At 39.0% G+C, this 107,450-nt stretch overlaps 1 protein-coding gene across 1 annotated transcript; it reads left to right on the top strand.

Annotated features, from left to right (window-relative positions):
* Positions 1 to 13,674: 13,674 nt before the first annotated feature.
* gpc1b (glypican 1b) lies at positions 13,675 to 94,812 on the top strand. Its single transcript, XM_061732221.1, has 11 exons — positions 13,675 to 13,789; positions 13,932 to 14,404; positions 62,707 to 62,865; positions 81,012 to 81,239; positions 81,821 to 81,984; positions 86,515 to 86,680; positions 86,826 to 86,950; positions 88,855 to 88,983; positions 90,136 to 90,269; positions 90,498 to 90,673; positions 91,520 to 94,812. The coding sequence occupies exons 2-11, from the start codon at positions 14,245 to 14,247 to the stop codon at positions 91,723 to 91,725; spliced, it is 1,647 nt and encodes a 548-aa protein (XP_061588205.1). The 5' UTR covers positions 13,675 to 13,789; positions 13,932 to 14,244; the 3' UTR covers positions 91,726 to 94,812.
* The last annotated feature ends 12,638 nt before the right edge of the window (positions 94,813 to 107,450 follow it).

Here is a 107,450-nt window from a genome sequence, read left to right as displayed (position 1 = left end):
CTATTGTTTCTAAGTCACGTTTTAGCCAGAGGACAGACAATTAATTCTGGAACACTTTTAAATATATGAGATTTAATACTTAACTGCAGCGCTTGACTGCTGTTATGACATGTTTGTGCTAAAATACTGTGCTTAGATTATAGGTGGAGCTCTGTATTATAAGCAAATATCTCTTTGGTCTTGGCTTTTAAAAGACATTTTTCCAGAAATGTTATACTAAGATCTGGTGTCCAAATGTTTTTTTTCTTTTTCTTTTTGTGTTTTCTTTACAGAGAATGGTCACATTTGCTAATGATGAATTATCCTAGTGCACTGAACAGCGCCTCTCAGCTGATACTCTCTTCTAATGGAAGCAGTCAGAGGGAGTTCGTTTTTAACACACTTTACTTCTGCATGCTGCCTTATTTTTGGCTGACTGAATAATAATACAGTGTAAAATGAGCTGCAGTGCTTTTTTATGAGATTTTAATTGTCCAATGACATTTTTATTTGTCTCAAGGCCTGGTAAGATCCAAAATGAGTCTTTTCTTGACCACCAAAGTTGAAGTGACATGAAAGTACAACACATAACGGAGTGGTGTGTATATTTGGCTGTAAATGTAAAGTTCACATGTAAATGTCCACAAAAGAATGGTCAGTAAAAAAAACAACAAAAAGACATGCTGAGATTGTCAGCATGATAGCCTGCCTGTTAGGAAAACAAATTGACTGTCTCCACATGACAATGCTCAGTCTAAATATGCAGCCCCTTTAGCATGAGCCCCCTTTTAAGTTAAGTCAGTGAGAGTGCTATCGGTTTGACTGTAATGTGAAATATTACTGAGGAGGTTAGAAAAGAGATACACACTCATTTTGTGTATATGTATGTATGCACATGCAAAGTGGCCAGTGTGTGTATCTATGTGCTGTAAGACTCCTCCCACTTGTAACATTCGTTCAAGCTTCACCTGTGTCTCATGTGAAGCCTACTGTCAGGACTGTTCTGCTTGGCATGCCACAGGCGGCCTTCCTCCCTATGTTGGGAGATAGAGATGGATGCGCACTGTTGCCAATGCTCCACAGGTCGCTCTCTAACTCTGTGAGGTGGAAACTGATATGTATGACTACTGTATCAGTTTGTCAGGAGCTTTCCCATGGTTTCGTCCTCTGAATACCTAAAATCCATGTGGTGTATTTGCATGAATATTGCATTTCACCTAAATTTCTTGGTGCAAAAATGAGCAAACTGCTTGGACATGCTGTATGTGAGTCACTTCAGACAAATGAGGGTGCAGGTAGACTGGAGCATCATTGATTGGATTTGATTACAGATTCAGAGATGCCTGTTGTTGTCCAGTTCTGCAGACCATGATATGGGAGAAATCAATACTGCAGGGCCACCAGGGCTTTAATCCTCATAACATTTCCACCACCCCTCGCACGGCACTGACTTTGCATCACAGTGATGACACAAAAGAGCCATTTTGATGGCTGAGAGACTCTTATGAAAGTCCTCCTTCTTTTGACCCTGACTGACTTACTTAATGAATTGTCTAGGATGGCAGAGTCTTTCTTTCTTTCTTTGCCAACATTTATACTTTGAAACCTGAGCTCATAAACCATGAAAATAATAATGCACAGCTGGCAGCATCAACACCCCAGTTCATCCAGAGTGTGAATGTTTCATCATGACAATAACAACCATTCCAGGAATTTAAACTTCCTTCTTTAGATATCCTAGAAGACAAATACATTACTCATTTATTGGATTTAAATTATATAAAAGCAGCACCTTGGTTTTTGCCAGCTTCAAAACATGTAACCTATTACTCAATGACTTTTATTTTATTTAAAAAGGTTTATATACTGGTACTTCAAATAATATGAACTGCTTCTCCAGCTCTCCTAAGAATCAGCATCTCACTGTGGCATCTTGTAAAACATGCATTTATGTAGCCCTGATGTGAGGACGTTAAATGCTTACCATGCATAGACTTGTCACATTTGCTGGTGTGACTATCACACCCCTCCGGAGGGATTGTCCATCAGCATCATCAAACTGCCTTTTACACTGTGAGCACATTGTTAGCGCTTCATTTGAAAACCAACTGAACTCAGTTGTTTCTCAGCTGACAGTTACATGCTAAATTTGTTTTACAGTCTACTTTAAAACCCCATAACAGGGGGGGCGCTGAGCGAACAATCCACCTGAAGAATATAGCATCCCCTCTTTCATTTGAAGGTGCTACATACAGCATGATACCATGATAATAAAAACAAAAAAAACTCTCCCTTGCCAAATCTTAAGTAAATAAAAGCGTGGGTGTTATGTCATGTTAGACTGCGTGATTATTTATTTAACAATGACTAAGCCAGATATGCAATAGCAGTGCGTGAAAAACAACAAAAGGAGGTACACTACACCCTTACTGCTTCTTTAAGAACCAACTAGCAACTAGCTGCTACCGATCAAACGCATCCAAACATTTGATCAATCAATAAACGTGAACACTTTAATAAACCGGGGTTTTGATAATTATTTTGGTCTGGAGGTAAGAGGTTTGTCCTAACACAAGGCCAAGAAAAAATGCAACCAAATAACCTCAGAGAGGAAATGTGGGAAAGTTTATAAGGCCATTTCCAAACAGTTTGTGGTGCATTATTCTACAATGAAAAACACGGTCTGTTAGGTGAAAACATCCAAGATAGTTGCCAAAACTCCCAGTGAGTTCAGTCCAAGGTTAGACTGCATAATGCTCACAAACCCCAAGAGCTCCATCTTAACAGCACAAACACCTCATACTTTATGTCATAAATGACAGTAAAAGTTTAATGATTTGGACTTGTTTTATAGCCAGAAGACCTGGGTACCTTGCGCTCATTAAGATGACCCTGAACTCCAGTGATCCTTAACACGCCAGTAAAATCGACAACAGAACGGATGAGAAAGTAAAGAGTTGAACTGTTTCATCCAGAGCTCAACCTAATACTGTGGCAGGACTTTATATTTAGGGCCCGAGCACTGACAGCGCGAAGGCCCTATTGTATCTGTAGGAAATGTTGTTTTTTTTTTTCCTCCCTCTTCCGACGAAATGAGGAAATGAGGGCCCCCCTAAATGTGCCCCAAAAGTCAACCAAATTTTGTACGCAAGCCGGGCCTGGCGAAAAATTTGATATTTCATGGTTTGCATCAATGGGCGTGGCCTAATCGCTCAACAGCGCCCCCTATAAAACTTTGTGCCTCAAGCCCCACAATACGATTTGACGTACATGCACGAAAATCGGTACACGCCTGTATCATGTCGCAACTTAAAGAAAAGTGTGGCGCCATGGCCGAAACCGAACAGGAAGTCGGCCATTTTGAATTAATCGTGTAATTTTGGCGCAATTTATGCCATTTCTTCAGCCATTTCTTAAGCCGCTTCTTCGCCCGAACCGTAACGTGCACCTAGGTGTGTTAGACATCAAAATGTGAGTTACTTTTTGTGCATTACTTTTCTCAGTCAAAAGCGTTACCATGGCGACGATAGACGCCAAAAAGCGCACCCCCCCTTCATCTGGTTGGTCCATATTTGATAGTTCCTACTTTCTGCCATAACTTTTGAATGGTTTGACATAGAGACTCGTGGGTGGTGTCATCGGACTTGGTTTTGAGTCCTTGACCATAATTGGTGCAAATAAGCCCCGCCCCTTCTTCTGATTCGTCAATATGTGATAGTTCCTATTTTCTGCAATAACATTTGAATGGTTTTGAATGGAACTTACTTACTTATGAAATGTGTCACTTGTGTTTGGTGATCAATCCATGTCAATCTATTCTTTTTCTTCATCAAAACAAAAAAATGAGAGTAGGAGTAAAGTAATAAAGTTCCCCTTTGTACAGAGGACTGAGGAATGTTGATGGAATGTGTGTTTAATCTAAAGTTCTAGGAAGGAAATAATGCAGGTCTCCTCAGGGTGCTGAGAACCAACTCTCCTACTGTTCCAGAGGTTAATGTGGAGGGAGGTGCTACCCGTCTGGACAGCGCTCCATAAAACATCACCCTCACTCCAGATCATGAAAATGTTGAATTCAGGGAAAATTATACATGCATCAAGTCATGGGGCTCATAGCCAGTGTGGCAAAAAAAGAAATCCCTTAACGTTAGTCAATTTTAATTTTGGTATGTTTCCCAGGAGTTTATGATTTTTCACAGCAAGAGCAGTGAAGAGCAGCTCATTCATCTTTCAAGATAAGTGACAAATAGAAAGGAGGAATTGTTTACATGAGAACATCATGCAGGTAAATGAGGAGACATATTTGATGAAGTTGTTGCCGGATTATTCCACTGTCACAAAGTTAAAGCCGACCTTTGTGTTTTAGAGTCTTGCTACTTTACAGTGTTTTTGTTTTTATACCAAATCAACAGACATTACTGAGTGGAAATAACCAGGACTCTCTATGGATTGTATTTCATAAGGTACTATAATAAAATGTATGATGAAAGTCATGTTTCCATTAGTCTTTGGGAACTTTGTGCTTTGGTCATTTCAAAGAAAGTAATTCATGACATGTTTATTTATTTTGTTGCATTGTGTTCATATGATTTTGCCGGGAGAGAGGGCAGGAATGGGCTCAAATTATTGAGCAGACATTTCTGCCAGGATGCCCACAGTGACACACATAAGAAAAAGGGAACACACTATGGGCTTTTTTCTGATCCACCACAGTTGCAGTTTGAAAAACAACTCCAAGCCTTGGTTGTTTTCAATGAATTTAAAAAATGTTCACATTTCATTTTAGTCCTTTCATTTCATCTTCTCCATTTGGACTAGTGTACAGCACCTCTCAGATACTCCCGTTAACTCCCCACGTCTCTGTCATTCTCCCCTTGTCATCAATCACCGTGTTCCATTCCTCCTCATCATACCTCATAAGTTCAAGCCCTGATATCAAGTTTAACTGCCAATATCGCAGTTCTTGTCAGGCAATTTCTCTCCCATTTTTTCTTTCTTTTTTTTTTGCTCCTCAAATTTCCAGATAAGAAATTATATATTTAATATCTTTTGGGTATGTTTATGGGTAGTTCACAGCTTGTGAATGATAGTAAAACAGAAAAAAAACATCACACATATAAGCTTTTGTAAGTATATTGCAATTCATATTGTTATAATTTCTTTATTAATGATTATAAAGCGAGAACTCATCCTTCTCTGAATAGATGGGACTGTAAAAGAGGAATGTACTACTAAAGAAATACATTCACACAAAGGAAGGAATAGCACTTTCATCTAAACTGTCCACGAGTGATGCTTATTGCCATCTGATGAATTGTATTTTATATTTCAAGAGATCATGTCAGATGTGTATCTTTGCTGCGATTCTCTAATCCACATGACTTCTAAGGTAACCACATAGGTCAGGGGCATATTTGTTATTGAAGAGTCATAACAAACCACAGTGAGGTTAGTAAACTTTCGATTGTCACAAATGATTACAGTATGTCTACTTCTGCATTGATGCCCATGCAGAACTTTATGCTGCAGTTCTTCGACTAACAGATAGCTAGCTCCAAAAGTGAGACAATCTCTATCCATTATCACTTCCTCATCTGTAATCTTTTTTTCTTTTCTTTTTTAAATCCTACCTAATGCTACCTATCCTGGGTGTTGGTCTTCCTCTGCCAACCCTCGGGAGGGCCCTGCACTGAGCTCAAGCCTCCTTCTTGCTTGAGGAGTGAGCAGGCCCTTCTTTCCAGCCGACAGGGCGGGACTTCCCTGGCCGGACGTAGCGCGTGGAAGGATCCCCTCCTGGCCAGAGGAGGCAGTGTGCAGGCCAGGACTGCTGCATGTTTTTGTGAAGGTAGCTCAAATTAGCTATGGGAACATGGGGAGAACATGCAAACTCCATTTCACATAGAAAGGCCCTTTCGCCAACCCCACCCAGGGTAGGACATGAGGAAGTAAGCACGCCATGAAATCCCACAGTGTCCCCGGTGAGATTTGAACCCAGGTCCTTGTAGCTGCGAGGCGGCTGCACTACCAGCTGCCCGTGCCCCCCAGCTCATCCGTAATCCTAATGCTACCGCGCTTCGCAAAGCAACCACCCGTTTGTATCAACTCAGATGCGATTGTCACATTTGAGTTTGCCTTCAAGTAAAAATGGTACATCCTGCTGTAAACGTCTGATGGCAGCTCTGCAGATATTTTGGCAGGGTTTGGCTGAAGGATGTGGGAGCAAAGCTAACTTTGATTGACAGATGGTGGTCATGTTCCTGTCGACTTTCCATGTGGGTCACATGGCCTATTGCTTCATCCATTGTTTTATGCAATCTATGGTTATATCATTAGATTAGATTAGATTAGATTAGATTAGATTAGATTAGATTCCTTTATTATTCCCTCAGTGGGGGTGAAATAAAGGAATATTAAAGCTATCCATAAGATAGATAGATAGATAGATAGATAGATAGATAGATAGATAGATAGATAGATAGATAGATAGATAGATAGATAGATAGATAGATAGATAGATAGATAGATAGATAGATAGATAGTTATTTTAGTTATTTTAAACTCCAAATCTGTTGCATCAGTCACTCTCTGAGATTCGCAAGTATCTCAAAACCCATTTCAGGGATCAGACTGTTTAAATTGAGCTGCAGCTGTGAAAATCAAATTAGATTCACATAGGAAACCACTTCCTTCTGTGGTCTGAAATGAATTTAGGGAATAATTAATGAATTATCAACAAGGTCTTGGCTGGTCTTAGACAACCAACAAGTATGTGCAGATACAATCTGGATATGCTAAAAGATGATGATTTATGGTGGCAGCGTGAACATGGCCTAATGTTTCCTGCAGAGACTTCCAGTTCTGCAGAGGCTGTTTATTACTGGGACCGCCTTTTCCCCTAAGAATGTCATCAAGTAGTGACACACTTAAAAGCCAGTCTCAGACCAGACTGTTCCCATTTGAGGTACCATGCTGAAAGAAAAAAAATACATAAATGCTGTCTGTGCAAGAGTGTCTGTTTTTAACCTTCAAGAAGACGTATCCCTTCAACACACCTCCCCTCCGAACCCTCTATCCTAATATGGAATCAGCACTTAATGTACCGGTATAGGCTAAAGTTTCATTCTGGACTGCAGCGTGAATGTTCCCTCACTTAAATCACTTTGGACAAAGTCATCTGCTGATTCTTAATGCCATCCAAATGTATTGAGTGGTGAAGACAAAGGCAAGGTTACTTTGAAGCCAGATAACCTTAGGTGAGATAAATCAGGCGCATGTTGTAGGAGCAGCGGTTCTCTGGCAAGTTGCATGTTGAAGTATAATAGGCCTGCAACAAAACATCAACATAATCAACAAAAAACGATGATAAGATTAGTTGCCAATGAATTTACTAATGGAATATTAGTTTGTTACCTCATCACTCATCTGTGTCATGCTGTGGACTAGAACTTACAACATTTCTTTTATTTCTGTCTTTATGTTTATTATAATGACATCAATCATGACTCTGTCATGCTCATTATCCACTGGTGGTAGTGTTGCATCTGTGAATGCACGCATGTGTCTTTGAGAGCGTATCGGGGCACAATTCGGTCGTGACTGATACAGAGAGCAGAGAAAATTTTAAAGTGTGATTAAAAACATGCCTGGTGTGGGTTTTTTTCTAAGACTAACACCCAAATATCTCAGAAATGTGTCTTTTAAATTTGATAAAACGCTATATAACTCTCACTTCAGAGAGCTACCGGTGATTGCTCATGCATGTAACTTTAGCTATAATGTCTAATGTATCATACGGTACATCATCAGAAATCTCTAATTTTATACTTTCAAAAGCAGTTAAAATTTTTGATTTGCACCAACCATTTCAGAGTAACGGTAGTGAGAAGTTAATGTAACAAATGTGTGACCATAGCCTGTGAATATGTGTTTGATTTAATATTTGACGGATGATATGCTTGAAGAATCACTGCATTTTAGAGAATATAACACGCTCTGCTCCTACAGTTACAGCTAATTTAACTAAGAACCTTTTCTAGACTTAATAAATATAATATAATATATATATATATATATATATATATATATATATATATATATATATATATATATATATATATATATATATATATATATATATATATATATATATATATATATATATATATAATCTAATAAATAAGTACTGTAAATAACCTAATCCACTAAACCCTTTGAGATACAGAGGTTGAGGGAAAAAAGCAGCAGAAGTATTTGCTTGTAAGAGAAGTTGGACATACAGTACAACTGAAATGGAGTGAATAAAAGAGACAATAAAAAAGAGAAACAAGAGACAGATCCGGTGAGTAATGTTTCCACACTGAACAGCGCTTGTGAATGTGCTGAACTCTGGCTAATGGTTAACATTAAAACCCAGAGAGGATGGAGAATCAATGTTATCTTCAAGAGCCCGGTGCTGGACTGATTTTAAGGAGAGAACACAATGATCTCCCACTAAAGACTGATCACATTCGTTGAAACGGCATGCTGATATTTAAAGAAGAGCACCGCCGAGTCCTAGCAGTGGGCCCCCTAGACTGGCCAGTCCTCCCGATTGCTCCATGCATCACTTTTACTGTGGATTGGGGGAGATGTGTGTATGAGTATGAGCATTTGTGTGTGTCTGATCTTGGTGCACTCTGCTCTGGTGTTGTCACTCCTCATGCCTTTTTATAGCCCCTGCTGCTTTTAGCTGCACAATTTGTTCACATTAATATTTATTAGATGTATTTTCTTTCCATATCTTATATAGATTCAAATAGATGTAATTTATGCATCATGCATATCATATTTTGGACTCGGTGCCGTGAAAAGTCTGCATGGTCCATTTTGTTGTCTTTAATGTCATTTGTGCTGTTTGAGCGATTGGAAAGCACAGGGGTCCATTTTCTGTATTCTCCTCATGGACTAAAATTGCACCAGACTCCTCAAATTATCTATTTCATTCAACAAAAATGCACATCTTTTTGTAATGATTTCTCTGTCACAGTGCTTGAAAAAATTGTGCACTCTCCCTGTGAATGTCTGGGTTTTATCCAGCTATCAGCTCCCTTCTGACAGCTAACAAATAAACATGTTGCGTTGATCAGCGATGAAGCAGATGTAGAAAAATAGATGTGTAGATACCAGCACTAAATTGCTCATGTCACATCTTTATAATCCACAATCAAAATGCAATGTCTGATTTTCATAAGTCATTTTTCAGCAAATTATTCATTTCAAGTTATTTCAAGTTTTTTTTTCTTCAATGGAACGGCACCAACAAAATTGTCCACTTACTGTATGTACATTTGTATCTAGTATCAATGTTTTTATCTGGAGCATGGTTTAAAAGCTATAGCCATTCTATACAGATGCAGTGTGATCTTCACTAGAAAAATCCCATCACGCCCAGAAAATGTTAGCCACATAATTACTGCACATGTACACTAAACTGACTGTTGCTTATTTATGGCCTCTCACCCCATGCTCTCCTCTTTCTTTGCTACCGCCGGTCTCCTGAACTTCCCCAAGCATCCTGCTCCTCATTAGAAGGCCTTTCATGGTCAGAGCCAATAAAACTTCAAGGAGAAGCAGCCTGAAGAAAACATGGCTGTTCCCCAGCTTTATTGAGCATTAATTACATCATCTCCATACCAGACAGTAGAGAGCCAATCAGCTCTCCAACAGCACAGCTGACCTATGGCCACATGTGGCACACAGTCAGACACATAAACTCACATTTCAAACACCAACGGCCACTGACACACACACACACACACACATAGAGGCCATGCATACACAAACATATATAATACTGACTGGCATGTTATCGCACACATCCTTTGAACCCACTAGACTCATTAACCTCTTGCCACATGCTTAACACTCTGCCTGATTCTCTTTCAGGGCAAACGGAGGCAAGCATGCTACAGAGAAAGTGTCCCCCGTCTTCTGTTTGTTGTATTTCTCCACTTCAGCAGCATAACTCTGATGATGTAGTACCAGATTTGCCCAGGAACACAAGCACAAAGAAGGAAGACACTTGACATTGCAGAATAAATGTGCAATTCATGCTCAGTCATTTCAGAGCTGTAATAATAGGATGCAAGCGTGGGGCCATTTGTCAGTTAGTAATTTGTGAAATGCTGTCCTCTTTGCTTGAACTCAACCAGTGATGAGGAGCAGACTAATTATAGACTCACGTTTCCTAATGTATTCATGAACAATGTCTGTTTTCAGAAATAGACTGTTTGGGGGGGGATGGGAAATTACTCACATTGCCACGAGGTTTGTACCATCTCGACTTTGTTTACCTTTACTCTTATTGCTCCTCACTTTAGTTTGTCCCTCTGTCGTTTGTGCTGCTTCTTATTTATGGCTGTGACAAGAGTTTTTCATGTCTCACTGCAATAATGTGTGGTGGCACCTTACCCAGCAAACAATCCTTGAAAAGCACCTCCCACAGGAGTGACACCATCCACCACTGTCTGATTCAATTTCACATGCTGAGACAAGTTCTGTGGCCTTATTTTATGGGAGGTAAGTATATGTTTGTGTTACAGGCACAACAGTCCATGAAGTTGTAGTTTCAGCTTGTTGGAAACTGAATCTATCAAAGTAAACACTTCAAACTGAGAAAGAAAGACACATTTTGCTGTTGGCCATCTCTATGCATCAGCCACTTAGGCTTGAGCTACTGGCGCTCAATGATCCTATTAAAAACCATTGAATAATCTGAAAAATCCTAAGAATGTGCAAAATGTCGCTCAGTTCTTAAATAAAACATTTTCTTTGGAGATGCAAATGTCAGGGTTTTGCTTTTCAAAGCTAACTCTGCTTTTGTTGTGGCAAAGCATCTGCAGAATTGTTGAAGTACAACTTGACAGCAAATGAATGTGGATTTGAGGGGGGAAAAAAAACTGTAAAAACCTCTCATTCTCAGATGGAATAATAGTCAAGAGTATCACATTTGTCTGGCTGTTACTCTGCGTGAAGGACCATTATTTTTGCCCTATGTATATATATAAAGCGTGAACTTCCCAGAAATGATCAAAGAACATTCTCACGCATGTGTTTTTCAGCAGCACTGGATGGACAGAAACTGGGGATAACGAAAGCATTCAGCGGGTGACAGGTAAGCTGGGAGTGGCACGAGGCAGATAGTGACTTGTTTGCCAATTATTTGCACCTCGAGGAGTGATGCGGCTCTACATGCACTCTCAGCGCTGTTGGTGGGAAAGTGCTCGGGGACGGGCCTGCAGGTCACGTGTGACACCTGGCCCTGTTCTGCCAATTTCTGCTGCTTTGCCAAAAAATACTACCTAATGGTTTTCTACCTTTGTAGAGCTACAATTTTACTGTGTTTTACTCCCTTTCCTTTTCCCCCCAGTGGTCCTTGTCGCTTGCCAGGCCGTCATTGTAAATAAGAATTGTAAATAAGAATGTGTACTTAATGAGGCAGCACGGTGGCTTAGTGGTTTGCACTGTTGCCTCACAGCGAGAAGGTTCGACTCCCTGGCCCAGCAGGGTCTTTCTGTGTGGAGTTTGCTCCCCGTGCTTTCGTGGGTTTTCTCCGGGTATTCCGGTTTCCTCCCACAGTCCAAAAACATGCATGCTAGGTTAATTGATGATTCTAAATTGCCCATAGGTGTGAGTGTGTCTGGTTGTTTGTATGTGTGGCCCTGTGATGGACTGGTGACCTGTCCAGGGTGTAACCCCTGCCTCTCGCCTGAAAATAGCTGGGATAGGCTCCAGCAGACACCCGTGACCCTGCAAAGGATAAAGCGGGTATAGATAATGGATGGATGGTTCTTAATGACCTGCCTGGCTAAATAAAGGGTAATGACTGAATGAATATCTACGGAAGAGTATTAGGGCCACTTAAAAAAAAAATAAAAAGAATTCTGTCAGAATTCTGACTTTTTTCTCAGAATTCTGACTTTTTTCTCAGAATTCTGACTTTTTTCTCAGAATTCTGAGATTAAAGTCAGAATTCTGACTTTTTTCTCAGAATTCTGACTTTTTTCTCAGAATTCTGACTTTTTTCTCAGAATTCTGACTTTTTTCTCAGAATTCTGAGATTAAAGTCAGAATTCTGACTTTTTTCTCAGAATTCTGACTTTTTTCTCAGAATTCTTTTTATTTTTTTTTTAAGTGGACCAGAATTCTGACTTTTTTCTCAGAATTCTGAGATTAAAGTCAGAATTCTGACTTTTTTCTCAGAATTCTTTTTATTTTTTTTAAGTGGCCCTAATACTCTTCCGTAAATATCAAATAAAGCAATAGAATAGTTTTTTTTTCCTCTTTATCGAATAATGTTCACAAAGTGTAATGCGATTCATGTCATGGGTAGTGGATTTTTGAAGGATCAATTACTCAACATCCCATATTATCAATTTAGCGTGGCAATCAAACTTTGAAAATCGACTGTGCACATGCACAGAACCAGAAAGTAGCATTTCTGGGCAGGTAGCATGGATTGGCAGAACCACGGTGCTGATCCAGCTGTCAGGCAGGGGCGTCAATTGGGTATGGCAAGGTATGGCAGCCGCCACACCTTGTCTTCAAGGGAAAAATGTAAATGTTCGTTTTTTTAAATACATTTATGGAATTACTCTGTGTCCATTTGTCTTGATTATTCTATTACATATACATATAGAATAACTACAAATGCAAATCATAACAACATGATTGATTTCACTAGTTATTATACACTGCAAAAACTCAAAATCTTAACAAGAATATTTGTCTTATTTCTAGTTAAAATGTCAAATTTTTAGTAAAAAAAAAAATCTCATTACATTTAAGACAAGACTCAAAAACAACCATTTTCACCTGTTTCAAGTAGATTTTCACTTAAAATAAGTGGAAAAATCTGCCAGTGGAACAAGATTGTTTTGCTTGTAATGAGAAGATAAATCTTGTCCCACTGGCAGATTTTTCGACTTATTTCAAGTGAAAATTTACTTGAAACAGGTTAAAATGGTCAAATAAGTTATTTTTCTGGTGATGAATCTTGTTTTAAGTGTAATGAGATTTTTTGACTAAAAATTAGACATTTTAACTAGAAATAAGACAAATATTCCTGGTAAGATTTTGAATTTTTGCAGTGAGCGAGAATGCATTTGAAAAAGTTCCAATTTTCTTAACCACACAGATAAGCTACATATCAGACTTATGTGGTGAATAAGTCTGGACGTGTTGATTGATACTGTAGTTAAGTTCTCGTAACCTTGCCATACCTTAGCTTCGACTGAATTGACGCCACTGCTGTCAGGGCGCGCAGCGCGCATTCCTCACCTGGGACCACCTTGTGATTCCCCCACCCAGCAGACTCGGCCCCCTTCAATGACATGCATGCCACATGTCCCCATAAACAGATCCCGCAATTACCTGTTAGACTGTGATGTTATTTGGAAACGCGTCTAAAAATAACACGTAAAGCCTGAATTATGGTTCCGCGTTAAATCGTCGCAGAGCCTACGCCGAGGGTTACGGCGTAAGGTACGCGGCGACGCGCACCGCCGCGGTACCCTATACGCCGTAGGCTCTGCGTTAGTGTAACGCAGAACCATAAATCAGCCTTTAAATGAGACGGGATGGAACCAGAAGCGCAGCTCTAAAGCCCCGCTGCCTCTCCCTCTCCTCCTCTGCTCCTCCCCGCCTCCCTCTCATTCCACAGAGTGGCAGCCCTGGCACAGCATCGCTGAGAAAAACCTCCCGAGCTGCAGTGTCCGCCTGTGCTGTGTGCACCTCGTCCCCCCGGATCCCTCCGGGCCGTTAAAAGCCGCCAGGCGTGAGTCAAACCGGGAACCCATGCAGGCTGCGAGGCGTCAGCCGGTGCAGCCTGGCTATTTTCTGACATGACTTAAAAATAGCCTTATTTCGGCTGTAAATGCGTAACCTAATTCTTTCATGTCTTCCCTCTTTCTCTGTAGGTGTGCCAAAAAAAAACAAACCCCAAAAACGGTGGATAAATGAGACTGGAGATGTGTATTTATCTCGGGCACTGCTAGAGAAGAGTATTCTTTAGGGGGGGGGGAGATAATCAAAGCTCCTGTCCTGTGCGCGCCGGGACATCTGCGCTGTGAGGGGAAAAGCTGAAGGGAGCAGCGAGCTGAAGGAGGATATTTTACGCACAGCAGCCGTTGCCAAGTTGTCCCGTTTCCTCGAAACGCTTGTCGCCTATTCTGCTCAGGACTCAACAAGAGTCCGGTCGTCGGGGTTTTTCACTTCACCTCAGCTACAGGAATGGATTCGCTCATCATAGCGGCTCTGGCACTGTGCTCTCTGGCCGCACCGGTCTGTGGGGACAAAGGGACCAGCAAAGCGCGGAGTTGTTCGGATATCAAGCAGTTTTACCATGGAAAGGGATTCCCTTCGGAAAATGTCCCTCAATTTGAAATATCAGGTAAGGTCCCAAATCAATACAGCCGCTCCAATACTGCTGGTCAGGTTGAGCGCAGCTTTTTTTTTTTCCTTTTCTTTCTGAACTTAATCTGTTTATCCCTTTTATCCAAAAAATAAGCATGGCCAAAGTTCAAGGCCAAAAGTATTATTTCAAATGGTTTAGATTGCACATATTTTGCACCACAAATGAAGGATTATGAATATGTACAATGTTTTAAATTTCATTTATTCTTGCAAATAAATGATTCCACGTAGGCCTACAGGTGGATGCCTACAATTGGTTTAGGAGTTGCTAAGTTGATGGAGTGACTAAAACTTGAATCTGGGCCTCCTGCTTACAAAAAAGAAAAAAAAAACACCCAACTAATTTTATATCACATAGTGATATAAAGCAGAGGCGATCTTGCTCCTGGCTGTTTTTCAAGATGAAACATTGCTTTGAAAATATATTGAGGCAGAGCAGACATGCCACACACAATCTGCCTGTTTGATCCCTGATCAAAAAAAAAAAAAGTAAGAAACTTCTCTCAAAATCTCTCACACTCACACAACATCTTTGAAAAGCAAATGTAGACTCAGCACCATACTTTCTGTTTCTCTTTATCAGTATACCTTTCACTCTTAATTGAGTTTCTGCACCTCTTCTCTAGGCTAATTGTATTTCTTCTTTAAGATTTATTTTGTTCAAGCAGGGGATTGCCAGCCTTAAAAGTTTCCAGGCAGTCACTTGCACAGTTATAGCGCCGTAACTGTGGAAATATGTTGCTGCTCGCTGTGTCATTCACGGTCTGATGTCAGTCACAAGCCCCCTTGCAGTTCAGCTGATTACATGTTTGCCTCCCCTGGAATTCCATGCAATGCACTGAAGCACATCAACACATGCATGCACACATGTATTTTACTGCAATTCCAGTTCCTACTGAACACACGAACTGAAACTAAACCGTGACATATATAGGCTATGCAAATATATGTCACGGTTTGGTTACAGTTCCTGTCTTATTTTGAAACCTGTGTCTTTGTGTTTCAGTTCCGTCTTGATTTCCCTTGTTCCCATCTGCCCTGATAGTCTGGCCCTGTGTCTCGTCAACCCTTCTGTGTATATCTGGTCTTGTCTTTCCCTTGCTCCCTGCTGGTCCGTACTGTTTCCACCCAACTTGTGTCCTGTCAGGTTTTTGATAAACGCTTGGGTTTTTTGTCAACCTGCTCTGCAGGGCTTTTGGTTTTCTTTTGGCATAATAAATCACTGTTTTCTGGAACTCCTGCCTCCTGGTCTCCTGCATCTGGGTCCTATCCACCTCATTCATGACAATATATGTATGGACAAGACAAGAGACTGAAGCCATGTATGCAAATATAGCAAATTCTCTTGTGTTTACGCTCAACTTGAAAAACAGCTTTTCAAAGGTAGATTGCCATTTGATTGACAGGAATGCATGTAGATATATTCAATTTTCACTAGTGTTTTACAACAATAACAACTGTTCATGTCAATCTGATAATGTATCCTGTCACTAAAAATTCTGCATCCGTCACCCATTTCTCCACTGCCGAATTCATTTTACACAGCGTGCTGCAATATTGTGACAGCTGATAAAGCTTTCTCCCCACTGAATACCAGGAAGCTGGTCCATTAATGCAAACCGAGCCATTCTGAGCCATATAAAGGTGACTTACAGTGTTTGCCTCAAGGTCACATACACACAAGGATTTACAAAAAGCTAGCAATCTATGTTTCTGATGGCATTTTGGCAGTCACATAGCACAGCATGGTTGAAGAAACAGTGTTATGTCTTGGCAGTAATAGCATTTATTCATATAAGTCACATTATTAAAGTCACCTGCCTGATTTCTTTAACATTAAGTTGTTAAAACAGATGAGCATGGAAGCAGTACCTATGGAGGCATCCTGTGGTATATGGGACTGGGACAACAGCAGGGTGTCCTTTGGCTTGCATGCTTGCACCTCTGAGGTTTGCCCCGGAGCATCTTGCTAATCAGAGTGTATCTTTCTGTTTGGAGGAGGCAGTGGGCTTTATGTGCTAAGGTGAATGGTAAATGTCAAAGTAACATACACAAGAAAGGCTTCAAGGTTTCCCAGCATATTATTGCATTGTAATATGATAGTCAAATGTTACTCCCTTCACCCATCAGTAGTTTTAATATCATTAACTGACCAATGTAAGCTACAGAATATACTTTCTTTATTTTTTGGTTTAATGGATTATTAGTTTTCCATTTATGCTGAGCTTTTATTCAGAACCTTAAACGGTGCATTATGAGTGCATCTGAAGAACATGATATCCAATACAAAGATGTCTTGAGTGATTACACTCTTACGTTGAAGGTAGATAGGAGCAATTATGTAATTTAAGGGAGGGGCAGTAATGTGATGAAACCGTTATCTCATATAATCAGGGCTTTCATCATCAGTTAAAGCAGCAAGGGCCAAGTCATAAGCAGACACTTGTAATTTAATTGATTGAACATACCAAATAAATCATTTGACAGAATTAACACCATCGCTGGACTCTTTGGAAGACACTGCTTTCTTCCAAATGTCTGCAATCCATAATGCTTTAAAGAGCAAATCTGTCATGGCCTGACACTAACTATTCCTCTTGTTTCAATCAATGTTATGGAGCTTACTTATGTTTGGGGTCGATACATTCTTAGTAAGACAGAGATTAAAGAAGCAAGGCAGGAGGAAAGGACAGCGAGGAGATAGACAGAGAATCACGTGGAAATTTGGTTTTCTACATTGATAATATTCTTCCATGCGTGCCTGTCATATTGCAGAAAGACATGAATAATATCAGCTATTCATCAGCTGCAGTCTGGCATGTTAAACCCATAGTAAAATATTAAAGGTTTGATTTATTCCCTCAAAATTATGAGCCCCTTGAATGTTGTAGACGATCCCTGACATTAGCAGAGGGTATTTCCCATTGTGACACCAAAGCTTGATCAGCTTAATGTATTGGCTGGGCCTGACTCAAGGTCACATGCTGAGTACCTCAGCCAGTCTCAGTCTGGGAAGAGGATGTGAGAGGCATGCTTCCAAACTCCGGCAATGTTGTTCAGCGAAGCAATTAAACTGCCACTGTACAGTTGATGAAGCAAAATTCTTGGGCAGAAAAAACAGTTATGTGGCTTGTAAACTGCATTTTTAGTTGTACAAATTGTGGTCGTTAAAAGATAGACATACGATATAAAAAAAATGCTTTTTTTGGCCAGCATCGTGCATTAGAAATTGAATCTCACTTTCAAGAAGTTATTTCTATAAACATCTAAGCTAAAGGAATTGGTTATAAATCTTCAAAAAAACAAAAACAAATCACAATGTTTAATGTGCCAAGATATTGTTACTAATATTCCTCATAAAGGATTGTGTTTCGTCCCCTATTCTTAAGTTATTTGCCCATGAAAGAAAAACCATGCAGAATAAAGCGTTTGAGCAAAGTATGAGATATTGGATAGCATTTCATTGAAGCAATTTTCACTGGAACATGGAAGCATTGTTAGCTGAGCACTTTAAAAATGAAAACCAAGTTCATCATGAAGAAAGAAAAACTGACGGATGCCTCGAGAATGAGCGTGATGATTCAGACTGTAATCAGTTTGGGAAACATTTCATTTTCTTTTTTGTCAGTGTTTACCAAAAATGAGTGATTGATCTTTTTAATGCTCAGCTGTGTTTTCCCTGCGTTGCCGCCTCCCTGTCCCACCCATCATTTCAGTTCCGATCTTTTTTGTTTTTCAGACGATGACATTCCTTATCTTTCCCTGCCTGTCTCTCTCTCTCCCTCTCTGCCTCTCTTTCCTCCTCTCTCTTTCCCAGCAGCTCTTGATAGAGATGGATGTGCCAGATGCTATTTGAAAGCTGGCAGCCAATGACAGTTAGATCCTGATTCTGTCATATAACATTATACAACATTATGTGACAAACTCTGTCAAATGTGCTTACAAAGGCAAATGTTGTTGCTAGTTGCTCGTTGCCATAAACTGACTGAGTTGTGCAGTGCTTTAAAGTGTCATCTCCAACCAGTGTTTGGCTAATGATATAGTGGGACTGCTGCTCACCAGTCCTGGAAGTCTAAGGAAAAATAATTGCTAATCAGTAGAGTAATCCAATGTGGAATATATCGTAATATTTTGAACTCAAACGCTTGACTTAAGACATCCCCAATCTGCCTACAAATCTCTTGCTCCCTTTTAACTATACTTGTGAATAAAAACCTGCAATACTTTACTTTTGCAACCCAGGGTGAGCAGCCCATTCTTTTCTGAAGGATGAGCTGCACATGTCATGAAAGTGGATTTCCATTGCATCTGACTTGGACGTACAAATTAAATATTGAGGCTAGTTCGGAATAAAATGGAAATTCTTCTAGTGCAGTGAAGTCAACGAGACAATAGTTTCTGCAAAAAGCAAAAATTCAGGCTCATGAATTAAGGTTATGAGACAAATTGGCATCTATAGTGGAACCCAACACCTGGCAGAAACAAACCTGAATTACCGCTGTCAATGTAACTCAAGCTCTCAGTCTCGTTGTAAAAGAGCAGAAAGGTCTGTTTTAAAGGGTTTGATACCACAGAATCCCAGTGCACCCGCCTAAGGACTGCATGATTCCAAGCCTTCTTCAAGTCCACAAGACGCATAAAGATTGATTGGGGAGATTCTCACAAGGGTAAAGAGCTGGTTCAGGAGGAGCACAACATTTTTCCTCCACCTGAGACAAGATGTTTGAATATCTTGTCTCCATCATCCTGGCATTGACTTCATAAGGAGCCTAGGACAATGTCATGGATCTGTAGTTGCACCATCCGGGTCCGGCATTCTGGCAGTAATATCTCCAGCTTCAATTATGCTGGAGTGGTGTGTCCAACAAGAACACCAAAACATCTCTGAGGCCTCAACACATTCAGGGCAAATCATCCACCTCCAGGGCCTTGCCACCACAGAGTTGTTCAACGTCTCAGCAAGCCAGGCTTCCCCTTCAAACTCCCTATTCTCTGCATTTATTACAGAGGGTGCATCTGGTAGACTGAGAAAATCCCACTGCCAGACTACATCCCGTGTTGAGGTCAGCAGCATTCCATCCTCCCGGGCTCCATATGTTCGTAAAAAATAACAGATTAGCATATCCTCCCCTTTTTATGAGAGTCATCCCTTTTTTATTTATGAGACCTGCTTGGACAAAAGAAAGGATAACTATCAGCACTAAACCTATAACAGCATTTCTGATTGGTCCACCTCGATTAGAGTTGACAGAGGGAAAATGGGGTAAACCTAAAACTAACATAACACTAGGCAGCAAATAGTGGGTGCGTTACAGTCAATCTAATGTATCTTTCTGCGTTCCTGTTTCTATCCGCTATATGGTGGAAAACTAGTTGATCGCGCATCATTGTACAAGAATGGATCTCATCATTGACTTTGAATATAAGAGAGACCAAGTACATGAAGGTTAATGTGAGCATAAAGACCCATGCTTCTGTTGGTCCTCCTCCTCAGAGCAAAGGCAGGGGTTGTTTCTGTATCACAGTGTGCTGCCTCTACTCTTTACTGTGGTTTAAAGAGTGTCAATTCCTGCATCTGGGATCATGTCTGTGCTTGTCGATGTGTAGCTGTGTGTGTGTGTTTATGAGTGTTCAACTGAATATACTGAAGTTGTTAAAATGCTGAAGTCAGTAAGAAGCCTCTTGAAGCATTAAGCCATAACGGGCTGCAGGGAGCATGAAACAGACCACATGTGTTTGATGTTCACTAAAGACCGAGAAAGAGGGCAGATGGACGGCTGACTTAACTCTGCTTTCCCTGGTCTGCTTGGTTTTCCTATCTCTTCTCTACCCCATACGTGGGCCATATGTAGGGAAAGCAGTTCAAAATGTTGAAAATGCATTTGAAGGGAAATATTCTCTCTCTCTCTCTCTTTCTTTCTCTCTGTCTGTCTTTTCAAATAAATACCTTGTCATGTTGTCATATTTTTTCTCAGGCATGGCAGAAACATGGACATCTGCAGCACAGTCTGTGTGGACGAGTTGCTTTGAACTCTGAATATTGTTTAGCACGGGACATTCTTTTTACTTACAGTAGTTTAACTGTAAGTTTAACTGCAACTCATGTATGAAAAGAATGAGTGTTGAAAAACAGTCAAACACTTACCTTAACTCAATATTTGGACATGCAAATTTAAGTTTGAAAATTGCAAATATTTAGCACAAATGCAGTAAATGATTGGTGACTGCTATGCACCATGTTAAAGATATATACTGCCTCCCGGGGTCGGTAGAGGATGGCTATGCCCAGGACTGACTTAGGTAGGAGCACGGGGTGGTAAAAATGGGAAAAAATCGGGATAAAAAAAAAAAAAGATATATGCTGCCTCTTCGGTTTTTCCACGTTTATTCTCTTTTACTTATCTAATGTCAAAGTTGAAGTTCACACAAACTTCAGCAGGCAAACACACATGCAAGCAGCAGTCACACAAATAACAGTAAAACCCTTGTTTTTCCTCTTTTCTTTTGTGTATTTCCTTTTATGGTTCCATGAGGAGTGTCAGTGTCTTTGCAACTGCCAGCTGTGTGTGTATGTTTGGTTTAGACAAATCGCTCTCGTTAATGAGGCTAACATGATTTGGCTATGATTAGGGTGATGGTTTGGCTCAGGCAGTGCACGGTGAATGTATCACCGTCTTTTGTGTGTCGGTGAGCGTGCCTGTGCAGTGCAGGTGTGATGTTTCCGTCTTAGGCTTGCAGTTCGTGTGTCAGTGTATGACTCTCTCTTTTGTCTTGAGAAGAATTGGCTGTGTCAAAGGGAGAATTATTTTCTTGTCACTGCAAGCTGCTTCGATATGTCTAGTTGTGTGTGAGGCTTTGCATGCGTGTGTGTGTGTGTGTGTGTGTGTGTGTGTGTGTGTGTGTGTGTGTGTGTGTGTGTGTGTGTAAAGAAGCTTCAGCTCAGATCTGAATACACAATTCCAGTGTGTCCTTGTGTGAATTAGAGGGCATGCTTTAATGTGTGTACAACACAGATGTGTACACTTTGCATGACGTCTAAAGTCCGCCGGAGAATGTTATTAAAGAGGATTCTTTCCATCTGCTTCCATTTCTTTTTCTGTTCTTTAGCTACATAAAATTGTGTCATGTACCGCATCAGGGTGTTATCATTTATGCCACATTCAGCTGCGCTCTCTGTGGAACAGGTTAGGGTTTTGAAGTGACAAGAAGTTAGCAATACCTCTCAGCATGTGTTTGCGTTGCTCCAGCTCCTCTCGTCTTCCATTTGCTCAAAACATGTAACAGATCCGTTGTGGCTATTCCATTTAAACATATAAAAAAAGGGGAAAAAAAGGCATTTTAATTACTTTTAGGTCCCATGTTTTGAGCGACTCTCACTTAGCATTCATTGTTGCACATCTATGCGCATGCATGTATCATTGACTTGCATGCATGTAAGGTCCAAATAAAACCTTTTTCTTGCATTTAAATTGAAGATATTACAGCAATACACACAATACTTCTATTTCCTTGCTATTTTTTTGTGAACTGTACCGGAAAGGACAACATCTTTGCATTATCACATTTTCTTAGATGGATATTTTTTTTCATAGCTTTTTAGGTCATTTTCCCCCAACAACGCCACCTCATTACCTGATTCAGTTAAATTTAGTCAGTCAGTCGTCAGTATTACAGTTTTTCTGGAGTTGAAAGAACTCTGACATTAGTCTAGAGGAGCACAAGGTGAAGAGAAACGGAGAGAGTACAGCCACTTTTCGATGCTCGTGTGCTGCTGATCATCTTCTCGTGCACATTGCTTCTGCAGACAAACAGCAGGACACGGAGGGAGATGGGGCTTTCAGTGACTTCTGATTTGGGGCAACCTGACAACAGAGCTGTGTTACGTTTCACAACTGATGAGACTGTCAACATGTGACAAGGAAGCTGAGGGTCTGAGCACAGTGGGAGGTCTGTGTTGCTGGGGGCAGGAGAGGAAGACACTGTGCTTCTTCATTAGATGAACCTACTGAGAAACATATTGATCTCATTGGCTCTGTCCACATTTCCACCAGTTTGATCCCCACTCTGTTTGAGGCCACTGATCTTTTTCATGTCAACCTCACATCCCACACTTTTGGCAGGAGCTTGCTCTCTAGCATTTTCCTGTACAACTCCTTGCTCTCTCTCTCACCTTGACTTCAAGCTGTTCATAAACAGTTCTCAGTATCTCCCTGTCCTCTTTCTTGAAGGCTCTTTTGTTCTTACTCAGCTGCTGTTTTAGGTCGCTGGTAAGGTTTGTTATTGGGGAAACATATGACTGTCCTGATGGGGATGGTGTTCTCCACACAGGAGTAAATGTAGTCTATAACACACATTCAGGGCATCGATGTTACCTCCTTGTGACTTACAGATTGCATCCCCCATCTGTAGTCTCACAGCCCACCCTGCAGAGTTCCTTCAACTCCCCGTGACCACATCCTCACACTATTTTGGTTACATATCACTTCTGAGCAAGTGGTTTGTTGAGCAGATATTGGAATGAATCTCAGATATTTGGATGGAATAAATTGATTTATTTTTTTATATTTGTTCATCATGACAGGTGTAAAAGGTAACATCTAGCAGAAATCCATCACGCATCACAGCATCAAAATTGTCATGGAAAAAAGATCCCTTAAATATAAAAGTAAATAAAAGTTTTCAAGGAAATAACTCGGAGGAAAAGTCTTCAGAATATATAAAAGATACAAAAAATATGATTTAAGTTGCTGTAGCAAGTTACCAGTAGTGCAGTGTCATTTTCAGATGTTCATGGGCAAGCCCTGTGAAGTCTATACAAGCCATTGAGGCTGGAAGGCAAAATAAGTATCATTTTCAAATAAATTGTTATGTAAATGTAAAAAAAAAAAAAGTTAATTCATACAGCTCACTCAACATTATCCTTTGTCATTTTATTATTATTATTACCAACAACAGCAATAATAATAATAATAATGATAATAATAATAATAATAATAATAATAATAATAATAATAATAATAATAATAATAATAATAATAATAATAATAATAATAATGACAAACAATTATTACAATTTTCTTTTAATTTTGTTGAATCTAGATGAATGGATGGATGGATGGATGGATGGATGGATGGATGGATGGATGGATGGATGGATGGATGGATGGATGGATGGATGGACGGATGGACGGATGGACGGAAGGACGGATGGGTGGATAGATAATCTTTAACCCTCTGCTTGTAAATAAAATTGAAATATTAACAAATTGTTCAATATTTTCATATGACACGGCAGTTTCCTATGAAAAATTGTAAATGGAATCACAGTTAAAACCAGGTTCCTCACTGTTCCTCACAGCTTTACTTAAACAGTTTTATTGTCTGGTCCATTTGTTTCTGAAAAATTCACAAAGAGAAACTCGTTCTATTTTACAATTTTATACTTTATATTTTACTTCACCCTGCAGACATCGGTTGTGCAATCAAACTGAGAAGGCTAGTCTTTTTTTAAGCGAGGGCACACAGTATGAATTTTGTAGTGTGACACGCCCTACACCAACACACATATGCAGAGTGTGCACTGCAGCTGTGGACCAAAGTATTCATTTGGAGGCTTTCATTCCTTGCTGAGACACATCACAGAGGGGTAATCCTGCGGCTGTGGTGCTATAGCAACAGATTTGGCAGACCCATGGGGACAAACAAACACACATAAGTTGACGTATTCCTTAGATAGAATTGATTCTGAGTACCAAGGGCCTAACCCAGCTGCCACAGGACAAAAGGAAGGCGATGCACCCTGGACAGATCACCAGTTCATCACAGGGCTTTAGGTTGTGAATATGTCATGCATGATGCTTGCTTAAAGGGTTAATAAAACAGTCAAACTGTTTTAAATTCCTTCAATAAGAAGAGGTTGTAGTCAGTAAGTCTACCTCCTTGTCTTTCTGCCAGAGAGTCATGTGAAAAGTCCATGTGGAGAGAACGTTGTTGTGGATGAATAGGGAAGGGCATTCAGCCAAACTTGGGTTGGAAATAAAAAAGCCTGTGTCTAATGGACTTTAACTATTCCTCTTAAGGCTCTTTAATCATTGGACTGCATGAGGTTTGTTTAAAAAAGAAAATTTTAGAGTGTTAACCATCTTAGAGAGATCTTTTTTGATTGAAGCTCATTCAGACATGAAGCATATTCTTCACTGTACTTGAGTGATGGAAAAGGAGAACAAAACAACACCAAAACGACATAATTAACACATTGTACCAATAGGAATAAAATAAAAATAAAAAATCAGGCTCTGGATTTGAGATAGCTCAGCCTCCTAAGTTAAAATTTTTGTATTTAAATACTTAATTTTCTGACAAAAGAGATAGGCCAGAAGTTGATCTTCTCCTGCAGCAGTGATGAGATGCACTTTGTTCTCTTTTGGCTAAAAAGAGTAAAACAGAAAGACCTGCCCACTTCTTTTCTTCTTTCTATCGGTTAATGCACCAGAACTATTAAAATCTGGGGCTTTAAATTTGGGAAAAAGTTCTGGGAAAAAGTCATAGAAATTGTTTCAGTGGCGCAAACACATTTATGGTTATGGCAATATTTGACTAGACCCACTAGTACCTTTCAATACATACTCAGTTTCTCAATTTCAGATGATTATAAAACTTTTCTTTTCATCAGATTAGGACACACAAGAGTTCGTGTAACCTTATGTAACCCTAACTACACAATCCCCTATGATAAGATACTGTTTTGTTGTGTAGTGTTGTGCAATAAATTTTTCCCAAGAACGCTGTGGCTGACGTCCTTTTAGAGTAATAGTGTTGAAATATCTGAAGCAGAACCTGGATGGCTTGTCATCAATCTTCCAGAAAGTGCAGATGTTGCGGAATTTGTGTGTGTGAAGCAGATATCCCAGGTGTTTAAGGACTTGTGAATATCTTCTTTGTCTCCCTTCCTTTCCCTTGAGGCATACACATTGTTCTTTATAATCTTCTCTTTTCTGTTCTTTTTTATCCAAGAAACGTATTTCTGTACTTTGGAACAGTTTAATTTCTTTTAGCTCCAGTAAATCTCTAACTGTTCTTTGTATCTTAACATGTCATTTAGATGGATTCTTTTGTATCTCGCTGCTAAGCAAAATACTCCATGTGATTATTAGGGCCCGAGCACTTACAGTGCGAAGGCCCTATTGTATCTGTAGGCATTTTTGTTTTTTTTTCCTCGTTTTTATTTTTCCGACGAAATGAGGGCCTTTTTGCCCCAAAAGTCACCAAATTTTGCACGCAAGCCAGGCCTGGCGAAAAATTTTATATTTAATGGTTTGCATTAATGGGCGTGGCTTAATGGCTCAACAGCGCTTTGTGCCTCAAGCCCCACAATACGGTTTGACGTACATGCACGGAAATCGGTACACACCTGTATCATGTCACAACTTAAAGAAAAGTCTCTTGGCGCCATGGCCGAAACCGAACAGGAAGTCGGCCATTTTGAATTAATCGTGTAATTTTGGCACAATTTATGCCATTTCTTCGGCCGTTAATGCGGATGGAACCGTAACATGCACCCAGGTGTGTTATACATCAAAATTTGCGTCTCAATCCTGCGACAATGCGCATTACTTTTCGCAGTCAAAAGCGTTACCGTGGCGACGATAGACGCCAAAAAGCGCGCCCCCCCTTCATCTGATTGGTGCATATTTGATAGTTCCTACTTTCTGCCATAACTTTTGAATGGTTTGATATAGAGAGTCGTGGCTGGTGTCATCCGCTAAATGTCCAGGCCTGAAGACATCTACATGCAAGTCATACAAGCGCTTCCACTGCAGCACGCCAGAACGTGCACAAGGGTGCGAGGGCCCGTTCATCGCTGCTTGCAGCTTTAATTGTCTTTTTTTTTGTTAAAGGATGGTTCCTTGAAAAAGAAATGGGAAGGTTTTCTGGATGGTGGTTGGCAGTTTTTCTTTCTTTTATACCATGCAGCATTTTTCAGAAGAAAACTGTCCTCACATCACCCATTTTACAAATTTTACAAAGAGTCGTGGGTGGTGTCATTGGATTTGGTTTAGAGTCCCTAACCTTCATTGGTGTAAATTGGCTCCGCCCCTTCTTCTGATTGGTCGATATTTCGTAGTTCCTTCCTATTTTCTGCCATAACTTTTGAATGGTTTGACATAGAGAGTCGTAGATGGTGTCATCTCTGATATGCAGCAAAGGCACTTTTATATGAGTGCGAGGGCCCGTTCATCGCTGCTTGCAGCTTTAATTGTATTTGCTTTTTTGGGGGGTTAGAATTTGTGTTTTCCTGAAAGTTTTTTTTCACCAAGACAAACAGCATATACTGTACCACTCGTTGCTATTATCATCATTTCCTCCTCCTCACTACTTTTACCTTGTGAAAGTCTTTTTTGCCTTTCAGGCCTTTTTTCTATAATTTATCCCACTATCTGCTCCTGCAGAGTTATTTGTGAATTCATTTATTTTTCATGGCAAATGTACCGTATGCTCACAGAGGCTTTCTGAAAACAATCTAGTTCATGTTGTTAAGTATTTGTGATTTTCAGAGTTGCACATTAGTTTTATCCAATTTTACCATGTTGTATTCTGAGCCTGTACATCAAGGGCAAATGTTTCAATAATACTGTATATATAATTGCAGAAACTCCATGGAGCAAAACTTGCACCTCTATCAGTTGTATTAATTATACAGGAAATAGACAAATTAATGAATACGTTCCCATAAATATCAGTTATATTAAATTTTTTTGGAACCTGTAACATCAGCATCCTTGTAGTTTTATTCCAAAGTCACCAAGGTGAACACTTCATAACAACCATTTCCCAGTTTCCTTTCCTCTCATTTTGAATTTAATTACAGGGAAGTCTTTGTGTTGTTCCTTCATCTTCCTAGCAGTGCATTTTTTTCTATTTATTTTTATTTTTTAAGGGTTTAAAACTCTGCCATGAGAGCCTCTCTGTCTGGTACATTTTTGAGATTGCTGCTGTATAATTGCCTAAACTGATGGGATCCTTGTCCTTCATAGCTATCGTAGCAACCAGAATACTGAGTGAGTACTTGTAGTTTTGCACTCCAGTCACTTTTGTGTCACTATCCCAGTTTGTGGTCGAGTTTCTTTCTTACTTTCTCTCTGAGATCACTCCAGCTCTTCTCTTCTGTTAAATTTTGGGCTTTCTAAGCACATTTTTCTGTAATTAGATAGTAAGAACTGGTTTTACATGACATCATTTGTCAAGCATTATTTGTGGCCAAAGAAAGCCCCTGTGGTGGTTTACTTACAGTATTTGGATTGACCAGCCCCTGCTATTTCAATCTGGAGGTAGAGTGACTGTCTGAGGATCCAGTGGAAGAGAAGGAGTGACCAGAGGATTACTAAAGCCTCATGAGAAGAGGGGTCCCATAAAAAGAGCTCATAATTATAGGGGGAAATGTGTAATTACTGTCAATTGTAATCCTGTTTCTGGTGCGGGATTAGCCTTACTTTATTTTTATTTTTTTCCCCACTTTTCTGAGTTTCCATGCTGACTTCTTCTCTTTCTCTTTAGTGACCACAATATTAGTTTTTCAGAGCATGCCTCCTTTTCAAAAGGTTCCTCGAAAAAAATCCTACATCTTCATGAAAATGATATACCAGCATAAGATGTATTTTCCTGTTTTCTATTTTAATAAAAGATGCAATTTTCACACTAGTCACAATTCTTCAAAGGGTTTTTTCCCATTATATTGGGCATATCCATCTATCTATCTATCTATCTATCTATCTATCTATCTATCTATCTATCTATCTATCTATCTATCTATCTATCTATCTATCTATCTATCTATCTATCTATCTATCTATCTATCTATCTATCTATCTATCTATCTATCTATCTATCTATCTATCTATCTATCTATATTTACATGCATATACTGTATGTGGATATATACATATATGTACCTCTCGTCTTCTCTACAACTCCAACCAAGCAGTGAATTTTAAATCAAAATGAGTTATTTGGTTTGCCATTGTAGTGCAGCCCCTCATCATCCTTTCATTTGCCTTGTTATTTGCCATTTCTCTGTTTTTCCATTGCAATTTTTATCTTGTCATCCTTTCCCGCAGAGTTTTTGCTCATAAATATTTTACAACTTCCAAATGAACTCTCCCAAGCCAAGCTTAGTGCATGGCTGACTAACTTGTATTCAAAGCAAATAATGAGTTGTGTTATGGGACTATATATATATATAGCCTATATATATATATATATATATATATATATATATATATATATATATATATATATATATATATATATATAAACTAATCTGAGCGATTACTACACATCTTTGTACCTGCTTGTTCATTCTGATATCTACGCTATCATGTTTTGTCATGGATCCTGAAAGAAGCTAGCATGTGCTAAAATAACATTTAAAACGCAGTCATCTTTTTCTTATTTTACAGTTCTATATGGAATTATTTGACGGTGGCATAGCATTTTAAATTATGGGTACTTAAATATGGCTAATTAACATACTTACACATATGTGTGGTTCTACGATTTGAAATGTCCACATCGTAGAATATATGCAGAGTATGTACATACACTGGATATATTTTCCCTGCTTGAATAAAACTATTGCAATTCACCATGATCATTGAATTAGGGGGAACACTTTTTTTTTGCAGGGAGTTATTGTCCCTGCAAAAAGGTAATCTCATTAAGGGGAACTGGGAGACCAATTTGTAACCCAGTGTAGGGTGGGCGATATGACGATATTATATCGTGAGGGATTACAAAATGAAGACGATCTTTCAAACTGCAGAAATCGTGGGATCGTCTAGGATGCATTCTATAAATTGCAGTTCTATGCTGATGCACCAACTCACCAGACGTATTGACGTCGTCAACCTGACCGACCAATCATAGCGAATTACGGGCAGTGACGCGCTTTCGTACCCGCCCCCTTGTTTGTGTGTGTCGGCAGCACGTGGAGAGCGATGGCTGAGAGACAAAAAAATCAACCTCAATTAGGCTGTATGGAATTGGTTTGGATGCTTGATCAAGCTCAAGCAAATATAATTTGCAAAGTTTGCACAAAAACCGTTCGTATGTCGGGTGGTAAACGACGAATCGGTTTAATCCCCTGGAGAGGAAGCAGCTTTGGCTGCTGAGAGCCAAACAGCGAGGGCCCGCGGCGCCGCAGCAGCAGCTGGCGAGAATCCAAAACAGACAACATAAACAGGCGTTTGACAAGTCAAGCAAACGATGGAAAAAGAGGTAACAGAAACGGTTACCTTTTATCTCGCAAAAGCATATGGTAGGCTACCGTCAAAGACGGTACATAAATGAGGTGTTCAAACGCCAGTTTAAAGTAGCTGAACCGCGGTAGAAGCTGCCCAGCCATAAATACTACAACAAAAAAAAGATGACTGGTAAAAGAAGATTTATAGTTAACTAAGCTGTCAGAGTGCAATTAAATCTTTCACTTAAATGAGCTTGAAGGAAAGATTTTCTACACAAACCAGCTCTCTAGAAAGTTGGAATAGTAAACAAAAGAAACCCCCGGCTATTGAAACTGACAATAATTTTTTCTTGGCCCATTTCTGCATTGAGGATAATGGTACACTGCTATCTTAGTTTTTAATAATGTGTCGGACGGCTCTGAACCCAATTTTGGTAGTCTCTTTAAATTATTATCACGCTCAGCATCATATATTGTCTGTTTTTATTTTTTTCAATTTAAGATTGTGATAAAATGTAAATCGTGATTTTATTTAAAAAAATCGTGATATGATATTTTTGCCATATCGGCCACCCCTAACCCAGTGTTAAAAATGGGATTAAAATGATGAATTAATAATTGGTTAAAATCACAGTTGGAATAAATATTGATACATAACATTGCAATGTAAGTTCATAAATATGTTGATTTTAAGTATATGCTAAAAATAGTTTAAAAGTTGTAAAAGGGTGATAAAAATGTATTTTGATAGACACACTCAGCAATCGATAGCAGTTTAGTCTGATGTGGTATTGGCCAATAAGGTCAGGGTTGAGCGCTCTGTTTTTGTGGAAGCTAACGTGTGGAAGTCGGCATTCTTCTAGTGTTTTAATTGGTGGTTGATACTGAAGCACTGGGTAGTGGTCAGGTTTTTCTGTTTAGTTCGGAGTTGTGAACTGCAGATGTGCAGGAGAGTAAATCATTTTCCAGTACTGGATGGCGAGCCCCAGCCCAAAGAGCCGAACAAACTGGTAACTTGTAGCTCGACTGGTTACAAACACATCACACACTAAATGAACCTTTAAAAAACATTCATCATACTATAATAAAGATTGAGAAAGGACTATTAGGACTATACCTGGGTATATTTTATTTGCTTTTTGAGGTAAAGAGAGATCTCTCTTTTTGTTATTGTACATTTGATTATATTTGAATTAATTGATAGCCATTTATATTTCAATACAATAATATTCTGTTTAAATCAAGTGGGTCATATGTTGATTGCACTCCTAGGCTCCTTCGTACTTAGAATCTGTCTGATCGGGCCTACTCTCCCTTTTTACACTGGTACATAAGGTAAAGGTGACTCCATTGCCATAACTAAATAATCTAAAAAGGATAAAAAACTGCTGTAACACATCCCAGAGAAGCAGGTGATGCTTTTCCATATGAGGAAGGCACAGTCTGACCCAGATCCCAGCGAACATGCGTCAGTCATACCCCTTTTCTGCTTGTTTTCCCCTCACTTTCAGTTGGCTAAAGAATAGTCATATATAGATATATGCATATACTGGGTCCAGTGTTAATATCATTTTGTAAAATTAGCATCACATTTTACAGCTTTAATATATTTTTAATTACTTTTTTTGCTTCATCTTCTGCTGCCCATTAACAAATGCCCAGTGCTGGCAGTCAGCTGGTGTCAAGAGATCCCTGGTTTTGTGCCTTCTATCTACATTTTGTGTTCAAATGTGAATCCATGATTGAGTATTTGGTTGAAACTAAAAGCCTTCTCTTTAAATCTTTTATGCTCTCGCTACATCTTGCTGAGATAAAAAGCGAGGCTGATATGATGCAAAGGCATCATAAAGCACAAGCTACTTTCACCAACTTTGTGATCTATTCTGTCATTCCCTTTTTATGTGTATCTTAATATTTTGATTTCTGTGCGAGCTCTTATCAACATATTTAGTCATTTTTCATGTCAAATATGCAATTTCATGAGGGAAAATATGACATGCTTCATATGCTAAAGAACAGTTTACAAAGATTTACAATTGATCTATCTGGGAAGCGGTAATAGTGGCACCTCTGTTATTCACTCTACCCTACACCCTACTTTCCCAACAAACCCCAGCTGCCTCAGTTACAGCAATGGGGCCCAGGGCATCACTCAGTCAAATTAAATCGCTAATCCTTTTGGGCAAAGGGGGCTATGGCTCGGGATGAATGACTCTGGGCTGTCATGTGATGTCTGCTCATGAATGACCAAGACCAAAAGGACTGAATGAAGGTAAGCAGGGCTGGTGGAGGTTGTTTCCCAGGAGGATTCTCTAACCCTCCTGTTATGTTCATTTGTCAGGAACAGCAGTGTTTAATTATCCAAAAGATGTCAGAAACCAAAAAAAAATAAGCAGTGTGAACATTCCATCACTAACTCCATTACTAATTATTCTATCAATATTTAGTGCAATGGTGTTCCTTACATGTTCAAACTTTTTTAATGTTTTACTACTTTATTATTTTTGAAAGAACAACATACAGTATAAAACACCTACTAACCCTAACCCCCTAATGTTCAGTGTATAACTGGTGTTTGCATCACATGCACATGATTTGTATCCCATATTTAGCTGGTTTGGATATTTAGCATGTATTGCTTAAATGGGCAGCAACCTCTGAATGCTACTGGCCTTTCATCCACTGTGATATTAGGCCCTGGGTTGTAGTGGAAGTTGCTCTACCCACTTGTCCCACACTGTCCTAATAGCTGCCAGCTTGTCTCTCTCCCGTCTACCAGCCCTCGTCTCTCGATTATCAAATCGGATTACTCTGGAGAAAATTTGAAAAGTCTCCAGAGACATTGTGGCTCAAAATATAGCCCTGCCTGTCTCTACATCCCACAGACTGGGACTTATAGACTTACAGACCCCAGCCAGGATGAGGAGCCCCAAATACACATCTAAATGTGTTTTGACTTGATGTCAGTCACACGACTCACTGCCATCCTAGTGGGCCCTGGCAGACAGTTTTGCCTGACGCATATTTGGGGATGAAAACCACCATATTTCACAATTTTTCGACATCAATGTCTGGCTTGGAGGAATAGGAATAGCAATTCCCTCATCTGGTTCATCATCAGAATGATTAAAATCAGAACTTAGGGCTGCACGATTCTGGACAAAATGAGAATCACGATTTTTTTGCTTAGAATTGAGATCACGATTCTCTCACGATTTTTTTCCAATATAAAATTTATTGCACTTATTACTTTAACTTTGCAACAGCTGAACAAAAATATAATAACAATAAACATCTATTGTCTTCTTTACACAAACCTTTGAATAATTTAAACAATAATAACAATTTTGAACAATATTTGTTCCTCCCTGAGTTGAACACCCTTTCAGAAAGGGGACTTGTAACAGATCCTGTAGTTCTTCTGAGGCAACAAATTATTCCTCTGGCTGCTTTTTGCTGTAACAGCTGACATTGAACATAAAAACAATAAACATCTCTCTTGTCTTTAAATAATTTTAACAATAACAATTTTAACAATATTTATGTGCAATATGTGTCAGGTGATGAGAAAGGTAGATGTTTCTCCAAATGTAATCCACAATCATTAACAAAATATAACAAACATGACAACATGATAGTTGACCATGACAGGACTACAACAACCTAGAACATAGGCCTAGTCCTTTTTTTATGCAGCCATCTTTAAATTTTTTTTTTTTCTTTTTTTTTTTTTTTTTTTAAATCGTCGTCATTTGGAAATGAGATCGCGTTCAAGCATGAATCGAGATCGCGATTTTTTAACGATTAATCGTGCAGCCCTATCAGAACTTATCTCAAGATAGTCTTCGTCTTCAGACACATCATCCTCTATTTCACTGTCATGATCAACGATGACTTCCAGAGCCTCCTGGACTGTCATCGTTTTGCTTCGACTGCTCATTTTGCCTGACAGAGTGTAATGTTGGTAGGACTTCCATGCAGAGAATCTCATATGTTTTGCCCCTCCTCTGTTGAGTGTCCACTGAATGTGGGTAGAGTTTTCCCACGAGAACATAAATGGTTCCCCACAAAAGTCATAACATCTGCACCTGTGTGTGTGTGTGTGTGTGTGTGTGTGTGTGTGTGTGTGTGTGTGTGTGTGTGTGTGTGTGTGTGTGTGTGTGTGTGTGTGTGTGTGTGTGTGTGTGTGTGTGTGTGTGTGTGTGTGTGTGTGTGTGTGTGTGTGTGTGTGTGTGTGTGTGTGTGTGTGTGTGTGGGGGTGTGTGTGTGTGTGTGTGGGGGTGTGTGTGTGTGAGTGGGGGTGAAATATGTTGCACAGAAAGAAATACTCTAAGTAATATAAACAGGCAGGGGGTGGTTGCAAATGTGTTGAGATGAAACATTCTCATATTATGTTTATTATACTAATTAAGGCAACCAGAATAAGTTTCATACTGAAAAAATACAAATTTTCCTAGATCTTCAAACTTTAAAATTACCCGTAACCCCTTTGACCCGTAACATAACGGGAGAGATAAAGTATTTATTTATCTTTTAAAGGAACAGCAGCATGCTCTACTTACAAATTCACCAGTATTTATGTCATGATGACACATAAGCAAGAGTTTGATTTTCCATGTGGCCGTGTGGCTCTGTGCTCTCTGGGATGAATTCTCACTGTCTTATTAGCCACTCAGTACGTGCACATGCAGCGATTCAAGGTGGTTGGAGATCTGATCAGATAATGACATGCAGAAGATTGGATCAACTTGTCTGATTACACATGCTGTTCTGAGATCAGACTGAATCAGATTGAATAAACCACTGTAACCAGAGCATGGCTGACTCCGTGACGCTAGGTGGCGCTGTACCCGAGGTAACCATGGTAACCATTTCAACAAAGAGCCACTTCCGGTTGACCTCCGCTTATCAACAGGAAAAAGTGCATTCTAAGGGCCAATCCCAATTCTCCTTCACTCGCCCTTCTTTTCTCCACTCGCACTTTTCTTCCCTAACCCCTAAAAAAGAAGGGGGAGATTTTAGGGCACTTGAGATCTAGGGCACTTGGCCCAGGTGCCTGTCCCATTTCTCCTACTCCCCCTCGTTTTCATCCCTAACCTGATCAGGAAGCAGAGAGCCAAAAGCTGTTTTAATTTCAGCTGTAGCGCTGTTAATATGGCACTTTATTAAGTTTTAATATTTTTTCAGGTATAATGGTAACCTTAAGATCCGCAACCGGGGCTCAGTTTATCCAAATAACGCCTGTTAAGAAATTTGACCCGATGTTTTCGGAGATGAGAAGAGCCGCCGCCCCCGCGGAGCAGCCTCAGCTCACAGCCCGAGAAGAGACGTGATCGCCAGGTCAGGCTGCTGCGTCAGCCCCGGGAGAGAAACTCTCTCTGGGACGCTGCTCTGTTGAGAATCACGCCGGCTGAAATAAATCATTTAGGAAGATGTTGGTTTAATAGATGAAATCTGCTGGGATTATTTTGCGAGCTTTTGCAAAAGCGTGCATTTCCGAGGCGCCGCACGGCACGGAACGTGACTCTGACAGCGAGGAATTCGGACTGGCACAGCTGATTTAGCGGAGCTCTTTAATGCAGAAACAGAGGATGAGACTTAATGGGTTTGATTAATGTAAAAACTGAAATAAAGTAGCCTACAATCAAACAAAGTTTTGCTCCCGCTGTATTTTTAAATACGCACACTCCTGTGCTTGTGTGTGTGTGTTCTTGTGTGTGTGCCGTTTCGGTCGGTGCGCCGTTTGTGTTTTAAATACAGAAATATGACACAAGACTGCAGCTATGCCTTTTCACACGGCGCCCGTATGGTCGCGAAAATACAGTATTTATATATGAAATGTCAGAATAGGAAATATTTTGACGACACCCCTGAAGCAGTCACACGACACCCCAGGGAGCTACTACTGAGCAGCGTTGCGTCGTCTCCTTTCACTTCCTGGTGAATCCCCTCCCCCGGGGGAAAACCCCACCCGGGGGAAATTCTCGAGCATGCGCAGACTGTAATATCCATGTCTCCGTACACATGGCATTAACAAGGCGGTTGCGACTGGCTTATCTAGGTGCTGCAAGCGGGTTGATGAATCCAGTCTGATCAGATTACTTGACTGACTTAAGGTGTTCACATGCAGTTTAAAAGTCAGTACGATGTGTGCAAATGATCTCCAACCAGTTTGAATCGCTGCATGTGCACGTACTGACTGTCTTTGAGTTTTCTATTGTATTTTCAGATTATTGTTGCTTTGAGATATGTGGTTAGAAATCAGACCTCCCTCTATTTAGTTTTATATCCCATCTTCTTTTTTCCCCTGAGGGGTCCTCTTGCTTGAGCTTTCTCTCTTTTTCTTCGCAAACTTCCAGACGCTGCGGGTTCCTTCGAATTGCTGTCACCTTACTTGTCTTGATTAAATGCAGCTGCCATGCTTATCCCAAAGTCCCCTTTTTTCCCCACCCGTTATATAAACTGGTGGGTTGTCTCTCTAAGGCCCTGGCCCTGTTGATTTTGGGTGACATCAGAAACTCTTGTTTATTCTTTGGACACAGAGCTGGTTCTACTGTCCGCTCAGACCACTTTGACTGAGCTCATCCTGCTAATATGTAAATGTGTGTGTGTGTTCGTGCGTGTGTGTGTGTGTGTGTGTGTGTGCGTGCGTGCGTGTGTGTGTAAGCATCTTAGCATTTGCATGACTGCCCCTGTGTTCATTACCAAGATTCACTTGTTTTTGATTGTCAATCTCAAATTCCTTCTCTATACTCACCTTTAGTTTCTCATGTAATGTCACTGTCTTTATGATGAGGTTTACGAGGTCAGTGGTGAAAAAAAAAAATGTATGAATTGCACTTTATTTTCCACGAGGCAGAATTCATCAAATCACAATATGACTTGCACTAGAGCACCTTCGAATCACTATGTGAGGCAGACATGTGTGCCACAGGGCACCGAAGCTGCCGACCGTGGCAAAGACTGTGACACTGAGGGGATGGGGACTTAAATCACTCGACAGCGCCTGTGTTTATCCACAGCTAGCTGGGCAAGAACAGAGCTGAAGGGTGAGACAGCCACAGAAAAGGCATTGTGTGCTGTGATGCTTCCACCCATACACTTCTACAAACCTGGACCTACGCTGGTCCTCAGTTGTCCTCATAGTAAATTCACAGAGCATGTATATGCTTGAATTATTCCACACTTAATCAATTCAGTGAAGTGCTTTTTTTTCTCCAATGGTTTATTAAGACATCTTTTAGTCCAAGACACTCAGTAAGAACTACTAGGTACTATTCTCAACAGAAGAAAACATGGATTTCCAGCCAAACTGTTCCCAGAATCTCACCAATTATTATTATTATGCTTGATTGTTTACCTAAATCTAGCCAACCCACTTTGGGACCTACTTCACCAGTAATGTCTCCCACACTAAAAATAAATAATACAAATAAATTAAAAAAAAGTGAAAAATGGGGACACTATGCAGAATCACAATCTTCATGATAAAATAAAAAAAGAAAAAGTAATCAAAAAATTCAAAGCCAAACTCTTAAAGAGAGGTCCTGTATGTCCTTCATACCTTTGAATAAGCGGACTCTGCCTTTTATTTAAAAGGTAGTATTTCCTCCCAGTATATGAAATTGCAGTCAGTGTATCACAGAACTTCTTAATATATATATATATATATATATATATATATATATATATTAGTGATGCACCGAAATGAAAATTTGTGGCTGAAACCGAAACCGAAAATAATAATAAACACTTGGCCGAATACCGAACAATACCGAACATGGTTCTTCAGCAGTTTTTCATTTATTTTGCCAATTTTTTCATCATTGCATAAATCAATAAATTTGATTTAGGCATGCTTTTCAAAGAAAAAAATCTTTTACAAAATTACAAGGTAGAAAATATTTATTGAACATAAAAAAATTACATTTTTTAAATTTCCCAGCATTATGTTGTTTTGGTTCCACCTCCTGGTGAATGTTAGGTAAAATTCTTATGGGGTTAGTTTTTGGTTGGCCAACGATTTATTACGGGAGCGGCCAGTCTATTAGGTCAAATTCTTATGGGGTTAGTTTTTGGTTGGCCAACGTTTTATGTAGTGCGCAACGTTACGGGACGGAGCGGCCAGTCTATTTCCTTATTTTACAACGCCGTTATTGTTCGGTTTTTTTCCCCACTTATTCCACCGAACACCGAAAGTGTTTTTTTTACCATTTTCGGCCGAACAATTTCGGTTACCGAACAATCGGTGCATCACTAATATATATATATATATATATATATATATATATATATATATATATATATATACAGTGCCCAGCATAAATGAGTACACCCCCTTTGAAAAGTAACATTTTATACAATATCTCATTGAAAACAAACAACATTTCCAAGATGTGCACAGGTTACGTTTAATACAGCATCTGTTGAACTTTTGACTTAAAACAAAGGTTAATAATATAACTCAGATGCCATATTTTCCTTTTTTAGTCAAATTAGTGTGGTGCAAAAATGAGTACACCCCAAAAGAAAAACTACTAAATTTAGTACATTTAGTACTTTGTATGGCCTCCATTATTTTTAATGACAGCTTCAAGTCTCATGGGCATGGAATGCACAAGTTGGCGACATTTGGCAACATCAATCTTTTTCCATTCTTCTACAATGACCTCTTTCAGAGATTGGATGTTGGATGGAGAGTGATGCTCAACCTGTCTCTTTAGAATTCCCCAAAGATGTTCAATTGGGTTCAGATCAGGTGACATACTTGGCCACGGAATCACTCTCACCATGTTCCTTTTCAGAAAGCCAGCAGTGGCTTTAGATGTGTGCTTAGGATCATTGTCGTGTTGGAAAAGGGCACGACGACCAAGGGCAAGAAGTGATGGAAGCATCTTAGTTTTCAGTATAGAGCAGTACATTTCTGAATTCATGATGCCATCAATGAAATGCAGCTCCCCAACACCAGCAGCACTCATGCAGCCCCACATAAGGACACTACCCCCTCCATGTTTCACTGTGGGCACCATGCACTTTTCTTTGTATTCCTCACCCTTGCGACGCCAGACAGTGTTGAAGCCATCGGTTCCAAAATGATTGATTTTGGTCTCATCACTCCACAGTATAGAGTCCCAGTAGCGCTCACCTTTGTCGGCATGTGCCCTGGCAAACTCTAGACAGTGTTGAAGCCATCGGTTCCAAAAAGTCTAGAGTTTGCCAGGGCACATGCCGACAAAGGTGAGCGCTACTGGGACTCTATACTGTGGAGTGATGAGACCAAAATCAATCATTTTGGAACCGATGGCTTCAACACTGTCTGGCGTCGCAAGGGTGAGGAATACAAAGAAAAGTGCATGGTGCCCACAGTGAAACATGGAGGGGGTAGTGTCCTTATGTGGGGCTGCATGAGTGCTGCTGGTGTTGGGGAGCTGCATTTCATTGATGGCATCATGAATTCAGAAATGTACTGCTCTATACTGAAAACTAAGATGCTTCCATCACTTCTTGCCCTTGGTCGTCGTGCCCTTTTCCAACACGACAATGATCCTAAGCACACATCTAAAGCCACTGCTGGCTTTCTGAAAAGGAACATGGTGAGAGTGATTCCGTGGCCAAGTATGTCACCTGATCTGAACCCAATTGAACATCTTTGGGGAATTCTAAAGAGACAGGTTGAGCATCACTCTCCATCCAACATCCAATCTCTGAAAGAGGTCCTTGTAGAAGAATGGAAAAAGATTGATGTTGCCAAATGTCGCCAACTTGTGCATTCCATGCCCATGAGACTTGAAGCTGTCATTAAAAATAATGGAGGCCATACAAAGTACTAAATGTACTAAATTTAGTAGTTTTTCTTGTGGGGTGTACTCATTTTTGCACCACACTAATTTGACTAAAAAAGGAAAATATGGCATCTGAGTTATATTATTAACCTTTGTTTTAAGTCAAAAGTTCAACAGATGCTGTATTAAACGTAACCTGTGCACATCTTGGAAATGTTGTTTGTTTTCAATGAGATATTGTATAAAATGTTACTTTTCAAAGGGGGTGTACTCATTTATGCTGGGCACTGTATATATATATATATATATATATATATATATATATATGACAAATTGTGTGCATGTCAATGATGCCACATGCGTTAACAAAATGGCAGGGACTGACAGCCTGGCTTTTCTGTATCATAGGATTTTATAAAATATTGTTTGCAGGATGATGATGTATATACTGTGATATACTTTTTTCTGTATTTCTAAATGCAAACAATAGTCAAAATAATCAGCTGCTGTAGCTCGAGCTATTTTTGCTCACATGGTTTTACAGAACCAGCCCCTACACTATTTACATTTTTATGGATCACCTTCTTGAATATTGCGAACCAGAGCACGGAGGTTCACTTACATCAACTAGACTATAATATCATCAGCATTCTTTTCTCCTGAGTTGACCAAGATATTGTGGAGACTGACAATGACAGAGCCTAAGAACAATGTATAATTGTTATGAATTTGTTTTTGCTTTTTTTCCATTTTCGAGTTCAAAGGCAGATCAAAAGTTATTGACTTAATTCACTGATACTAAATGTGGGCCTAAGACAATGTAACCTAATATAATAGCTTATACAGAAGCAGGTTTATTTTGGACTATAGCCTGTCTGGAATGTTCGAACAGTGGCTGTGGTCACTGTGCCTTTTCTAATGTACTTAGGCTGTTCTAAATAGCATACCTTTGCAAGTACACTCAAACACAGTATAATAGAAAAAGTACTACATACGTGTACTACATGTGCAGTGTGTGAAAGAGTCCTGCATCAATATTGAAATGCCATTGTGTTGCAACCAGAGGTGATGAAAGTTGATGGTCTTTAGCCTGCTTAACCCAAGTTGCCATCATTATACCATTGGAAAAAAGGAAAAGGGGTCTCCCGCACACTGTTGAGTCAAATGCAAAAAACTTTAATACGGTAAACAAACAAACAACGTTTCGGTCCACAGGACCTTTCTCAAGCAGCTTGACCTTGTAAGTGCGAAGGCCCTATTGTATCAGTAGGAATTATTATTTATTTATTTTTTTTCGCTCATTTTTATTTTTCCGACAAAATGAGGGCCTTTTTGCCCACCTAAACGTGCCCCAAAAGTCACCAAATTTTGCATGCAAGCCAGGCCTGGCGAAAAATTTGATATTTAATGGTTTGCATTAATGGGCATTGCCTAATGGCTCAACAGCGCCCCCTAGAAAACTTTGTGCCTCAAGCCCCACAATACGGTTTGACGTACATGCACGAAAATCGTTACACACCTGTATCATGTCGCAACTTAAAGAAAAGTCTCTTGGCGCCATGGCCGAAACCCAACAGGAAGTCGGCCATTTTGAATTAATCGTGTAATTTTGGCGCAATTTATGCCATTTCTTCAGCCGCTTCTTGGCCCGAACCGTAACGTGCACCCATGTGTGTTATACATCAAAATGTGCGTCTCCATCCTGCGACGATGCGCATTACTTTTCTCAGTCAAAAGCGTTACCATGGCGAAGCTAGACGCCAAAAAGTGCGCCCTCCCTTCATCTGATTGGTCCATACAGATAAAACTTCATGCCTCAAGCCCCACAATACGGTTTGATGTACATACACGAAAATCGGTACACACCTGTATCATGTCGCAAGTTAAAGAAAAGTCTCTTGGCGCCATGGCCGAAAACCGAACAGGAAGTCGGCCATTTTTAATTAATTGTGTAATTTTGGCGCAATTTATGCCATTTCTTCGGCTTCTTCTTCGCCCGAACCGTAACGTGCACCCAGGTGTGTTATACTGTACATCAAAATGTGCGTCTCGATCCTGCAACGATGCGCATTACTTTTCGCAGTCAAAAGTGTTACCGTGGCGACGATAGACGCCAAAAAGCGCGCCCCCCCCTTCATCTGATTGGTCCATATTTGATAGTTCCTACTTTCTGCCATAACTTTTGAATGGTTTGATATAGAGAGTCGTGGCTGGTGTAATCCGCTAAATGTCCAGGCCTGAAGAATCTACATGCAAGTCATACAAGCGCTTCCACTGCAGCACGCCTGAACGTGCACAAGGGTGCGAGGGCCCGTTCATCGCTGCTTGCAGCTTTAATTGTCTTTTTTTTGTTAAAGGAGGCTTCCTTGAAAAAGAAATGGGAAGGTTTTCTGGATGGTGGTTGGCAATTTTTCTTTCTTTTATACCATGCAGCATTTTTCAGAAGAAATCTGTCCTCACATCACCCATTTTACAAATTGTATTTAGGTCTGTTCTCTCCTGGGAACATTGTGCCTAATGCACCATTACATTGCTATAAATACTCTTTTCCATTGACTAACACTTTCATTCTTGGGTGATTATTATTTTATTTTGACCTGCTGCCCTGGCCCTTTAGTACTGAAAGAAGCATCTCACTGTTTCAAATAGCTGTAGCCACACAGTTAGTGTTCCAGTGAATTATACATGGATAAAGTCCCTCTGTATAGATTTATACAGCATCCCATAGTAGTTAGCACCCTCTGCTTGATTAGATTTGACTTGTTGCTGACAAAATAAAAGTTGCTTTGGATCAGTATTCCCACAGAAAGGTAGAGAGCCATCTAGTTTATTCTTTGAATCATTGAATTGAAAGAACAAAATATGTATTTTTGAAGTTATTAGCACAACACGTATCATATCACATCACGTCATTCATCAGACTTGTCACCATCTAGTAAATAACATTGTGCCATTGTGAGCTCAGAGTGAGATCAGATCAGAGTGGCTGGAAATTTGCCCGATGAGTTTACATACGTTTTGAGAACTTAAAGAAGACTTTCAACCGTGGCCCTTGTGGTTATGCAGTGGGAAATACTATATGAGTGTGATGTATTGGATCCTTTGCTATGGGGCTATTTGGTCCCTTTACAACCAGAGCGTGAGATTGGTTCACATTGCTGGCAGGAAGACAGCTTTTTCCCAGTGGGTGTTGGACTCTGCCAGGGCTGTCCTTCCTAACAGATTCTGTTATTAATTTTTATTGACAGAAGTTCTAGGTGCAGCCAAGAGGCGGAGGACTTCTAGCTTTGTCAGCCTATGATTGCACTTCAGCTTTTTTTTTTCACATTTTGCAACTTCTCCTTTTTTCTCATTACTCGCATCTCTCATCTTACAAGTGAAGACCTCTAGTGTGCAACAGGGTGCTTTGCAAGTGTGGGTAAGGCAGATGTGATGAGAATTTTAGTCAAATCATAGGTCATAGTCCGTCAGTAAGAAAAATGTTTAATCGAGAAGGTTTGGGAATCCGTTTCTGTCGAGGAGTTGAAGGGCTCTTTGTATCTCGGGGTCTTGATCACAAGTGAGACTAGATTGGAGCATAAAATGGACAAGTGTATTTGGGCAGCATTCTTAGTCAGGCAGACACTTTGGCACTCTAGTGAATGACATAACAAGATTGCATATTTATGGGACCGAAATCTACCAGAGCCAGATGAAATTATTCAAGCATCTGGTCAAGATCCATGCCTTGTGCTTTTCAAAGGAGATGTTTCAGACATGTCCCATTGGAGGGTGGGGAGAGCCGGGGGAAGCCTCGGGGAAACATCAATTAGTGGAAAGATGATATTTCTCGAACTTACTTTGTTACGCTAAGCCACCCAAGAAATATAAAACTCTCTTCGAACTCTTCTGAAGGGCTACATCTTAAGGATGGATGGATGGATTACATTATTTATGTTAATAGCTTTATGAATATACTTGTATTTTTTTTTTAAATAAGACGTATAGCCGTTTTGTTCAAAAATTGACACAATTTCCTGAGGTGTGCATTGAATGTGTGCAGTATACTGTATTTTGCTCAAAGTACTACAAGGATAAAGTATAACAGCTTTTTTTAACCTTGTCTTTACAGCTCTGTTCATAGCAATCAGCTTTAGGAAGGTGAATCAGAAACTCAAGTCATCCAACACCACTCCACTTTTGTATCCCAAATCCATCAATCACTGCTTTAGGGAGTGGAGGGGAGCGTCTGACTCCATTCCCTGATTCCCAACCCCCCAAGGGATGGGGTGTGCATCTTTTGAAATTGGTGTTAGAATTTTGCGCATCCCACTTCCGAGGAAAAGCAAGTGCTTAGAAAAAAGTGGGGAGGCTAGATAACTGCTGAGAGCTGGATCTGTGATGTCACATCACCTTGAATCTGAACAGCTCACTGAATGATGTTGTATTTTCAAACTCAAGCTGTCCAACACTCAGGGACAAGACTGCCTATTGTCTGAGTTTTTGATTTCTTATTCACCAAAGTATGCGCTCAAGAAGAAAAAAAACTTTATAACATGACTCATTCTATAGAAAGCTGAGTTTGTGACCAGAGGAAGTATCTTTTGATTGGTTTATTATACCTCAGAATTATCAATAAGTCTTTATGATATCACAGATTTTCCATTTTCTTTGAATTAAATAGAAGTGTTTTATTTGATCACACCAGTTGATCAGATTTTTGCGATTTTATTGAGAGTGAGCGAGTGTGTAAAGACTTGCTTTTTAAATCCCTAAAGCAGACCTCATCTTTTTCATCTTTTTTCCTGCCTGCTTTTTAATAGAACCTACTTCAAAATGAGTCAGTTGTGCCAACATACAGCAAAGACTATATTTAAAAGACAGTTTTCTATCCATAGTTAAGTGACACGATAAAAGACAGATACAGCAAAATAAATCTAAGCTGTCTTTAGGTCTTCTCTGACTACCCACTACTAAATCTTCAAATAGATGTTCATGTATTCAAATTAAGTGGCTCACTGCCAAAACCATGTAAACCAGCAAAATCATGACCTCCCAGCAATCCCTGTGAATGTATGAAATGTCATCAAATTTGGAGCCCCTCTGAAACACATCTTGAGCAGCTCAGATGGATAACTGTCCCCGTAATGGCTACAATGTCCATGCAAATTAAAATAATCTTTCTTGCTGCTGTGGTGAGCTTTCAATGACATTGTCTGGTCAGGAAAGAAGAAATAGATGGTCATTCAGGACTCTGCAGTTTGCCTCTGCGTGTCCTTGTGGAGGTGAATTGGATGTACGCCCATCTGTCTTGTCAGAATCATGTCTCTGACTTGTTTAGCAAACAAAACCTTTTGCAGTTAAAGATTTTTTATTGCCCCTCTAGATGTTCCTGTGGTCTGTACTGTATGCAGTTACTGCATGCGTGTGCGAGTGGAATAACATGGAGACAATATTTGCTTTTATGAGCAGGTTTGTCCTTGTATCTTGTAACGCCAGTAAAATCCTTGGTTTAGCACTGCAGCGGTATTTGGTGATATAGACATCTGCCATGGCAGTTAACTGGTGACCCCTGTAGTCGTTATTGCAGTCTGTAAAGGAACCCATTGCGCTGTCTGGATACAACAACTTTAATAAGACTGTCAAGTTCATAGTCTTCTCAAAAGTAAAGGGCTGGTGTCTCTTTTTTCTCTTTTCACCTTTTCTCCCACCCAGTATGATTTTTTTTTTCTTCCTCTTTTGCTTTCAACAATTCCAGTACAGATGACTGTATAGAAGGTCTTTTCCCATTCCTCTACTCTTTTTCCCTGATTTCTAGATCAAGGCTACTTTGAAGTTCAACATTTTTACCCTCTGTAGCAATGCTGTGCTGCTGCAAAAGAAACACCCACCTTTCATGTGTCTTTCTTCCCTTATTCTGTCTTAATGTTCAGGGGGAAAACAAAAACTCTGTCCCCCATATATTTTGTATTCCTTATCTTATTATGATGTCTCGTTTGTGCTAAATGGCCAATCTGATTAATCGATCCATTAACTTCATAAAAATCCTTTGGACATAATACAAGAAAGAGACAATAGACAAGAAATTTATAAACTGTAAAGTGTGAATAAAGCAGAAAGTAAAATGCATCTAACTTAACTAATACTCAGCCAGTCATGAACGATAACAGTTGCCAAATATAAAAAATTGGGTTTCAGACCTTTCTGCCCAGAGACGCTGATTGATAGATCTCAGACCTGCTTCAAAGAACCACACTAACAAGGCAAACACAACTCAACCAAAATGCTCAGGCTCAAATCACAAACACATGCTGCGACTCTTAAAAGTTTTTTAGTCACATTTCAGCTGTTGACCAAGTTTTTAGCACAGAGATCCACAAAATCAATCCGCGGTGTGTCACTGATTACAAATTTAAACAAACCGTGGGCCACGGTTGAATACTGTTAAGAGTGGAGCACAAATTCTGTGTTTCAATGCACATTTCTGAATTTAATTTACTTATGCATTATATTTTCTAGAATGGAATGTGAAAGAACCACACATCTTCCAGCAGGAATACTAGTGCTCCACAATCTGAGCCACCAAAGGTAGAAATTAAGCAGATGAACTGAACCCTGTTTTTTGCTATTTGGGGAGAAAAATCCCCACCCCGACAGATCAAATGGGACATGACCTGACATGCCGGCTTTGGCATACTGTAGGCCAGTGGCCGCTGACAGATCTAAAGTTTATTAAAAGTCCTTTTTGTTCGTTGACTGATGCCAGTGCAGAGAGGTCTGCCGGGCCTGATAGGCTTGGATGGAGGGGATAGGCAGAGCTGCACAATGGCAGGCTTTGTTGGTCACTGTGATGCAGGAAAAGTCTACATGATGTCAGGAAAGTGTTGGCTTTAGTCCACGCGTGAAAGTCTGATGCTCACAGCATTCATCACACTTTCATGCACCTGCATAAGAAGGTGAAAGAATAGAAGGAGCAGGTGGTGGAAACCTAACCTGAAGGAGGATGTGCAATAAAAACATACCTTGCTGATTATAGGGTGCAGAATAATTTGAAGCGTAACATGTAATTCACTAGTTAAATCTGTTTTCCAAAAAGAAAACAGAGCACATAACATCAATATTAGCATGTTTGATCAGCACCACTATGCTTCTATTTGTTAAATAAGCTTATTTTCTTTATTTATTATTTTAATGCTCATGCAGGTAACAAAGCAACTGCAGTGATTTGGTTAGCTTTCCACAATTCACGATTGGTAACAACAGGTAAAACTATAAATTCATGGCATTTGTCTTCTTCTTCTAATCCTTCGTAGTGTAATAATTTATCAATATTATTATTATTATTATTATTTTTATTATGTCTTGATGCGTAACACCTATAATTTAAGTAAGGTACAGTGTCTTTTTCAAGTTAAATTAAGTACAAAAAACTAATCATAAGTCTTCCTTACTGGAAATAACAGTCTTCCACTTGTGTGGTGACATTGTTCAATGTGATAAATAATAATAATACTAATAATGATAATATTCAGCTGCAGTTTATTAGATGCTGACAATATAACAAGATATAGCACTATTCCATCCATTGATACATTGAATGAAGTGAAATAAATAAAATACTGTAAGTCAGACTCAGGGAAGCAGTTTCACATTTTACACTCTCAGCCTGTTCATGTTAATCTCTGCATGCATATTTTAACTGGAGTCGGGACTTCAAATAAGAGTCACATAGGATAAGATAGATAGCCATAAAGTGCCCTTCAGGGCTTACCTTGTGCGTACAATTTATTTCACCTTTTATACTCCCAGCTTCACCCCCTCCATCTCCCCTAGAACGGATAACCATCTACACTTTCAGCAAAAGTCAGTAGCCTATCTGTCTCCCTGTGGCCTCCCCCTCAGCTCTCTCTTTCTTCTTCTCTTCTGCCTTCATCTCACTCTGGGAAGATAACCATCTAGCCTTTCAGCACTGGCAAGCTCTTTCTAATGAATGCTAGCAGTGAGGGAGTACAGTGGAGGAACTTTGTCCCTATAACTCTGATGCGTTTCATCAACTCTGGGGATATTGGAAGTCTGTAATGGTGCAAAATATAGGCAACATATAGGCCCACATTGATGACCAAGTTGGGCTTTTCTTGGGCAACAGTTTTAATGATATTCTGCATAGAAACATTATCAGCCGAGCATTAATATTTATGAATAATGGTGTGAAATTAAAATAACATAAAAGATTAAATAAAAGGACTCATCTGTAGGCAGACAGTAGTTTATGAAACGTCAGACTGGATGCTTGAAATTGATGATTGGCGATAAGTTTATCGTGATGTAACATTTACAGATAAAACAAAGCTGAAGGCCTTCAGAAATAATTAAACTCATAGAAGAAAACTTCGACTACTGTGGAAAAAACAAAACAATAATCAATCATGAGTCTAGAACATTGGCATAAAGAACCAAAAAGGAGTTTTCACATCAAAACATAGCTAAGAAGGGAATCAAGAAATGATGACAAATTGCTAAAAAACCCTTGAAGCCTACAGGCACATGATGTTTTAGAGGAGAACATTAACAAGAGTTCATGAGTGAGGAAGTGAATGAAAAGACAGAACGGAAGCCACAAGGAAAGCAAGAGGCAAAGAGCTGTATCACCTCCAAGCTAAGAAGTGCAGATTTTACAAGCATTTAGGTTTTCCGTTTTTGTAGAAGAGGCTATGAAAAGCCCTCTCAGGCTTGGTCTGATAGGGGATTTGACAGAATGAGAGACAGAAACATTCCTCTGCTCATTTTGTGCATTTACCTGTCAGAGCTCTCACAAAAAAAAAAAAAATCCTCCTATGTGAGCAGTATGCCAAATTTTGAATTCTAAAGACCCACAGGGCTGTCTGTAAAAATCTGATCACCAGAGTGCTTCTTGGCCTCTGTCAAAGGAACTGCAATTTCTGCTTTCCATAAATAATTGAGATTCCAACCAAATCGCATGCAATATGTCTGTAGATCTGCAATAGTCATTTGTGCACAATTCTATCTCATTATCTTCTCATGCCAGAGGTTCAATTTAAAAATAACAAACCATAGTCCTACAATGCTGATTGTTAAATACCTATCTTCTCATTTTGTTTAAGTGTTACGTTTCAGTTTGACCTTTTAGCATCAGAGTTGCACATCAGTTCCACATCCTTCGGGATGTAATTCCCCTTACCGCTATGGTGAAGGGTAATTTGCTATGCTTCACATTGATCAAGCTGTGGAGAATGTGTGGATTGTTTTGAGCAGAACACAAATTCTCCAACTGCACGTAAGGGTAAGGGTTAATCTGCTAATTATCCGTATCAGCAGTGAGACAATAAATCTTTTTTTTTCTTTTAACATCATTAAACTTGTTCCTTCTTTTCCTAGGGTCATTGTGTGGCCAGTCAACCTTGCACAGTCACACTAACCCGTGTTATTTTTAGCAGTATTTGGAGCTTTGGCACTGATCAGCTGATGAAGTTATGATATAAGGACGTCATTACAAAAGAAAAATCAGCTGGTCCTTAACAAGTAGAATTATGTCAATAAACCTTCAGATGATTAACACATGACATACAGTAGTACCACAGAGTGCTATTAATTATCCGACAAAATGTATTTAAATACAAAGGCAGAATGTGACAAACAGAGTGCAATACATTGGGATTATGAAAGTAACAGCAGTCAGGGATTGATAATCAGACAAAAGAAGGATATCCAGATGTTTCTTAAGGCTGATTTAAGTTCATAGCTATTGAAAGACATTAGCTATGAACTTGAATAAGCAGCTGTTACTACCTATCAATCTAACACTCTACAGTAAAAAAGATTCTCACAAGTGAAAACCACTGAAGGGTTTACAATCAGGCCTCTGTTAAAATGCCAAAAGTTAAAGTTATTGACTGTGGAGGAGACAGACTTTACATGTGTGGCCGGTTTGGAAGGATTGCCAGAGAAGCCCATTTTCTCTAAAACAGAACATGGCAGCACAGCTTAGGTTTGCAGGGCTGTATCTGAACACACCACAAGATTTCTGGCGCACTGTCCTGTGGACAAACAAAACCAAAGTGGAGATGTTTGGCCATAATACAAAGTGGCATGTTTGATGAAAAGGAAACCGAATTTGAGCAGAAGCACCTCTGACCAACTGTCAAGCACAATGTAGAGGAGGAAGGATTTGGAGCCATGGGAACCCGACATCTTACTGTTATTGAGTGGGTCATGAAATTCCTCCACAACAATGAGAGAAGCTATTAACTTCAAACAGAAATTCCAACTCAATTCTTGTTGAAGTTATTTAGACATTGGATGTACATTTTCCCACACTGGTTTGGCTTAAAAAAAAAACACCAAAAAAAGGTTGTATTGACAAATTGTAATGATGCAGGAAAAGTTTTATTTATTCATTCATTCATTTAATTCATCTATGTATTAATTTATGTTATTCAGTTTTTTATGTCCTGATATATAATGAAGCTGCACACATAATGTAGCTTCTTTTTGAAAATAGCTGTATACGTTCCTACATTGTTATACCAGTAAAACAATACTATATTATCTAAAAACTTGGAAAAATCCCATGAACTCCTGAATGCTAATTACACTTCTAAAACATACACTAGAAAGCTAAGCTATGATCCAGAATTTTACATAATTATGACTTGCTTTTATTTTATAGTGATCTTTAGTTCGTCAACATTTAACTCCTATTGCACACAATGTCTATGACTGTTGGGATATTGTGATTTAATTTGGAGTCCTGGATACTTGTTAGATATACTCTACGACTATGTACTGTGTGTGTATATAGCCTATATATTTATTATATATATAATAGAGAGAGAGAGGGGGGGGGCTGTTTTTGAAGCTGCGTATTTCATACTGGACATACAGTCCACACTTACTATAACTGTAAACCACACTGACATGTTTCTTTTGTAGTGACCCATCGCATTATGGGCTATAATATTTGAAGTTAATTGTTCACAATAGCTCAATTGCAATTTTCCCAGAAGTAGCACACCATCTAGTTATTTTTTTGTGTACTGCAGATTGTGCAGTCGTTTACATTCAAACTGTGCAGTACATTTTGGCCAAATACGTACATTTCTAGTAGTCTCATATGTCATTTTAGAAATGGATTTACCGTTTGCTTGTTCTCAGAGTAACAACAGAAGGACACTTATGATTGCCAGTAATTATCCGCAGCTGTGTACACTGCAGATACAGGACAGGATGCAATGTTCTCTGCTGGGTCTATTTTACCGAGAAGAATGCTCTTTCTTATTTCATTTTGTATTTTTCCCCAATTTTCCTTGTACTCCTCACAAATTGATCCATCATTTCAAAGTGATCAGCGTGCACATTTTACATGATTATTACATGCACAATCTGAAATATACAAACTCACAATTTGGGCAGACACAACTAATTCTACCCTGTAGTGATGCTGTACGAGGTAAGTGGTTGTCAAATGTTTAGAACAAGTCCATTTAATTTCAAGTCCCCTGCTAGATTTCAAACTAATGTGTGAATAAGCTAGGTAGAGGAACTACTTCCAGTTTTGCACTCCAACGTTTAGAGACTAAATTTAACTGAATTTGTCACGCCCTCTTAAAAACCCAGCAGGTCACATGACTCTCTTCTTTCCAAACACATCGTGAACAGAACTGGAGAGATTCTTTTAGGTATTATTTTTGTATGGTCTAGGCTCACACTGCTTTGCATCATGCAAGAAGCATGTGAAATTAGTTACGGTAGCTAGCTTATATAAAATGATGGTTTGGTGCCCTGGTTTCTGAAATGAGTTACTGTGGTGAATGGTGCTTTGTGCTGTTTCTTGGAGTGTCATTGTGGTTTGTTGACAGAGCAGGAAAGCAGAGACCGCAGACTTAATAGGTCTGACATTTCCTAAACATCTTCATCTTTGTCTTGAAAAGTTGATGATTTCCAGTGGTTACTGTGCTGAATCTGAAACTGTAACTCGCTGCCTGCTGTTTTTTTTTTCTACCTTCCTGCCAATCTCAGTGGCAGTTTAACTGTTCCATGCACGTTTGTTTTGCTACCCAATTCCCATGCGACTTTCACAATGCTGTTTATTTCTGCCTTTCCCAGGCTGTCAGTTAGCTGGTTCTGTCCATCTGTTGTCAAGACATTTCACTGACTCACAGTGACTAAGAGGTGCCTGAAGTGTTAGCTTGTTCTGACCTGACTTCAAAATAGACAGCGTGACACGCACATCATTTTTACAGAACATTGCCAAAACAGGGCTTTCCTTGTACAGTTTTAGTTCCCATGTCAGGCCCTCTTTCAGATCAAGCTGTTATTGTGACTCACTCGTCATTAGACGTATGAGTAATCAGTGGAGATCAATTACTAACACCCACAGTCATTGTCAATAATGTGTCTGATTGTCAATTGGCAGGAACACACATGCCGGAAAACCAAGCTCAGTTCTTTGAGTCACTGATTACAGAGGCTGCTGATGTTTGGTGCACGGATCAGACATTTACTAAATTGCTTACTTAGTATAAATGTCAATGTGCTGTGGGTGAATATAGAAGCATCTCCCCTGTATAAGTTAAATGATTCACAGTTTAGTTCTCATCAAACCATTACCACGCAATATGACAGCTGATGATACTATTTGTCTGGATCGATCGTAAATCAAGACACATGCAATGAAACGACATAGATAAGAAAAAAGCCCCCAGGGGGGAACTGTTGGCTAGCAAAAGTCAGTAGTTGAGGATCTGGGCAAGTGTGGATATGCTTTTTGGGAGCCCAGGAACATCCTGGCCAGAGTCCCAGACAGACGTGAAGGAAGGAAAAGGGGCTAAGGGGCGGGTGGTGGGGTCAGGGTAGGGGGAGGAATTGAGAGGCTTGTCTTTACTTTGTTCTGATGACTGAAGCAGAGATCAATTATGCTCTCTCCAAGAAAATATGTATAAACAGATCACCTAACATTTATGACTTATGAGTCGTCATATTGGGCAAAAGAAGAAATTTGAGAGCCATTCAAACTGGCTTTGAAAATGGATAAATAGGAGTGGGGTCTTGTAGGTCTAAAGCCGATGAGAGATGGCATTTTTTTCTGAAGGCCTTTGTACTGCAGCAGAGAAATATTCACCAGTTCTACAATATGTGACATTTACCCTCTGAGTTTCTGTTCAGAGGATAAGAACCAAAGAACAGGATTCATTCTGTCTGTGGAGTCAAGGCAAGAGTCTTAACCGACAGCATGTAAAGGTTTATGAAATGTTATCATTATAAATAAGTACTATTAGTGTAATGGTGGGTTTAATATCAGTGGCAGAAGGAGGAATATTATTTTTAGTAGTCTTAAATACAGTTCATAATGTAGACTTTATATCATTTTTGTTGCACTAGCAGTAAATATCTCACATAGCGTTTCACTCCATGGATTTAACACAATTCAAAGATAATTTTTCCTTTAGCATCTGTGATCAGATTAGCTGATTATTGAGGAACTGAAAAGAATCCCTTCTTCAATAATCAGCTGCTTTAGTCACTTGAAACTCTTTTTTTGAAACTTTAAAGAAACTTCACTGTCAGTTCTTTGTTTCAATATAAGTTTTTTTTTCTACTTTGGCTGTTACTAGTTCATATTCATCAATCTTAGCTGTTATATGTTATACCACCACAATTATTAGCCACACATTTGCCATGGCATAATTTTAATGGTCTCATGAAACATCACAATATACAGTATATTTTCCGCTAGAGTGAAAACGATCCTCGCAGCACATGTCAAAGATTCACAGTGAGCCTAAGATTTGGAGTCTGTGGTGGCTAATCCATGTGTGCAAATGGTGTCTCCTGATCCCTGAATCATTCTGTCACTATCTGGGCCTGATGAATCCTGGCTTCTTGGAATATGCACAAACTACAAAAAAAAACATATGTACAGCATATTGGTGGAAACACCTGGTCATTAGGTGTGTTCCAGTGATCACTGCAGTTCACCTATCCAACTGCAGAAACCCCAGAATATAACACTGCCCCCAGGCTTGTATGGTACTGTAGTGATATGTGAATAAATATCACAAAATATGAAATCCTTCAGTCCTATTTTTTTCCATTCGCGCACAACGATCCTCATGCTCACTAGCAGATTTAAGCTTTTTTTTTTTTTGCCGCTGGTAAGTGATTATCTCAGGGCTGAGCAGCTGTTTAGCCTCACCCTGATAGCAAAATATGACTGAATCAATGTTGAAATATGGTTAAACAGAAACATTGAATCCATGTTGAAGCCACGTTAAAGCCTGGTTGGCAACAAACAGAATACGTTGATTCAACATTGATTACATGTTGGCATTAGAAGTGGATGATTGATTTATGGTTGATCCACCATCAATCGTCGACCATAACCAAAAATCAAACTTTTTCACCATAATTCAATATTGACTTAACATCTTTTGTTATCTGGGACAGTGTTTTGAGGTCTCTGTGCATTTTACATTTGAAAAAATGTTCATACTTTTTCTATAAAAATGCAATAAGTTCTATTGTTGTGTTTCTTTGTTTAATGTGATAAAACATTGTAATGTTTCTCAGTAACAATCATTTAAGATTTTCTGACCAAATATCATTCTCAAAGATGATGGTTCATGACTATCTTTCTAGGTTTTAATAATTGTTGTAAGTTTATTGCACTCTGAGCTCTTTTGTTCATGCAGACCAGTACGCTCACATTTAATGGACTCATAAATAAAGCAGTAAATCAATATGATTATTAAAAACTATTTTGGGGCCCTTTTTGTCAAAGAGATCATTTCATTCATGGAGTCAGTTTTTGCTTGAAAATACAGCTCCAACAGGAATATTGACATACCTTGCTAAATCTCTATGTCAAATCCTGCAAGTTTATGTACAATGAAGAGGTACTGGGACATAAAAGTAAACTATATGTTCCTATACCTATAAGCCCTTTGCTGCCTCATTAAGCAATAGAATATTTTGAGTTATTTGATGGTGCATTGTCCTGTATAAGTGTCATGGTCTAACTGAGTCCTGCAAACTTCTTTCTAGATACTTTTTTCACATTCTGTTTTCCACATACTGCAGATTAAGCGTTTGATTGCACACTGCACACTGCATACTTCATGCATTTTGTTAAAATCAGAATGCACGCATGGAGATGTGTGCACTCCCAAACCAGTCACGGCACTTCAAGATATTCGTGTTATTTGGTACTGTTCAGATGTCACGGCTGGTCACATGCGTGTCTATGTATCGGACAGATGACATTGGACTTGCTTGATTTGGATGTGTATAAAAGGTGCAAAGAGCGGAGGATAGGGTTTGTCTGCTGACCTACATGCCAGAGACCACTAGATGGACATAAAAGGGACAAATATTCAACAGTTCTTTCACTTTTCCGATTTGCTCTCACTTGTGGATGGTATAGGTTAAAAACACAGGGTGAGGATAATAATAAATATGGTTACAAAAATATGAATTACAATGTACTGTCATCAAAAGAAACTACAGATACGTTGTTACTGACCATTTATCCCCATCGACTGACACCACTACATGTTGGACGTGTGGATCAGCGGGTCTGTATTCCACGTTTTCTTGTGAGACAGGGCTAGTTTTTCATGAGTTCACATCCTCAGGGGTTTTTTGTTTTGTTTTTTCCCAGCTTACAACAGCACCAGCCACCACCCTCTGTGTCCATGTCTCTGACTGGGTGTGCTGTAGCTCTTGTTGCTGTGAAAGGCCTTGACAACAGCAGGTCAGCTTCTGTTTGTTGGCTTCTCCACCACTGATTAGCACAGGGCAGAGGGGAACCGGCAACTCGCTTTGTTCTTTCACCAGCAGGAGAGAGTCCTGAAGCAAAGGGACTCTCTCAAGTGTATATGCCTCGAGTACTCACTCTCTCATACGCACACACATAAATACCTGCAAACACATTTACAGATTTGCTTGTTCTGTAACCTTCTTTCACTTTGCTCCCTTGAGATGAAATGTAAACACATTTCTTTCCCTGTGCTGTGCTAGTAGTTTGCCTAATTGGAACTTCATATTACTTCTACGCAACTGACATTAAAACTGCCACTTTGATGGATTGCATCAGAACATTATATTATATGAATATATTCATATATTAATATGAAAATATAATGTATGAATATATAATGTATGGAGTTTCTCCTTCTCTCATATGAGCTTTTCTCACGTGCACGTCAAAGGAAATAAAATGTTTGCCACATCAGGAAACCTTTTTATCTATCTCACAAAGAAATAACTGTAAAATGTAAAGATCACGTGCACATAACCCAAGTTGTTGTCAATGCAATTGGCCTCATCTGCAAAGAGAACATTATTTTCAACTTGTGGATATGTTTTTGTTGGTAGAATCCTCTTTCAAAACTCGTCAATGTAGAGATTCATTCTTCTATGCAAGTCAGAATGTCTGACACAGTCTCATGGATGTTTGAACCCAGCAGTGTTACATGTTCACTCGTGAAAAAAAAAAAGAGAAAAAGGTCTGTCAGTCCCTCCTCATCCTTTTTGTTTTTGTTAAGCTTTTGGACTTCTTTGGAGTTTGCAGTTATGGAAAAGTGTCAGTCTGTTTTTCTTTTCTTTTTTTCTCTGGCATGATATCACAGGATGTTCTGCCTGATGTTTGCCAACTGTTGACACCTGCTGTCAAAAGGCTTTTGCTATCTAGATCCTCAGCGAAATACCTGCCTGCTTGTGTTCCCAAAGAACACCAAGTCCTTCATACATAGTTATGAGAGCAGTTCTGTGCACCATATAATTACTCCAATTATGTGGAGATAGCCAACAGAATTAAGGATTAAGATGGAGTACTGCAAAGACAGAATCATTAGTGAAGTTTTTACCTGAGTGTCTATGTCACTGACACACACACTCCTAAATTTGTGAGTACGGTAACAGAGACAAGCTCAAGTTAAGACATGTCTGCCACTGGCAATAGGAGGGTGGGTCATAGGGCGTAACCAGGGCAAGTACACCATTGGTTGTGTTATTTTCCTTAGTCTGAGAAAATGACATTTTCTTGCATTCCATGTTGCATGTAGCTGGAGAATGGCCAGAACCAAAGTAAGAAAGAAAACAAGGGTGGGAAAGAATAGTGAGGATGACACAGAAGAAGGTAGGGAACAGGTTGGCAGGATGGCAAGCGATTTGGAAAGCTACAAGACCGCATCGGCCCTCTCTGATAACATGTTGGCTGTCCCTGCTGAGTGAAAGGGACAGGGTGCTGCCTCCACTTACTGCAGCTGGTATTCACACTCCGCTTATTCATCGGTCACAGGAACTTGTGAGTTTGTGTGCGTGAATGGGAAAGAACAGAAAGCAGCGCCGAAAAAAAGGAGAAAGAGGACGATTTTGAATGTGTTGTGTGTGTGTATGTCACTGGCTGATCTACTGGCGTGCAAAGTCAACAATGTTTCTCAGGGTTACAGCAACTTAATTGCAAAACCTATTGTAATCTATCATGTTCCATATAAATCACAGCTTCCTACAGGGAGCTGCTCAAGACCTGGGATCCTACAGATTCTGTTTGACTTGTGCAAACTCTGCAGACATGGGCTGCTTGGTTTAACAATCTTGAAACACATTTCCAACCACTTAACTGTGTGAGAAAGTTTTATTTATGGTTGTATTTCTTTCCCACTAACGTTATTTCTCTCATAACATTAGAAATTCCCCAACTCTAATCCATTTAGATCTGTAAACAATGACTCTATCAATGTTCTCAAGACCGATTCTGCGGCATCTGCTTCACATCTGTTGCTATGGGAGATGGCATAAACGATCAGAGAAACAAAGACTTGATCCATAATGATTTTAGTCACATAAAAAGTCTTACTGCTTAAAATGTAAGCTTTTTTTTTTTAAATTAACTATCAACACCAAGTAAGACCAAACTAAATATTAATGTATTCTTTGTACATTTTGAGAAAAAGATTATTTTCCCTCTGGGATCTTTTAAAGAGATGCTCAACAGCCCACCAGAAAGATTTTCAGAGAAAAGTTATGTGGAGCTCTGTGGGGTTAGTTCATTAACAACGATGTAGTCAAATCTTATACAAAATCATCTTTAATTCACCACCATTACAAATTCGGTCCTTTCCTTTGCACCTCTTAGTAGAACTTTCTCTTCTCCATTCCTTTATTGTGCTATTCTACAGACACATTCCTCCCCATCTTTTCACTGTGCTTATGTAATTCAGTCTATTTCAATCAGGCAAAAGGCTGACCACTATTAGTGTTAATCACAGCCGAAGCCATTCAGCTTGAGCTGTGGAATCTTTTCCTCACAGCCCACATTGTTACGCTATTCCATTATCAATTTAGGCACATGTTTGTCCTGTAGTTTGAGCATTTTATCAAGCTTTTCCCAGCCAATTAGTGTGAGTCTTATTCAAGTTAAGCAAGAGAAAGACCACCCGCTCACCCACTCAGTGTGACCCTGGAGAGCGGTATTATTCATTGGCGTTACATAAATCTATTGCTACAGTACAGTGGAGACTGTATAGATGAATAGCGCTCTGGTGTTATAGTAGTCCAGATGAATCAGACTAGCCAACCTCAGAGGTAAAGTGTTAAAAATGTGTTGTGCGGCTGCCGCCTTGTCTAGCTCGAGGAAGCTATTTATGTGACTGTCTGTGAGGCTCACATTACCAGGCCGTGGAGCTTGGGTCTTTAGGTGAAAGTTGGGTAGCCTGTAGGTCACTCCCTGTATGTGAAAGCTAGGAGTACAAAGAAAGCTCTAAATGACTCACAGCAAGCAGGCATCCCGGGTGATGGCCCGACACACACTTCAGTCTTGCCTGTAATGAGTGTTTGTCGAACTGGTATGTGAAATTTCAGTGTGTACAGCTGGTGGATCAGATACGTCAGTTACTGCTGCCAAGCAGCCTTGTTGTACTTCATCTGATTAAGCCTAATCCACTGTTGAAGAGTGAGCGTGGGTGTGTGCTCATGTGTGTGATTTCTGGTGTTCCATGGATGCTTTCCCCAGCAGTTGCAATAATCCACATGCACACACACACACACACACCGACTGATGGTTGGATTAGGGCAAATGTCTTCTGTCCCACCTCTCCTCCATGCATGCAGATGCATGCACACACATACAGCAGTGCACATTTTTTTGTTTGAATAACATCAGTTATGTAATGTCAGACATTACAAGCAGCCATCAGTTATGTCAGTGTGATGACAGATGACATTTTGTCAAATGTACTTCAGAAGCAAAGGATGGGGGGGTGTCAGCTCTTTAAATGTAACCCACCCTAAATTTTTAATGAATGATTTGAAAAATATCCTACTTATAATATCCAATCTGCTTGTAAATATTGTTTTGTTAATGAAGGCGTGGTGGTAGATACTAGGGGTGGGTTAAAAATATCGATATATCGATATTTTATCGATATGCATGTGTAGGAACGATTATCGATACATAAATCCAAGTATCGATTTAAAAAAAAAAAAAAAAATAAATAAATAAAAATTTAATCCCGATTTTTTTCCCCCATTTTATCACCCAGTGCTCCTACCTAAGTCAGTACTGGGCATTGCTCCATCTACCAACCCAGGGAGGCCCTGCACTGAGCTCAAGTCTCCTCCTTACTTGAGGAGTGAGCAGGCCGCTTCTTTTCACCAGGCAGGGTGGGGTTTCTCTGGCCAGACGTGGCGCGTGGAAGGATCATGTTATTCCCTTATTGTAACCAGAATATCGATATCGTATCGAATCGTATCGTATCGGAAATCGTATCGTCTTGGGACCTAGTGTATCGGAAGGTCAGTGATGATACCCAGCTCTAGTAGATACGTCACCTTGCTTTTCATTTGAGGATGTATTTTACTAGTTTTAAAAGCAAATTTTGTGTCCTTTGTCTCTCCTGATACTTAAAATCATTTAATTGAAAGAGGGTGTATTTGTTTTCATGTTACTGTATAAGCACAACATAGTGCGAAAAATGCATATATTCTGAGAGCTATTCATGAATTCACATGAAAATGATAAATCACATAAAATGGAACGCTACATTGGATGTGATTCGCTTTGGGAGATGCTGGTGTTTACTTTTCATTATCTTTTTCATGGCCACATACCAGAAAGAAACAAACCTACACCGATTATCTCAGTAAAAGTGACCTAACCGGACAAGACAAGAATTCTTGTTTTGTTCAGACTCCCAGACCAGTGAGTCTTTGAGTCCTTAATTTCCTGTTGCCCTCTTCTCTCTCTGTGTTTCCCATCATTTCCGAGAGCCTCTGACTGTCAGTCTTTCCCATGCCTCATCACAGAGTGCATGACCTTATTCTGCCTTTCCAGAGTTTAATAGGAGCTTTCCTCCCTGGTGAACAATGATAAGCTAATGATTCAGGAATTTAACAATTGTGTCTGTCAAAATAAGAAGAAGAAATTAGAATTAGGACTGTTATGGGCTTAACAAGAACAATCTTTTTATTTTTTATTTTGCACTGGTGGATAGGTTAATATGTGGGTGCGTGGTTACTTTATGTGAATGACTAATTTATGGAGGGTAATTGCACTGATTGGTGTCACTGAAGGTGTTTGACTGATGCCTCCCTTTCTTAGCTCAAATCTACAGTGTTTGAAAAGATGACCTCATTACCCCTCCTCTTATTGATTTTGCAACACTTATGGTAATGATTCTTGCAGCCTATGTATTTATATATTTCTTTCTGCCTCTAAGGAAATACAGTGAAATGTGATAACTATTGCAAGACTGGCGCATACAAATTGAAACACTGGAATTAGCTATTATCTCTCTTGTAGCACCTTTATCTTATATTGGAGCCTTCCTTCCTCTCAATACTGACCTCCTCTGCTGATTTCCCTCATATGAGCTATGTGTGTGCTTATAAGACTTACCCCAACTAAAAATGGCACGTAGACTGCAGTTAACAGATTCACTTGGACAAAACATCTCTCTCTGTAGCTTTAGCTAAACTTAAGGTGAGCCATTTGACTTCACACTACCCGGTTCCAGGTGAACGTTTTTACTTAATGGCAGATGCATATTATTATTTGTACAGAAGACTTTGTTTCTTGCCTTTATCTGAAAGCTTCCCACTTCCTGCTCTCAAAGAATATATTGTAGTTATTTTGCACAGATGTCCTCTAAAGGGAGGGCAGCAAGCACATTGCATTAAAAGGAGCGGCCATGAGCAATAATACCCTCACATGCTCAAGCCAGTCTAGTTATTTAAGCAGTCGTCACAAGTATGGACAATCTGCAGCTGACCCGTAAACTGCGCGAATGATCTTTTTAATCAGTCATCTCTTTAACATCTGATTCTTTCTTCCCCTTTTCTTTGTACCCTCATCTTTAGTTCATCGTGGTAATTTCTTTTTTTCAAGTCATGCTGGTCTACTCAAGCTCCAAATTTGGTCATGCTTTGTGTGTGTGTGTGTGTGTGTGTGTGTGTGTGTGTGTGTGTGTGTGTGTGTGTGTGTGTGTGTGTGTGTGTGTGTGTGTGTGTGTGTGTGTGTGTGTGTGTGTGTGTGTGTGTGTGTGTGTGTGTGTGTGTGTGTGTGTGTGTGTGTGTGTGAGAGAGTCACATGATTACCAGTGAGAGGATGCTAAGAGACGCTCAGTTTCACCTTCTCCCCTATCTCCTCAACATTTTCTCTGATTTGGTGTTTGAAAGAAAAAATGTGCTTTAATTGCACCACTTCTGATTTGAACTAAATGGGGCACTTGAAAGACGGCTCTGAAAACCCACTTGACATTTCATGAGTGAAGTACACACACACACACACACACACACACACACACACACACACACACACACACACACACACACACACACACACACACAAACACATACTTAGTGTGTCAAATGTTACGGATGTTATGGACGAGGTAGCAAGGACACTCTGATTAAATCCGGCCACACTTAAATAAAAGTGAAGCATACTGAACCAGAGTGAACAGAAATCGTAGGTTTGGGTTATAAAACGCAGAGCTGAGAAACGAGTGGCACAGAGGTCTCATTGCACGCTGCTCAGTCTTTCTTGAGCTTACATTCTACTAGGTGCAGGAAAATATCATAGGGGTGTTAAATCATTAATCTCGCACTTATACGTGTGTACTGAATTTGCCTATGGCTTAATGCAGGGCATGTACGGCTCAGAGATGTGAGCTAACATTTTGATTAAACATTTAATGACTTGACGCAATATTAAATGTTAACATTTAGCTGCAAAGTGGAGTGTTAAAGTCAACTCTAACAGCTTGTATAAATCTTCTAAGATGGTATTTAGTTTGGTGTTATTTTGAACACTCAGTACTCGTAAAAGAGCTTGAGTGAACAGATTATATCTATATTCCAAGTATATGCAATTTCTGTGAATATCTCACATGCAAAACAGACCTAAAAACCAATTGCGACATTATGTATGATCACAAAAGAATATCTCTTTAGAGATATATAAACACCATGAAATGAATCTTTAATTTAATAGGTTCTGAGTAATTCATTACCTAATATAAGGTTCTTTATTCGTCCTTGTAGTTTAAGTTAAAACAACTTATTTTACAGTGTTGGCAACAGTTCTGCACTTTTGCCTCAATGACCCTCCAAAGTTGCATGGATGGCTTTGTTCATCCAATTAAAATGTCGTCAACACAATCATTTAATGCATTCAGACTTGTGATCCTGTCCTTCATAGTCACTACTACCTTCTTCCACATGCTTTTCCTTAAAACAAACAAACCCTTCCTTTGGTTTTATCTGAGGGAAACTCACAAATGCTGTTTTGTTTTTAACTTTTTTTATAAACTAACATTTTTTTGTCACTTTAACACAACCGATTTTGTCAATAATCATGCAGGTAATTTCAAGTGTAAACGCTTATTACAGTAGCATTTACTTATGTATTTACTCAATACAACAGTATCAATGCTTATACAGTACAGACCAAAAGTGTGGAGACACCTTCTCATTCAAACAAATGGGGAAGTGTGTCCAAACGTTTGGTCTGTACATGTGTGTACATATATATATATATATATATATATATATATATATATATATATATATATATATATATATATATATATATATATATATATATATATATATATATATATATATATATATATATATATATATTATATATCCTGTGTACTGATTAAAATTTTGTCATAATTTACTGACAATTCTTTTTATTTTCTCTGTTTCACCACTCCCCTACACTCTCCTCTCATCTGTCTCCACCTGTCCCTCTGCCAGGAGAGCACCTGCGCATCTGTCCTCAGGGTTACACCTGCTGCATCAGTGAAATGGAGGACAACCTGGCAACGCTGAGCCGCAGAGAGGTGGAAGGGATTCTTAAAGATGCTGGACGGAACTTGCAGAGCATACTTGGTCGACAGTACAAGGACTTTGATGGTGAGGTTTGCAATCACAATAGCAGTATGTAGAGGTTGTAGAGGGCTAGCTCTCTCTAGGGAGCAACATTTGTTCATATTGTCCTCATCTAAGGCTTAAGCTAATGTCAAAAATATATCATTTGACACTTTTCTCAGGACTAGAGGTTTGCAAAGTTACTCTGCCTCCATCTGTGGTCAATTGATGGGTTTACAGACTCAGGAGCAAGTAAAGAAATATGAATGTATATATTTCCTGCTGACCCAACTAAGGAAACATTTTAAAATACCAATAACTTGTTTTAGTTTTTTACCCTAATACCCTAAAATACACACTGTACATACACTGACAAGCAGACTGGCAATGCAGTCGTCACATTTTGAATCTAACTGACAGGTGAAGGGAACAACCCTTAAATAGATAATACTATGGCATACACTAACTACATTTAGAAAAACATTTCTAACTACCAGTTACACCATGTCGTGACAACTGTACTCTCCTACAGCAGTGACATTCAGGGAAAGACGTCACGCAACACGAAATAAACAACCCAAGACTAACTATAATACTATACTATTAGAATATCATACAATTATATTGTACTTTTCTAATTTTGATCTCTGGTACCTGTAGAGTGTAGAGTAGCTCTGTGGCCAGTACAAACTCAAAAGGCTTGTAATTATTTCAGAGTGATGAAGACAGAGGATCACAAACAGGCGTTTTGGCTCAAGTGTTTTCTGATTTGTCACAATCCTGGAGGCTCGCCAGTGAGCAGAACTAAAGACTTATGAACGTGCACGTCTACTGGTACCAATGAGGCCCACGCATTTTCAAGATGACACATTATCAACAGTAGACGTTCAACATTTCCTGTAAATAACAGCCTCACTTCAAATCCTTCCACAGAAGCTAGAGCCAGAGTCATATTCAGAATATGAGTGCGGACTACGCACCGAACTGCAACAACAAAGATCACAGCTGGGCTTCTGTGTTTGGCAAATACAATGCTCATTACCTACTAATATTATGGGTAATGTTGTTTTTCAGTCACAGGCCATTTTGCATTTATTCTTGTATATTTATATTTTTATGCTTTTATATGCTTTTGACTCCATAGCTGCCAACAGTCTAGGCTGTCTTAGCATGGTAATTACTGAGAGTGATGGCTCTGCATCCTGAAAATGGAGGATTATGTGAATATGAATACTAAAACATGTGCTAATCTCACTTCATTGAGCCCCTAGTCATGTTTATGATAATAAATCATACTAATAACACAATAGATAAGTCAAGAAACAAGGAAAAGCATAATGTGGCCAATTTAAGATACTCAACATGGAAACAATTAAAAAATAACAATAATAAATTACAAATTATAAAAAAGTAATAAGGTTAAAAGTTTGAAAATACATGTATCTCAGAAAAGTGCAGTTTTAAATAAAAGCAACTAATTAAATCCCCTTTCTTGTGTTCCTGTCACATGAGTCACTATCACACATTGATGATATGTCTTATCAGAACTAACTGCATGTCATGGCAAGAGTTTACTCACAGCTCAATAAAGTATATATTCAAAAACAAACTTATATATACATACTGATATTTGGAATCTGCTCTTTACGCCATAGGGCAATAGACGTGATACCTTCTTGGAAATATAAAGTAATAACTAGAGATGCACCGATCAGTATTTTGGAGGGCCGATCACCCATCACCGATCTCGAAAACCAGTATCTGCTTATCCCGATTTTGCCGATCACAGCGAGAAATCCATAAATTCGTCAATATTGTCTCATGTACACGACACTGACATTGTATAAATTAGGTATAAAAATTAGGAGATGAGAAAGTATCATGAATTGACTGTTTTATTGCATGCTGAGGCAATGAGCAATATTTCACCCTCTAGACACTCTTAGAGACAACTTAGACTCGGCTTACAAAGAGTAAGTGTAGCTTACTAGCTTCAACTTCCTGTGGTAATAATTATGTACAACATGTGCAGCAACACACACAACAGCAGACATGTCACTCTCTAAAAGTTGATACAAGTTGTAAACTATAAACCTTAGTTTTCCTGTGGAAAGAGGAATTAAATCTTAAAATAAAAATTAATTATGAATTATTAAGCTTTGTGAAAGCTTTAGCGGTAGCATCCGCCGCGTGTGAGGAAACCCATGTGAGTGAAGCAAAACTCTTCACACTAGAACTCCAAATGTCCATCGTGAAGCGACTGACACGACTTTGGACTGTATATAGTTTGGTAGATAACTCCGACAGGATTTCATCAGTGAAATATTTACGACGCGGCAGCGCGTACCGTGGATCCAAGCTGCAAACGACGCGTTTAAACCCGATACAACAGAAAGCAGCTGATGAGCAAAGCATATGAATTCATTACCTTACGATGTAGTTCTTAATTTTTCTTGCCATCGTTTATAAGTCTCTGTTACGTTCAGCTGAGTTAGCGGCATGGCTGCACCTCCTGTTCTTTCTCTGCCTTAGCTGCAGCCAACTTTGGAAACTCAATATACTCCTTTGTGTGAAAAACTTTCAAATGTCTTATCAGCTTTGTTGTGTTGAAATTATTTTGTAACATTCCTCCTCGGGGTATCTCCTTTGCACACACTTTGCAAACTGCAAATTTGTTGTCCTTTTCGGACATTGTAAAACTGCCGTACCGGCGACGCCATTTTCAGTGTTGATGTTTTGTAGAGACGGCCACGGCCCCTTAAGACAGCTCGGTCTGAGGTCATCAGATCGGCCCGCTCTGAACTATTATTTTCCGATCTCCGATCAAAACCGATAGGGCCATTATCGGCCCGATACCGATCAGTGGCCAATCAATCGGTGCATCTCTAGTAATAATGTAATACATCAGGTCTTAATTGTAATGTATCAAGTGTGAAAAGGATATTTTTAGCGACATTACAGTGGTGGGCTAAGGCAATTATTTGTGTCTAATGACTTGCTCCAGTTAAGAGAAGGGTGTCTCTGCACTTCTCTTGTTCCCCTTGGTCAGTTCATAACAATGGATCTGTCAGCTGGGGCTCTGAGCTTGGCTAGTTAGCCTGACCTTTTCAGATCACAGTGATTAGTGGCTGAATGAGATTTGTTTGCTTTTCTTCCAGGGCTTTGTGTCCTTCTTTCTCATGGCCTTTCCTTTTCACTGGTCGCTGTTGCTGTGCCAAAGGGATACAGTCACCCTATCAAAGCAGAAAGCACGCATATACACACACACAAAAAAAGACAGTCCAAAACATACAAATTCTCTCAAAGTTACTTAATGTCATCCTTCACTTATTCACTTTCTTATTGCACAGGAAAACACCCTATTTAGCTCAGCAATTCCAGTAAACAACAATCCACAGAAACATGCATTCAAACAGCACTCAGCTGCAGCCTTTTAAACATTCAAATGATTTAAATACAGACATTGACTGCTAAACACACAAAAGTGATGAGTTGTATTGCCTCACAATAAGTGATTTGAAAATTGTTTGTATTCACGTTGACTTCATAGAAAAATGTCTATTGCAGCTGCTGTTTTGAAGATTAATCAATTAGCTTGTTTGGGGTGTTAACAAATCCAGGCGCAACCTCTCCTGTCCTACTACTGCTTTTCACATTCCCTCATCTTACACAGGCATCAGATGGGGGTGGCAGAGCTAACTGAGAGGGAAACATTTGTGTGTTTAGGTCCCAGGGTCAACAAACTATTAAGTATTGGGTGCATCTTTGAGGAGAGTGGACTGGAGTTAAATAGAACACAGTGTCACATGTCCTGCCACATGACAAGCGATTTGGCTCTATTCTTTCATTCTCGCTAAAGACTTCCAGTTCTTAGGCCAAGCTTTTAAAAGTGAAAAAGAAAATAAGTTATATGTATTTCAGGCTGAGATTTAACTGTTGCTGCTGACTCGGCTGTCATCTTTTTAAAAGTTTCAAAACTGTTTGACATTGTGTGTCCTTTAAAGTAAAAAAAAAAAGAAAAAAGAAAGAGAGATACTTTATATGGTTAAAAACTGTTGAGGAGTAGCCGCTTCCCAGCCATGTCCCAAAAAACCTTTTTTTTTTTTTTAATATGACCACAGGACCATGAAGTGACATTGTGCTATGTTTCCAGTCCCTGCACATCTGGCTGTGTTTAGCAGGGTGTGGGCTAACTAGCGCCATGTGGCTAAGTGCAGGGTGTTACTGTTCCAGCCCAGTCAAGCCAGGCCTTTATAGATCCAGGAACTTTGGAAGAAGCACCAACAAAGCCACAGATTAGAGGACTAGCATACTCGCATAGAGCTGGCTCCGTGCCTGAGAGTTTATGCACTGTATATATGAGAACATGCAAATGTGTGTTTATATGCACGCCTTTGTAAATTTCTAATTTACTGTGTGTCACCGTGAGTGACTCAAATGGATTATGTATACAGTGTGTGTATGGGAGTGTGTGTTTGTGTGTCAAGGACAGGGTGAAAAATAAACAGATGGAAGGACAGAGTTTATGGACGGAATAGAAACATAAAGCAAGTCCGATGTCCGAAGAGACGGCAGACAATAGAAATGTACAGATGTAGCTAGAAAGAGTTTGACAGGCAAACATGATGAGAGAAGGGGTCAGTTATGAAAGTGAAAGGGAAAAGGTCAAGAAGGACACAGAGAGTGATGGCTCCAAAGGGAACTAGGTGTTAGAAGGCAGCCAGGTGTGTTCAACAGACGGAGGCCTTAAACCTGACAGGTGGCATCTTGCCTAATGGTGCGATCAGTAGGATCTGTAAGTGTCTGAAGACTGTGTGTGTGTGTGTGTGTGTGTGTGAGTGTGTGTGTGTGTGTGGGTGCATTTGTATTGCGCCTACATAATTCAGGAGTATTCTTGAAAGTTTTAATGAAGGGACAGTAGTTTGTTTTTTTCTATGTGACATTAATAAGAAGACCAATTTAACATGACTGGTACCTGACTCCCTGTGGATATTAGGATTAAATGCATTTTAATGATTTGCAATGCACAAAAGTCTACAAACTGGTAAATTCCATTACTGATGCTGTTGCTTTCATAGCTTGAGGTCCTCACCTGGCTTTTATTGTCCTTGTTTGAAGAGAAAGTGAAGTTGCAACAGAGCTTAACCGTACCTAATGAAACTCCATCCATCTGCTTGATTTGCTCAGCACTTTAATGATGTGTTTTAAAACACACTGTAGTCTTACAGGTTAACTGACGCTTTCATGTTCGGGGAAAATTGGACCAACCAGCCAATCTACTTATCTACTTATCTACCTTCTTCCCTGCCTTATTCTCAGGTTTGTGAAAAGGCGCTGGCTAGACGGTGGGTTTTGTGGATATACTCATCCCTTGCAGGCCTTACTTTTAAAATAATTTAGGTTGAGCTCTGATTAACATATGACCTGCTAAAAAATGCAGTGAAGGTGCAGTAGACCTGTGTGGGGGGATGACTGAAAGAAATAAGTGAGAATTGCAGGACCAATTTTCAGATGTCAAGTATTAGGGTATCCTCAGCTGTTGGCAATGGTTTCTTTTTGATATTATTAACACTATTATCTTTAGTAGTAGTAGTATATCTGTAACAGGATACATCAGACCACTAATGAGTTGTTGTATCATCCAATAAAGATGTCGTTAACAATTTGAAATGGAAAAAGATCTGCTTTTCTTCGGGTTATACCCAGAGAAAATCCTCAGAACATGTGACTTGTTAAAGAGCTGTCATCCAGATCATCCCTAATGCTAAATCTATATTTCATTATCTATGTTTTTTGTAGAATTGAAGCCCAATAAAAGAGGCAACGCTAGCCTTGCCTGTGAAAGCTGGCTCCAAAGCAGGCTCATTTATTCTCATTGACTATTTTTTTCCCCTCCTGAGTAATTGTGGTATTATTAGGAACTTTCATTTCCACTAATCAGTACTCAAGTGGTTCTTTTGAAAATAAATCTGGTTTTGGGAGTCATTCTCCAGCTCCAGCATTAGTCCAAATCAGGTCATATTTTTCATTTTTTTACCCCAAAAAATTAGTCAAGATAGTAAAGAACGGGAATGCTTCCGGGAATTTGACGGCGATCACACATTTAACATGTGTCAGATTTGATCCACTCCCACCTCCTGCCACCTGCCTTCTAATTTCTTATTTTCAGGGTCACCTCTGATGATGTCAAGAGAGACAAGGGCATATGCTCCCATCATAATGCTTGATTGTCTCATTTAATCTGTATTCAGATCACGTTTACAGGGACCTCGAGTGCACTGTCCTAATTATGCCAAAGACACGATTCACTATAGGAGCGATGGCACCTTGGGAGGAAGAAATGAAAGTGTGACAAACTGAAGCACAGAAGGAGGAATAAGAGAAGCTTATTAGAAAAAAATGGGACCAGTGCAAGATGTGGAATGGAAATGGAGACAGAAAGAAAAGATGATAGTGAGGGGAAGGAGTGGTATGGAATTCGGGAAGAAACAGGCAAGGGGGGAAGTTGGAAAAGAGAACCAGATGGATAAAAGAAGAAACAGGCATGAATAAATGGTGCATAATGGCAGACAGAAAAAGTCAGAAAAGAGACTGCGAATGAGGAATTAAGGCTTTCACTGAGAGCTCGCTGATAAACGGCATGCATTATGTGATGTGTTGGCTTGTTTAATGTAGGACCTTTTAATAGCATATAAATCCTCACTAAGGTTGTTTCAGCGTTCCTGGGGCAGAGTATGTGTGTGATACGTGTTGTTATTGATGGAGAGTCAGTCTGACTCATAAACAACGTAATGGCTCCCAGATCACCATTTGGGCATTAACTACACTCAGGATAGCAGTGTTTCTCTGTTGTGTGTATTCTTTCATTGTCCTTGCACAAGCAGATAAGGAACAAAGAGTGAGATCAAGGATCTAAAGTATTTGCACAGGCTGACAGATTGGTGCTCAGACTGAAACATGCCGGTGAATAATTCATTCTGCCCTGATTAACTGGCCACCTCAAAAGTGCCATTGTCTTCTATATCTTTTTTTGACATTGAGGATGTCTTCATATGTGCCTAAACAAAAGCCACAATGTTTTCTGAACCCGAATAAAACATAATCCTGAAGAGTTTAACCAACTAGGTTTCATAAACTATAGTAAAACAAGTAATCCATAGTGTTAATCTTAATGTAACCTGTCTCTAGATCAGGGGGAACTAGGAGCTGGGGTAAGAGTTGTTCCGATTTTGACCCACATGAATGTTGGCAAATACTTTATAGTGCTCTACCGTTGCTTTTTTTAGAGTGAATCAGCTCTGGAGGAAGCAGAAATTATAAATTTAGAGAAATATGCCTGAGCATACTTTCCATGGACTGAGCCCTTTTTCTAATTTTATATTGTAGTTTTCTCCAACCACCTATTTCTCCTCCTCTTTTCTTGGCATATGCTTCATAGTATGGTCTCTCTCCTCTCTGGCAAAAAACAGCCAATGTGATCATTCAGCATTTGTCAAGTGGACAAATAGAATAAAGACTACAAGATATGAAAGAAATATACAAATACTTCCTTTTCAACCCTCTTTTTCTTTACCTCATCCCATTTATTCTGTCCCTGATTCATTCTTTTCAAGTCATTCCTCCCTTATAAATCTGTGGTTCTCTGCTTTGCCATTTTCCACTGATGTTTTAATGTTAATAGACCCTCTGAGTGAGTATCCTTATGCTTTCTTTTTAACAGTGGTACCTACTTTTATTTTTGTCCCTTTTTATGTTGCCGGTAGTGTCATCAAACCTATGATTAAAAGAATCAACCTCTTCCCATAACTTTTTTCCCATAGTGTTCTTAGTGTTCCAGCATGTCCCCAACCAAGCAGAACATTTCCTGCACATGTAAGGCAGGGTTAAGTGCCAATTAGAGAAAACGCATACCAGAATAAGTTTAACCAGAGACCAAAGAGTGAGGTGAGAGGAGACAATCTGTGAAAGATTTTTTTTTCTCCTTCTTCTTTAGCTAGCTTGTGATTGTAATCACAGAACATGTGAGTTTTTTCCCCTCCATCTGGCAGTGGTAAATGTCACCAAGCTGCTTTTATGAATATGCTACACAACTATCAGAAAGTTAATACCTTTATGTGAAAAAGCAACTCGAGATCATTTAGTGATTAGCCTCTGGACAAACATCACTGTTGGACAGAGTAGAGGGAACAGTCAAGATGGAAAACAGCACAAAGATGGAAATGGTTGTTTTGAAGTTTGATTGTGTTATTCAAACTTTTTATTCATTAAAAAAAAAAAAGATTTAGACACAATAGAGGACTTCTAAACTTCCTCAGGGAAATTTTATGTTCAGTAAAGTTGATTAATTATTTAAGCTTTAATAAGCATGTGCATATTTAATCATCTTAAGAAGCATTGTGATAAGAGAAGGTAGAAACAGAAGTAAAATAAGTCTATGACATGTAAAGGTGGACTGGATGTGAAGCTCAGAGTGATTACAAATGAATCATTAACTCTCCTCTCACTGCAGGAAGAAAGTCATTAAGGCATTCATGCTTCACTTGGCTTGTTCTAAGTGTGTGTGGGTGTGTGAAAGAGAGTTTTAAAGCTGGAAAGGGATGGTGGTAAAGTGCAGCTTTTACATTTTCCTAATCTACTGTCACATTAAAGAAATTATTTTGCTTTTAATTATTACACTCTGTAGTCCATGTGTTTTATCTCTGTTGCAGGCTTGGATTCTGTAGTTCAAATAATAGCCTATCGAGATGTATTAAAAGGCATATATCAACATATGTACACTGTAATTCTGCTTTCTTGTAGTAGGAGTTTCTGGTTTTATGACATGATCCTACACCTTCAGTTCTGAAGAAGTTGGGACACTGCATAAAATGTAAATAAAAACAGAATGGAATGATTGGCAAATCTCATAAACCAATGTTTTATTCAGAATATAAATTTGACTTTTTTTGTGAAAAATATTGGCTTATTTTGAATTTGATGGTTCATCAAGTGGCAAAAAAGTTAGATGATGCGTAATAAAAGGCTAGAAAAGGAAATGGTAATAAAAGGGAACATCTGGAAAAACATCTTGAAACTAATTGGGTTGACTGGCAACAGGGTATAAAAAGAACATTTTAGAGAAAGGGGTCTCTCAAAGGCGAGGATGGGGAAAGGTTCATGAATCTGAGGAAAGGAAAAATTCTCTATGAATTTTGAAACAATGTCGGAAAAAATGTTCCTCACTATCTCATTATCTACAGTACAAAGTATGATTACAAGATTCTGAGAATATAGAGAAATCCTTCTCCAGGGACAAAACTGAAAATCAATATTTCAGGCTTATGATCATCAGGCCCTCAGGCACCATTGCAATAAAAGCTGGCATGATACTGTAATGGATTTCCCCACATGGGCACGGGACTACTTTTGTAAATCGCCGTCATAAACACAGTTTGACATGCCATCCTCAAATTAAGGTCAAAGCTCTATCATATAAGAAAGCCTGATGAAAAATGCTGCCATCTTCACTGGGCCTGAGTTCATTCAAAAATGGACTTAGGCAAAGTAGAAAAAAGACCCATGGTTGGAAAAATGCAGATGGAAAGTTATTTTTATTTTTTTTTGCATCCACACTCCATCCATGACAAAAGAATGTCTTCATAGTTGAACAGTCTGGGTGCTGGACACGCCTGCCTGCAGTCTAGCCCTTGCACAAACTAAAAACATTTGGTGCAACATGAATGGAAAAATATAGCCCAGGACCAGTAAGCTGTGTGAATATTATCTGAAAGAGGAATGAGACTGTTTTTTCCCCAAACTCCAGCAACCAGTCTCTTCAGCTTCAAGATGTATATGAACTGTTTTTAGAAGACGGGGATGTACAATGATAAAGAGGGTGCGGTCCCAACTTTTCTCTAATGCCTTTCATCTTGTTCAATGTCCTTAGTTTAAACATGCAATATTCTGTTATATATTGTAAATACAATATGGGATAATGATAATTGCTATTAATTGCATTATGTTGTTATTTACATTTTACATTATCACCACTATTTTGGAAGTAGGATTGTACTAGTTGATAAACAAAATATGCTGAATTACTTGTTAGTCAGATCCATTCTAACTTGTTAAATTAGTTTTTGGTACTAAAGAGACGGAGTATAACATATTGCACATTCATACACATACTTTTGAGAACATCTAAAAATAAAATTTTAATAAATAAAAGATTAAACTAAATTAAGATAAACAAGAAGCCTGGTAAACCACATGCATTTGGCTGCTCGACACTGATGTTTATATGCGCAGCACCTTTGAACTTCTCTTTGGCTGCAACACTGAACATTACATGTGAAATCTGCTATATTTTCACAAATTTCTCACATCATATAAAGCTGTTCATATGGTGCAGAAATGTCATTTTTTCATTTTTTTCTACACACTTGGAAGGGTTTTGAAAAGGTTTTCAGTTGATAGCAATCTCCAGCTTCACCTTAAGATGTCAGTAAGCCCTGCACTGCTGGTTCTTTACCTTGTTATTGCAACATACAGATGGTTTAAAATCCGGTTAAAGTGGCGAGGAGGGATCCATATACAATATCAAGTCAACTGGGAATGATTGTTTTTCCCTTTGCTGTAGGTGGATCTTAATTGCATAGACATTTAAGGGATGATTAAGGATTGTGGGTAATTGGGAAATAAAAAAATAACTGAGAAAGGTGTAAGCCTCAGGCTCCCCCTCTCACAGGTACACCAAGGGATGAAGAATGAAGAAGGTCATTTCCACTCACAAAACACAGACAAGTACACACGTGTGTGTAGTGCTTTTGTATCACACTAATGATTAGCATTACTCATTAGAACTGACAGCCAGAGGAGAATTTGGCATCATTATACCATTAACGAAGATCTAGCCTTCATGTGTAGTGATGTCGGCACATTTGAAAACATGACCGAAACAAATCACCACTGTAAATAGAAATCCAGATAATCCATTTATGGGAGAAAACAACTTCTCTTCATCACCTGATAAAAATTGTAATTGCTGAAACTAATTTTGCATAGGTAGGCATTTAGAAGTATGAATGAGGAAAAACAGGAATAATTGTAATGGGGATTAAAATCAAATCCTGTCACCGCAGCTTCCTGTCTCTCTGGTAGCCTACTGTTTATTATATATATTTTAGGAGTGTATGTATGGGCTTTTGGTCTTATGCTTGGTGTGCTATCACTTCAAAACTGTTTTCTCTAACCACATGTGTTTATTTGTTGACTTCGGGAAATATGACTTTATGTCGAGCTGTGTTTGCAAAAAGTTTGAATAAGAGGTATTGAGGAACAATATCAAGAAAAAACATTAACAAAAACACTAGAATTACTGCTACTGCAGGATTATTATCACCCGAATAACATGCGTCTCGCATTATTGCTACATAAATACTCGGACCAAAGTTTGGTAAAAAACATTTTCAGTAACATATATTTGTATTTATATTTGCATTTTGATCTTGCAGCAGATGTTAGGTCTTTTGTTGTTGTTGATGTTGTTTTTTGTTTGTTATTGAGGTGTGTAGGCGTGAGTAAGAGTGAGCATGTCCTCCACCAGCCCCCTTTGACAGTCTGAGCTAACATGTTTTATTAACCGATGAAACCCTGATTCTGTCAGAAAGGTAAATAATAAGTTTAATGAAAAATAAAGTTTTTCATTAAACTGTGTTGACTTACTTTTTTCTGATGCTTACAAAATTGATCTCAGGAAGCGTCACTGAAAACAAAGAACAAAAATAAACCAAAAGCTGGAACGATTTAAACTTCTCATGCTCAGAAATAGTTGGCCTCAAGGGCAAAAGTGAACTCCACAAGATGGTATTTATAAAGAGTGTAAAAAATATGAATGCGGATCATGAACATAATGTGACTAAAAACAAGTGTTAAGTGTTAACTACTTAAATGGAACAGATTTACATATTGCCAAATTTACCAGCATAAGTTATATTATATATATATTATATTATATTATTATATATATGTGTATATATTATATATATGTATATATATATTATATACTGTATTATATTATTATATGTATGTCATATTTTTGAGTTCATAAGTTCACTATGCACAAATTCCCACTTTTGATTTCTTTCATGGAAATGTGCTCTTATTTATTTGGCAGTTCACATTTATATTTTTTGCCCTATTTTTCATTTGTTTCTTTTGTCTCTTAAAGAAATAAGCTTGGCTTTAAGCAGCATGAGCCTGCTATGTCTAAGACCAGCAGAGTGGGCATAGTAAGAACATCTTCAGGGGCTTAAAATTCTGTCATTTGAAAAGGACTTTGATTTTACTGTACAGAGTAAAGCTTATTCACCAGTGAAAGACGAGCACATGATGTATTGTTTGTCTGCCAGTAGAATTAAACATGAGTCACACTTTGCAGGAGTCTGTCTCTGCTAACATTTGGTCCTAAATACATCTTCTCACACCCACAGCCCCAACTAGAGCGGACCTTTTACCTTGGAGCGCAAAAAAATGCCAAAAGAAAGCAGTAAACAGTAGCTGTGAACCAATGCTTCTTCTTGTTTTTTCTCCTGTTTTATTAATGAGGGGGAATGCAGAACAGAAATATAGTATCAAGGCCAGTGCTTAAATTATGTCACCAAATGGTGTGGTGTTACTGTGAGCTTAGCATATTGACATGAGACTCAAAGTGCTGAGACAGCACTCTAGGTCCTGTGAATGTGGGTGTTATAGTTTTGTTTTTGCATGATTTCTTCACCTTTCTCTCTTTGTCATCAGTGAAACTGATGCTGCTTACTGATGCTTTTCTGTACAGTGAAGGACTTTACTCAGGACTTCAACCAACTCCATTATAGGGTGGGATTTGCCTTGATTGCTCAGATTTTCTCACAGACTATCAAACTCCAGTCCTCGATGGCTGTTGTCCTGCATGTTTCAGGTGTTTCCCTGCTTCTCCCTGATACACCCTATTATAAATGACTGTCATTAACAGACTTGCTCAGACTTCGATGACAAGCTGATGATGATCCTTTAATTTGAATCAGGTGTGTTGAGGCAGGAAAACATCTCAAACATGCAGGATAGCGGGCCTTTGGGTCTTTAGTTCGACATCTGTCGAATCTTCTGGCTATGCGCCATCTCACCGGCCCGGCCAATAGGAAACTCTGATTTAGCCAAAACAATGTTCAGATATATATGGATATCATGTTCATTTTAAAGTAAAAATAAAAACATCACAGAAATAGGAGCAAAATCAACAGCACACAAGAAGTTTTTTTTTTTGCTTCCGTCACGTCTTGGAAGAAAATATAGTCGCAACAAACATTTTCCAGCTTCAGCTGCTTTAACTGGATTGCTTTCACAGCCGTCCCAGACAGAAACATTGGCGTCTAATCTTAGCTGCTGCTGTTCCTCCAGTTGACTGCTTTCATGTGATTCTGCCTCCAACATGATTGGCTGGGTTTTCTAGACTTGTCACTATTGTAAACATACATAATCTCTCAAAGATTTGTTTATCAAAGTTTGCTTTGGAGCTCTGTGTCCCATTCCTGACCAGCATTACGAGCCCAAGATTTCAGAGGAAGATTTCAGAAATTTGAGAAATCAGAAAACACTTAATAAATCGTCTTGTTTAAGCAAAAAGTTTTGTTCAGTATTTTTCTTTATGATTCTAAAATAAAAAACTTACAACCTCTTTGGAGGTAGTTAATGTACATGTATCATAGATAATAGAAAAATGGCTTGAACTATTCACTTCTGTATTCATGGGTTTCATGTGACGTCACACAGTACTCGCAGCGCCATCTTAAGGACCGACTTCCAACATGCCGTCTATCTGTTGTGCCGTGGTATGCGACAATAATAAGTCTAAAAAAACGGGATTGACCTTTTATCAGTGCTTTAAGTGGACCGTGGGATATTGTGATATTTAAATGTTCTATTTTCTTCCTGTCACTCGTGTTGAAAGCCGGTTGAAAGCGCTGTAGGAAACAGTCATGATGAGGAACGGCTGATCCAGTTAGTTGAAATGAGAAGTTATATGATTCATCCTCATTTCACCACAAAAACCACAATAAAGTGGCAGAAAGAAATAATATCCTAATCCTTGGTGATGGAGACGTCACGGGACGCACCGCGCAGGAGATCGGGAGCGCAAGATGAACATTTGCATTAATAATATAATAAATCATATTTTATGTTTTAATAAAGTTTTATGGTGACATGATGATATGCTTTTACTTTCTAGAGTAGTAACGTTACTGAAAAAGTGAACTGCCTTCTTACTTTTCATTACATAGACGTATCCTGTGCAGGCAATGTATGCCGCGTTCCATTTACCTCGGAAATCGGAACTGGGAACTGCAACCATATTGGAATGGTAACTCGGGGGTGGTGAAGCTTCTCCCACTTTCCCAGTAGGAAATCCCACTTCGAGGGGCGTTCCAGTTGAAAATTCCGACTGGGAACTGGGAAATTCCGACTTCCGAGGACAAATGGAACGCGGCATCAACGCTTATGCTATTCATCACAAGACTGTCACTTACCTTTCCTGTTACCACGAACATTGTTTGGCCTCCACATGATGAAGTTTGGCATCTTTAACCCACCCTGATGTGAAGTAGCAGTAAGCTTCGCTACTTTAAAAGCTTTGAGAGCTTCGCCGGTGTATGGAGAAGGATTGTGGACCAGGTAGATATATATGTCTGCAAACGACAAATCTGGCAGGTTTTTGGCAGACTAGAGTGGAGTCAGTAATTGATTAGCTATTATATACGGATCAAAACCTAAAGTATCAATTTTCTGTAGATACCGTTGCTGTTCTTCGGGAGTTAAGTGAGTTATTAGGTGAGACGTCATATTGGCTGCATGACGTGCGGTCCTCGGTCGGTCCTCAAGATGGCGCTGACAACAAAAAATGTCACGTGACTGAAACCCATGAATACAGTACACTCAAAAATCATCTGTAAGGATTGATTTAGCTCCTTTTAAGTTCCTCTGTGAGACTGATATAGTTTTTAAAATATGTTTAATATACATATCAACTACTCCGGCTTCCTCCCACAGTCCAAAAACATGCATACTACGCTCATTGGTGATTCTAAATGGCCCGTAGGTGTGAATGTGAGTATGACTGGTTGTCTGTGTGTATATGTGGGCCTGAGATAGACTATGGACCTGTCCAGGGTAAACCGCTGCCTCTCGCCTGAAATGAGCTGGGATAGGCTCCAGCAGACCCCCGTGATCCTGCAAAGGATGAGACGGGTATAGAAGATGGACGGAAGGATGGATGGATAGATACATATCAAGTATCCATTGTAAATGGAAGCAATCATTTTCTATACATTTGATATTGATTAATCAAATTTAGCTCGAAGAAAATAAGTTATTTCTGTCAAAAGACACAATATTCTGATATCCTTGTGCTACAGGATAATATGCATTTGCCTGTCGTGTTAATTGGATTGAGTTTCCTGTCAAAATGCCACAGAATTACAGGTCAGAAACATCCTATTCAGAAAAAGGATATCTGTCAATAGCAGCTAGTTTTACTGGAGTGCCACACTTTGGCCTCCTCTTCAGCAAAGGATAGCTGTTTTATTCATTTATTCATTTTTATTTTTTGCTTTTAAAGTACCCATTTCATATCAAATACAGCATAACAGAATTTGATTTGACGAAAAGGTTGAAAGTCTGAATAGTTTGACTCTGATCTTGGTGTGTGTCATCACAATAGCTGAAAAAAGTGAACGGCTCAATTGACAACATATTTTCAGATCTTTTCTCAATCAATATGAAATCATGTGATATTGCAACTGTTGAACTGGTTGCTTCAGACAGCAACATATACAGCACATGCTTTCAATCCCTATGATCAGAGATTCACACGTTATTTTAGGGCTGGGCGATATGGACCAAAAGTCATATCTCGATATTTTCTAGCTAAATGGTGATACTCGATATATATCTCGATATTTTTTCTGTGCCTTAATTGGGGTTTGCCCCAAAGCATTATAGCATAGCATCTCTGTTAGCTTCATTTTTTTCTGAGGCAAACCCTTAAAAAAACAATCAGTTTTAATACAAAGCCTCGTGCCAAATGTCACACAGGTTCCTTTATTAACAGAGGTCTGCACAATATCAAAATGTATAAAACAAATGAAATAAAAATAAACTGCCTGCATATATAGAATAAAAATGCTTCTTGAATAAAATAAAACAAATATCCCTTTCCTGCATAACAATTAAATTAAAATACACTGTACAATTAATACAATGTAGACAGTAACAGGCAGACTTTTCCACTGAGGTTGACGGTTGTGCAAATAACAAAACATTTGTGCAAATCTCAAATAAAACATTCAAGTCAATTTGTCACAAAATAAGCTATATCAAAATCAAAAAAAAAAAATATATATATATATATTTTTTTAAATCGATATAAACGATATTGTCTCGTACCATATCGCGTTTGAAAATATATCGATATATATTAAAATCTCGATATATCGCCCAGCCCTACGTTATTTATTTATTTTTTTGTTCTACTAAGACTAAAAACCACATATAGCGGAACTCTGTATGTTTGGTATGTTTAACCACAGTCCTGATATACAGTATGTACAATATCCTATCACAAAAAGCAGCACTCTTAAACACACTCGGTTGTAAATCATTTTTCTTGGATGCCGTTATTATCTTTGACCTCACCAAGCTGTGGAAACACTGTGATGGGGAATAGCCTTACACATCCATGTCTTGTTTATTGTCGCTGTTGTTTATGCTAGCTATGTCAACACCTGCAGAGTCACCATGTCATCCGATCACATGATTGTTCACATTCGTCACGGACCATTCTCAATAGATGAGAGTTTCGTTTAATGTCCCTTCCTTCTTGTTAACAGTGTCAGGTTATTTTAAAAAAAAAATCTCATAAACCATGTCAACAGCTTCAAGGTTTTAGTCATCGCTGGATTCGCACTATATCATTTTCTTCTACCCACAAGTGAAAAGAGCTTTTGAAACAGTAGAACATAGAGCAAGTGTAGAGTTTAGATTTGTGATCAGCCTGCCTACCTGCTTAGATCTATTTTTGCCTCACAGTCTGCTACAGTCTCATTTCTGTAATCCAAATCTGTAAATCCTCACTGGCAGCAGTATACAGCACAGTTCTCTGACAGCCCCAGCGGACGACTCTCACATACCTCAACTTTACATTCACTGACAGTGTAGGACGTCGTTGACATTCAGAGCAGCTCTTGTTGAAGAATAAAACAGAGTCAGGGAGATTGTGTGGAAATAATTACAGCATGTAATAGTGTTATAATTAAGTGAAATACAAAGTAGACAGTACTGCAGCACAACATAATAATAGGAGATAAGAACTAAATAAACGATCCCGTTAGGGCTGGGCGATATGGACCAAAAGTCATATCTCGATATTTTCTAGCTAAATGGCGATACTCAATATATATCTCGATATTTTTTCCGTGCCTTAATTGGGGTTTCCCCCAAAGCATTATAGCATAGCTGTTAGCTCTGTTAGCTTCATTTTTTTCTGAGGCAAACCCTTAAAAAAACAGTCAGTTTTAATACAAAGCCTCGTGCCAAATGTCACACAGGTACATTTATTAACAGAGGTCTGCACAATATCAAAATGTATAAAACAAATGAAATAAAAATAAACTGCCTGCATATATAGAATAAAAATGCTTCTTGAATAAAATAAAACAAATATCCCTTTCCTGCATAACAATTAAATTAAAATACCGGTACACTGCAATTAATACAATGTAGACAGTAACAGGCAGACTTTTCTACTGAGGTTCACAGTTGTGCAAATAACAAAACATTTGTGACAATCTCAAATAAAACATTCAAGTCAATTTGTCACAAAATAAGCTATATCAAATAGCATATATATATATATAATAAAAAAAAAAAAATAAAAAATAAGCTATATCAAAATCATAAAAAAAAAAATGTTTAAAAAAAAAAAAAAAAAAATTAAATCGATATAAACGATATTGTCTCGTACCATATCGTGTTTGAAAATATATCGATATATATTAAAATCTCGATATATCGCCCAGCCCTAGATCCCATGTAGTGTATAGTTGTTGAAAATGTAAATATGTTTCATATGTTATTTCCTCTGCTTTTAAATGATTAACTCTTTATGTTTCATTTTTTAGGTTACTTCCTTGAGTTGCTGAATCGCTCCGCCGTAAGCCTACAGGAGACCTTCACCTCAACTTGGGGTTCTGTGTACTCAGAGAATTCCCAGGTTTTCTCTGAACTATATACAGATTTGACTGTCTACTACCGAGGCGCCAATGTCAACCTGGAAGAAGTGCTCAATGAATTCTGGGCCAAGCTCCTGGAGAGGCTCTTCTACCACGCAAACAAGCAGTATCCAATAGGTACATATTTGGCAACATATGAATTCTCAGCGAAACAACTTTTTGTGTAGTAATTGACTGTAGTAAGTAGTGGGACAAAACTGTCAGCTTGACATGGTGATATCCTCTGCTCTAATCCATTTTCTTTGGGTATGCACTGGATATCCCATAACCCGTTACTACAAACTTTAACGTCCAGCTGAGTTCATTTGTCAGTGTTTTATCTGTATCTGAGGAAACAATTAAAAAGAAGAAGAAGAAGATTCAGTCCTTTCCTCTCTGTCAAATATTTGTTGTGCACGGGAATGTCAGCATTGGTTGGGTTTTCAGCTGGCAAATGACTGTGTCCTTTCAGACTAATGAGTAAATTAGAGTAAATGTATTCAAAGGTCTGGACTCGGGCAAAGTATGAACACAAGGAAGATATATTACTTAACCAAATTATTCTTTTTATTCATTTGTAACCGTGCCTCCAAGAGTTGCAGAAAAACTATGCTGTCATCATCCTTTTAGAGCATATTTTAGCAAAGGAACATCATTGGATGTATTTAGATTTTTTTTGCCTGGATATAGAATCTGATGAAAATGTCTGCTGATTGCAGGTGAAGACTACCTGGAGTGTGTATCGAAGCAGATAGAGACACTCCGGCCCTTTGGAGAAACATCTCGTACACTGACCTTAAAAGTCACCCGTTCATTTGTGGCAGCGCGCTCATTCGTTCAGGGATTGGTGATCAGTGGGGAAGTGGTGCGCAAAGTGTCTCAGGTAAGACCCCACCTCTTTAAACATAAACATATATATATATATATATATATATATATATATATATATATATATATATATATATATATTCTGAATTCCTTTTTTATAATGCTAATATATGTGCTTTTAAGGTTTATGGATATTCTGGTGCTAAGGGATATGCATTTGTTTGTCCTGAGCGATCACCATAGCTGTGAAATTTTAACCACCCACCCATACATACATACATACATACATACGTTTTATCACTCCAAATGCAGAGTATAAAGCACTGGGAGATCAATGTCGGGAGAAATGAGAGGCCCTATAAAGTATGGCCTGCGGCATGGACAATCAGCCCCAGCAACAACAGTTAATGTCAACTCACGCTGAAAAATGTCTCCCTCGGCTGCGGGGAGGGTTAATATGCCCCCAGAGAAACGGCTCTGCCTGTACATAAGACAAAAGTAAAGTTAAGACCAGCGCAAGACGGCAAAACCATTTCACAGAGCTGAACAGTATTGATGCCGCAATATATAATCTCTCCTGTCAGACAATGGACAAGGGTAGTGTTGATAGCTGTAGTCACATGAATAATACAGAAATAGTTTTAGCAAACAGATACAACATTTATTTCCTTTATTAAATATTACGAGGCCGCTTGTCTACGGTAGCAATGGAAAGACAAAAGAAAGAGAACGAAAAACAAGACGGCACATTTAGATATCTCTATGTCAATGACATGATTCCCCTCTCACTCAGATACACCTGGATGTGGTCCGTTTGATAAAACCGCCTCGCCTGGTATTTCTCTCTTTGCCCCATTTGTCTCAAAAAGAAATGCAATGTCTTGATTGTTAAATTATCTGCCTACCACATCCTAGCACTCAGCAGGTGTTACAGCCTGAGCTGTGACTAAAGGACCTCATCAATCGTCATCGTAATTGGAGAAACAAAAGTATGGTATGCCGAATGTATTGCCAATCAAAACCCCAAATCTCAGAATCAAAATCCTGAAACTGTAACCAATAATCAAAACCTCTGTTTTAGAACCATCTTTCTCGGTTGCGATTTTTTTCCTTTTGCGGTTGCAATTCTGAAACAAGTCAGCACCATGCCAATCTACAGCAGGGAGGTGGGACATAGCCAAGATCTTGTAGCTCATTGGCTACTGAATGCTACTGAATGGCTACGTTTGTCGTGGTCATAGAAAACAAGCAAGCGAAGGTGAGCTGTTAAAGTGGCCCTTCCTCATATATGATGAAGTTGGTAATGTCATTGATAAAGGTTGCTGTTGTCATTAATCGCATTAACAACTTATCCGCGTTGACGAAAGGCACCAGTATCGATAAGCTGTATATTCCACAGCTTCAGTGTAAAGCAGCAGAGATTAAAACTGAATTGTCAGTAGCATGTTCTCCAACCTTTCCTCCGACCAAGTGTCGGTTTGATTGGGCATGGCAAAACAACGGAGTGTAGTGAAAGATGATAAAAGTGTACCCTTCAAGCAACTGTGGATAAAACAGAGCAGAGAGGGTAGACGTGCATGGTGGAAATGAATCACTTCAGTGATCTTTTTGTACAGGAAAGGAGATCTGAGCCAGAGCTTGCAGTCTCTCTTTCCAGTACAGCATTAATTTCTTCCTCGCTTCGCTCCAGGCTCCACCAGTTGGTATGTCCTTAACTTTTTCTGGACTGTTTTATTCCCTTAGGTGGGGGAGTGGAGGAAGTAGGCCACGTGCCGCATAGCTCCCTCCCGAGGCAAGTCGTCTAGATGATCTCGCTGTGTAACACAAGGGGGAAAGGCAGTTCATATATCCTGACTAATTATAGAGGAAAGACAAGCAGAAGTACAGAGAGAAAAAACAGTCATGAGTGGTACAGAACACACACAAAGGTATCGGAAGGATGATTTAAAGCTAAAACGGGAACAATGAGAGGATTCAGCATAAGGCATTAGAAAATATCATGCACGCAAACTTCAGAGGGATAATTTCAAACATTAAAGTTCAGCTTGTGGCTAGGTCAGTGCAGGGGATTCAGAGTCTGTGTGTTTGTGTACAAAAGACACAAACACACACTTTGTGTTGCAATTGTTGATAAAAAAAAAAGCAGAAATAGTATTTATAAATATAGAGAGAAACACCTGTGAGCCCAAATTGAATGATATTTGCTTCTCCGTTTAAAGGTACAGTTGGAAAAAATCATTACCAGGCCAGAGAAAAATATGGAAAAACTCCATCCGAAAACATTTTTCAAATATTCAATGTTTTCAAAAGTAAAGGCCATCTTTGTAGTATTTCATATCTTTTTGCTCCCATTTGCATTCAAATGAAGAAGAAGATTAAAAGAAAAGTAATTATTAATACACCAGTGCAGCTTTTTATGTGATTTTTTTTTTCCATGAATATTAATATTGGTGTCATTTGCTGATGTTATTATTCTCAGTTGCTTTATTGATTTTTTTCCAGTTCAACCATTCAGGGTTTGTTTATGTCTTTGTGTTTATGTGTTTCTATGTTATTTCCCACACTCATACGCTTGCAAATTCCATTCTCAGACTCTTCTCACCAAAAAAAAGAAAAAAGAATGAAAGCAAGAAATCATCTGACTCATCCTTGGCTAATGGGTGTAGGGTATGGATGGGGGGGGGTGGAGGAATGAGGCTCTGACTCATGTCTCATATGACTTGAGATTCAGCCTGGGACTGTGGTTATTGCTTTTATGTGTCACTTGCTTCACTTTCTGCACTTTTTTTGCAACCGAAATCGACTTAAACTCCACTGACCTCTTTTGTCAAAACTAATTTACAAATCTAGCTTCTATGTGTCTTTTTTAACATTTATTTCATCATGTATATCCCCCTAGTCACAAGAGGAATAGAGGCTTGGGTATTTTTTGTCTCAGGGGTAAGATGCCCTCAAGATAATCCAGCAAATGAAAGATGGTGTAAGATTCTGGCACGTATGGTTCGGTTAACCAACCCAAAATTGTGGCTTTTGCCAAACTCCAGAAGAAGACAGTGGCGATAGACGTAGCAGTCCCAAGTTACAGATACGTCAAGAAAATGAACAGTAGAAGCTTGAAAAAACTAAGCAATGAAAAAGGGAAAAGACTGACATCATTGTACACTTTATAATTTTCGAATCATGGTCTCTTAAACTGAATCACCTCAAACGTTTATCAGCAACTGAAAAAGTGTATTGACTTTTTTAAGGCTCTTTGTTGCCCTCTTTTCTCTATACGTTTACTTTGGTTTTAGCAAAACTGTTTTGCTGTTGGAGGAAGAGTTTCCAGGAAAAGACTGCCGGCTTAGGGGAACTTTGAATGCATTGCTCTCCATCTTTCTCTCTCTCGTGGACACACAGCCCACACTTCCTGAGGTTTTGTATGCACAGTTGTACTCCCTTGTGAACAGAGCTTACTGGTATTAACCCAGTTTCACTTTTCACGCATGATGGCCTTTTCCCTTTAGGAACAGTCTTGTGGGATACGGAGAAAAATGGAAGAGGCAGGAAGGGCCGCGTGAGGGACTCAGAGTACTTGTATTAATGTCAAAGGCTTTTCACCACATGTGAAAGAAAGCACACGTTTTTTTTTCTTAATTGTTTCCTAGGAAACCTTCCAGACTTTTTTTTTGTAAAAGAAGTCTAACTCATCAACAACAAAAAGCCACGGGATGTTATTTACCAATGTTCTCTGATAAGTAGGAATGGGCGATATTTTACCGTTCACGATAAACCGTCCAAAAAATTCCTCACGATAAGAAATTTGTCATCTTGCGGTAAAAACGATAAATTCCCATTTATGATGTTTTTGTGTAAAGCTGATTTATGGTTCTGTGTTAAATCCACGCACAACGTACAGGAAGGAAGGAAGGAAGGAAGGAAGGAAGGAAGGAAGGAAGGAAGGAAGGAAGGAAGGAAGGAAGGAAGGAAGGAAGGAAGGAAGGAAGGAAGGAAGGAAGGAAGGAAGGAAGGAAGGAAGGAAGGAAGGAAGGAAGGAAGGAAGGAAGGAAGGAAGGAAGGAAGGAAGGAAGGAAGGAAGGAAGGAAGGAAGGAAGGAAGGAAGGAAGGAAGGAAGGAAGGAAGGAAGGAAGGAAGGAAGGAAGGAAGGAAGGAAGGAAGGAAGGAAGGAAGGAAGGAAGGAAGGAAGGAAGGAAGGAAGGAAGGAAGGAAGGAAGGAAGGAAGGAAGGAAGGAAGGAAGGAAGGAAGGAAGGAAGGAAGGAAGGAAGGGATAAATTCCTGTTGATGACGTTTTTGTGTAACAAACATGGCAGATCTGAGAGCGAGATAGATTTATAGTTAAAAAGGTGGTATTTTTTTATCGTCATTTTTATCGTTATTGGGATAAATGCCAGAAATTATCGTGATACATTTTTTAGTCCATACCGCCCATCCCTACTGATAAGTAAAGCGCTCATATTTACAGTTTTATCAACTTATGTTTTCAGGTTTTCCTTTTTAAAACTAAAATCTCCTTTACTCCTCCAATAGGACAGTGTTGTTTTCATCCAAGTGACATATGTTATTTATGTCTTTGTCCTACCACAGGTGCCACTGAGCCAGGAGTGCATGCGGGCCATGATGAAGATGACTTATTGTCCCCAGTGCCGTGGAATGCCCTCCGCTAGACCTTGTGCCAACTACTGCAGCAACGTCATGAAGGGCTGTCTCGCCAACCAGGCTGACCTCAACACTGAGTGGAGGCATCTAGCAGGTGGGGAGCACACACACATCGAGTCATGGAACAATCAGCCATATGTTAGCTGGAAGCTTTAGCCTGACGCTTAATGTTGATAATAAAACATTCTCACTCAACCAATGCACTTTCTTCCTCTTAAGTGTATCTTGTATTTTTATAGATACAATGACAGAAGTGGCTGAGCGCCGTTTGGATGACTTTGATAGTATGATGCTCTCCCTCCCAAATCGCATATCCGAAGCCATGTTGACCATGACGGAGAACATAGACGCCATCAACAGCAAGGTCAGAGTACAGTTTATTCAACATGCTATATACAGTATGCTCTTCCGTTTTGTTAGCTGGTCAAAAATGTACAGTTAGCAATACTCATTCTTCATCTGTGGTTACCCTGTACTAGTTACTGGGCATGTATTATGCAAAGGTGTCAAAAGTACTTAGGAAAAAAATATCAGTAAACAAGTCATTTGAGGGAGTACAGTATATTTATAGAGAATAACCTCTTCGTCCTCTATGGTTTGAGTACAAAAAGTTATGCAGCACAATGGGAAGTGGGGGCTAAAAAGCATAGTATGCCTAATTTAAAGCTATTCTATTTTTGCAATAACTGCATCATGGAAATACTATACATGTAACCCACTATGTCATCAACGCTTTGTCTGAGAGGAAATAATACCTTATGTGTCTAAATAATTCAATTCAATTCAATTTTATTTATATAGCGTCTATTACAACAGAAGTTGTCTCTAGGCACTTTCCAGAGACCCAGAACATGACATAAAGTGGTTTACAGACATTATCTGTTCTTAAAGTAACATATAGGTCTGTTAATGGCAGAATGTCTGTCCATAAATTTGGTGCAAAATAAAGAAAAACAGCTACAGCTTTAGAGGGCGTCAGTGATATATACTGCAAGTTTGTAAATGAGGGCAAAACTGGCAAACATTCATCAGTAAATGAAATATATATTGAAAAGATCCTTAAAACTGTTTCCTTTGATCTATGGATTTACTTTGATGCATATTTAGTCATGAAAATTTAATGCAAGGGAGATGGGATTTATTCAAGTTTCCATGGGCTGCGAAATATTAGTTTGTAAGAGCAAAATGAAAAATCGCCACACTTTCATACATTGAACTACTGCTACTTATGTGACCTCTTTGCTCCTGTTTTGTTTAGGCACTTAACATTTTTCCTCCCGCTACATGAAGGCTTTTGTAGAGAAATGTATGTTTAAAGTGACTGGATGTGAGACATGACACAGCCTGTAAGCCAAACTTTTATTTCACAGTTAAATAGTGTTCGGCAACAGTTTTCTATCAACACTAATACAAACTGGCAGCAGTAAAAAGAAAAACAAAACAAAACAAACAAAAAAGCATTTACTTGGGTGAGAGCTGGAGAGCAGTGTGGATTGCAGGAAGAAAGACAAGCCTCCTCCGTGCAGGTTTCCTGCAGAGCCACACTGGCTCGAGGTGAGCTGTTGCGTGATGGACTGATTGCGTCTGACCTGGTTTGGTGTGGTAATCACACGGCTTCAGCTGCTGATCCTCATCACTCATGGAAAGTGTTCTGGTAATCACATAGAAGCCAAATGATATTCACAGTGTTTAACAGATCCTCATAATCTGCTGAAGTTAAAAGCAATACGTCGTGTTAAGTGCTTCTCTGATAAAAGCGTCAAACTGACTCACTCAAGGATACTGCAGTATGTTTATCTAAGTGCTTCCCTTTACACGGTCTGACGTGAATTTCAACACCAAAGCTTACAGGTAAACTAAAAGACATTAGTGGTATGAAGAGGAATTTTTTTTGTTACATGAGAATGTTCAAAAACTCAATGTTCCTCCAAGCTGGGCAGATTCAGCGACAGATTCAAAGTATTCCCAGTGCAGCATTTCTACCCGTACGGCCTAAAGGGACAATCAAAACTCTGAAATGTGAATCATGCTTTTAATGCAATGCTGTCATCGTCGACTGTCGGGGTCATTGGGATAACCAATACCATGTGTGTCTCTCTATTCTCAAACACAGAAGTCTGTTTGCATTTGTTTCCTCAGAAATTCTTAGTGCACTTAACTTCAAGTTCAAACAAAGCAAATCATTGTGTGACCTTTTTATTAACTTCTCCCATTTTTTCCTGTTTCTCCCCACCCCTCCATTTTCCTTTTCTTTTTTTCCTTCCCCAGGTGTTCCAGGCATGTGGCAATCCCAGAAACGCAGGAACCAGCGGTACTGGAGTAAAGGACGTCATCAACAGAAGTGGGGTGACAGTCGAGGACAGTTTTGGAGACAGCTCTAAGAAAATGACAACATTGGTAAGTAATTATTCAGCAGAATCCAGAATGGTTGAACTAAACTAAGTCTTACGCTTGTCTATTTTGACACACACACACACACACGCACACGCACACGCACACACACACACACACACACACACACACACGCACACGCACACGCACACGCACACGCACACGCACGTACTTCTTCATTTCTATGGAAGGTGAGGCCAGGGACGCTCCTCATTTTGCATCCTGGAAATCTAGATGTACCGCTAGCAAATTTAAATTTGCTTGGAAGATATGTCTAACTACCATATGTTGGAGCTAATTAACTATGACATTTTTTCAAAAATGTAACAAAAGACAGTTCTCAAATCATTCCTGTGCAAGGTAGATGGATTTACTGTTTTACCAACAAAAGTTTACTTTACAAAGTTGAGTTTACTCTTCTACACAGCCAATCTTCCTCTTCAACAGTTCTTCTCTCGTTGACTTGTTTGCTTTGCTCTGAATACGTCACATTGTTCTAGTATAGATTGTTTGTAGCAATAACAAATTACAACTGTTGCAATTTAATAAGCAAAAAATATATATTTTTATACACTTTTTGTACACATACAAAGTTAAAATGACCTCAGGTTTTCGGTAGGGACCCTATGACACTATCACTTAAGTGGGATTTAATTTTAGAGTATTGTCAGAGTCTAAAATAGGACTTTATTTTTACATTTTACTATGAATTATCATGTGTGCCAACATTAATTGCTATTTTGCTGCAAAGACATGTTCTAAGTCAAAGCTGCTTCGGTTCACATAGTAGCATGAATGTTCACTCTCTTTACCATCTGAAAATACTAATCTATGGATGTTTTAATTTCAGAATGTTAATTTAATGCTCATTGATTGCCTTCTATGCCCCATTCGTAAAAATGGATTTTAATAAAGGAACCATTAGTCATCATGTTCAATTAAGCCAATTTTGCTGGTAATTTCACCTACATGCATGTAACTTAGGGGTTTTAAGTTGGGAGAATGAAGGTTTGATAGGAGGAAAGAGACAGGTTGGAACAATACAGCTGGTTATTCAGAGTTTTTCCTTATGGTCCTGTTTGAATGTGAAATGATTACTGTTACTTTGAAGAAAATTACAAAATCTCATAAAAACCATTCTTGTTAATTCTGCCTCAGGTGTCTGATGTAGTCGTGGGACTGAGGGACATGAAGCCGTACTGGAGTTCTCTCGCAAAGCATTTCTGCAGCGACAGAGTGGCTCATGGAGAGGGGGCTGAGGAAAAATGTTGGAACGGCATAAGTCGCGCCAGGTAGGGGTTATACACTTGAAAAGAAATGCTACTTAAAATGTTACTTTCCATTTCTACTTGAATAAATAATATGAGGTGCATAATACAGACGAAGTGGACCAAATTTGTTAGGAACTTTCCAAGACATATAATTTAACACAACAAACAGCATTAGATTGTACAGAAAAGTGACAGGTGTCCAACATGAACTGTAATTCTAGCAGTTGATGAAAAGTCTCTGTGAACCAGGTACCTGCCTGAGGTGATGGGTGACGGCCTAGCCGCCCAGATCAACAACCCTGAAGTGGAAATCGACATCACCAAACCAGACACGACGATACGCCAACAAATAATGCAACTGAAGATCATGACTCACCGCCTAAAGAATGCTCTCAATGGCCAGGATGTGGAGTTTTTGGACACCAGTGAGTAGTTTGAACATGGCAGCAGGCTAGTTTTTAGGACAAGACTGTTGGCTTGATGGTGGAGTTTGTGCTGTAATCAGATGGTAATGTTCTCTATTTTATTTCTCACGTGTCCCTTCAAGCTTCATATTGCCTGCTCTTGAAATAATAATTCACCTGTTAATGATTCAGTGGCTCTTAAGATGCATCTCCATATTTATGGAGTCTTATCTCCTCAAATTACTGCTGGCGTTTTAATAATCAGCATTGGGGCTTCTCGTTGTTATTATGGAGAATTTACTAAGCAAAGCTGCATTTTTTATTCCCAGTACAAGTGTTTGAGTGACCCATGTCAGTAGAGCATACTGTAAGTATAGCAGTGAAAGTTAGGCGCTTTCTGTCTGGTGACTTGGGTGATGACAGCTTACACAGCAGCTCCAGGGACACCGACAGCTGGCCGAAGCCGGGCTTCTTCACAATCAAAAAAGCTCATAGTTATGAGAGTTGCTGCAGATTTGGTGAGCGTCTTCCCCCCCTCAGAAATGTAGGGCAAAGTTGTTCCTCCTCAAATCCCGGCTGATCAGTCCAGCTGGCTGTGTGCTTTGAGGTTGGAGACTGTCGGGGTGAACGCGGTTTAAAGAGTCGGTCGTATTCGTTTTTTCTTTTTCTTTATCAAGTTTTCTTTTTTTTTTATTTCTGATTTTCTTTATTTCTGAAATGATTACAATGTTTCGGGATTTCTAGTCTCAAAACATACAGTTAAAGCTACAAAACAAAGTAGCAGCACAGCAAAACAGTGCTTCCACAGCGTAAGTTCTCCTTCTCCTACTTGGTTGTGACATTCACACCCTGTTTGTCTTTCTACAGGTGATGATGCCAGCGGCTCTGGAAGTGGCATGTGCGCAGATGAAATGTGTGCCCGAGGCCCCCGCCTTGTCCCCAACACCGTTAGACCCATGGTCTACGCCCGCCCTCCAGAAAACAAGATGGTGAAAGCCTCAGCAGCCCAGAAGAACCTTCCATCCATCTCCATCTATCTTCTTTCACTGCTCATTCTGCTCCTGCGGCGATAATTGGCAGGAGAATCATCTAACTGGGACTCAGTTTGGTACATGGTGGGGTTGGGGAGAGTTTGGGAGGGGAGGACGGAGAAGTTGTGGGTCAGTTGCTTTGCCAAAAGTGAGTTTAAAGAAACGAACAAAGAAAAAAAAATCTCTTGGATGGACTTCCCCTTGGCTTTGATTTAGAACAAAATGGAGTGTTCATCAGTGTTTTTGTTCTGCTCTTGTCCTTTATTTCTCGCTATTCTTTGACCCCATTAGAGCTGGTCTTTTTACATCTTCTAGTGTTTTTGTTTCTGGTGTTTGGGTTCTCTGAGATTCTTTTTGCACCTCAGACATGTGAGACTATAAGGCTAACGGTATGTTGGTGTTGACACCACAGAGAAAGGGAGACCGGAAAGTTCGCAGTTTGAATTCCACTTATGTTCAGATGAATTATTTATTTAATAAGGATTTTCTATAGGCCCCTTTTTTCAAACAGAGATATTTATAAACAAAATACAGAAACCACAACCTTAAAAGAAATGATTTAAAGATTACTTTTAAAGGAGGATAATCTGGACAGCTTTGCCCCATCCAGGCCTCTTAGTGCATTAAACTCTGCGGTATCATTGCACGGCGAGGATGAGCGCACTCTGTCATTTCATCTTAAAAGCTGTTATAAAAGCCGTGATCACATTCACACTGGCGTGTGTCGTGGCAGCGTGGATCGTCCTCCACGAGCACACACACACACATATGTAGACACACAAGCGAAGCACATGCCCGGCGAGAAGTCTCAGACGACAGTTTGTGGAGAGGTGTTAGCTTGAGAACGTCCTCATAGCAAAGGAAACATGCAACAGAACAGCACTGTAGACAGAAGCTGCACTTTGTTCAATATTTCTTTCATTCACAGCAGATCTGAAATATATTACGCATGATTTTGTGTGTTCCTTGCAAAACCCTGTATTGCTGTTGTTACGATCCTAATTTCCGTTTCATCGGCTTTCCATATATTTGTAGCAATGATCCATATGATAGAACAAGCCACATCAGACACGTCTTCAAAAGTAACTACTGTTTCCACGGCAAACAAAACAATGTACATATTTTGATTGCTTTTTTTTCTTTGTTTTCTTTAAAAAAAAAAAAAAGATAACCAGTTAGGTACCAGAATTTTCTAACAGACAGATCATTATAGGGTCTCATGTATTTCTTTTATTATCTCTCACAGTATCAATAACTGTCTTTTATCCAAGTTTTCTACGAGTGCCTCTTTGTTCCCATCCCGACTCTTTCTACCTAGTTTCCCTACTCGTTAGTTGGAAAGAGCTTTAGAGCATTCCTCATGCTTCTACACGACGGCATGACAATATGACGATGACACGGTGCGTCATTATGTGACGGCCTTCCTGGGAATGTTTTGGGAACACAGTGTGATGCCTTTCCTGATGAGATGGATCCCAGGGAGAAATCATGTAGCACATTTCAATTCAAAGACATGTCAAAGCTCTCATTTAAGAATGCTGCGTGCAGGATGATGGGACGACGCTTGCATGTGTGTAGGTGTTTGAATTTGCGCTTGACTGTGTGTAACTTGTCTTAACTGATAGCAAAAGAGGGATGTATGATGAGCCTTTATAAATCTCTTTGGATGGCACAGAAAAGGAATCTATTAAAATGTGTTAAACTAACATTGTATGACAGAGAGCCATTAAACTGACAGAAATGGGAGATTATTATAGCTCATTTTTCAAAAAATAGTATTTTCAACCTACTACTGTAATAACTCACAATCTGTACTGATGGTATCTGCACTGTCAGAGTTGCACATGGCAGTAAGATGGAATATAGAGGTGGTTTTGTTTTGAATTTTTTTGTTTGTTTGTTTTTTCTTTTACGCATGTCATTGCTTCAGTTGCACACAAGGACAATCCACAATAATTCGTGTTGGAAAAAAAATGATCTACGTGCACCTGTGGATAATTTTCCAGCTCTTTAAGGCTTTTGTCAAGATTTGAAAATGAGTGATCTTGTTGTCACATGTGTCACATGTGTATTCGATGGTACTTTCTTTTTTGATCACATCCCTTATTGACGAATTATGCGAATTATGTTTATCTATGTGTGTCCATGTCCGTCTCTCTGTACATCCCTGGTTTGGAATTCTGCCCGTGACTGCCTACTACACTTTGGGGTCACTTTTAAGATAGAAAAAGAGAGATATTGCGATATGCATTACTGCGGTGTGGATTGAATTACACATTTTAGCAGAGAGCAATTAGCAAGTGCAACACACGGGGCCTCTTCTTGTGACCCTTAAGAGAAATCTGAATATGAAAGCGAAAGCCCTGAAAAGAATAATAAATTACTCCAGCTGTTATGGTGACATTCCAGTTCAAAGACGACCTGTGACTTTAGACTCACCAGTTTGGTTTCAATGACTGCCTCACAATGTCATCGGCTGAAATTTGCACAACCCTAACTCCCCAACCCCTCCTCCTTCACTTTTTGATCTCCATTAATCTGTTGTTGATAGCCCCCTCCCGTTTTATAAAACCAGCACTTTTGAGGCCACTAAATGGCACCGTCTGCTCAAAGACATCACAAGATGGTCGATCGATGCAGGAGTCAACACCTTCCAGAAGTGACTATTGATTGGGAATGTGTGCATGCAGATGGATGTGGCCCCAACACGGCGACTCCTGTTTGAAGACTATGACAGAGTGTAGACATTGAGCCCCTGAGTGTGAGAGAAAGTTTGACAAAGGATAGCACTGATCTGTGATCAGGGCGTATCCCTCAATCCCGCCTTCATTCATTACCTTCAGGTGGCAAAAATGCAAAGCTGATCAGCCGACCGTTTCAAAACAGCTTTAGTCCACACTGAGTTGAGAATCGGAGGCATTTCTGAAAGGTGCCAATATATGAGGAGAATAATTTGTTTTTTTCTTGTTTTGTTTAACTTGATTGTTTTGTTTTCAGAAATCTATGGAAAGTTTGTTCTTATGGTGAAGATAGATGCCAGAAAGAGGTTGGGAAATATCTAAAATGTCTCATTTGCTGTTGTACCTGAAATCTTGTGTCAATTATATATACATTGTAAGATTTTCAACAGTCCTGTGTCCTGTTTCTTTCATGGTATTTGTGTTTCTGTGACTGGTTTTGAGAGAGAACTGAGGGAAATGCTGATATTTTTATCCACACTATATCATATGGCCTTAAAATGTATTCATGAACAAGAGCTGCACAAACATGAGTCATGACAAATGTATTTAGGTTTCTTGGTAAAGGAAAGTATCTGGCTCTCTTCAAACTGATCGAACCATCTGCCTAAGTTGTTTTTGCAGAGTGCAGTGGGGCACACTGCCACCTGAAAGGGGCCAAAGTGCTCCAGAGATGATGTCAGAGATGACAGCTGCTGTCGGGGGCGCCGCACAGGAGAAACTGCCACATATTTAGAGCTCACTAAGTGCTTTGTCTTGTTTCTGTCTGTAGACAATGAAAGGATAGCACTCCCGGGATGTTTTCAAATAGGTGCACTTGACCATTATCCTATGCGAGGCTAAAGAGCTGCTCTTGCAGCACACGCAGGAATGATCTGTGTACAAGTGATAGGGACTTAGTGCAGTGTTGTGTTTTCATGTCTACAGCAGAATTTGCAAATTAAAGAAATGGGATAAGTGAAGACTACAAGACTCACATGCTATTTAGCTATCAGATCAAGTCAATATTGTCATACAGTAGTAAGCAAAAGTTTTGGTACCCAGTCTGACATCTTTTGCAAGTATCTGACCAGGTTTCCGAAGGGTAAGATGACACAATTTGTAAACTGTTTAATATTAAAAGCAATATGACTGATTTATTCAAATCATTTACAGTTTCTTAATAATTGACTTATGAAAACAATAAAAGCCACAAAGGGCAAAAAGAAAAGTTTCGAAAACCTGCACTGTCGCTGTTAAGAGCCTTTTTTTTTTTGTTTCTCTTGGTACTTCTCACAGCTTTGAACTTTCCTACGGCCATGTTGGTCATTTACTTGCACATTTAGATTATTCTACTTTTTTCTTACAGCAAACATCCTTTTGATTATGAGAGATTTGTCGACCTGGTTACATGACGAAACACACCACTGTATTTTATCTACACCAATTTACAATGTTGTTCACGTTGGATGACAGCGATGGAAAATCTTATATGCAGCACTTCCTGAAATCATGTGCAGCAGCTTTTAAAATATGTTCAGGGTCATTCCCTTATCTTTATTAGTTTACAGATAATATTGTGTTTAATTTCCAAGTTTGCAGACATTTAACTTATAATATCCTTCCTCCTCCTGCTGAAATGTTCCTTGTGGAACTGTCAGCCACACAAGCCCGTCATATGATATTTCCACCCGGTGCCTAGCGGGAGTGGATGTACAGTATAAAGATGTTCTTGTCACCAAATTTTTTCCAAACTAAACTTAGCCCGTTAAAGCCACAAAAAAATCTTGTCAAATTTCTGCCACTGAATTTTGTAATGAAAAGTTTACTTGATGACTCTTATAAGGGTCATATTGGTGCAAATGATCTCTTGAAGGTCTTTGTTCCAGTCCATCAGGGGTTTGATTTGGCTTTGCAGGACTCCCACAATCACCCTTTTTCGGTTTGTTTGGTCTTCAAGATCACGAATGACATCTGCTATTTACTGATTAGATAACATTAGATAACACCTTGCATCAGGCACCTGAAAATGCTGAAAAGTTCCTTTTTATAGACTTTTATTTTTCCTTTGTTGGATTACCCAATGAGTTATTTCAAGCTTATTAGTATCACTAAATGATGATTGACAAAACTATATTAAGCTTATTGAGACATTTCCTTTCCGGTCCTGTTTTGTCAGTCCCAAACTGTGCAATTCAAAAATTAAAAAATTAAAAAGTTATTTTTCACCCAAAAAAAATGTACCATAGATACCCTCCATTTTTTGCAAGCCCCTCAATCAGAGATATTTGCACTGCAACCAAGTAGCTGTATGTGATATGTTTAATATCAGTGAAGCTCTGCTGTCTTCTTCTCTCCTCACATATGAGCACTGAGCAGACGTGTCCAGACACAGCTACTGAAAAAGTGCTCTCCTTCTTGCTGCACACACCGCTGCACAAACGCACACAGTTCACTCTCGGCTCTGTTGGTCCGCTCGCCCCTTGATTCACAGCAGTTTTATGAGTGACTGCTTTGCAAACATGGGCCGTTTCCTCATGTGAAAAATCAGCGCAGCGGGGCAAAGCACTTGTGGGTAAAATCTCCCCAACTTGATACATTTAGCTTTGCAGTGATTCTCTGTTTATGAGTGGCAGCACAAAAAGCTGGATGTCTCCTTTTCTAGAAGTCAACTAATGTTGTTATAATATAACTTCAATTGTGTCCTTAATTAATAAATAGTGTTTTCTATGATTATGAGTACACTTCATTATAGTCACTTTATATTTATGACCATTTGTTGAAATTATTATAGGCTATACATTTTAAATTATTTATACTCTAACAATATAAGTTCCCTTAGGGATTATTAAAGTCTAATTGACTTTTGTCAAACTAATTTAGCCAAAATGTTATTTTTGCTTCATTGGCTGTGCCCTTAAATATATTCTCTCACCTTATTTCTCTCTTTGATCCGTGACTTGTACTTTAAATAACACCTTTTACAACATATATCTCTAAAATCTGCATCACTTGGTTGTTATGTAACTTTACCATCAGTATTTATTTTTAAGATCAAAAGCTTCATCTCCTCGCTGCCATCAGACGTGAGTATGAGTTGAGCCACTGCTGCCCAGAACAAATACACGCACTGCCGCTCAGTGGACGAAAGATATTATTACACTAAAAAAAAAACATTATACAACCCCACCTTAGCAGAAGCATTGGCTGTTCAAAATGATAATAATACATTTTAAAAAATGAGATATTCAGGACATTCTGATTGAAACGGGCCGGATGCTTGAAATGCAAATATATTTTCCAGTCAAATTCCACTGATGGTTTCAGTAAATGCTACTGAAGTAGCTGCTTTGAAGCCAATGTTAGGATGGGAAAATGACCAACACAAAAATACATTTCAGTGTCTACATGTTTAAGAAGTGGGTTCGGGGGGGGGTTAAATACTTATCCGTGTCACCACACAGCAACGCAGCATTTCAGTATATTCTTAGCCTGAATTCAAGGCATGTTTGTCACTCGAACTGATGATTCTAAATTTGGCATTTGAGTGTGCCCATGCATATTAACTCAGAACCCTGTGATGGACTAAAAATCTATCTGTTCCCCACTGTTAGGCTATTGTCAGCTGCAGCAGGCCCAACCAGAGCAGGAGAACGTGTGCATAGAGGGACTGATGTCATGAAAGAAGTCATGAAGCAGGTTTTTAGGTTCTTTTGTACTGATTTTTTCATTAATTAAAATGCCAAGTCAAAGTCTGAAGTTGAGCATATTTGTTTTTTGAATCGGAAAAAAAAACAACATATATCCTACTGGAATTTTGAAATTTCAATATTTCCTGGATGATTTTATTTCTAAATGATCCCGTAGGGGTCACTAGTATCCCAATCATGAATAAAAGTGTTTGAGATGTAAATGTTATGTTTATACATAGATGAATCATCCTTCTGTGCAAACACGTTTGATTAATATCTTGCAGTTACAGCACTACAAAGAGTACAGTGAGTACAAACGGTAAATAATGACCCATGAGACCTTGTTCCACTGATTGTGAGTAACATTGTCTTTGAAGATGACCTAATTTTCAATTAAGATTTAATAAAGTATAAACTAACAGAAAAAAAAAAGAAAAAAAACACATCTCTGAGTAAGGGCATACTGATCACACAATAAAATCTCAAATATTTTCTATATAATTTTCCACATTAAAAAATCCATTAAAATAGATTTCTCTGCTATAGGCATTCTGTGAGGTTTTCAAGCTTTAATAATTACCATTCACTGATGTATGTCTTGTAGTAAATATTACTTCTAACTATAGCATAGGCTGAAGGAAGTGATGGAAGAGGTTTGGAAGATGAAGACCACAATGGTGCCAGTAATAGCTGGAGCACTTGGAGCTGAGTCCTCTGAGATGGGAGAGTGGCTCCAGCGGATCCCAGCAACAAGATCAGAGATCCCAGTCCACAAAAGTGCAGTCCTAGGAACAGAAAAGAATACTGCACATAACCCTAAAGCCCCCGGGCTTCTGGAGGGGACCTGAACTTGGAGAAATGGCAACTGCCCACGAATGGGCGAAGGTGGAGTTAACAACTGGCATGAATGTTGCCTTCACCTTCCACATCTTTTATTTCTTACATCAACCCTTGATTTTTTTTCCAGCCTTTTCTATTACTAATTCTTGATTTTGCTATCACCTGAGATTTCTACAGTATGTCTATCATAACTGATTTCTTCTGTGATCACTTAGCCTCCACAATGTCTGGTTGGTTATCCATCACTAGTTTATCCATCAGCATCTGGAAGTCCCGCCGGATCTTTGCTCTCTCATTCTCCACCACTCATGGAGGTATCTCCCATCTCTCCTTTGGTACTTCTAACCCACACTCACTATACACATATTGCCTTACACTTTACCAGCTACTTGGTTATGTTGTTCCATGCTTTACCTGCCAGCATTTTACATCCTACCATTATGTGCTGGGTTATCTCAGGGGCATCTTTCCACAGGCCCCAGCCGGGGTCTGGTATGCTACAGCCGGCCCTCTCTCACTCTTGTGCTCCAGACCTGTTCTTATGCTGCTATGATTAATGCCTTGCTGCTGTCCTTCAGACCTGTCCTTACGAGCCACTGGGAGGACTTCTCACTGATTGCAACTTCTTTAATATGCTGGAGACACATGCCATGCATGGGATTTCACTTTTCATTATGGTTCCTTCTCCAAAATAAAGAACAAAACCAATATCTAAAAAAGGCTGTCTCATTACCATCTCACATCTAACTGTAGTAGTTTTGAAAATGAAATAACGTGTTCATCAATGGCTTACTGTGATTATTTTTTTAAACTGCTGTAAACCTACGGATCAAAGATGTATAACCTAACACTGCAACCTGTAGTGCATCTCTCATAAATGTCAGTACACAACTATTAAAAATAAATAAATACTTAAAAGAAATTACACAACATAGTGATGTAGAATGCCAAAGTAGTGACTACATTTGACTGTAAATGCACACTTTTTGCCCTGTATTTGATTCATGCAAAGATCATACCTCTGTGGAAGTAAACTGCCTCTAAAGCTGGTTTCTTAAAGGTTCAAATACCAATACTAGCATAGACTCAATTGGCTCACTGGTTCTATATATTGCCTTTTTATCACAATTCCCTACCTTGATTTATTTTAGTAAATTAACTTACGATAAGACCAAAACAACAACAATAACAATTTTGTTTTATAGAAATGTGCACATAATTCATTGTGCTTTAAAAGATACAAATGTTTTACTCCAATTACACATTTTCAACTTGTGCTTTGAGAATCTACCTTTTGATTTCTTCTGTAATACTGCAATGGTAAATTCTGACCACTAGGTGGTAGTGTGGTCCAATGATATGGCTCAGATACACGGCGGATGGAACATGTCCACCTCATGATGTCTACACTAAAAATACACAAATAAATAAACAATGAAATATGAAAGAGATACAAAGATGACTATGTTGTGGAAAAACCCATTACATGCTTTGATATGTTCTTTCCAACTAGGTGAATAAGTGGACTGAAACTGTCTAATTTACCAAAAATAATACTTCAGAAATTATCCAGATTTCAGTAGATTTAATTAAACAGTCGCATGCAAAAGGGTCAGAACACTCATCAGGCGTCTCGATGCAGAATGACAATGAAACAGAGGAAGCATACTCATTTTAAAGCATAAAGGATTATTCATGCTTACGATCCGAGTAGACAAAAACACCTTTAAGGTCAGTGTTAATCTTTTATTATTATTTTTTTGAGCAGACTACCAGTACACTCTTGAGCCAAGGCTATATTTTGCTGCTCTCAGCAATTTTAGTTTAATCAAGTGGCCAAGGCTAAATTTTCCATTACAGACTAGAATTTTTAATTAACACAAATGCTACACTATCCCATTTTGCAGAAATGTACAACAGTTTATAGTTGACGTTCATGAAATGACTTGATAATTGAGAATTCATCCAACTTTTCAATCTTATGTAACCTAAAACAATCCATAACCCCACATCCTTTTACTTCCTTTTTGAGTTGGCATGATTTCCTGCAATTCAGTTGGGAGTTGAGTTAGCAGTGCCTGCAGATAAGCCTGAATGCTTAACTTGACTCCTGTCACATTGATCTAAATAATTGTATTTTAAAAAAAAAACACTGAAGTGACATTTTTTAATGCCAGTGTTTCTGGAGTTTATTCATTTAAAATATTTTGTAGTGAAGAAGTAAACATTTAAGCAACTATAGTAGTCATACTATAGTAGTCATAGCTGCAGCTACAGGGCCATCATTGTTCTCCATTGTTCTTCTGTACATGTTTACAGGAGCTGCATGCTGCCTGCAGGCCCAGTGCTCGCTTCTACCTGTCTGTATAGATGTCTGTTGGATGAGACATCCTGACCCGCAGTCCCACCCTCTGACCACCACAGTGTCTGCTTTCAAAATCTTTTTATATACCGGTAATCGTCCCTGTAGTACACCAACGAACCATTGAGTCTGTGTCACTCCTCTTTGTGTTCGTCATTCTCTCTTTCTGGTCTGCCTTTTCCTGCTCGGCCCCTCTTATGATCCAGGTCCTGCTCAAGGTTTATTTCCTCCTACAGGGGAGTTTTTTCTTGCCACTGTTTGGCTTAAGGTTTTTCTCCCACTAGGGGAGTTTTTACCTGCCATTGTTTATGTAATAATTGCTCGGGGGTCATGTTCTGGGTCGCGGGAAAACACATAGGGACAGCTTGTATTGTAATAGATGCTATAAAAATAAAATTGAATTGGATTATAGACCAATATCTAAACTCTCACTACCTGAGGACATTTCTGGATTCTCAGGTCAATTCTCAACTTAAGAATGCCTTAAAGACAACAATCTCCTGTGTGCAATCCAGGCATGCTTCAGAACTGGTCACAGTACAATAACAGTTGCTGTATCTGTGACCAACATCATCACAGTCTCTAGAAAACAGCACAGTGAAGCTCTGTTTGTGGATCTGTACAAGGTGTTTCATTCAGTCGACTATCCCTTACTTTTAGGCAGACACAGGGACATTAATGTGGGGGATTCTGCCATGGAATGGTTCAGGAATTATCTCTCAGACTGTCATAGTGTGCTTTTGTTGATGGTCTGAAATCCGATTTTATGGAGTATGTTCCCCCATCCCCAGCCTAGACACAGACATTTAAAATACTCACAAGCCTAGACACCCACTACACACATACCCCACACAAATTATACCGCTGAACAGGGAATGTTCCTCCTCTTCTCAGTCTGTCCTTTTCTGTTCATATTTATCTGTTTGTCCTCCGTTAAAATGTTTGTCCTTTTATTCCAACAAGATGCGTTACACATTCACTCACATACTGTACAACACACCGCACCAGGCTGTACCCATCAGTCTTGTTTTCTGTTTGACAAAAACAGTTCTTTTTTTTATTTTTCTCTTAGGGGACAATAAAACATAGTAGACTGTCAAGAGGGCGGGTGAAGAAAACATACCAATGCATGAAAAAAAACAAACTCTAATGCAAGATCAAAATGTATACACTGCAAAAACTCAAAATCTTACCAGGAATATTTGTCTTATTTCTAGTTAAAATGTCTAGTTTTTAGTCAAAAAATCTCATTACACTTAAAACAAGAGTCATCACCAGAAAAATAACTTATTTGACAATTTTCACCTTTTTTTTTATTTTTTTTAATTTTCTTTATTATTATTATCCTCACATCTTACATTACACAGTTGATGTACAATTGGTTTACAATTTTGTCAGGGAGAAAGAAATACATCAGCATGTCAAAACATAGCTGTTGCCCTATATTTGTGTAATGTTGAAAGAAACAAAACCTGCGTATATTTATATTTTTTAAGGTAAAACGAACAAACAGAACTAACCAGAGACAAACATACACACACACAAAAAAAAAAAAAAAAAAAAAAAGGGAACAATGATGAATCAAAATGGGATGTATGGGCTTGTAACAGCAACTTAATTTAGTTGCAGGGAGACCAAACTACGATATTATAAGGGTTTGGATACACACACACATAAAATTATGTACGTATAAAACGCATGAAACCTGGCAGTCCATCAAACCAACAGAGAAATGACCGAAAAAGTAAGTGAGTGGAGACAAGTAATTCAGTTTCTAGATAATTGTGACTTTTGTATATAGGAGACCCATTTTGACCATGACCTTGTGAATTTATCCATTTGTAGCCGAAGTGAGAAAGTAATCCTTTCCATTTTATATATTTTATTGACAATATCAGTCCATTCCTCCATTGTGGGGGGGTCAGGATGCAGCCAGTGACGTGTGATGGTTTTCTTGCCAGCAGAAATCACAGCACCAAATAGATATTTGCTGAGATGTCCTGTGAGAAAACTAGTTTCTCCCAGTATAAAAGTTTTGAAATGATATGGTATTTTCATATGAAACATGTTTTCTAATATTTTGTGCATCTCTAACTAAAAACTTACAATTACTGGACATTCCCAAAATATATGCCAATGGTTTGCATCCCGGCTCCCACACATTCTCCAACATTGTGAATCAATTCAGTAAATTTTCACCTTTTTCAAGTAAATTTTCACCTGAAATAAGTAGAAAAATCTGCCAGTGGGACAAGATTTATTTTTCTCATTACAAGCAAAAAAATCTTGTTCCACTGGCAGATTTTTCTACTTATTTTAAGTGAATCTACTTGAAACAGGTGAAAATTGTTGTTTTTTTCCAGTGATGAGTCTTGTTTTAAGTGTAATGAGATTCTTTTGACTAAAAATTAGACATTTTAACTAGAAATAAGACAAATATTCTCGTTAAGATTTTCAGTCTTTGCAATGTATATGTGACTTTCAAGTTTTGCCAAATGTGGTATTAACCATTACTACAGTACATACAGTATGCAGACAAGTGAAAACAAAGGTGTTCCCCAAGGTTCCATCTTGGCTCCTGTCCCATTTACCATTTTTATTCATGACTTGAGGAGAAATTTGCAAAATGTTACATACCATTTATATGCGGATGATACTATAATTCATTCAATTGCAGATTCTTCAGCGTCAGACTGCTTTCTAATAGCTTCAGGTCTCTCCTTCATATGAAATGGCTCCTAAATCCAAAGAAGACTAAGTGTATGATTATTTATCTTATTTTCTTAGATCAAAACAGCATTTAGACCTCAGAAGGAGAAACAAATATCATCCTACAAATACTTGGGCACATGTATTGGTAACAAATTTGCCTTCTTCACCCCTTGTGGGAAAATCTATTACTGTGATGGGCTTGAGGTTGAACCCAAAAATAGCACAGATCGAAGCTGGTGGAACCGTACAATTTATTAGCCAAAAAACCTGAGCAACTAGGAACCAGACAAGCGACAAGCAGGCAGAGTAGTCAGGAACAGGCAGGGTCGAAACCAACAAGACAATCCAGAGAGAACTGCAAGAGGCTTGACATGGAGCTAAGATAATCAGGAGAGCCTGAGTGGAAGGAGTGGCTATGTATCTGGTGAGGGAGCACAGGTGAAGCTGGTTGAACTGGTGAGGTGGGAGTGGCAGACAGGTGAGGGATCATGACCATTTCAAAAGCTTATAACATTCCTTGGCTTTTCGTACAGAAGGCTGGCGTGAGAAAAAAGATTACCTGAGAGCGTTGGATGATGGAGACATCGTCTACATGAATGCAACTTCTCTCTACTGTCTGATCACAGTATTTCAAGGTGCTTTACATTTTATCACAAACTCTAACTTCAGGACCCACCAATGTGAAATTTATGCTCTGCTGTGCTTTGTCTTCACTAAGGTAAAGGATGCGACAGCACTGTTTTTTTGGTTTGTTTGTTTTTGTTTTTCATTTATAAGGCCAAAGCTGGTTCATCACATGTCTCCAGCCAGGAGTGGGTACAACTGCTGGTCATCACGGAGCCCCCAGACCCACTAAGAAAAGCTCTAGCCTACACAGCACCTTGGTCATGGAACAATCTGCAGAATTTACCACAGCTTCAACACTTTATTTCCCTGAATGAATTTAAAACACTACTGAGTGAAATTGCTATTCTTAAACCAGACTTAAATCATTTTTTTTAAATTTCAATTGAATGGTCTGTTCATGTAAGTTTTTATTCATTTTTTTCTTTGCACAGATGCACCTAAATAATACGATGTCTTAATCATACGTATATTTTTTTTACTCTGTTTTGAATATTGCGCTGATTTGCCTCTTGGCCAAGTCTCCCTTGAAAAAGAGATTTTTATCTCAAATGACTTTGTGGTAAAATTAAATGAAAAGTAAAGAAACTCTCATTAATTGTCCAGACTTACGGCAGAAAAATGGACGGAGTAAATATTAATGTAAGCAAAACAGCTGAAGTAACATTAAAATGTTCCCCTTCATTTCGGAAAAGGCTAATTGCATACTCCATCAATGCTTTCACCTTTGCTGAGAACCTCAGAGAACCATTGCTGTTAGATAATTAAAGGCCACTGCTCTTCCAATTGTCACAACAAATTGAACACAACAACACAATAACTTCACGCATGGAAAACCGGCAAAATAGCCGGGTGTCAGCTCTGCTGAGGATTAAGGCGATAGCTGCCTGCAGCGGGTCAAAAGAAGCAAGTGGGAAAAACAAAAGAAGTAATTAATAAATTAAAACCGAAAGTGCATCCTTGTGAGACTAACTCCTGTTTGCCCATATGTTATCCAGGGACTGAAAACAAAAACAGAAAAAAGATTGAAGGAGAAACCAATAAATACATCGCAGGAAACGGAATGAAATAGTGATTTTTAAACTGTATATGTGCAAAGAACACTACAGATCAATCCAAACTTCTAGGTGCTTCCATTTTAAAAACTTTGTAATACAACTCTGACAACATATCTTATCCAGAATATGATTATGTAATATGTCCAGCTATCCATCCATTTCCTATGCCCACTTAATCCCGTACGGGGTCCCAGGAATCTGCTGGGGCTTATCCCAGGTCATTACAGATATAAAGCAGGGATTTATGTAAATGTAATGTATTTAAGGTTTATTTACCGATGTCCCAAAAAAGATGGCAAATAACTTACTTTATTGTAAATTTTTTCTGACATTTGCAAGCAGTTGTGTAACCTAAATTATGTCGGTGAGTATAGCTGTGGAAAATGTACAGTTTGTCGAATGTAGTTTTTTTTTTTTTCACCTGATCTTTTCATTTTGTCACTGGGAGGGAGGATGAGTTGCTCTCCTTCTGGAAGGCCAGTCTGAATTACCGCTGAGATTAGCCAAGCACTCAAATGTATCTGTAGGTTTTTCAGGGCTGCATGTGAGAGAAAAGATGATGGAAACATTCTGCCAGGACTTTGTACCAGTTTGCCAGCTCTAGAGTAATAATTCTGGAAAATAACACAGTGAGAGTATGTGTGAACACTAGAAGTGATCCTCTGAAATATTTATGAGTAGAGAGTGTGTGCAGCGATCACAGTTGCTGCGTCCAACTCGTCTGCTGGGACAGCTTTTGCTTTCTTATTCAGCCGTCCGTCCGTCCGTCCGTCCGTCCGTCCGTCCATCCATCCATCCATCTGATAGATGTAATGTCTCCAGAGTCCCAAGTCTTCTCATTTTGGTGGGACATTTCCAAAACACTTCCCCTGAATGCATTTTGATCATTTTCCTGATGTCGTGCTCTGTAGTTTATGTATGAAAGGGTCAGCATGGCTAAAATATAAAGCCATGCCATTGATTTGTTAAAAACAGAGGGAGAATAAAATGAATACTTCAAATCAGTGTTTCTCAATCCTGGTCCTCGTGGGCCCCTGTCCTGCATGTTTTAGATGTTTCCCTGCACCAACACACCTGATTCTACGGTAATTAAAGGTCCTCATTAGCTTGTCACCAAGGTCTGCACAGTTCTGTTGATGACACAGGTACTTTTATCACGGTGTGCTGAAGCAGGGTAGCATCTAAAACATGCAGGACAGGGGCCCACGAGGATGCGATCTAAAGGAAAGACAGGAGATGTCATACAGCTAATGTGGAATCCAGCCTGAAGTCTGGCTTCAAATTCTTGGATCTCGGTATCATGGGATTTCCGTGTAAAAGCTAAGAATTTTGATGCATCAGAAACTCAGATCACACAGTCACCCTAAGCAAGACCCTGAGGTTATTACAGAATACCATATTTCATTTATAAAATGCCCTCTTCACAAGAGTGAGCACAAACTATTTAGGACTAGAAGGATAATGGGCTCTGGTTGACCCATAGCTTCCTAGGGGATGTTATACACCAAGCTGGCATTCAGCTTGTCGGGGAAACTGGCAGCATTAGTGAACATGTGTGTGTCTTGCCCTTTTAGTGTAGAATGTTCTGTCACTTCCCCAACCTATTTTTGTTGTTGTTTTGTTGTTGAATCGGAGTCAGGACTGTCAGTTAGACAGATCACTCTTGTTTTCTGTTCCAGGATACTGACAGAGGCCTATATGTTAATATGACATTTACTGTGTTATTTGTTGATGCACAAAGTTTAAATGATTCAAAATAATG

This window comes from Cololabis saira, chromosome 10 (assembly GCF_033807715.1).
Source record: "Cololabis saira isolate AMF1-May2022 chromosome 10, fColSai1.1, whole genome shotgun sequence".
In the NCBI taxonomy this organism is placed as follows: Eukaryota; Metazoa; Chordata; class Actinopteri; order Beloniformes; family Belonidae; genus Cololabis; species Cololabis saira.
Note: the sequence above shows the minus strand (reverse complement) of the source record. Positions and strands in the feature narration are given on the sequence as shown.

Bases quoted from the DNA above. Each gene is read 5' to 3' on its own strand.
- gpc1b (XM_061732221.1), top strand. From the start codon at position 14,245: ATGGATTCGCTCATCATAGCGGCTCTGGCACTGTGCTCTCTGGCCGCA. The intron at 81,240-81,820 runs GTACATATTTGG...TGCTGATTGCAG, and splicing joins AAACAAGCAGTATCCAATAG to GTGAAGACTACCTGGAGTGT. The intron at 81,985-86,514 runs GTAAGACCCCAC...GTCCTACCACAG, and splicing joins TGGTGCGCAAAGTGTCTCAG to GTGCCACTGAGCCAGGAGTG.